The sequence below is a fragment of the Lissotriton helveticus genome, chromosome 5_1 (assembly GCF_964261635.1).
Source record: "Lissotriton helveticus chromosome 5_1, aLisHel1.1, whole genome shotgun sequence".
Lineage (NCBI taxonomy): Eukaryota > Metazoa > Chordata > Amphibia > Caudata > Salamandridae > Lissotriton > Lissotriton helveticus.
The window spans coordinates 245,571,684-245,715,862 of record NC_136065.1 but is presented as its reverse complement, the minus strand read 5'-3'; the positions used below and the strand labels follow the sequence as shown (position 1 = coordinate 245,715,862).

General features: G+C 45.1%; 1 protein-coding gene across 1 annotated transcript; it reads left to right on the top strand.

Annotated features, from left to right (window-relative positions):
* The first annotated feature begins 64,237 nt into the window (after nt 1-64,237).
* RNF183 (ring finger protein 183) lies at nt 64,238-142,398 on the top strand. The gene is made up of 2 exons (XM_078640869.1): nt 64,238-64,367; nt 141,588-142,398. The coding sequence occupies exon 2, from the start codon at nt 141,704-141,706 to the stop codon at nt 142,271-142,273; it is 570 nt and encodes a 189-aa protein (XP_078496995.1). The 5' UTR covers nt 64,238-64,367; nt 141,588-141,703; the 3' UTR covers nt 142,274-142,398.
* Nucleotides 142,399-144,179: the final 1,781 nt, after the last annotated feature.

The window sequence follows — 144,179 nt, the reverse complement described above, 5'->3', positions numbered from 1 at the left end:
GCAGCTACAATCACCCCAATGCCGGCCACTGTCAGTCACCGTGCCGCCCACTGCGCCCAGAGGCCACCCTCACCTCCTTTCTCTCCACCGATGGCCTCCGTCGTCGTCCAGGCCTCGCAGAGCCGTCGCTCGGGTCCCGCCACCGGGGCGGCTCTCGTCTTCCGCTGGGCTCTCGGCGGCTCCCGCAGGTGACGCGACTCCCGGGACCGCCCCCAGGCACTCACGGGCGGGTCACGTCCCAGGCCCCGCAGAGGCGCTGCGCCAAGGTCGCTCTGCTCGGCCTTGTTCTCCGCTTTGCTGCCGCCTCACGTCTAGGCTGGATGGGGGGATGGGCGCTCCACGTCTCCGGGCCGAAACGCTGCGCTGCCTCAGTCCACGGCGCCGTCAGACGCCTCTAGCTGGTCCGCTCCGGTGCTGGGACGGTACCGGCAGCCTTGGGCACCGACTTCAGTCGGAAAGGGCGCCGGTACCGGTGCTAGACGCAGGCCGTTGGCGGGAGCTGTGGCAAGACACGTCTGCTCACTCCGCCATCTTGGCCACGCTTCTTCTCTAGCTTTAAGCATTTTTGCTTGGAGGCCTGGAGGTCTTCAGTGAACCATCTGGCTTTCTTGCTGTTGTGGCTAGAGGGTTTCTTGAGAAGTGCGAGGGTGTTGGCGCTGTCGTCAATCCATTGTCTGAGGTTGCAGGTGGCGCCGTAGGGGTCAGTCGGGTCTGCAGGTGGGTCATACAAAGAATGCACAGTCAACAAAGAAGGAGGGGCAATAAGTTTCTGACTTCAGTTAAAACAGCCTGACAGTAACAGACTGGAGCAAGTGAATGGGCAGCTACAGACTCTTCTGAGCATGTGCAGATTAGCAGGGGCTAAGTATAGCCAGTTCTTGAGCAAAGCACAAGGGCAAGCAACAGCGAAGAAGGAAGGAGCATATGGTGAGCACATGGGCAGTCAAGATGGATGCCGGAAACAATATGGCTTCAGCTCAATGCTAACAGTGATCTCTGCCAAATTTTCACAATTGTACGCCCCCAACAATCGCACTGCATAAGTGACTACGTTTTCTTCCCAAAAAACTGATGCTCATATTGTACTCCAATTTTCCTCCAAGTATTAAACCAGAAAAATAAAGAACTATGGTGGAAGCAAGCTGTCCTCGCTGTGAATATATTTTTTGGGATTAAATGTGAAGTGAAAAAGATTTTGATCAATGGACATGGATGTTCCCCACTACTTACATATCCCAGCCACTTGCATCACCTACCTCAGTTATATACTACATGCAGGTCAATGATGATGTTTGCAACCTTCCCTCATTCCATTCACTCTCATCCTGTACCAACGATAGCACCCATGATATGAGATGCTCTATAACCTCCTCCAATGCTAGTGAATGGCATGGTGTGCCCCATTGTAACCGCCATATGCCATCAATGCCAGGCAGATTGTAAAAGGATTAGGAGACCCAATTCGTAATTGGTCAGGGACCTTTAGGTAATTGAACTTTTTTCTAAAGACAGTGGTCCCCAGATGAAAAATAGTTGAATATAGACCCAATTAGTATTATATTGTAGAAATCTGTCCAGCCGGGCAGGTATTTAGGGGCCGATTCCGATTCGGTAAAATCCTGTCCGAATCGCCTTACGGAGCTTTTTTTCCGTACAAATCATACGCAGAACCGTACCTGTACGTACGATGTAGTACGATGTGCACTCAATGCAGTTCTCCGTACGAATAGTACAAAAGACCGTATGATCCAAGAAACCATACGGATCGCACTCGGAACACGCTGTACGCGAGTTTCGTACGAATCGCAGCAGCCTTTTACGACCCAGCAAGTACGATTCGTGTGGACACCACTCCGTACGACTCTTTTTTACGGGAGCAGAAAACGTCCGTAAAAGCTGATTTCGTCTCGTATTGCGTACGGAATGGACCACCCCATGATTGCAGGGGTACGGTGCTGCGGTATACGGTGCGTACACCCCTGGATTTCAGGGGTACGGAGCGTACATCCCCGTGCGTACATCCCATGAATGTCGGTGTACAGTGCCTAGGGGTACGGTCCGCACCCCCCAAGGACGTAGGTGTACGGTGCGTACACCCAGTGCCTACACCCCTTGAATTCAGGGGTACGGTGCGTATGTTATTGTGTGGCTCTCCGTGCGAATTGCCTATACGCGACGTTTACCGTATGAATCGCGTACACAGTCCCCGGTCCGGATCGTACTTAGCCAGTCATACGGCATGTTTACGAATCGTACGGTTCACTGTACGGGTGTATGTCGTATGGATTTTCCCTTATTTTTCGTATGGTTCGGACTGAGTTTTGACCTACGGATCGTACTACGCGATTCGGACGGATTTGTACGATTCGGACGGAAATGGCTACGAATACGAATCGTCGTACGGATTTGTTTCTCAAATCGGAATCGGACCCTTAATGTGCAATCAATTCAATATTTACAAACAGTAATCAAGAAGCAGTTTTAAGTGGGACACAAGCCTGTATCCAACTTTAGCATGAAAGACGTACAACATAAAGTGAAGGCTTCAGGCAAGGGAAAATGTTTGTTTTCAGCACATTTCTCATAGAACAAACAGAATATACAGTAGACACCATTACACAAAAATTAGGACATTTTAAGCAAGCATATATGGTGTACAAGGTGTCAACTGTGTTTCGATCCCTTAAGGAAATACTAGAATTATCTTCAGGACATTTTAATAAGCATGCCTGTTTACATGTGACTTAATTAGCTGGGTTAATGGCCAAGCTGCCTTTGGAGGCAAGATAGAGAATGACCAGCGTGGGACCATTTAAATAAAGGTCTGGGTGCAGGTACGAGGGATGACGTACCGGAAGGTTGAGATGAGTAGCAGGGTTCCAAGATGACGATAGTTTAAGTTGGAGCAAGCCGCTTGTGACGATTCGAGTTAAATTCTTGTGCCAGTGCAGTTAGGGAAGATCCAGAATGTATATTTAGCAATATAAACCAAGCCATGGATGTGGTCTTGAGTAGGGTTCTGGAACCATGCAACTTCAATCTTCAGTCTGTCACGACATGAGTGTTGCCGGTCACAGCAATCATTGCCAGGCAGGGCCTCCATTACCCACAGTGAGTCAGTCAGTGCTATAATGTAACCCCATAATGTAGCCCATTTGTCCTCATATGTTAGTTAAGGTTATGATATACTCCAATATAGTCTCCATATATCAGTCATGTCATGATAAGCTCCTCTAAGCAGAGTTATGGAAGCCGCTTTCTATGCCAGGATGTACATGTCTCCTCTATTCCAGTCAGTGCCATGAATTGGCTCTATAGTCCTTCCATAAAACAGCGACATGATGTAATTCCCTATACTGCCATATGCCAATCAACATAATTGTCATGGTGTGCTGAAGGGCCTGATTTAGAGTTTTGTGGATGGGATATGCCATCACAAACGTGAGAGATATTCCATCCACTGTGTATTACATGGTCCATTGAATATAATGCACTTGTAATGCTGAGGACGGGATATCATCACATTTGTGACAGAGTCTCCCATCTGCCAATCTCTAACTTAGGCTCTAAATCACCATTTAAGGATGAAAACTTGAAGCTATTTTTTCCTATTGTTCAGTCCCACCACGATTCAGTTTACTCTCCAGAAGTCCTACCACTTTCTGATTTTTAGTTGAGTTTCATTGGCTTCTTAACAGACTGGAAAGAGTGCTCCTCATTTTACTTAGAGGGGAACACATCTTCACCTTCTTGCTATTGGATGTTGGCTGGTTTAAGTGTTTGCTATTTTTAGGGCGCATTCATGTTCCAATGAGGTTAGGCATTGTGGCCCGATGTAAAGTTCAGTGCAGTCCAGTAGTGAGGGTAAATTTTTCCCTCGCCCAGACTGTGTGACCTGACCTTCCACCCCTACTGTGTGTGTGTGTGTCTGTTTGTATGAGTGTCTATACATAGACCTAATATGGAGGTTGACAGACTTCTCACATGAATAAAAGGGTTCTAGGATCTCTTGCTGTGCAACATTCATAGTTGAATGTTTTGTGCCGGTGTTGTTGCCCACCTTATGTACTTTATCCACTTTATTTGTGCTGTGCCACATTATCCCTTCTCTCTTTGGTTTGGGCTAGAGTGACTTGTTGAGTGACACAGCACTGTGGGAAGGGGAGGATCACAACTGGGTGGTTTTTGACTCACTAGTCCACCTCCTTCATGCTTCTTTTTCTATTTGCTTTCATTACCGTGCGGGGGTCCACCATATGCTTATTTCTTCTTTACAGAATGGAGGGGTGATCATCCACGTGTCCCCAGTATCCCTTCTGCAGTTTTGACAGACATTTCACTGCATGCTTCAGCTCCACTGTTTTATCGTGTGCTGCAGTGCAGGCGGTAAAATGTCATGCAATGTTCTGCACATGCAGTGGCTTCTAATACTTTTACCCGTGGAAGCTCTCTGATGTGATGCACAATTTCCCACCAGACCTGCTTCCCCTGAAAATATACTGCAGTGGCTGAACGTAACCACAGCAAACAAACAATCCTGGGAGTACAATAAGTCTTCCCTGCAAAGCAATTGCACCTAACCCCTCCCGGCTGTCTGAAATCAGGATCCTAGTGCACATATTTGCATATCTGTCTGTGAAGAAGAAAAGTAGATTAGGGGGCACCAAAACTTTGTAAATTGCTTTGAATTCAAATGGCAGTGGGATGCTAACCCAACTCTCAGGGGCCTATCCACAAACTGCATTTTGTAATACAAAATGTAGTAATACTGTAGTAATACTTACTACAAAATACAATTCACAAACCTATGGGTGGAAATCAATTTCCATCTCTACTATCTTTTCTATGGAGAGATCTCCAAACATGTAAGTTTAATACTTAATACTAAGGGGCTGATTACGATGGCAGGCGGATCACCACCGCCGGCCCGACGGTGGCGATTTGCCTGCCATCGTAACCTGATTTACCCTCCGCCATACTATAATGGCGTGTGTATTGTGGCTGATGCAAAGTGCGTCCGCTGCTTTTGCGCCGGTCAGCAATTGTCCCGATTGACGGCCGGGCGGACTTGGGCCACAATATGGTTGCAGTGCCTAGTAGGCACCACCATCCATATTAGGATGCTGGGATGTAAAGGCCTTTCCAAGGCGGCATCGCAGCCATGGAAAGGCTGGCGGGGATTTGCTATGGGGGTCTGTTGCGGGCCCCCGGGGGGGTGGATAGGTGGGGGATGCACTTGGTGGGTACCATTGGTACCCCCTCCATTTCCATGCACAAGGTGGCAGGCACCGCACGGTGCCTGTCACCTTGTGCATAGAAATGCACAACATGTCAATTTGGCACTGCGGCGGGTGCTGCTGTAAGCAGCACCTGCCGCCATGTTAAACTGAGGAATGTGACCGCCGGGGTGGCGGTCGCATCCTAATTCGCAGTGCGGGACCACCGCATGTCTGGCGGGCGGTCCCAACACCGGGGGGATGTCGGGCGGACTTAAGGCCGCCCGCCATCCTAATCATCGCCTAAATGTGGATGGGACCAGAGGAAGTGGCTTGGAAAATGGGGAACACTTAGGGCCTGATTCTGATGCTGTTAGGAAACCTCCTAATGGCATTTGCTCCTTACAAATCGATCGGGAACGTGTCTTTCCGACCCAGGGCCCAATTATGATGCGGTTAGGAACATATGCTCCCATTGAAGTCAATGGGAGTCCAACCAAATCATATCTGGAAGCATCCGGATGCATCGTACTCCGTCGGTCAGACTCTCCCGATCCGTGTGGGTCGGAAACCATTTCCAAACCAATTTGGTCGGGAAGCTTTCCAACCCGCCTCAGAATCAGGCCCTTAATACAAAATAGAAGGGATTTGGGTATGGATAATGAAGAGATTAGGGCAGGACATACTAATACAAACACCCACCCACAAAACCATAAGACAATTGCTATTCTGAAAGTCCACTTCTAAAGTTACTATAGGTCAAAAGGCCACACAACAGTTCTAAATGTACTCCAGTCCAGAGTAAGTCTAGCACCACATACAAAGATACTTCAATACACTCCCATGGAGAATAATGTAAGAAGGGTCTAAAAATAACACCCCATTGGAAATAATATTTAAGGCATTTTTTCAACTGTTCATTGTTATATAATTGTATTATTGCTAAATTTATATAAAAGTAAAAATAATATATTTTATATTTTTATAAGAATTAAATTATTAAAAATAATTACATTAAACTTTGACATTAAAATAAAAAATAATATTAATTTAAATAAATTAAACACATCTCTTCAAAAACGTAATGAAACATTAATTACATATTAAAATATAGTGAGGGTGAGATTTTAAAAAAAATGTTTAAATAAACATTTAGAAGTTAAATTAATCTATTTAAGCTATTTTAATTATCAAAATATCTAAATATTTAATGAACATTCAATTCCATTAATAATGTGCTATTGAACTGTACTGTAATAGTTCTAAATCAATAATAAATCAATAATAGTAATTCTAAATTAAAATTACATTAAAATATTGTATTTCTTTTAATTAATACACTGTATACAATGCCTGCGTGGATCAGACCAGGTGCTTTCCTGGCTATTTGAAGTTAAACGCTTCTCATTTCTTCTAAACTCAGTCATTCCCGAAGGGGTAAAAATTACTATTCTCACTCCAATGAGTGCAACAGCAGGGAAAGTGTTGGGTAGCGGAGGGGTAAAAATCATTATTCCCACTCCAGTGAGTGCAACAGTAGGGAAAGTGATGGATAGTGGTGGGATAAAATTTACTATTCCCCCTCCAATCAGTGCCACTGTAGGGAAAGTGGTAGATTGCGGAAGGGTAGCAATTAATATTCCTACTCCAGTCAGTTCAAATTCAAAACTAACAAAATATTAACAACCACAAAATAGTTAAATAACAAAATAAATAAAACATATATATATATATACACATATATTAAAATTAAAATACAAATATATTTAATATTAAAAAAATAAAAAATGTAAAACATATATTGTTAAATACATATGACAATACCCAAAAATATTATATGAAATAAACTAAAAAATAATTTTCAAACACATATTTTTAATTAGAAAATATTTAGAGACATTATTACATACATTTTGTATTTTTATTTCTTACCCTATAACACCACACAATTCACAATCCACACCTACATTAAAAAAAATGTAATTCCATAATTAACATCATTAATTACCTATTAAAGAAATATTATTAATTAAAATTCACAAAAATGAATTAACTTTCCACACTTTACCACTATAATCCCCACAACACAAAGGTAAAATTACACTGTGAAAAAAATAATTACACAATTAAAACTTATTTTCAAATAAAAAAAACTAATAGTATTTAACAACTAATTTTAAAGTAAGTAAAATGTATTTACTCCCCACCCTTTACCCCTATAAAACCGACACACAAAAATAAGCAATTACCCTAATTAAATATCAATTAATTAATATTAATAATCAACTAAATATTAAGCATAAATTACTTCGCACGCTTTACCCCTATAAACCCCACAACCCACAGCTAAAACAATTTCCATATTTCATGTTCGATTAATTAATTAAGATTAACTAAGAATTAATTATTAATTAAATAAACATAAATTACGTCCCACGCTTTACCCCTATAAACCCCACAACCTGCACCTTAGATTAATTACAAAATTCCCATAATTAATTTTCAATAAATTAATTAATATCAATTAACAAAATAATTATTAATTAATAAAAAATAAATTACTTTCCACCCTATACCCCTATAAACCCACCAACCCGTACATAAAAGTAATCACACAATTTCCATATTAAATTTTCAATTAATTAATTAATATTAACAACTTATTATTGATAAAACATAAATTACTTCCCACCCTATAAACCCCACAACCTGCACCCAAAGAAATTACACAATTACCATAAGTAATTACCAATTAATATGAATTACCACCCAGTTAATAATTAAGTAATTATTTACTTCCCACAATTAACACTATTAAATCTCAATTACATAAATATTAACAAATAAAAGATAATCATTAATTTTTTATAATTAAATTACATCCCACCTTATTCCCCTATAAACACACAGCCCTCTCTGAACTAAAAGACGCAAAATGTAATTAAAATAAATTGATAACTACTAAAAATTTAACACATATATTAAAAAACATAAACAATTCAATACAAAAAATCACACATTTAAAATATATACTAAAATACATAACACTAATTAAAAAATTGATATTTTAAACAACTATATTTTTACAAACGATATTAATGACTTTGATATTTTTGAATTCGATATTTCTTACCTTCAAATTGATATTCTTGACAGCGATATTCTTGCGCTCAATATTTCCACTCCACAATATTTCCAACTCGATATTCATGTAGTTTGAATTTTTTGGCCTCGATATTCTGTCTCATTACCCAACAACCTTCCTGCAGCTGCCCCAGTACTCCATAACCTGCATCCAGCATTACATACACATGAGCCCTTCACCAGTCTCTGGCCTGTGTACCAGGACAATGTCCCTGAACTTGTGGGTCCCATGACCACGGTGCATTGTACCGTTATCTAGTATTCAGCGGTCACTGTGCCTCTGAACCCTGAGCGTGTAGGCAGACAGCAAGGAATTTTGGTGGCCTTTGTATCCCAAAGCACTGACCAGCACCTTACCGTTGGAGAATGAGCAAGTCCTAACCCCCTTCATCTTTTAGAGAAGTTCGCCCTAGAATATGAGCCACTCAGCATGCATTGCTACCTCCAACAAGGCGGGGTGGGTGGGTCCAAATTGCCATGTTAATGCAAACAGGACTTGGCACGTGAAACATTTTTGTGTAAGGTTACTGATCACTCACATAATGCTTCTTCGACTCCATCTGGCAAGACGACCTATCTGTCCTCCTTCACTTATGTGACGGCAATTTATATCCAAAACCTGCTAACACACTCCTCCTCCCATCACCACCCCCTCGGTTAATAGTTTGAAACTATGTTTCAAGGAAGTATCCAAATCTACTCCATATCCCGCTTACATGTCACTTGATCACCGTGCAATTCAATTGAAAATAAACACAGCATCCACTAAAGAAATCTGCAATATGATATCCTCTTTTAAAGCTAAAAATCATCTTAATGCACTCACAAACAAACTCCTGATCTGCTTCATTGCCAGCCACTAAATACCGATCTTAGGAAACTATTCCAGCACCCCAGCTCATTTCTAAAAGGTAAATGAAGACCTCCAAATAAGAATGTATTCACAAAAAATTCGTCTACCAAACTATCATGAAAGACTAAGCGCTACGAGGCCTCCGGGTAGTTAGCGCTATACAAGTGCTGTTTCAATTCAATTCAATTCAAAAGAGTCTTTGGAGCAATAAACAGCGACCGAGATCTCATTAAAGTAATAGGTTTCCTCTCTTTAAAATGTACTGACACTCCCGTTATTCCAACCAGACACAGAGAATATTCATTTATTCTCGCTTTTCATTGAAAAGGTACAAAATATTGGAGAATCCATCTTTCAAGAAATAATTTCGAAGCCAGTCTCTGCTCTTCTTTTCAGGTTCCCTTCTCCCTCCTATCCACCCCGACCATCAATTCACCTTCACGGAAGTCAGTGTAACACACTCATGCAGAGATGCAAGACTCAGACTATCATTACCCAGCAGCCACTGCTGCCTCTGGGAACACTTCACCCCTGCCCACCCTCATTAACTGATCCTGTCTCAATAGTATCTTCACCAAGGCCATGAAAGACTCACTTATAGGGACAGTGCTCAGTAAAGCACCCTTGGGTGACCTTCGCAACTCCTTCCCCCTTAGCGGCCATCCCTTGGCCCTCCAGGGTCCTCCAGGAAGTAGTAGGCCCAGCTCTAATACCCCAGATGTGCACCATACACTAGGCTGATGGCCATCGGTGTCCCAACCCATTCATAGCACTGAAACAGAGCTCTTAAATGACAGTGGCTCCTGCCACGTCATACTGCTAGACCTCTCCTCTGCTTTCAACAAGGTGGATCATACTTTACAAATTGAGAGTCCTGCCTGGGCCACAAGAACCTCCAGAGGATCAAATACTTCCAAGTCGAGAGACAAAACTCTGTCAAACTAGGAGAGTTTCACCTCCCCTCTGACGCAGTCACTTTAGGAGTCCCCCAGGGGCCCGCGCCCTGCACCCCTTTTTCAACATCCATCTAAACCCATCCATGGACCTCCTACGCCACCCATGGTCCAATCCTAGGCTGATGATAGACAGAACTACTGACAGGCAGTAATTTATTCATGGACCCTAACTCCTCCTGCAGGGGTGGAGGGAGAAGAGTCAAGTGCTGGCGATGAGGAGTGGAGGATGAGGAGTGAGGGATGAAGGGGTCATGGCGGATAAGGAGTGTATGAAGATGGGCTGAAAAGGACACTTGGGGGTCAGCGGCTAAGGGGAAAGGATTGTAGGTAAGAGGGTTGAGCAATGGCAAGCAAGAGATGAGTAGGGAGGACAAATGAAGAAGAATGCAGAGATTCTCCTAAAATGGATGCTGCATTTAGACTTGTAGTTTTGCATGTCCCCCATAGGTTTATTAAGCCTACAAGCCCCAGAATGCAAAGTGGCGTTGAACAGAACGTCAGAAATGGATGAAGATAATACCACACGGCATTGGATCCTCTTGCCTTAAAATAATAGATTTGCAAAGCAGGAACGCTTTGTGAGAGGCTCAGACGTTGTCGCTGTGCTGTTCTGACAGAGGGGGCTGGCTCACCGTCTCACCTTTCCCGGCAGTAGAATGGGCTGCTTTGCATGATGGAACTTCCTGATTAGTTCTTTCTCTCCTAATTTCCCTAACAAATCTGGAATCCGACCAGCGAAGTGAGTAACAACCGAGAGCTTCTGATCCTCGTCGCCTGCACAGAGGGGGCTTACAGGTCACCTGCAAAGACTCGGACAACTCTGGACCCAGGTATTTATTTATTTGGGAGGGCTTATAGCGCTTCCTCGTCTCCCCAGCCACTTCAGAGCGCTAGAATAGAAAGATAAAGTAAATACCTTCATTGAAAGCTGCTTTTCATTTTGGGGGAGTAGAGGGGAAGGAAGCAACTAGGGGTTGCATTAAGATATCTCACAGGTAATATTTGGAAACGAATACAATTCAGTGTCTGAATATTTTGAAATTTAAGTTGTTCCTTTCTGGGTGTTTGAGATATTTCCCCGCTCACGCTCTGGGAAGGGAAAAAAACGTTAAGGGCTCATCTAAATGAAAACTGTGCACCCTCCATTCCTGAAAAGAAAGGATGGTAAACAGGGATGAACATATTGATGCCAGGATGTTAGGTAAGGTGCACAAAACTGTAAGGAATTGGGTCGTGTTTCAATTCAAGCTAATGTGAAATATTCTTAATCTTTAACTCCGTAATTTGAATGTTGTATTTTTTTCCAGTAAAAATTTCTGAAATGTAGTAGAGCTTTCAAATGTGCTAATTCAATGAGGGCATACCCAACGTATATATATATTTTTTCCATTCTGGGAATTGTAGCCCTGTTTGTCCCATAATGAATCCAGGACTCCAAGTACCACAATGCAAAGAGTAGGGATTGGATGAGCTCCTCAGTAATGGAGTTGAGAAACATGAAAGCTCTGAGTCGGGAATGTTTGTTGTTATTTAACTGAAGCAGTATTGGAGCCAAAAAAAATGGGTTAACAATGCAAAATGTGTCACCACAGCTATACAAACTCACCCCTGAAAGACAGACGGTGGAGAGGTTGAGCTCAAACATCCCCAAACCATGCTGCACCAGGAGGGTGGTCACATTACCTGCATTCATATATATGGCCAAAATTTGCTATCTCAATCCAGGTCATTACATACTGTTTCTAGTCCTTGCTTTTCACCCACACATCATTGCTGCTGTCGAGTGAGGCTTTCAGGTGTATTAGCAGTGCTTTAAATGGGCCGGTACTGTCTGGTACGGAGTACCGGCACTTTTTTATTTTGAGAGGGTGAGTACCGGCACTTCTCGAGAGAAATGCTATACTTTTAATTGGAGAGTACCGGCACTTCTCAGAAACAAGCAGGTACTCTGGTAAAGAGTACCTGCACTTCTATTTTTCCATTTCAAGCACTGTGTATTAGTATATTTAGGTCAATAGGAGGAAAATAAGACTACAGTACCAACAATGCATTAGGATGTGCTCGAAAGCCAGTCTCTGGAAAGAGTGCCCATAGTGACATTGTCCTCTTAGATCTTGTGCGTGGCTTAGCACCTGCAGGAAAAGGGGGCTTCTAGTGGTTGAAACAGTAGTTGATTGACGGAGGCGAAGGTGGTGAATCCATATGGGCGAGCTAAGCAGTTGTCTAGGGCAACATCTAAAGCGAGGCACCGAATTCGAGGAAAAAAACACATTTTATAAAGTTAAATAAATGGGGAGCACTAACTGCACTGTTCACCTAGAAAGACAGTTGTAGCAGCTAGTCTAGACTGGGCTCTGGACAGTGGTTGAAGGAAATATCATGGGAAGCCCTTGAAAAAGTGCAACCAAAGGCGTCCCATCACTCTGTCCCCACAAATAACCTCGGTTGTAATTGCTGAGGAACTTTACGTACATCTAGAATGAAATGTCACTCCATGAACAATGATTTAGAACACAGACACTCTCAAGCAATTGGCATTTTTATTCTTTGGGAAACTGGACTCAATCAATTTTCTCATCTTGTTGAATGGTTCTTATAAAGAATAATTGATTTTCTTTTTTCGGGTACTATACCCTAAATCCAAATAGTACCTTGATGAATCCTTAAATCAGTCAAACATATGCCAAAGGGGTAACAATTAATGCCCAAATATCATTTGCTTTTCTAAGGGAGTGCATGCATACTAATATACTTCTTTACATATGACTGCTAAAAAATCAAAAATGTAAAAATCTGTGAAAAATCTGTGATGCTTCCACAAACTAAGGTTGCAAATGCACTTTGAATCACATATACTGCATTACGATGTCTGCATTGTGGTTAAAACTATGCACATATTGAAGAAACTACATGTCCCAGAAGTCATGTACATGCTGTAAACAGGAAATGAGATAAAAGAGTTGGAACAGGTAATGCCACTTACCGTGACCAAGGCCGTCAGGCTGAAACGCGTTGGTATGCAGACTAGGCTCTGTGTGAATAAAATGTGAAAATCCAAAAGCTCCTGAGTGCTGCGTTTCTTTGATTGAAAAAAAAATATATATATATATATATCGTCATTCATTCTAACAGTTCCAGTTAACGTGCACATACTAGTAACATCATTACATAGCAAGTCTCTAATACACACCAACAGTTTAAGCCCTTGCACACTTCACTCACCCACCCCAATGCTTCCCCGCACCTCTTTACATAGTGTGCCTAACGGGTGCGAGTCGCCCTCCCATAAAAGACATGAAGCAGGTTGTTGTCGTTCACCGCGTAGTCTTTTATTGAAACTTCAAGCAAGCAGTGTCATTAATCCTTTATTCATCTTGGATTATTAATCCTTTATTCATCTTGACTAAGGTAAATCTTTAAAATACTTTGCTTATCAATGCCACAGCATACGAATAAATCTCAAAGTTGTACATTGTCATTATATTTACAACCCACACTCCAAGGGGCCTTTTGCTTAACCTTCGGGCTGTGCCAGCAGGCCACAACCAAGATAGCCTGCTCTCCTTAAGTTGACCGCCCTCCGGTCAACTGAGCCGCAGGTAAATAATGTGCCTCCACTTGAGACAACCATACCGGGGTATACCCCCTTCAATGTTCTAAACATACACCGAGGCGTCTTGGGTAGGGGAGGAGAGGTCAAGGACCACCAGCAGGTCAGTCCCCCTCTCCCGCCAGCCCATAGCCTCACAATGACTGCTTGCCCTTTCCAAGGGGCAGCCAGTCCATACCAAAAAGGAAGTCCACACCCTTTTCTTGCCTGGGACCCCGCCATTCTCTTCCTTGTTGCAGGGATGGGTGGGTGGGTAATTCTTTTGCTGGTCTGCTGCCGCCGGAGCTGTTGAGAGAGGACAAAGAGGGTTAGTTCTGCCTCCCCCGAGGTTTTATACCCTCGGGGGAGGGAAGGTCGACCCTGCCTTCCTGATGACGCTGGGCTCCCGTGATAGGCTCACTTGGACATGCCTTACTGGCTCTTCCCTGTCCTGTTGCTGCCTTGAGGACGTCACTGCTGGCTCACGCCCCTGATGCCACTAAGGGCGCCACGCCCCTAGGAGCGGGTGGCGCCGTCATTAGGTTTGGGTTTCACATTAGTCCTCGTAAAAAAACATGCAAACAGTACCTGCTTTGGGAACCACTAGTTCATCTCTGCAAACGTATTGTTTCCAAATCCTTAAAATATACAGGTTGAGGCTTTGGCTCCAACCAGAGGAGTATTATCCTCTCACCTAATTCTATTGGCTTTCAGAAATATAACACCGCCTTCCAGGAAGGGCTTTCTTTTGAATTCAGGAGGGACTTTTTTACATATGAAAGTACAGTTAATCATCACACTGTCAAAGAGCATTTGTGAATGCCTGTGTTTACAAACTTGACATGTGCTGACACATTAAAGCTACATCTGTTGGCTTTGCCAAAGCTTGTTCCGGTCCTGCCACTGACTTTTATAACTCTTAGACCACAGGTTGATATGTGGTAAATAAATAATTAATTACCGGTTCTATTTTTCAGGATACTATATAAACAGATAGCTCAATAAATAAGAGTCAAGATTCGAGGTAGCTGGAGTTTACAGGCTTTAATCAGACATAAAGGACAGGAACAGGACAGCCTGCATGTGAATAGGATGGCAGCTGCCGGGGGCAGGATCTGGGAATTGGCTAGCTTTTAATAACAGTGCACAATATTTATAGTTAAACAAATACATTACATTCAATACAGGGGGCGTAGCAGTAGGCGTGGTTTGTAGCAGTCGCGAAAGATAAGGGCAAAATGATGTAACAAGAAGGCGTGTACAGGGCGTATACATAGACATGTGATGTAAACGTAACAGAATATGTCATAAAAAGGGGCGGAAACATGGAGGGGGCTACCTGAGCAGCTGGGACCTCTAACCTAGTGGTGCGCGCAAACTGGCAATGACGTGTTACCAGGGAGAACTGGGGGCTATGACTTCTGCCCTAGAAGAGGAGACGAAAGTCTGGAGGGTCAGAGCGACATGTACCTAGGCATATCTAGTATCTGGTGTTTATAGTACATGTTGGTAGAATCCAAAAGTTATCAGGGCAAAGGCTAACAGACACTAAGACTGGTGCATGCATAATTCTATATGTAGTGCGTGTGCGAGGAATATTCTATGAATATTAATACAGTATTTCTCTTACATGGAGACATAAAGGCTAGACCATGACGGAAACTATTGATGTGATTCAGTAGCTTAGGAATGCAGAGAAGGAGGGCTGGACTGATAACTAGAAACATAACATACTCTTGGCAGACTGGGAGGCAGAGCCAGGCCTAGCCGGGTACTGCGAGGCATGAAAGTAAGTGAAGGGGCAGGGATACAGGTGGGGGCTGTATCGCTCCTCGGAGAGGGTTCAGGAGACAGGAGCTGAATCTGAGTCCGGGCCCTTTTGAGGCCTAGAAACGGGGATAATTCAATGAATTAAAGTGCACACTGTAAAACGTGGCAACGTAGGTTTACATAGGCCTAATATTCGTTGTTTTCACGAGGACTGGAAACTGGCATATTAGAGATGGACACAACTGTAATTGCGTCTTTAATCGATCAGAAAGGGGATACATGCATATCGATCATGCACATATGACATAACATGGGGAACACGTAGGCACATATGACATGGTAAAATTTACTTTTCCACAGATAACGTAGTGTAAGGAGTACTAAAGTATGAACCAGAGGTAAGATATTCTTCTATTTGAGGATAGTCGAGTTCTTGTGTACGAAGTGTCTAGTTTTAGGGAGTACCCACCAATCTAGACCCCTTGGGATAAGGCACTTGTGGGAAAGTGGGTTTCTGTTGCAGTACCCACCATACACACTTTCTGCCAGAAGTCTGATGCACTTTGACTGAGTGTGCCCTAGGTTCCTGACAGTCAGGTTTCCAGGGTCTGTGTTCTTTCCCAAACCTGTACCATTGCTCACACAGTTGGCACACCTCTGGGCCACTTATAAGTCACTTATAATAGGTACCAGTGGTACCAAGGACTTGGTGACCAGAGAAGGTCCTTTAGAGAAGAGAATCACCTTCAAGCTTCTCACCCACACACACAAGGCCCTCCATAACACCAGGCCTGCCAACCTGAACCACCACCTCACGTTCCACGCTCCCCAGCGTTCTCTATGCTTGGCCCAGCTCTCCCTCGCAACAGTACGTCGGATCAAGAAAACCAAAGCAGGAGGGCGCTCCTTCTTCCTCCTCGCAGCCAAGGCATGGAACTCCCTCTCTCTCCACCTCTGACAGACTACATTGCGCCCTTGGTTCCTAGAGGTCCTCAAGACCTGACTCTTCGACGGAACTCGGTGATCCTCCAGGATCTGCGGACCCCACCCCCATCACTAAGCGCCTTGAGACCCGTTCCCGGATAAGAGGCATGTGCCTAACAAACCCATGATTGATTAATTGGTTTGGGCTGCAGCATGTATTGAGCCACCCTAAAGGACCCCATTCAAAACACATACACCCTGCCATTGCCGGATATGTGTTGTAGCTAAACTAATAGAGTCAACATGACACACCTTTCTGGGTGCCATGCCTACACACCACTGCATGTGGCATAGATAAGTCACACCTCTGGCAGGCCTTACAGCCCTAAGGCAGGGTGCACTATTACCACAGGTGAGGGCATAGCTGCAGGAGCAATATGCCCTTACAATGTTGAGTCCATTCTTGGACACTGTAAGTGCAGTGAAGCCATTTTGTGTACACGGACTGGGAGTTTGTCAACCCGAACTCCACAGCTCCATGCTTGCTTTGTTGAAGACTAAGATGTTTGGTATCAAAATTCTCAGCATTATAAACCCACACTGATACCAGTGATGGATTTATTATAAAGTACAATCAGAGGGCATCTTAGAGATGCTCCCTGAAAAGCGACCAACTTCTAGTTTATTAGCTGACAAGTCTCTGCCAGCCACCATCATACAGGATTCTGACCTCATGGAGTAAGAGCCTTTGCGCTCTCTGAGGTCAGAAACAAAGCCCTTTCTGTGTGGAGGTGCTTCTCACCTCCCCTCGCAGGAACAGCAGCACTTGGTGCTGAGCCTCAAAGGCTCTCTCTTTGTGCTATGCTGATTTGGGAAGCTCCAAATAGTGGATATGCCCACCCCCTGTCCTCGCCACACTTTTTGTCGGCAGGTCAGGCAGGAAAATTAGTAAGCAGAGTAGGAGTGCCCCACTGGGCCTTGCACACCCCTAGGTGACCAGGAGCTCAGGTGAACCCCTCTTCAAAATTCTCAGTTTTGGCGAATTAGGCCCAATAGGAATAGGGATAGGCCCTCTCCCCAAAGGCAGGAGGCACCCAAAGGGTTTAGTCACCTTGGGGACAGTAGCCATTGTTGTGCATGGAAGTGCACAACATGCCTTCCTGGCATTGTGGCGGGTGGTGCTGAGTGCACCGTCCGCCACAAGTCAGGAATGCTGTATGCGCCCGCCACTGTGGCGGGCGCATCATAATGGCAGCCACAGGACCCCCGCCCTTATGGCAGGAGGTCCCTTTGTACGACAGGATGGCGGGCGGACAAAGTCTGTCCGCCATCCTAATGTGCCCCTACATCCCTTTTTGATATAGTATATACAGAGCCAGCTTCCTACAGCCCTCCCATAGCTGCAGTGGCTTGTGTTAAGTTACTGTTGATGCAGTGTATTTGCATAGACTCTCAGGCTTGACACTCATAGCTGCTCATGTCGTTTCCAACTTCCCTTAGCAGAGACGGCCACCACTAAGCACATCAGAATCTACATTCTGATTGGTTGAGGTCTGTTGACATCACACTGGTATGGGCTGTGATTAGCTGCCTCGATTCTGGTAGCTCCGCCCTCGCTTGCATACTGGTGGGAGGAGATGAGAGGAATGGGCTTTAGATGGTGGAATAAACCAATCTAGTGTGTGAGTTCCTTAAAAATAAGCAACATTTTGATAAACAGACTCGGTAAATGTATGAAACCTACTTTCCTCTCTCATAGCAAACTTTAGTGTGCAGGTATTTCTAGTCGTTTCTAGTTACACGTCAATTACTTCTTATTTTGTCTAGAGCGATTTTAATATGATCAATTCAGGGTGTATGGGGCTCGGTTCGTTCTGCCTCACCCTCACATATCTGCTCTCTACCACCAAGATGAAATGGATGAGGTGAGAAATGCCGGCACCTTTCATCGTAGACGTACCTACCAATATGATCTTGAAGTATGGGCTGGTGTGAGGAACTAACTTGGTTCTAAGCATCATGAACCCAGTCTGTCCTGCCATCACCAAATCCCTTGCCAACACCAGACTAACGCTGTCTGTGCTTAGCCCACCCTAGCTTATAATTATTCAACCTTACACAGCCCTCCATCAGCCCTGCAACCTGTCTTCGTACACCCTAGATCGCCATCAGTCCACTCCAGCCTACCTTAATCCTACACTCGGCCGTCAAAAACCCATGTAGCATCAGCATACACTTGCCCACAAGCAGTACCCTTCAGCCGGGCAATAAAATTACCCTAGACCTGGTATTGAGACAAAATACCTAATATAAGAATTTTGAGATTCATAATATCGAGTCAAAAACAAAGGCTAGCCAAAACAAAGAGAATGCTGAAGAGTCTTGGGGCCGAGCACAGAGAATCTGCAAAAAAAACTGCAAATTTAACTTATGTACTTCCAGCATTATTAATGTCCAATTTAGTGTGCACAAGTTGCAGCCACATGCCACCTAGTCTAAGTTAACTGGTCTGCCTGGCAAAGTCAACGCTATGAAAGACTGACATAGGTATGTACGCGTACCTTCAGGAACAGGTATATATGAGGCCTCTAACATCCTAGCATATACATGCATTCAGCATGTTTGGGAAACAGCAAAGTCTGCTCTGATAGCGGACCCCACTTTGTAGACATTTTTGGTGCTTGCTTTGAGTGGCAGAATCTCCCAAAGCATTAACATTAGCATATTTTCTGCTTGACTGTTTCTCAACAAAGTGGCACTTCCAATGTGCATACAAATTCAGCTATTATGGGGACAACCCTAATTTTGGTGAAACTTCAGCCACCGCCTTTGTTGAAAAAAATATGGAAACCAAAGTGATGGACAGGCACCCCCTTGACCAAAACAAAAATCATTTTGTTGAATCACATTTAAAATAGTTAGTATGCTTGAGGATGATGTGATCATGTGGAAACGGTAAACAAAAAGACTTTCCCCTTGGTGGACACACTTCATTTGAATGCACTTTATACTCATGGAAAAATACCCGTATAAACACTGTGCCTTACACACTATGAAATACCCACACACACATTTTATCATTAAAAAGTTTAATTCTTTTTTTATATCAAATAGGACCAAAGGTCTTGTTCACAAATTTTCACTTTAAAAACAACAGCACAAGTTGTTTTTATTTGTGGGCACAACTTGTGCTGTTGTTTTTTGATATAAAAAAGAATAAACTTTTTAATGATAACATTTGTGTGTGGGTATACCATAGTGTGTAGGGCACAGTGTTTATACGGGTATTTTTCCATGAGTATAAAGTGCATTCAAATGAAGTGTGTCCACCAAGGGAAAGTCTTTTTGTTTACTGTACAAGTACCTCATTCCCTTTGTGTGCGAAGGGGTCTCTCTCTTGTCTCAAAACATCATGTGGAAACGGCCAATGAGGAGAATGTTACCACTTTCTTTGGGTCAAAATAGGACACTTTGTTAGAAAAACTTTTTTTGTCGTTTTTGTTCTCCCAAAAGCAGTACAAAGACAGTGACGTCAGACTACACCGAGGTAGCAAAAAACGTACAAATGATGTAGGACATTTTGGAACTAAAAGTGATATTGTGAGCAAAGCATGCTTTGTTAAACAATGTTTTGTGGAAAAGCAGCACCTGGAGATTGATTAATATATTAATAAAAGCAAATACTGATGAGGTTGGAATTCTTTTTGAAGCAAAAGGGAATTTTGGGAAAAATATGTTTTTTAAAGTGGAGTCAATAGTGATGGGAAACTAGATAAAAGTAAACTAAAAACACACAATACATATTATTCACAAACTTTAAGTATGTAACTGATCAAAACTTGTTTAGTTGATATTTAAGAACTCTTTATCTGTAGTAGATGTTTTATCTTTTCATGGTTAAAGTGCAGTTAGGCGTTTGAGAAGTTGATATTTTTCGCTAGGTTTGTAACTCGATTGTTCTATATATTATAGATCCCTCTGGCACATCGTAGCACATTATAATCTATCTCCAGCTCATTGTCAACAATCAATCCACCCCTGCCTGCCATAAACAACCTTACAGTGGAAACGGCTCAGTAGTAGCCCTTTTTCTGTCGCAATTAGTCCACTTCAGCCTGCTGTCATCAAATTCCAATCCTTTACTGACCCATCCCAGCCCGACAACATCCAATCCCAGCCCAACATCAGCCAACCACAGATTACCATCATCTGACCCCAGCAAGCCATCAGGTCACCACAATGCCCCTTGAGCCCATCCTCAGCCTAGGCCAGTCTGCGTCATCTGCCCTGCCTAGCCCGTCATCAATTCATACCAGATTGCCATTTGCCCGCACCAGTCTGCTGCAGCCCCAACCATTCTATTATCTGCTCACACCAGCCTACCATCAGCTGTCACCAGTTTGCCATTAGCCTTGTCAGACCTGCTTCAGCCTACCTTTGCCTGCTTCCTGCACACATGGGCCTATTCCCACCTGCCCTCTGACCACCTCATAACTTGGCCTCAATTTTTCTCAGCCCACCCAATCAAGCTCTCAATCCACCAACCAGATTACATCACCCGCTACACAAGTGTGTCATTAACGCTCTCCAGTCAGCCATCGGCAAGCCAATGGTAATTCCAGCCAACCAGTCCATTCCAGTCCAGTCCAGCCTACAATAAGCTGAGTCAGCCTATAAATAACCCATACCCTCCAGACTTGTGTCCATCCAAACCATCCATCAGTCCACCACAGCATACCATCCACCCCCCTCAGTCTGTAATCCCACTCAAACACAGCTCACTCGTTATCCACCTCCTATTCAGCGCCTGGGCAGGCGTTAAGGAGTCATCAGTAGCTGATGTGGTGTGTATTTGTGAATTGCTGGTAAAAGGATTTCATGCTGTTCTATTCCATATGGGCCGACTCGAATATGTGCAGTGAGGAAAGTGCACAGATAAGATATGTTACGAAGATAGTTCATGCAGATATACAGGAAAACTTTCTTTATTCCAGTATTACAGGGCACTCTTAAGCAAAGACCCACACATTCCACCAGGAACAGTCAGTGCTTAATTTGTAAAATAATGAATACCAGTGCCCAAAGCTCTGCTCAGAAGTCCGCGGCAGGTGCAATTAAATGTCAGCACACCCAATACCAAGGCTGAATAATCTTGAATCTACTGCATGCGTCTTTAATCCACTACCAGACACTTCCTACCCGTTTTTAGGTTGAGCCTATCCCGTTCCGCAGGAATGGATAGGGGAGAATTTTAGTGGGCAAAAAAGTTCTCAAACCATCGGGCGGATTTCAAACAGTTCACGTGAAATCACGTGAACACAAGCACACGCATTTCCCCACATCAAAGCCATCAGCCTCCCTCCCACAGCCTTCCCCAGCGTGCGCAGTGCGTGCTGGCCTCACTTCTCCTCCCCCCTAATTGCTGGCACTTTCACGGCCGCCAGGCCGTGAGCTACATCAAAGGGTTCCGCTGCCCCGCCCCCTGCTTCACGGCCGCTTCCGATTTCTGCCCGTCATCACATCATCAGCCTCCCTCCCAAAGGCAGCCATCTGTTTGTCCCCCTGCACCTCCCCCCCCCAGTTTCCTCGTTCTCTTTGTTCCTTTCCCCCACCCAGGCCCTCAGAAATCCACCCCCACACCCTCCGAGTCCTTCCCCCTGCCGCACTCTGTGTCGCTTGTTTTGTAATTTCGTGTACATGGCTTCTTTTCTTCTTACCTCGAGGTGGCATACTGTATCGCTTGGTATCTTTTCTTGATTTGCCTTTCTTAACTCCGCTATAATTATTATTATTTTTTTTTTTAAAACAAGGAAAATTAAATCGCTATTTTCAGGTGGGTCAGTTCAGTTACCCTTCACTGAAGTGAGCCATTTGTTGCTTGTTCACACTTCTTTCACGGCCGCGAGGCCTTCAAAGGGATTCTCTTCCCCTAATTATTCACTGCCCACGGCCAACGGTACTTTCACTTTCACGGCCGCCAGGCCGTGTCTCGCATTTTTGCTTTTTGTTAAGCATACTAGAAACATTTGTTTCCCATTAGTCTCCCTCGTGTAATTCTCCCCCTCTTCCACGCTGCCTACCACCCTCCTCAATGATGTCCTTGTATGCCTATCCCCATTGCCTATTTGCCAGTGTTCTTCTTTCGCTCTTGCCCAGTTCCAGGTTGTGCTCTCACATCTGTTTGTCCCCCCGTACCTCCCCCCCCAGTTTCCTCGTTCTCTTTCTTCCTTTTCCCCACCCAGGCCCTCAGAAATCCACCCCCACACCCTCCGAGTCCTTCCCCCTGCCGCACTCTGTGTCGCTTGTTTTGTAATTTCGTGTACATGGCTTCTTTTCTTCTTACCTTGAGGTGGCATACTGTATCGCTTGGTATCTTTTCTTGATTTGTCTTTCTTAACTCCGCTATAATTATTCTTTTTTTGTTTTTTAAAACAAGAAAAATTAAATCGCTATTTTCAGGTGGGTCAGTTCAGTTACCCTTCACTGAAGTGAGCCATACTCAGAGAATCCATTAAGTTGTTTAACGAAAACCCAGTATTAAAGCTTGTGGTTCTTGCTAGCCAGGTAACCTGGTAACCTTATTGAAGGAGCCCAGTGCTGAATATGTATGCTTGTCAAGTGATGTCAGGAATTAATCGGGTGGCAATGTGCGCTTCTCTGCCCACACTCATGCTGAAATTCTCGATCTTTTCATGTAGTATTAGAGCTCCAAGACGCTCCATGCTGTTTGTCACAATTGGTGATGAAACAGAGCTCCCTACTACACTTTACTAAACAGTGGAAAAGCAGGGAATTTTGAAGACTGTTGAAATGTCTTCTTGTTAGATGGGCAGTGAATCAGCGCAAAATAGTTATTGGCTCCGTTAATGTGTTTTAGCCAGGTTATGTTGTACAGCTACGGTGAAGCATGACTGAAAGGACTACAAGTTGCTCTCATTTTTGTCCGTGTGCTTCCCCCCTGCCCCTTGCAACCCCAGCATCACTCAGTGCAACCCCTGCATCACTCACTGCAACCCCTGCATCACTCACTGCAACCCCTGCATCACTCAGCGCAACCCCTGCATCACTCAGCGCAACCCCTGCATCACTCAGCGCAACCCCTGCATCACTCAGCGCAACCCCTGCATCACTCAGCGCAACCCCTGCATCACTCAGCGCAACCCCTGCATCACTCAGCGCAACCCCTGCATCACTCAGACCAACCCCAGCATCACTCAGCACCACCACAGCATCACTCAGCACCACCACAGCACCACCCACCACATTATCACTCAGCACCACCACATTATCACTCAGCACCACTCAGCACCACCACAGCACCACCAAAGCACCACTCAGCACCACCACAGCATCACTCAGCACCACCACAGCACCACTCAGCGCCACCCCAGCATCACTCAGCACCACCACAGCACCACTCAGCATCACCACATCATCACTCAGCGCTACCCCAGCATCACTCAGCACCACCACATTATCAATCCGCACCACCACATTATCACTCAGCACCACCACCGCACCACTCAGCACCACCACAGCACCACTCAGCATCATCACTCAGCGCTACCTCAGCATCACTCAGCACCACCACATTATCACTCAGCACCACCACATTATCACTCAGCACCACCACAGCACCACTCAGCACCACCACAGCGTCACTCAGCACCACCACAGCATCACTCAGCACCACCACAGCATCACTCAGCACCACCACAGCACCACTCAGCCCCACCACAGCACCACTCAGCCCCACCACAGCATCACTCAGGACCACCACAGCACCACTCAGCACCACCACAGCATCACTCAGCACCACCACAGCATCACTCATAGCCACTACAGCACCACTCAGCGCCACCCCAGCATCACTCAGCACCACCCCAGCATCACTCAGCACCACCACAGCATCACTCAGCACCACCACGCACATACATACAACAACACAAATACACACAAACAACAACACACATACAACTACACACACACATCTACACACATCTATCGCCATCACTCGATCGATCTAGCACCCTCAGTCTATTAAAATATCGCACTCACTCTATCTATCTGTCGCACTCACTCTATCTATCAGCCTCACTCTATCTATCAGCCTCACTCTATCTATCTCCCTCACTCTATCTATCGCACTCACTCTATCTATCGCCCTCACTCTATCTATCGCACTCACTCTATCTATCGCCCTCACTCTATCTATCGCCCTCACTCTATCTATCGCCCTCACTCTATCTATCGCCCTCAGTCTATCTATCGCCCTCAGTCTATCTATCGCCCTCACTCTATCTATCGCCCTCACTCTATCTATCGCCCTCACTCTATCTATCGCCCTCACACTATCTATCGCCCTAAATCTATCTATCGCCCTCACTTTATCGCCCTCACTCTATCTATCACCCTCACTCTATAAATCTATCGCCCTCACGCTAGAAATCTATCGCCCACCCTCTAGCTATCTATTGCACTCTCTCTATCTATCTATCGCACAACAACAGCATCACTCAGGGGCACAACAGCATCACTAAGGGGCACCACAACATCACTATGCCCTACAACAGCATCACTGAACACCACAGCATCACTTGGCGCCACCACAACATCACTCAGCAACACCACAGCAGAAATCTGTGCAACAATCGGACAACAACTGGTTCAAATATGTTCTCTCAATGTTGCAAACTTTATTACAAATGTCAAAAAAAGTGTTAATATTTCCATTATGTTCTTGGATTTTCGTGACAATAAAATACACTAAACATATTCTTCACACAAGGTATTTGCAAAAGTTTTACCAATTGCCATTATACATTACAATAACTTTTATTTAAAAATTAATTATTACATTTCATTAGAAGCCATTGTTATTTGTAATATCAATACATCTAAGTCACGTACAAACAACACATATTGTATTACAATTGCAAAAGGTGTCCCATTTGAAAAAATTAAAACTATTGGCATTGTAAAAGACAAAGCTATTAATTTCTATATTTTCACAATTAAAAAACAAAAATAAAAAAAAGATCATTTACAATACCAAAAGATCAAACTTACCTAATGCGAGACCTATTGCATTGCAAATGCTTGTTCACTGTTGCAGGTTCCTGCTTTCTCCCTTTAAGATGTTTTTTCCGTCTTTCTCTTCCCCCGTCTTTCCACTTTGTGTTTCCCTTTCATGCTCTCGGTAAATGTCTGATGCAGGAAAATGTTTTTCTCCAGTAAAGAGTTCTGGTGGGTCCCACCAGCAACCACCGGCTCAAGTTAAGCACTGAGGAACTGGCATCCTTGCTCTATAGTCATAGCTACCAGCTGACAGCTACTGTGTATGGCACACAGAACACTCTCTCACCACCCATTCTACCTACTCGCAGGTCACTGCATCAGCATCCAGAGGACAAGCAGCACCACACCCAATGGGAACGCAGGTTCCTATTCAATCACAACACAAACTTGGAGCACTGCATCACCACAGAACCCCACAGGATAAAACACTTGTATAAAAAAAAATATGTTTCAACCCCAGCACGTACACCCACATTAATCACCTACACACACACTTAGAACAGACATATCCCTACAATCTAGTCCCTAACAACTTCCACTTTGGCCAACACACATTCTTTGAGGTTACCATACAGAGCAAAGACACAGCCTTCCCTTTCTCGATGTGGCACATTCCAGTAAACACGGTTACAGACCTCCCTTGTTGCACTTAATTGGAGCAAACGCACATGTCCACAATGTTCACAATCTGGCACACTCCACCTCAAGAGGCAATACAGCTCCCTTGAGGCACACAAATGTACGCAGGTATGTAAATGGTATTTCTATCGCGCAAACCCTAGCAAAAAAGGTAGCAGAGTACTGTGCATGGTCAAAAACAAGCTTAAATTCTGCTAGTAATAGGAGAGGAAGTTAAGTTGTGGATGGTTAATGCATTGTGATGTAGTGTTCTTTTAAGAGGTGAGTTGTGATGGCTTTGTAAGTGATGCAGCCAGCCAATGGAGTGCAATCAGTGTGGAGTTGATGTGATAAAAAAAATTCAGGCCCTGGATGAGACATGCTGAGGCATGTAGGAAGCCACTAAGGGATGCCAGTGTTGAACCTAGGAGGCCACTGAGTACAACATTTCCACCATCGAAATGCAAAAGTACAAGGACTTGAACAGAACAGCAGCTCTGGAGTCACTTTCTGGAAGAAATGGTTGGACTTTCTTCATCTTTGGTCAAGAGGGCATAGTCTATGATATATGTGGTGACGGTCTCCATGCTGCAGTGTGGTCTGAAACCAGACTAGTAGTGGTGCAGGAGATGGTTAGCATTGATGTGATCTTGGACTTGAACATAGATTGCTTTTTCAGTGATCTTGCCGACGAATAGTAGGTGAGTAATGGGCTGGAGGTTGGCAAAGTCATCAAAGTCTAGTGTAGGGTTCTTTAGGAGTGGGAGGATCTGGCCAGTTTTGAGAACTTCTGGGAAGATGTCTTCAGTGGGGGAGGTATTGACAATGGTAAGTGGGTGAAAGAGAGCATCTCCAGAGAAAGTTTTGAGGAAGGATGATGGTAAGACTTCTTCTTCCTTAGAGGTGGTTTAGAGGGACTTGGGTATGTGCTAGTTCTGGGAGAGATGGGGCTTTCAAGACTAACCATTGCGAGATTCGATGGGAAGGGGTGGTGTGAAAATGGAGCAGGCTTAGATTGATCAATTTGCAGTCAGATCATCTGTTCTGATTTTCTTCCACTTTATTTACTGTCTGTGAATGGATTATTTATTGTCAGCAAGAGCTTTAAAATCCCAGGGTGCTAAAAGCTTTGACTTGCACTTGCAATTTGTAACTGGGGCGTTGACGTTCACATAGTTTTCCCCAACATTTTTGAACTTGTTTAGAAGGGTGTTGGCATGAGACGTGGAGCTAATAGGGTGGTGAAAGATGGGTTCCAGCACTAGGTTGTCTATGGAAAAGTCTTTGAAGGATCTGAAGATTTGTTCGTCTCTTTTATGTTGACCATGGTTCATTGGTATTCTGCTGAGCAGAGATACTGGGATGGCAGAGCGATCAATCCTGTCCAAGGCTATGGGTGGTTTGCAATGTATTGTTGGTAATGCCGAGAAGACTAGATTGAGGATGTTGCCTATGTAGTATGTTGGTTCTGTGAAATGCTGTACAAGTTGACTGTATCAATGCAGTTTAAGAGGGTGTCTTTAATATATTTTTTGTTTGCATTGTCTGGGAGGTTGGCGTCACCCAAGAGGTCAGAGTCCGATGGATGAGGTGTTGAGTACATCTGAGAATTCCTCAATGAAGTCCATGTTCTGCCCTGGGGGGTCTGTATATGAGATGGAATGTGACCGTCTGAGTTGCCGAGAGATAAATGGCATGTCAACCATTGAGCTGAGTGTTACTTGCTTGCATAATGTGCTTGCCTAGCATGCTGGACTAGAAGTACTTATGGATGACAGTGAGACCTCTTCCCTTATGTACACGGTCTGTATGATGTAGGCTCTAGCCTGTGTGAAGAAGGACGTCTAGGATGTGCGAAGATGTGGGGGTGAAACTTTTGTTGTGAAGAAGAGGGAATCAAGCTTGTGATAGGTGATGAGGTCTGTGATGTCTGGTGCATGCAATACTGCATAGCGACAATTAATGAACATAAGTTGGAATATGTGTTCTGTAGTTTGAGGCAATGTGGTGGTTAGTTGGATGTGTATGAGGTTGGGTCTATGTGTTGTGAAAAAGCTATGTGAGTGTCTAGTTTGTCTACGTCTGGGTGTGATCTTGGAGTTTGGCAATACGGGAAGCTGAGTGAAGCACATGATTAGAATCTTGCCCAGTAGGTTTCTTTGAAACTGGGTATGGTCAAAGGCCCTACCAGTCCAAATAGGCAATGCACTTGCCTGTGTGCGCCTTTGCTGGGGAAGCCCTGACGATGGGATGTAGAGAAGTGTTGGTTGATTTAGGGAGAAGACAGGAAGTGATGTCATTTTCTGTGTAAATGGATGGTGGTAAATGAAGTCTGCTTGCTTGGCTTCTTCTTTTTTGATTTTTCAGTTCTTCCCTGTCCAGTGCTGGCAAACTCTGTTCTTTCACTTGGTGTGAACGTGTAAAACGTTTGAGGAACTCATCACAACACTTGCCACTCTTCATTGTGATTCTCACTAGCACATCTGCTGTGAGGCACTTAACACTGTCCACGTTGCATGTGAAAAAGCTGGGTTCCACATTCTAGACTTACTCTGGAACCCCTGGCTGATGGGTCTTTGTTGCCTGCTTGTAAGCATGGAGGGAGAGGGAATCATTAGCCAGTTATACATTACCATTTCCCATGACAATAAAGAAACAGACTCTTTTTGAGTATATTTATTATAAAGACAAGAATAGTTGGACATGCAAACACCTCAAGACGAAAGTGTAAAGAAACATGGGCACTATTACAAAACCAAGCCTACAAATGAAATTTATGCAGCGCAACATGCACAAAATGACCAATTCTATTAGCAACCTTAAACATGAAAGTGAACAGGGAGAAACGAAAGTTAGGCCTACCGAATTCGGTTAACATAGGAACAATACACCGGTTTAGAATACATGTGTATATATATGGTCATTAACCGCATGCGTGCGGGCGGAATTCCGCTCGTACGCTGACTTTTTCAAAAGCGCACTTTACGTGACGAGCTGGGCTCGTCATGAGCGTGCGAGGAGGCTACCTCATGACGAGCCCAGCTCATCATCAGCGTCGAAGGGGTTAACAGCCACATGTTATATGAACATTGGTATGAAAACATTCATTAGTATACAACGAAATGGAAGCAGGCGGTGGTTTCCCCAATCATCAAGAAGCCCACCTTGGACCCCTCGAAGCCCGAAAGTTACCGCCCGATTTCACTGTTACCCTGGCCGGCGAAGATAACGGAGGCTCATGTCAATCTGGCCCTGTCAGAACATCTTGTCCGGACTAATGCCCTTGACCCCACGCAGAATGGCTTCCGTGCTGGGCACAGCACGGAGACCGCCCTCCTCGTGATGGTAGAGCATCTACGAGCGGGGTTGGATGCTGGTCAGATGGCGGCGCTGATATTATTAGATCTCAGCGCCGCCTTTGACACGGTCTCCCATAGCATCCTATTGCACCGGCTCGAGGAGATTGGCGTCGGGGGCCAGGCTCTGCAGTGGTTCCGCTCCTTCCTCGACAGTCGTTCCTTCTGTGTGGCCATCCCTCCCTTCAAGTCCAATTTCCAGCCGCTGGCCATGGGGGTTCCGCAGGGATCCTCGCTGAGTCCCACGTTGTTCAATCTGTACGTGAGACCGCTGGCTGAGGTCGCTAGGCAGTGGGGCCTGACCTTGGTCTCATATGCCGACGACACACAGCTGGCGGTTACTCTCAGCGGGGATGCGGAACAAGATGCCCCCAGGTTCCAGAATGGACTGAAGGCGGTGGCCAGCTGGTTGACAGGGAACTGTCTCCAGCTTAATGCCACCAAGACAGAGGTTATGATTGTCGGAAAGAGAGTGGAATTATGGGGTGATCAATGGTGGCCGGCAGAATTGGGACCAACTCCAACTCCGGTATTGGAACTGAAAAATCTGGGAGTTTGGCTGGATGCTGGTCTTACCTTTGTGGGCCACACTAAGAAAACAGCAGCGTGCTGTTTTGGCCTCCTTAGGGGTTTAAGACCTGTCCTTAAATTTTTTGATGCCCCAACCAGGCAGCTGGTAATCCAGGCCACTGTCATCTCCCGCCTGGATTATGCCAGCTCTCTCCTGGTGGGGGCTAACCTGACAGAAATTACCCGCTTACAACGGGTACAAAATGCTGCGGCTAGAGCAATTGTTGGCCTGCCCAGATTTTGTCCTGTGTCCAATGTCCTCCTCTCCCTGCACTGGCTTCCAGTGAGGAAGCGAATTCATTTTAAGGTCCTTTGTTTGACCTTTAAAATTCTGAAAGGTATAGGCCCCCAAATCATGTCGAATTTCCTGTCCTTCTACGTACCTACACGCACCCTCCGTTCTCAAGGCCAGGCTCTTGCTGTGGGCCCTAGATTCAGGCTCTGCCGGGCGGGTGGACGCTCTTTTAGTGTTAAAGCTGCAACCATCTGGAATTCCCTTCCGGCTGAAATCCGCCTGCTGGAGGACCTTATGCTTTTTCGGAAAGCTATTAAAACTTTCTTATTTTAGTCTGTCTTCCTAGTGGTCTTACCTGTTTAGTTCCTGTTATGTTATGTCCTACCTTGTCACTGCGCCAGGACGCTCCTTCGCTGGAGCAGCTGTGCGCATAACAAATATCAATAACATAACATAACATAACATTAGTCATGAATATACTTTTACACAATTATGTCATCTAAACACATACAATTACAACATTAACTCTTTGACCCACCGAAGAAAATACTGCATCACTTCACTTACACGATATTGCAACACACGATCTAATGACCCAATTTTATTACAACAGATTGTATGTGGATGCAAACTAATTGTGATTATAATGCACCCCTACAGTTTTCCTTACTCCCTCTTCTGGTCTTAGCTACCCAATGGGGACACACTCCTCCAAAGGGACAATACCTTGACTGCAGTCCTGGTTTTCACTAACACGGGACATGTTTTGAGTCATCAGTAGTCCGGACACAAGATGACAGTCCACATGTCTGACTTCTGTTGGGTACAAAGGAAGCAGTTCAGGTGCCTGGCACATAAGGAAAGATTATCTTTAAGTGTCATAATAGCAAATTCAGGGAGTAGTTGTGATTGTTTGGTTGCCAGTGTGCATACAATTTGAATGTTTTTGTCCAGGAGATGGAAGGGGGGGTAGGTTGAAATGAAAAAAGAATATTCTGGTGGTGAGCGAGATGGAATCCGAGAGAAGATTCCTTGATGATCTAAACTGCATCGCTGCACACCCAGGGTGAGATAAATCCCCTGTCCCCATAGCTGGTAGCCTCCTGGGCCAAACATGGGGCCAGTAGGTACCTGCAGCCACTGGTGAGAAGTCCTATGGGGAGTCTGCTACCACCCAATAAGATTTCCTGATGTACCAAAGCAGTTTAGAGCTCACTGGCACCACAGTAGAAAATATCGAGAAGAGGAACAGTATATGAGTAGGAACCTTGGAACTCAACAGATGGCCATCACTGCTCCTGGTGGGTATCTGGGCAGCGTCCTACTTTAGAGTGCCCTATAGAGACTGGTAAGGTTCCAGGCTTGTCTTCTAGGGATCGGTAAAATCACCTGCTGAGACAATACTCTAATCCCCATGCCCAGACAGTGGACCTAATGATGCATCCCTACACCCGAAGTGGTTCCTACTTCAAAGAGGACACAAAGTAGGCCAAAATATAATTGAGAATGTCCTATGTAGGATACAAGACACTCTTGCATGGGAAGTGTATTCATGGCACAATTTATCTACACACGCATCTCCGAGGTGACCTGCCTCAAAGGGCTGATGTGCTGGGGAAGTGTTAATGTTACCTGGATGCATAGGTTGGTAAGGCATTTTATATCCTAGGGCATCATAGGAGATCACAACATTTCACAGATAGATGGTGCTCATGTCCATATTAGTAATCTGTCGCTGTATTATTGTCATTGGTAGTCAAACTGATTGAGAGTATGGCAATTATTGTCTGGACTATTTATATTCACAAAAAAACAACAAAAACGAGAGGACGCTTTGTGGTGTTGTATGAATCCCTTTCTATTAAACGACATGGAGGTGGAGAACTCAACATCCCCCCCCCGTTACTGTGGGTGTCCTCCATACCAGCCATTGAATCATCACTCTTCTTTGTGCACACCTTGTGCCACTCCTGGTTGTTCTCTTCGGAGATAGGAAACTACGTGATGGGCTCTGTCACTTAGTAAAATGAGGAAGTACCAAGGGCTACTCTACGTGAAATAAACAACGTCACTCACCTTAGCAGTCATACGTTAAAACATCAGGAAATCCATCATCAGGAAAGCAATCCTGCATTGCCTCTTAGGAAAATAGTCCGACATAGATTGCTAACTATGATATTGACATCATGCCTCCATTTTCCATGCTTACAAATAGATTAATGCTCTTCCTCTATTATGCAGTTTGCACTTCATATATTATGCACATTGCACTTTACGTTATACATGCTGCCTAAACCCCATTGGATAATCTGTTTTTAATTTTTTCTATATATGTGTTTTTAATCTGTTTTTAAAATGCATTTTCATTCTGTATGTACTTTTATGGATGTACTAAACTCCGAATAAAGATCATTTGAATTGAATTGAATTGATATTGACATCATGCCTCCATTTTCAGAGTTCTGGCCTGCCCTGACATCTTTTCTGCACCCAATGTCCTTTTATTTCAAAAACAATGGTGGTGCCCCCAGAGCCTGTGTTTTAAGCCGACAGTCCAAGACGCTCTGGGAACAAGTGAAAGAGCAACGGTAGAGGGTGATGACTGACTGCTCCTCAGGTTAGGGGGAGACGAACAGCTGATGGCAGTTCATTGGTGGGCAGGGGCACAGGCCTTATTACATGTACCTCTGGGAAACGTGCCTAGTTACTATCTCTGTATGGTTAGAGCAGTTCCCAAAAATGTCACTGTTCATCTATGTGTGATTGTGCTTATGTGTATAGATTATGTTGAATTTGTGTGGTATGAGCGGTGTCCTCTTCAAGATATGCTATGATAGTTCCCAGCATCATGCTAAAATTCATTCTGATTCCCTGTCTTTAGATCAACCTTGCTTCCTGCACCGGTGACCCCCCTTAGACATATCAGCCTTCCTCAGTTTCTGGCTGCATTATACATTTAACCAAGAGATGAGTGAAAACAAAAACGTGGCCTAAATACATCCCTGTTGCCGCCTATGGCCTTCCCTTTTTCTGTGCTTTTAGCCCTGTTCAGCATGTCTTACCTGCAATTAATTTCCTTTTCTGCATTCAGAAAATGCCCAGTAAATTATATCCATCATGGTTGCCTTGAGTTAAAATTTGTGAAGGCGGCACACCTTCTAAATTCTCCGGCGTCCCCCCCCCACCCCCACCCAATGTGGCTTGCACAAAGCAGGTCGTCCAGAGACAGTTCCTTGTATTCACTTTGAATATGAACAGGATTTTGCGTTGATATCATATCCAATATCAAGAGTAGGGTTTGCAGAACATCTGTTGTGGTGCCCTGCAGGGAAGATTGAAGCATATTACCCTCGATAAGAGAGGAACTGCCTAGCCATTTGAGCAAGAAAAGAGCTTGGAGGACCTGAAGCCTGTGTGGCAGATAACTCCAGCATGGATGCAGGTGCAGGGTGCCACTGGTACTTTTACACTGGTTGCAAAAACTGGTTGCAATTTGTGACCAGTATGTTTGTGTCGGTCAGTCAGTCAGAATAAACTTTATTTAGAAGATAATAGGGCAACCCAATATTCCCACGGAACTGGGTATAAGCAATAACATCATAGAAAAAAAGTTCCTGAAGGAAACGTTCAACCTTATTTAAAATTTTTAAAATGCATCACAAAAAATGAGCATTAATTTCACAGTACTCAAGAGACTATTTTTCAAAAAATATGTATGGTATATTTATTTTCATTGAAGTTTTTCATAAGATGTATAATAATCATATCCTATTTCATTTGCATAAGTATAAATCATATGTCAATTCATGTATGGCAACCTGAATAAGTACTGCTACTCAGTTTTTAACATGTGCAGTACAATCTGACACTTTTGTACTCAATATATGGACATATTTACAAATCTTCCATATATCCTGAGCATAACATTTCTGCACCATACTGCATTTGTGGGGGGATCATTGCATTGAATGCCTTCAACAGTGGTCTATGGGACATGTCACCATAGCTACTATTTTTCAGCCCACAAACTGAAGCTAGGGCTTTAACTTTCTGGGCCTCCAGATGCGTAGTCCATTTTAGAGACTTGTCAAACCATATCCCAAGATATTTATAATGGTTGACAATCTTTAATTTCGTTTGCCCCAAAGTCCAATGACATTTTTGATTTCTCTTACCGAAGCACAGAATTTTTGTTTTATCCATATTCACTGTAAGGCGTTTAAATGCACAATATGTAATGAATGCATTTAACTTTCTTTGCAGACCCAACTCTGTTTGGTCTAATATTATTAAGTCGTCTGCATACAACAAACAGGATACATGCTTCCCACTAACGTTTGGGCTTGCACTTCTATCGGTCATCAAGGAAGATGGTAGGTCTGTGAGGAAGATCGAAAATAGAAGTGGGGCCAATACACAACCCTGTCTAAGACCATTATTTATAGCTATTTCCGGACTCAAACCCCCTCTTATATCTTTAATGACCTGTGCCCAGTTCTGTCTATGCAATTCTTGAATTATTGCTAGGCGATCCTGCAGAATATTATGACTTCTTAGTGTCTTCCAAAGGCACTCCCTATCCACAAGGTCGAATGCTGCACAGAAATCAACAAAACAGCTGTATAATCTACCCTGCTGTTCCATAGATTTACGTGCTAATGCCCATAAGGCAAAACAATGATCTATCGTTGAGTGCCCCTTTTTGAAGCCTTCTTGCTCGACCGGTACGATCAAATGTGAATCCACCCAGTCTTTTAATCTGCCCAGTATTTTTTTCGAGAATACTTTCACTCCAATATCTAGCAGATTAATTAATCTATAGTTCTTAGGATCGTTCCTATCACCTTTCTTGTGCAGAGACCTAAGAACTGCCCCCCTCCAGGATTTTGGGATAATCCCTGACTCTAAAACAGCTAAAAACATCTTGGAAAGAAATTGTGCCCACCAGTCTAGCTGAGTTTTAATTATCACAGCAGGCAGATTATCTGGCCCGGCAGCTCAAGTTAGATTTAGCTTCCTGATTATTTCCTTCACTTTTTCTACTGAGAAGAATGGAATTAGCTCTTTTACCTCCCTTCCTTTAAGGACCCTACCCTTGCTTATTACTGGCACATTACTAGCCATATGTAATTGACCTAAATGCTCTTCCCATACTGCCTCGTCGACTACACAGCTCAGGGTTACAGGGGTCCGACCTGAGGCATTCTGGATCAGCTTCCAGAACCCTTTCACATTTTTTGTTTCTATCGTTTTCAGTAAATTCTCGCAACATTTTTCTTTAAAAATTCTCTTCTTAGTCCTTACCAGCATTTTATATTCTTTCCTTAGTTTATTTAGTTTAGTTAGACCCCACCTGATCATACCTTAACTGTAGGGACCTTTCTACTCTCCTTATTATCCTTTTTCTTTCCCTACACACATGAACGAACCAACTAGCTTGCTTTCTAAGAGGTGATATTTTGTTTTTAACTTCTGTTTCCTTCCTTTTCAGGTCAAATCTAAGACATTGTACTATCTGATTGATTTTATCCTCAATCCATGAAACCTTCCGATCAGCAACTTCCTTCAAGGTTACATTCTGTTGGAAGCTTGCTAATGTAGCTAGACATTCATCTGTTAATTTTGTAGTCAGACGTTTTGTATATGACATAGTCTGTGGAAGAACTCTTTCACAACATTTTAAAGGCCCCCTCGTTAATTCATAATATAGGGCATTATGGTCACTTTCCTCTCGCTGCATTACCATGAATTTTTTTTACCCTTCAACATTCCATGCATTCACGAACACATAGTCTATGGGGCAGTGTTGATTACCTTTTCTAAACATCTGATTTGCCGGACGATCAGAATCTACCCTACCATTTAAACTGATTAACCCCTTTGAACCCAAGAATTTCCCTAAGGCTTCGTCTTGTTTGGTCGTAGTACAAGTGGGGAACAGTGCTGGCATTAAATCAAACGCTTTTACGATTTCTTTTAGCCAAGGATCTAATTTTTTAGGGTTTGTATGTTTGTACTAATAGGCAGGTTCACAAAATTATGAATCTGATAGGTTTGCATGCTAACTTATTTCTTTAAACTCCATGAGCTAAGATGCACACAGTTAATAACTCTGTTAGGGAAATCACAAGAATGGTCTCCCACAAGAGGCATGTATCACAAGAGAGTATAGGGAGATTACCAGTCCAGTATACACTCTCCCCAAACTAACCGAAATCAAATCGCAGTATACTGTTCCCGAGAGATTCAGCCCCAGATAAATTATCCCTAGCTGAGTGCAGGCACCCTGAGAAGCATGTGCCTTTGAGAACAGTTGCCCTCACTCACCCGAAAGTGACATGCTTCATCCTTGGGCTGTGCTCCTCGCCAGGCCGGCGCTGCAATGCCTTGTGGGCCCCACGAGAGGGCTCTTTGTCAGAGATCTTTTAATAAATTCGACGGCTGTACACAGTAGGACAGAGAAGGGTGTGTCCTACAATGTGAGATGGTTGGTGAAAATTGTGAGGATAAAATCAACTGCCAATCATCTGCATCATCTCTTCCTATAGCCTAATAGGAACACTCTGGGTTGTGTCTTTCAACCCAGGTCCGTTGCTGTGTCCCATTGGGTGTTTCAAATTATCCTGACTCTTATCCTGACTCTTATCCTGACTTGTTGCAACCATATAGCAATGCACTCGTTTAAACCAGGCGTCTACAACCAGTCCTTCGCAAGGGCTGCCTTTATTTTACATTATTATCATCAGGCTGCAGATAGCAAGGCCTGATAAAGAGTGAGATAAAGTGGCAGGCAGAGTCTGTTGGGGGGTTAAAGAGGCATGAGGTGAAATCAAGACTAGACCAGCTTGGTGTTTGGCAACCCTGTTATTTGGTAGCAAAAGTGCTTCTGAGAAAAATCTGGGCCCTGGCACTTATTATTTTACAAATTAGGCAGTGTACTGATCCTACTCCATCTAATGCCACCCCCAATTCTCTATTCCTTGTGTTTTTCTCTACCACTCCTGCCTGTCTAGGGCTTGAACCCTAACTGTAGATCCACAGGCCAGAGTCTAAATGCAGACAAAAAGCAAAGTGGCTGAGGCTAGAGAATGAAAAAGAGAGGGCTGACTGAGCGCTAGAGGCTTGGGGCTTGTCTATATGAATACACTGTGATGGAAAAAATCGTTGAGGAGAAAAGCATGGCTCTTCTGGCAGATCGCCCCTTAGTGGAAATAACACAAGTACAGAAGTGGATGAGGGTAAGAAAAACAAACTAGATGCAATTATGAAAGTTTTTGGAATTAGGTAAGTGCACTGAAAGCACAGAATGCTTCTAGGCAAACATATATGCACATCATTCATAAACGCTTGAGTAGGTGGTGCAAAGAGAAGGGATAATGTCTTTTGGAGTGTTGTTCAATTTTTTGATGGTGGAACTATGTCTGGACTCTATAGAAGCAGCACTCAGCTGAGTTGTCAGAGGGTGATCCAAAGAAGCTTGCAGAGGTTTCCAACAGGTTGGTACCTAATTGGGCAGGTCCAAATGGATAGAGCTCTCGACAGGCAAAGATAATGGGGATAGGCGAAACAAAAGGGAAGAATAAGCAGAAACAAACAGAACAAGCAACAACTCAAAGGTATTGAACCACAGAGAGATGCCAATGGAAATCTTTTCAATGGTTAATAAATGAATGGGAGTAGGGAGGCATCTCAAAATAAGCTTTGGAATGGTTGCTGTGCTTGTTGCCTTAACTGTGGGTTGGTTGCTGTGCTTTTCAACAAGGCGACATAACGATAAGCTCAGGTGTTCACAGATGTATTACATGTGGAGGAGGAGTACACAGAGATGTTTTATGGGTTTACAGGAACATTCCAGACATCACTTTTAGGTGCCCAGTTGTCCAAGTCAAGCTGCTAGTGGATTTGAGAGTGAGGGTGTGTGAAGGATGGCCTCCGTCTGGATTGCCCATTAAGCAACATGCACAGGGAGTTGTGAATGGTGGGCACAATTCTGGCTCAATTGCTGATAGACCACTGGGAAGAGTCTACCTTTGAAAAAGCCCCCACACAGGAGTTTGGAAGAGTGAAAATCCTTCACAAATGAGTGTCCACTACAGAGGAAGATCGTTCTCCTACATCACTGGAAAAACCTGGAACACCCTGCCTCTCCACCTCAGGCTATTCCCGTCACTGACCCAATTCAGGAAGGAACTCAAGACCTGCTCTTCGACTGAACCCCTCCCCCTCCCACCCCCAGCTCCTTGAGACCCTAACGAGTGAGTGGATGTGCTTAACAAGCACTGATTGATTGATTGATTGATTGATTGATTGGCGGAGCTGACTGCACTTCGGTGAGGGAAGTCTGTTGCTTGGGAGGATCCGATGATGGATGTGGGGAACACATGCAATATTAAATATGAACCAATTCATTAATGTCTCTCTTATTAGATAAAACCCACATGTTTTATCTCACCACTGACATGTTTTTGTCAGGATAGGTTCAACCAGCATTGAGAGCTCTTAATATAATAACAAGGAATCCAAGATGTATATAAAATGGAAGAGTAAGATTATCTAGAGGGACACCCCAGCTTGTCTTTATTCATGGTGGCCTTGATAAGATTAAAAACAAAGGTAGGGTTTAAAGATATCCTAATTTCCCCCACATCGTGTAATCTAAATGTGTTGGGTAATCTTTCAAGCTGCCCTGAGTCAGTGGACTTCATCATGGTTAGCATCTCCCTAGCTAAGCTCTCCCTATATAACCCTAAGTAGAATGGCAGTGCAGGGGACAATGTAGTGACACAACATTCAAATACACACACATTTTTTCTCTTGTTTATTAAGTAAATCGTAGGTGTTTTCTATTGGAAAGATAATAAAAAATATGGAACAACAAACAAAATTATTGATATTTTATGCATATTCACAGTCAATAAACCCCAAGCATGCAAAATGTCACCATTGTGTTGCATTGCTAACTGTGTAGGACAACACTGCACTTCAGTGTTAAACTGAAAATAGTGTGTTAACAATGCACTCTCGTACTAACGTCCAAAGCACGAGTCCTGAGTCACCCTGCAATTTGGGGAAAAAACTGCAGCATGGGAGTTGGGAGGGAACATGTAGTCATACACTGGAATCAAAATAAACATAAAGATTGAAATTACTTGTCCATGCAAAGCCGGCCGTTTCAAGAATATATACATGTAAAAATGAGCAGACACCCGAGTTATCAGTACAGCTACCTCGTCAATGCTGGACTCCAATCTACAAGCCTACTATCTCCCGCTACAGTCGCCACAGAAAGCAATTGAGGTCTTTCTAACCACTAGTGTTGTTCAGGACAGAACGCCAAAATGGGCGCTTCTGGGTATGATGTGCAGTGCGGTAGAGACCTCTTGATGTAATGATGAAATGCTTTCAATCCCATCATACTGCAAGAAACAAGGCATGTTTTGTAACCATTCTGACTTGTTGCCTTGCGAGCCTAATCCAATGGCTTGAAAATCCTGCCTCTAATACCAATGTTAAAAGACAGTAGCAGAACATTTGTGAATTCAATTGTGTCCATGGAATGTCGTTGTTAAGACCATGGATATGGGTGCCCAAACCATAAAACCATTATTGTTCCCTATCCAGCAGTATTTCTATAATCTTCGTTGTGGGACCTGTCAAAAATATTTTGTATAGAACCAACAGTAAATCTTGGTCAGTGTGGCCTGAATTGAGATAGTGATTGGTCATTGTTTACACCTAATGTTACTCCTACTGTCCCCCATCTGAATGCAGACTTTGCATTTCGTCATCGCGAGATATCTCATTCTGCATGGGCAAGTGATCACATTAATAACATTTTCCAAATTACAGTTTACCTGTTTATTCAGTAAGAAGCTGTTTGTTGTCCCAAGTCTATAGATGTAATGATTTTTTTTAAAAGGACACACAACACATCTACCAAATGAGTAGTGGCCCCTGACCGGGGGATATACCCTACAAATGGCCTCCAAGTCGGAATTATATCCATTAGGACTTGAGTGTACCAGTATGTCATGTAGGTTGGTACTCCTTTTAAAAGTAAACATAGGTTTCTTAGATTTAGTTTGTTGGTAACCAGTATCCACCAATGCTTGTAAATATTTTGTCAACCCTGCTGGATGCATATATATATATATTCACTGAAAAAACCATAGGTTTCACACCAGTTATAGTTAGGAATTAGCATTTAAAAAACCTATTAAATTCACTGAAAAAATCATAGGTTTCACACCAGTTATAGTTAGCTGGAAATTTTACTCGCATAAAACCATTGAAATTCCCATGTTATAGCTAGTTGGACTCACTATAACTTGCGCGTGCAATGCACTGCTGATGACGTCACATATTACATCACTCATGACATGGTCAGTAACATCACTCATGACATCACTGATGACACCATCCAGTGAATGTGTGTCTTTCTGAAAAATAAATATGTGTTATATATGTATATGTAAAAGTTGATGGAAGAATAAATGTTTAAATAAGTGTTTACATGGATGTTTTTTTTTTAATTGATTGGTTAACTGGTTTATTAAGTGTATCTTAGTGAATACATAAATTAGAGAGTAATGTTTAAATATATGTATTAGTGTTTCACTTTGTGTATAAGTGGCTGCATGGGTTGCTGAGTAGCTACATGTGTGTGTATATGGGTTAATAGATGTTTTTTTTAGTATCAGTATGAGTGTCTGTATGGTTTGGTGGGGGTATTACTTAGCACATAGATGCATGAATGACTGACTCACTGTTTGTATGTGTTTTGAAGACAGCATATGTGCAGGACTGTATGGGTGGATGAGTGTGTATATGTGTGTGTTAGTGAGTGAATGACTGTCTCACTAGTGTCTTTATCAGTAACTACACATGTTTTAATCTAGTATATGTGAATATTGATGTATATAAGTGAGTATATGTGAGAGTGAGGGATTGTAAGAGTTCCTGTTTAAATAACTATGTTTTTCTATAAGTGATTGTTTAACAGAGTAAATATGTGTATGTTTTCTTAGAAGTAAGGTGGAAGTGTGTGTATAGCTGTATATGCAAATAAATGGATGTTCAATAGTTTATTTGCATGTGTGAGTATGTGTGTGAGTAACTTTTGGATCACTGTCGTTGTGTAACAGGATATATAGGTGTATCACTATATATGATGTACCTCACATATTCTTGACTATTCACTATTGTCACTTTCGACTTAGGTATTTTACTGTCTACACAGTTATTTTATTCCAGTAAATGGTCAGTATAATATTTCTACTTTATTCTGCACTTGGTTGTAACCCACATCGAATTCACTTTTATTCCTGTAATGTACCGACGAATATCTCATATAGACTTGGCACATGATGTAACCTGCACCCATTACACTGTTCTTTCCCGTATACACGTATTACTACCTCATATATTTTAGTTTACCATTGGTGTCACCCCTACTCCATGTAACTTACTGTCTGCATTTGTATTCTGCTCACATATATATCATTATTGTGCACCTTACATTTGTGCAACTGACACCCATCTCAAGTCTTAGTCCTGTATGCACTGATTACTACCTCATACCCCTTGGCCGCTCACTAGTGTCACTTCTGTTCCATGCAACTGGCTATTATTGTCTGCATCTGTATTTGGCTCCAGTATAGCATTTTTATGCACCCTACACTTGTGCAACCTGCACCCACTTCAAACCTTATTCCTGTAAGCACCGATTACTACCTCATATACTTTGGCTGCTCACTAGTGTCACTGTTTGGTCCTTGCTACTGGCTATGAATGTGCACCCTCCCACACCTACCTACACTCTCATCCCAACATGGAACCCATCGGCAAGCACACATATAGAATCAACTTCCCACCCGCACTCACCAAAAAAGCCGCTAAACGCTTTAAACACAACTTCCTGAGGTCCCACCCTGAAACTCCCTTTGCAGACACCTACTTCTCACCAGTCAATGGTTCACTGAACAGTGATATCATCTTCCATACCACACGCAGAGTCCAATGGAGAAAATCCTTCCTCACCTTACTCACCGTCTCCACCTCCAGGAAATTCGCGCATGGCCTAAAACTCGCCATCACACCATCCCAACTCTTCCCGGGCAGAAGCACCATCACTATCTACAATAACGGGATTATCCTAATTCAATCCACAGACAGGAACCTGGAACTACTAGACAACCTGTTCCCCACTTTCAAACAACACCTCTCCAATCATCGGACCCCCGCTCATAGCACCTTCAGTCCTATCACCCTTGACTTCACAGCCCCCAACCACAACCCTTCTAACCTAGCTCAACCCCAAAACGACACGCACCCTTCCTCCACCCCCGGCACCTTAGACATTCACCCACCTAATGTAGCTACCTCACACTCCTCAATCACAGTCTTAGATCCCTCGCCCACATACTCCAGCGTCACCCCCTCCCCCCCACCAACCTCACCTTGACCTCCACTCATACCACTCCCATTCCTGTCACCCCTGACACCAGAGCCTCAAACCACAAACATTCTAACCTAGCCCAGCCCCAAAATGACGTGAACCTCTCCTCTACCCCCGGTACCTTAGTCATTCACCCACCTACTGTAGTTACCCCACACCCCTCAAGCACAGACATAGATCTCTCCCCCTCATACACCAACCACCTCACCCCTCCCCCTCATACACCAGCCCTCATTCACATTCCTTTTACCCCTGACACCACAGCTCCCACCCGCAACCCGCCTAACCTAGATCAGCACCAGACCGACACGCACAAAGACAAACCCCACCCTTTATCCCCCCCATCCTCAGCCCCTACTTCCACCCATTAACTAATCACACAGAACACACCACCTACATTAACTTAACTCCACCCCCTCAAAAAAGAACCATCTACAATCCCACTTCCCCCCCATTCTCACCCCCCCACTACCCAACTTACACCCCCATCACCACTAACATACGCCCATCCTCCACCCTGCTCTCTCCGCCTACCACCAATACTCTCATCCATACCACCAACCTCCCCCCTATGTCATCCACGCCCAATCCTTCCATCCCCACCTCCAACACATATCCCACTCTGGACTACATTACGGCCTCCCTCCACCAGCTCAAAGAAGACATTCACATCATCAAACAACAACTACTCTGCACACACTCCAGTCACCCCCCACCCAACACCCTCCTCCAGATCAAACAAGACATTCACATCATCAAACAAATACTCGGCACACACCCCAGACACCCCTCACGCGCCTCCAACATCACCACCCCTCCCAACTGGTCCTCCACCCGGGCGGCTATCTCTCGCACTCAACTCCCCCCGCACTGGACCTCAATCCCTGTTCACAATCGCGAAAACCGCCCCCATCGCTCCCGCAACCCTCTCTCTCACCTCGACACAATCACCCTCCTCCGCTCCTACGACCCAGCTCCCCATAGCAACACACCCGACACTCTCCTCGCCATTCCTACGATTCACTCAAATCCCCTTAGACCCCCCACACTGAACAACAGAATCGCTATCCATAGTAACCTGAGTAAAGTCCCCCTCGCTCTAAAACCCCCTCCCTCCCTCGACACACCCCGTCTCAAATGCACCCTCATCAACTGCAGATCAGCCTCTAGACACTCCTCCGCAATCGCTGATCTCATTTTAACATTGGATCTTGACTTAATCATCATGACTGAAACGTGGCTAACAGAATCTTCTACACCTATAATGGACATTCTGGTTCCCCCCAACTACCACATCACTAGACTTGACAGGTCTGGCAAAAAAAAGGTGGTGGAATCGCATGTATATACAGGAGCAACCTCTCTGTCTTGAAAGTATCCTCCCCCTCCATACCCTCCCCAACCTCTTGTGAATACATCTGCCTCGATATTATCAGTGAGGGCAAACAGATATGCTCTCTTCACGACATTTACCACCCACCCGGCGACAACCTTACCTTCTCCCAACAAATCATGGATATGATCTCAACCAACTCTGGGCGACAACTCACACAAATATACCTTGGTGACTTCAACCTCCACTGGAACGATCACAATGATGCGGTGGTAAAAGGTCTGAAAAATTTCCTCAACGCCCTTGACCTCACTCAAATATGCAACAGTCCGACTCACGAGAAAGGCTCTATCCTCGACCTTATCATCTCCAAAGAGGCCTCTATCCAACTCGATTCTATCCAACCCTGTGACTGGTCAGATCATCATATTATCACATTCTTCATTAATGAAAAAGTTAAATTTAACCCTGTTCAATCCTCCAGGCCCAAAGTCTGGAAAAGAGACATGAAAAAACTAAACTCAAACTCTCTACCCCCCAACAGCTGCAACCTATTACTTCCTCCTACTGGCGTTACGGACGTCCAATCCTTGACTGATCACTATCTCAACACTATGACCCCAATAATTAATGAAGCCGCACCATTGCAGCTAAAAAAAGCCTCCGCAAAAATTTCCAATCCTTGGTACGACGGGAGTCTCAATGACGATAGAAGTGCCATGCGAATGGCAGAACGCACCTGGAGATCAGCTCCCTCTGCACTGAACCTAAAAATCCTGAAGAAAAAGAGAAATGCCTACTTCAGGAAAATAAAACGCTCAAAATCAGACTTCTTCAGTCTTTAGCTCGACCAAGCCAAAAATCGTCCGAGAAAGCTGTTTGAGCTTATCAGAACACAATCCAAGGAACAACCCCGACCTCTCAGCACTATGCGCGAAGCACCCTCCTGCGAAGACTTCGCCTCTTTCTTTATCCAAAAAACCGACAACATAAAGAATGACCTCCTCATTGACGCAAGCATCTACTCCAAACCCCACTGCATAGCACCCACTAAACCAAAAAACAATGCTACATGGTCATCCTTTGTCACCTACTCGGAAGAAGAAATTGGCAGACTGCTCAGTACTCTGAAACCATCCAATCACCTCACAGACCCCCTTCCGGCTAACGCTGTCAAAGACCTTACCCCTTCGCTCCTTCCACTCTGGACTAAAATCATTAACAGCTCACTTCAACAAGGGACCATTCCAGACTCCCTCAAAGTTGGACAAGTCACACCTTTACTAAAGAAACCTACAGCCGACCCCTCTGACCTAAACAATTACCGTCCCATTACCAATATTCCGACTCTTGCCAAACTGTTGGAAAATGCGCACAAATACAATTGACTAAACACATTAATCAGTTTGATCTCCTCAACTCGCATCAATCAGGCTTCCGAGCAAATCACAGTACAGAAACTGCTATGACTCACATAATTGATGACGCCCTTCAAATCCTAGATCAAAACGATACCTGCCTCCTAATCCTTCTTGATCTCTCCTCTGCATTTGACACCGTCAAACATGAGAATTTACTCGAACTTTTAAACACAAGAGTGGGTCTATCTGGAACTGTGCTCAAGTGGTTCACGTCCTTTCTACACAACAGGTCGCAGAAATTCAAGAGTAACAACTTGATGTCCTCGCCAATACCTGTATCGCTAGGCGTACCACAAGGATCCTCCCTATACCCAACTTTGTTCAACCTAGTTATGGAACCTCTCACCACCTTGCTACAAGATTCCAATGTACACTTCCACATGTACGCTGATGACACCCAACTTTATCTCAAACTACAATCACCCAAAGACATCATGCTCTTGAATTCTACGATCAGAAGCACCCAATCCTGGCTGGCCGCTAATCATCTCAAACTCAATGCTCTTAAAACAGAGTTCCTTCTGATCTCACCTCCTGCGAAGATCACTACCGCACAAATTTGGCTTAAACACCTAACGGCACTCAATGTTCAACCCACCATCGTGGACTCAGCAAAATCTTTAGGCATAACACTTGACACAAATCTCAGCATGCAGGAACACATCAACAAAGCAACTAAGGGAGCAAACTACCAAATCAACACCCTAAGGAATCTTAAACCCTTCGTTCCAGCCAAAGACTTCCAAACTGCGGTACAATCACTAGTCATACCTCGAATAGAATACGGCAGCATCGCCCTCTGCGGTCTCCCCCTAGCTACTACGGCACCCATAAGAGCTTCTCTAAACGCCGCAGTGAGACTCATCACTGGATCAAAAAAACACTCACACATTTCCCCTGACTTCAAATACCTGAACTGGCTGCCTTTTGAAGCCAGAATACAACTTAAAATTGCTTGCTTGACACACAAGGCTGTCCACCTGAGCTCACCTAGATACCTCGCTCAGAAGCTGACGATTTCTGGAGGCTCCAGAAACACTAGAGGCACTAACAATCTTTTGCTAAAGCCCAGAAGATTCCGCAAGGAAAAAACCTATAAACGCTCCTTCTCAGGAATGGCACCCAGGATTTGGAACTCACTCCCTCCTGAAACCAGGCTCATCCCCTCTACCATTCTTTTTAAGAAAGAAGTAAAAGCTATCCTCATGGCTAAATGCACTTGAATTATTACTGGGGATTAGCTTCAAAGACTCGATTTTGAGCTGTACTACTTGTTCAAACCTTTTGCATTTTTGTATGACTTGTGATATTGACTTACCTGATTGTTTGTTACCACTTATTTGTATTTTTATCATTATTGATGTATCTGTCTGTCTATGCTCCCTCGTATACCACCCCCACCCCAATGGTTATTCACTCACATGCTCGTACCCCCCCATATGTAAAGCGCTCTGATATCTGCAAAGATCTTGTTCGCGCTATATAAAACTTTCAAAATAAATAAAATAAAATAAATAAATGATGAGTGAGTATATGTATGAGTGACTACATAGAACTGTTGGTGAATGAGTGGATGTGTATATAGATGGTGGAATTACTGAATTGGGTATCTCCATTTTTTTGAAAATTTTAGTTTCTATTTTTGAATATGTGTTTCAAAGTTTACATTACAGTGAAAGGAAGTCTGTCACTCTGTCACAAGGATGGTGTCATCAGTGATGTCATGAGTGATGTCACTGACCATGTCATGAGTGATGTAATATGTGATGTCATCAGCAGTGCATTGCACGCGCAAGTTATAGTGAGTTCAACTAACTATAACGTGGGAATTTCAATAGTTTTATGCGAGTAAAATTTCCAGCTAACTATAACTGGTGTGAAACCTATGATTTTTTCAGTGAATTTAATAGGTTTTTTAAATGCTAATTCCTAACTATAACTGCTGTGAAACCTATGGTTTTTTCTGTGAATTTCAATGGTTTTTTAATAGCAAATCTCTATAGGTATGAAAAGTAATATTTTTTTTATAACTAATTTTATATTGTATAATTATGTAATAGTTTTTTTTTTTTTGCCTGGAGCGCTCCCGGGGCGCATACCGATGCGCTCACCGGTAAGCGCCGTGTTAAGGCGCGCCCCAGGGCGCGTACCGGTGAGCGTCCCGTTAGCGCTATTGCCGCGAACGAAAACAACATCGTGACGTATCGCGTAGCCGCGTGATGCGTCATATCACGCACTGCGTAAGCGCACCCGAAAGCACGCGAGCGCATACGATCGCGCAACGTCTCGACGTGCTTACGCTACGCGCCGCGGGGCGCGACTACGGGCACGGGCACGTAGCGTAAGCGCGTCGGGTCATGTGACCTGAAAATAACACTTTTGATTGGTTCACAACAGTTTTGTTTAATAAATGATGAAAGACCCCACCTTTTTTCCTCATTTTCACTTTCTTGTTTGAGTGAAGAAGACCCGCATTCATTCTGTGAGAAATGGCTTCACTAGTAGCAGCTACAGATGCATCTGCACCACCACCACCTCCACCACAACCACAAGGACCACCACAAGACCACATTGGTGGTCAACAAGAAGAGGAGGACGAAGAGGAGGAGGTGGAGAGGGACTTTCTGCCTGAGGACAATCCCCCATACAGACCCAAGGAACATTTTATTTGGAACTTTTTAAAGATGCCAAGGGGTGCAAAAAAGGTAAATGCAGCTAAGGTGATTTGCCTCATCTGTGGCCAAGAACTGTCAAGAGGGAACCCGAAGAAGAAGTATTCTTTTGGGAACCACACGATGATTAGACATATGCAGAGGAAGCACCCGAACAATTATTCGGCAGCAGAGGTCAGGGAACTGACCAAGAACCCTTCCCATCCTTCTTCTTCAAGCGCCTCCAATCAACCCACTCTATTGGATGCAGAGGCTAGGGAGATGGTCCCTAATGTACAAACTAGGTTATTGGATGCAGAGGCTAGGGAGATGGTCCCTAATGTACAAACTAGGTTTGGAGATTATAAATTTGTTTGCAAATATTGCAACAAAACAATTTCAAATGGTGAGCAAAGCATCACTTTACTCAATGGAGCTGCAGACAACCATCACTGCAGCAAGGGACCTTAATTTTTTTCTATTTCTTTTTGCTCCAGTTGAGCTGTTTGCAATTCCCTGTGTTTTGTTTGACCACCAGAAAAACTACAAAAAAATATAAAATTGTTAAGAAGCCAAAAAAAGTAAAAAAATTAAAAAAAACAATAAAAAAATATAAAACAACAAAAAGAATAAAAAAACAGTTCTTTTCAGAACTACCTCTAATTTATAAAAAAATGCTACTTTTTTTTTAAACTCTGTCATTCTTTTTTTCTCCAGGGTACGCTCCCCGGTACGCTCGCCGGTGCGCGTACCGGTCGCTCCCCCCGCGAAAAAAAAAAGTTGGGTTTTTTTGCCCCGCGGAGCCTTTTATGGCCCCCACATCAAACCTGGGGGGTCTACCCTGCCCCCTTTTGGTCATTTCCCCCTTTGTTTTTTGCCACCTCTTGTGTCTCGATCCTACCGAGACACAAGATGGCGGCCGCTCCGGACTGTTTGGAATGTTTACAGACACCCGAGAGCCAATCAGCTTTCCGCGCGCCGGTGCGCGTACCGGTACGCGCTTATAGATTTTTTTTAACCCAAATTACTCAAAATCCTCTGGAGCACATATCTTAAGACATAGCAAAGGCACATCAGGCTACCAGTCCCTACAATTTTGCCAAGTTTGGTGAAAATCCATTCAGCCGTTCGAGCTAAAAGTGAGTTTGACCGCCCTATGGAAATTAACATGGGGAAAACACGTTTTGGGACCCCCCTTTTATCTTGGCCCCCGATTGACAAATCCCCCCCAAACTTTCAGGGAAGGAGCGAAGAGCCGCGAGGCAAATTTGGGGAACATTTCGGGCAGATTCCTCAACCGGCGCCAAAGTTATTCCCAATAGAATGTTGCGATTTCCCTATGGAAAACAATCCTAACTATAACTACCTACTGGCGACCGCCAGTAGGTAATAAATATATATATATATATATATATATATATATATATATATATATATATATATATATATATATATATATATAATATATATATATATGTGTGTGTAGTCACACAAATCAGTCTGTCTTCTGTTTTAAAGTGTGTGTCCAATAGCATTTCACAATTGTTGTTCCTAGTCCATTTTCTGGCCATTTTAACAATATTCAAATGATAGTGGTGATTCTGTATATGCTCTGACAAGTTATCAGAATGGTAGTTGTAATCCATTAATGAAGTACAAATTAGAGTAGCCTTAAAAACAGGCCGAAGGGGAGATTCTCTTATAATGTTCGAAGATGAAAGCTGTCAATAAGTAAGGGATTATTTCTGTCTACAGGTTTATAGAAAACCTGTGTGATAAGAAGCCCAACCCGTGCAATGATCTTCCCATACCAGAGCCAACTCGATGTTTGTGATAGTGTGCTTGATATTGAAAACTGATTTTGGATATTGATTTGGTCCATGATTTCCCATGCTTGCTCTCAATCGCCTTGCTAAATAATGAAAGCAAGCATTAATATCCCGGTGTCACAGGCACTGCCCATTGAGGTTCTGTGTGCTTTGATAGTAAAGAAAACCCCTTAATTTTTAAATGCATTCTTGGTTAACACAATGGGCCAGATGTATCAGCCTATGCTTAAGCGAAATGGCATGATTCGCAGAGCCTGGCTGTTTGAGAATGCATAAAGGCGTTTTGGTATGTATTAATCCCAAATTCCGATTTGGTAACACATTACTGAATTGCTATTTGAGACTTCAAATACATGCCGATTCTACATTCGTAAGGGGAATTTTTAGGGGATCCTTCCAAATACCGAATCTGAATGGTATGTATTAATGTTTTGCAACCGAATTGCATTTGCAAAGCATTGTAATTGTATTTATATTGAGCTTACTACCCCTGACAAGTCGATCAAAGCACGTTTCGGCGAGTAGCACACTAGTCCGGAAACCAAAGGATTAGTGGTGGATTAGTACAGGGAAATATAAGCTGTTGATTTGAGTGGGGGACATGGGAGTATGTTAGTTTGATTGAATAGGGTAGAGTAGGGTTAGAAGAGGGAAGGTAGTGTTATTTTGGAGTTCATATTAGTCTGATGCCGTTCAGGATGAGTCAAAGGTGGGATAGAGGAGGGAAGAGTATATTTAAAGGATTTGGTACTTGGACTCATGAAGTGTAAACAGAAATATCATTAGTCATTAAATAGAGGGTCAAATTAAGCAAAAGCCAACAGTGCTTGAATAGTGGTTGAGCACCATCATAGAACTTATGTGAACCTCCTCCCTGCAGGCCTGTTTTAAGGGTTATGTTACAGCGTCGTAAACTGGAGGAAAGGAAGGGCACGAGTGGGCTCCATGGGGAGAGTAATCTGCATGCCTCTTGCTTTTCTATAAACCTTTTAATATGAAGTCACAGAAAAGAAAAGTAAAGCTTAGAAGACAGAGCTTGACATTTGATCTTTATGTTTAAATGCACAGCAAATGTGACAAGATAAGAACAAGATGTATAGGCCTGTTTACAGAAAGTGAGATTTTGGAAGAATACAGTAAAAAAGGTTTGGGCAAGGGAAGGAACAAACTCAAGCTGGACAGCCTATAACAAATAGAACTAGCAAAAAGAAAGCAAGTTAATTCTACTTCAGCAGGACCACACTGAAACGCAACATTACTACAGCAATACAAGCCCCAACCTTTGTACCTTTACTCTTTAAAAACATTTGACTGTCATCATCAAATAAAAAAGCAAGCACTTAGAATGTTGACTTCACGCTAAAGTACAAGGAAGCTTCTTTGTAGGCATCCATGGCCATTTTTCAAGGATGTGTGCAAGCCCAAGCACTACTCTCGTTTACTTACATTTTAAGAAGACCTGAGTGCTACCTTTGAGGACAGCCTGACCAATAATTGTTCTCCTCCAAAGAATTTCGCTATGGAAAATGTCTGCGTGGCATGCTGCCATGCAGGTGGAGAACAATAATGCATGTAGTCTGCAATTCCCACCTATGTTGTCAAAACAAGGTGACCTCTCTGTAAGGTGCCTTGCACAATTATACTTTACTGACTACAGAAGTGTAGTGGTAATACATTCTCAAACGGGCAGAGATCCCCAAGGGACCACTTATCCTTTGAAAATATGTAGGAAAATGTTTGTTTAAGAGGAGGCACTGCGTCTTAAACAAACAAAAGCAAAAGAAAGAAACTTTTCTTTTTAAACGTGGTCCTGTATCCTGTAAGGGAAAAGGGCTGCATAAAAAAGTGTGCTTTATAAAAAAGCAATCACAGACATGGTGGTCTGCTGATGATATCAGGCCACATCCCTGTGATGGTTCAAATTCCGGGTGAGTCGTAAATTGATGCGTACCTCATTATTATTCATGAGGTAGGTTGGTTTGTGACCTACTTGGAATCGCTATTTTAAAAATAACTATCAAACATTAGGAATTGCTTTTTACAAATTACAATTCAGTAAGAATTGCAATTTAAAAATCGCAATTCCTAATGTTGATATATCTGGCCCAATATGAGCAATATCGATTATGAAATGTTTGGATGTAATATAGTCCCAATTATGTCAATGTTGTTCTACGACTCTGAGAAATGTGTCTTGTGGGAAAATCATATAAGGGGATTCTATGTCCAAGCAATCAGAAGCCTAGCCTGCGTACGCCCACAGGGGGCGGGATTGAGCAAACCAATAAAAACATTCCAAAACGCTTTGGTGCCTCTGTTACCTTACTTGCATGCCACCGAAGAAGAGCTACGGCTTGAAACGCGTCTGGTCTCCTGTGCAAGTTGAAAGCTGTGTACCTTGCTGACTGCCATGACCATTGGTGTGAGTGCGGCTAAACCCCTTCAGGTGTGACTTCCCAGTGGTGACACTTTGGTTTTGTATATGTATGTATATATGTATGTGTATATATATATATATATATATATATATATATAAAATCATAGATGTGGCATTAGGTATAGAACATCTATACATATACACCTTCTGATATTGTTGTCTCGATATTTTGTCCACGATACTAAAGTTCCACAATATGTCTTATTAAATATACAGGATCCACACTCTTAACCGTATGGAATACCTTACAAACTTAGGGGGTATGTACATCCAGGGGATCCCCACATGCCCCAAAGGACACTTAGAGTGCAGATTTCACATGCAGTCATGGGACATGAGCATACCCATTGATTACATACTACACCAATATGCCACCGGGGATTGGGTAAAAAGGGCCTGTACCTCACTGCGTCTGTTAGTAACTCAATGGCCTTGGTAAGTGGTGGTAGCGACCAACATTATAAGAAATATCACGGAGGATAGGCCCCAGCTAGCAACCGGTTTATGAGCAGCATGCCAAAATCATGTAGAAAATTCGCCAGGAGATTCGCAACACCAGCCTCCTGCACAATAAATGATATCGCGACTGAAAGAATAATACAATGAAGAAAAGCGAGTCATAAGAATGTACAGCACCAGGGACTTTCAATTCTACGTGTAATCTTTACTGTGACACATGTTTCGCTCAGGGGAATATTGTAACTTATTGCGCAGATTGCTTAAGACTTTTTTTCATGCATGTATGTTTTCAGGTAATGGCTGTTCTTTCATTTATGTTAAATGTATTTTTAAGAAATGTTGACAAGAGTGAATGTTTTTCCTCATCACCTCACTGCTAAAAGCTAATGACTAACATAAAAACCGTGGAGTCTACTGTGACTTCTAACATCAATTTAATGTAAATGTATGCTCTCAATGTGTGGCACACAGATAGAGGTCCAACAATTCAATGCATAGAAACTCTTTTTTTTTACTTTTATTCAACGTGTTAAATACTCCTGCGTTTTCCATTTACATGGACCAAGACCTCTTCCCATCAAAGTCACTTGATGACTGACATCCAACGGCATAGACACTAAGGGGTGGCCCTGGTTGCCTTTCAGAGCTCTATAAAATATCAAAACCATAATGCAAATGTTTCAGCAAATTGTACATTTACGATATTTAGTTAGGCAATTGGCCTATAAGGGATGCGGTAAAGTACTAGTGAAGAATCATAGCCCCCTAAACCAGACTCCTCCATTCCTTATAAAGGTATCCTGCCTGGCTGGTCAATGGGGAACCGAGTTATTGGACCAACAACGCCAAAGCAGTGTATCTCATATAATTATTACCTCGAAATCTGGGCACAACACACGTCCAAAAACTACAGAGCAATGAAACTTCACAAGCATTAAGCTGAACAACAAAAATAGTAATTACACAGAAATCACTTAAAATCTAAATAGGGCTCTAGGTCGAAAAAATCATTGCTCTAAAGTAATCATCTCTCTGAGGGTCTGATCGTCCTTTTACTATTTCAGTCAGGGAATGTCAAGCTTACTCCTGTCTGTGCCATCCCCAAAAATTCAAGTCATTTCAATCAGTGGAAAGTTCAAAACTTTCCTTTCATGGGGCCCTCGATACAACTTTGATAGATTGAAATCCATGCAAAATAAATGCTGCAAAGTTTCCTGGTGCCTTCTTGGATAGAGAGCACACCACGTCATTGTTGGCCTAATTTAAATATAAGAAATAGTGTTTTAGGAATTTTCAGAAACCTATTCCAGATTATATATTACACCTGGTAAAAGTCATCACTGGTGTAAACATTACCACCGGTGGTAGCAACAAAGACTAAGATTCTGTATGGCATTTCCAACTGGGGCAAGAAGCCAGGCAACCATCAGTGCTTGTCTAATTGTATTGGTGACAGAAGCAGAGAGCAATAGGGATTTGGCTAAATGTTATGCCCTGTGACATAAATGTCCGCTGCCTTGTATTTTAATTGATTGCTGAATAATTCTAATTGCTCATTGATATAAATTACGTTGTCTGAAAACCTATTTTGATTTTATTTCTCATGTATTAATTTGTAGTGATACTTTCCTTATTATTACTAATAGCTGCTTTCTTAACTTTAAAAGTACACCACACTTTGAGGAGTTTTAGATGAGATACAACCTCTGCTTGCAAAAAGTCTTTACCTAACATTTAGATATGGAATACTTAAAACGAATGTAGTTCTAGCAAGGTGGGAAAAGCACACAGTGCCAACCAATAGCTCGAACTGTATATGTTGTCAGTCCAACCTAAGAGAGGATGAGAACCACATACTGTTTTTTTGCACCACATATGACATAGCAAGGAGACGATGGATCAAGCCCTTGTGTAACGCCTTAGGTATTCGTTCGTATGTGGAAGCTTTTAGGATCATCAAGATCGTCTTACAGTGTTCTGTGTTAGTAGATTTTTATTGCTTGTATGTTATTCACGCAAGAAGCGGGGTTTGGAGTTGTAGTTGTCCAGCTGGCTGTTCGCCCTGCAGAGGTTAGACCGTCCTGATTGTCCGAGGAATACTGTTGAGTCAATCTTTAGGATCATTCTCTTTCAAGTTTGTTTTTTTTAATCTCGCATTTTAACATAAATTTGATATTTTATGTGCCTTTTTAATCCATGAACTAATACTAATTTGATGAATTGTATTTCTGCTCTAAACAGCATATCATGTATTCATTTTTGTATTCACTGTGTAAAATGTATTGTTCTTTTTATGTGTCTTTTATGGCCAGAATGCGCCGAAATAAAGATCAAATGATTGAATGACTAATAGCTGTGCTCAGATGTTATAACACATGTAGAACTGATCGTGCATTGTGTGTTTCAGCTGGGATGCTGGTGTAGATTCACTTGGATGCTAGAAGGCTGACCTACAGACCCCAGCCAAGAGAAGACCCTACCATGGACTCTCAGGAAAGCGAGGACCCCGATCTGGAGTGTGCCATCTGCTTCAGTCAGTTCAATAATGTCTTCCGTGCACCTAAGATGCTCCAGTGCCGTCACACCTTCTGCCTGGAGTGCCTTGCCCGCATCAATGTCAAGTCATCGCTACCTGAGACCATTCAGTGCCCCATGTGTCGCAACAAGACCAGCCTTCCGGCTGCGGGGTTGACCAAGCTAGATAACAACCCCACTATCCTCTCCTGCTTCCCAGAGAGCATGAGGAGAATGTACAGCATCCGCTTCAGCCGTGGGAAAGGTCAGCTCTGTGTGAAGCATCTGCCCAGGTCGCCGTCTAATGCCCTCATGCCTCAGCTCTGTGTCCGGACCATCAGCCAAAGCTTGGACGTCCGCCACCCGCCGTCGAACAGCGAATATGAGGAGCTGCCAGGCCTCTGGGGCTTTCAGAACCAGCGGTGCTGCTACACCATCCTGGCAGTGGTGGGGGTGATTGCTGCTGCCCTCCTCATCAGTGCTGTCCTACTCTTTGTGGCACCACATCTGGGGGGCAGCTATGCTGCCTATCAGAACCTATCTACCGCCGCTGTGACTCCCAAAAGAACGGTGTCTGGAGGATGAAAAGGGTGGCTGGAATCAACGCAAGTGATGGAAATAATAGGATGACTGCACCAAAGACCAGATAACTCAAGAGTGATGTGATATTTGTTTTAAAAAAACAATTTATATATAATGAATTACAAACATGCCTATATTACAATGAATACAATCAGTAAATTCTGAATCCCTTCATTTTAGTACATGAAAAATGAGATTGGTTGTATAGGTAAATCAAACATATCAACGCGTATCTGGAGCTATGTGCGTTAACTGGTTACATTACTTGTCCGTATGATCTATATTCACGGATAGAAACTGCCGAGCCATTTTTTTACCGTGGAGATGAATCATTGGTTCTGTCAACTACCATCTCAATGTGGTGTGGTGATCCTGCATGAAGGTACAAATGAATTGGGCTAGGGTGTCTTCATGTACTGTGAAGGTTAGAGTAAATGTGGATTGTAATCAGGTTTCTTCATTGGCAAATCTGTGATTCAGTAAGGATCAGGCATCTCTATGCATCTCGTTTGCAGACATTAGTGACTTATTAACATACGCTGAAGACTCAGGATGTTTAATAAATTGTGTTAGATAACCCTCTGGGTCTAATCCTATTGACTGAAAAGGGTTCTGCTAAAAAGATGAAAGTTTTGAAACTATGAGATTAGATTACTGAGAGATCTAGATCTCTTTAGAGAGGATCGACCTTTCTATTACTAGCTGTCTCTGATTTATTCATTACTAGATGCCTGTTATTTATTCAACTCATTTACAAAGGACCAACCTATTTGAACAAAGGCTATTTCATCACTTCATAACAATGTAAGGTAAAGAAAGTATACATACATTCTTCCTTGTTCGAAGACATCGGATTGGTTGGTACAGTTTCAGTGCCATTGGCTGGGACTCGGAGCTCAACTCTAGATTCTGACAGACAGAAGGTGTCTGGAGTTTGCCTATGTCAAGTTCTGGATCTAAAAGTAGCAAGCCAAGGGCGGATTCATTTGCAAACTGACTCTCTTGTCACAAGTCTGTTGGAAATCCTGATTTGGACTGAAATTAAAATTGTCTACCCAAACAGGGATAGAGAGTTATGCGGTGAAATCCATGCCTTAATCTTTTTTTCCATGGACATATTTCACAGGTCAAAACATGGCAGAATTTTTCTAGGAAAAAGTTCTGGAATTTTCTAAAAACCTGCGGAAATTATTGTATAGACACAGATTCATGCAGTTATTACCCATGCTATAGGTGAAATGTGTAATGTTGAGGAATACCATACACGGTAAGTACTGTACCATGCATTATTGATAATTCAGGGTGATATATTCTGTATTGATTTTCATCAATAACTCATAATACTCATAACTCATAATACTCAGCCTAAGACCAGAATCACGCTTTAAGCCAGAGCTATGCTTGGGCCAACGTCTAAGGCTGAGCCAGAATTCCATGCAGACACGGGAACAAAGGAGAGATGTGGGAAGCAGAGGAAGGTTCTCAAGGAGTGGTTGGCATAGTATGGGGTAGTATCACATATAGGAGCTTGTTCCGCAAAGAGATGGCTTGTTTGTTAGCAATTAAGGTGTGATTCTTGAAGCTGACATTGATCAGCATATTATTTATTCATTGATGAATTTTTTTAATCTTGTTTTTAGTGTATTTCCTCCAAGTTTCCATTTTCTCTGGACCAGTCTGTATCACCTTATCTGTTTTGGGCAGACCTCGTTTCCCTACTGTTATTAAAAACAGGATGACAAAATGTGGCTATAGTGAACCATAGTTTGGTAAAATGTAACCTCTTGCAAGACTTTGTCAAAACAAACAATCATGTTCTTCATGGAGATTCATTGTGGGCCTTCTAACCTGCCAGTTCTCTCCCTGTATTTTGTTCTTGTACTTATAAGCCTGATTTTGTAACGATACTAGATGATGCAAAAGTGGAATGGTTCCTTCCCAATACGGTTCTAGGCATTAGTTGTCCTGGTTGAGCTCTTAAATCCCACATGGTTGTCTGTCAAAATATATAGTACAAAAATATTGTCCTGCAAACATATTGTAACCAGAATACTGACTACCACAATATCGTGATGGAAAGTATATATGAGGAACCAGAGATTTACTATTCCTCACCCCACTTCTAGATTGTTAACTCAACATCTACGTACATGGATGATAGCTATGTATTGTCAACGTACGTAGATGTGGATTTAGGAATAGTGAATCTATGTATATATATATATATATATATATATATATATATATATATATATATATACACGTTGAGAATATTGCAGTAGTCTATAATCTGGCTACAACATTTTTGCAGGATGACCTTCTAGTAGAATACCATCCCAGAGTATGTATTATTCTCTTACACCCAGGATGTATCATGTTCAGAGGGCACTGAATTGCGTGTATGTGTTTAGAACTAACCGTTGCAGGCTTAGGGCACTGGGAATCTACGGAAACTGAACTAGAACACTTACCAGTGAAACCCCAATGATTTACTCTTGAGAAATCTGCCTGTGTACAATGTCTTGGGATACAGCAGCAGTGTCATGGCAATGACTTTGCGTAATTCTATACTGTGGTGTAGTCTGTAGGTCGTATTCGGAGTTAGTTCCTAAGACACATTCTAAATGTCCAAGTGCCAGTGGCTCTGCCTCACAAAATACGAAGAAATTCATTACCTCCATGCATTCTTTTTGCACTAGTGAAGCAAGGATCAGAATCACAATTGTCACAATAAAATAACATTGATGAGTATAGCCCTGAGTGTAATAATGAAGCTGACTTTTTGATTTTCTGTAATAAGGCAGATGGTTGTATCTGATTCTATGTTAATTGTTTAGTTCCTGTGTGATGTCATCAGCCAGTGATGGTTCTTTACTGGCTTAACCAGTTTATAATACACGGGAGCCTATGGAGGGCACTGCATAGACCAGTTCCAAGCCTGCAAGGCTGAGGAACTCGAGTTATCTCCAAACCACCTATTAGCATACCCGAACCTAGAGAAGCTCACATCTCCCCCCCTCCCCCCCCCCCGATTTCTATTTCCAGAGGGTCCTTGGATGATGAACTATTAACTGTGGCCGCACACACTGGCTTTCGAGACCCTCTGAATAGTTCTTCAAGTGTCAAGATGCAGCCATGATGTTTAATGTTGCTGTTTGCTCTTGACCGTCCACCCCTATTGGTTGAACCTGTGTTCAGTGTGGGACTGGATCCTGTGTATGTTCCCATCGACCCTAAATCTTTTAGAACCCCTGTTACAGTTCTTGTGGTGGGTTTGACAGATAATTGTTTTAGTAGCAGTTTTTGGAAACTAAGGCATGTGGCCTCAAAAGTCACAGAATATTTGCATGTTTTTTATCCAGGGCAGTATGGAAATGGAGCTGAGGACAGTGTTTAAACAAATCTGTATATGTGCCAATCAAAATCTGAAAGGGCTTATTAACAAATGAAAGACCAAGTATTTGGGAACCACAGATTCGGCTAACATAAGGGTCCCTCTGAAACCATGAATTAAGGGAGCACCCTACACTAAGGCAAGACACAAATATATAGGATTACACATACAGGTTTCAATGGAAATGAGAGAATGTTGTAAAACAAAGGCAGCGCTTTCAAATGTAACAAAAACGCAAAAAGTTTTAGCCGACCAAACTAGTAACACTTTCTTGTCTCCGGACCAAAATGTGAAATGGAGACTCAAAACGTCCTAGATTGACACTTCCTTTAGCATGGTTGGCAAAAGCAAGAAACTAAAAAATATAGCTGTTATGGTTACAATTATAATAACATGGATATACATTTTCCATTTTATTTGCCGACCCTCCAGCTTGCACTGTTTTATTCACTCAGCCTAAGACGTCTCAATGTTCATCAATCTATTCATTTCCTGATCCATGTCATTACCATGTACGATCAGGGAAGCATAATCAGTTTGCGATCCTCCTAACAATTATCATTGTACAGTGTTTTCAGTGACTAACTTGGGGCAGTATATTTGCATCTAGTAAAGTGTGAGATGGATGCAAAATAAACTTAAATCAGGATATTAGTCGGTAAAAGGTCAATAAAAATTACAAAAAAACCTCAAGAATTTCAATTTCCAATAACACTCTTCAACTATGACCAAGTACTTTTGAATACTGTAGCTTCAGCAAAAGTAAGGAATCCCTTTATGCTTTATGTATGTGAGCAATCTGTATGAGTAAAGAGACATTTGTGGTAAAAGTGCAACATTCTGTACCTATAACTGCACAAACTCCACCTTTGGCAGCACGTACAAAATGAAGATCTATTCCGTAACAGTTCGATTGGTCTTTATTTGGCTGGAAATTAAGTCCAGGGCAATGACAATTCATTGAGTCTGCTACCTCCTCCAAGGTTTTAGCAGCTTGGTGTATCTCAGAGGTACAGTGCCATTCCAATCTTAGGAAACATGATCTCTATAACTTGATAGGCTTGTAAAAGGTCTCTATACTGTGTTTTTAGGAAGGGAACTGGTTTTGTTGCGGAGTGAGCGGGTTAATAGGATACTGACTACTGTCTGGGTAGCCAGGCTCAGATGAGGTTTCCACATATGAAGAAAGCACTAGGACCATGGGTAGGCTTCAATCCATCCAGAAAGCATATACACAAGACCTAACATGTAAACATAAGAAAATTATGAAGGCGTTTGAATATAGTCAATTTGAATGTGGACTAAGGGGCTCTAATGGAGGTGGGCGGGAAGTGGGGGTAGTTTTGACACCCTCCACAATGTTGTGGGTTTGGCTAGTGTCACAGTAATGACAATACAGTTCGGCGAGGAATAGGAAGAAAGGGGCAAACAAGTGAACAAACATCCTTGTCCGTTCAGATTCCATGTAAGTTCCCTTTTACAGTCCTGTTTCAGCATTGGAGCACATTCTTGTAATTCAGCATGGTCCTTTGAAGAGGGCGTGAGGGATTCAGTACACATACATAGTGATTTCAGAACTGTTAGACAAAGCAGTTCTTTTAGCGGTCGATCAGCAAAGGCATTCCCTCTAGACTCTTCATCTTGTGCAGACTTATGAGAAACCCATTTAACAATAACAGTTGTAGATGTCAGCTGAACCACGTGAAGCAAGCCTTTTACATGAGGACCAGTTTTTCATCTGGATTGAAACAGAAGTAAAGGTTCCTTCATGCATCCAGAGAAGCCACAAAGTCTTGAGCTTTCTCAAAGGTATACTTGGAACCAGTGAATATTATTTTATAGGTTTGTGGTAGCTAAAATGCACACGTGTGAGAGCAATTAATTCAGCCACTTGACCAGAGTGAATATTAGACAAAGAACAACTTTCAATAATGTCCTATATGGTGCATACAACATAGCCTACACCTAATGTTCCTTTGTAATTTCTAAGACATCATCCATCACTCATGAGATCACTGTTTGTCAAAAGTGCATCTATGAGATTGATGTGTGTTTTTGATCTGTTGTGAGCTTACAATCATCATCATTGTTTTCCTTAAAGTAAATTATTGTGTTTAGACTTTTTAAAAACTTTTTTTTCTGTTTCTTTGAGAGTTAACCGTGGTCCAGTGAACAACAGCCTGATGAATGAAAAACATTTTTTTATCATTCAAAAAGGTGAAGGAGTCCGCAGAGGCTAATATTTGGGTTACCACCTTCTTTGAGGAGTCAGTAATTTTTCAATGCCATAGATCTGGATTTTAGTCACAAACGTTGATATTCCAGCATACCGATTCGGCGTTTGGAAGGGATGCCTACAATCATCCACTTCCAAATACCAATTAGGTAATCATTTCGAAAACAGATTTAGCGCGTCAGAAACACTTTTCCGAACTACTAAATGTGTTTAGTATATAGAAAAAGGGTTTAAGTATTTGCAAACTCTTTGCTGTTATTGCTTCAGATTTTTTGTGAATGCTAATACCCTGCATGCAATACAACCATAATGATCTATTTTGATGTGAAATATTAACTGAGGGCAATTTTAAACAGCAGCATCCCATAGATTTCCACCAAAAGGCCTTCCCTGCACAATGTCCCCAGGCTGTCTCCTGACACTACCCCCCTTCCAGACTATTGGTGCCTCCTAAGACTCTGACTTCAGTATATTTGTAATATCTTTAAATTAGCCAGATTTATCTTGATAGACTTTCAAACAATATTCTAGCGAGGCAGGGTCTTCTTCTCAAAAGGAGATGCTCTGGACCACAGGGCAGATGAATGAACGATGTGCTGGGGGGTCTAGTCTCGCAGCTAAGAATGAAATAGCCCAAACCTAATTTATGAGATGCAAAAAGAGGCTGGTGGATACTCCAACAGTTGCATGTGGTTTCTGTTTGATCCAAATCAGGCATAAAGGTTTGGGGGCTTTGTACTATATCGTAGAGGTGGGCGAGCCACTGAATGGTCAAGCCAGGCTCAAGCCTGAATCCTGGCTCTGGCCCAATTCAAGGTCTTCTCGGAACCTCTAGTCCATTACGAGCTGAGCTATCATGAGGCTTCTGAACAGCTACCTCGCTCTACTCAGGATGGGGCATTATGGCGAGAGCTGTCGACTTTGAAACTGGGGAACCATTTGCAGAAGGTGTGCACTGCAAGGCATGCAATGGCATGGAATAAGACACAGTTAAACTTTACGGAAATTCACTCTGCCTTACAGATCAGGGCCCTGCAGTGTAGGGGGGTGGTCTAACCATTCGGGTGGCCTCCATTGAGCCCATTCTACAGCGGGCCCATTCATTTTGTGTTACGCCACTGCTCAGCATCCAGTGATTCTAGGCAAAATCACTTAATCTCCTCATGCCTCTAAACAATGTATGTGACCTGGTGTAATGTAACTAGTAATGTAAAGAGCTCCAACACCTTCTGGTCGAGATCGTGGTATGTAAAACTGCAGAAAAATGCACAATAAAAACAAAGCATTAATATAATGAAAGACAAATTGATAACTGTTTACTGGCTGATTTGTACAAAGTGAAACCAAAAACCCTGGATAAATCATGGTTTCCCTGCTTAAATTGTGTGATCTTTGGCAAATATAATACTTCAGGCTCTTCAGTTTTTATTTCTGAACCTTTATCATATTTTATGTGATGTTTGTTGTATAATTTACACAGCAAACATTTTTAGGACCCGCCTCATGCACAGGCTTTAAGATCCGTGCCTAGGCTCGTCTCTCCCTGTTAATTAGCTGGCTTGCCCACCTCTACTATATAGTGCCCCTATGCCAACGGTGATGCTATCCTAGCTTTTTAGCCAATAGCATTATGCGTTCTTGGACTTATAGTTTTCCTTTACCAGTGTAGTTATAACTTATACGCTTTTCAAATCCAGCATGCCATGTGCTATGTATTGCCTGTTGGCTAGTAAGCCTGGACCGGCCAGGGAAGACACATACGATGGGGAGGATCACATGGCGGCTATGCATGTGCGTAGTAACAAGGTATGTTTTACTGATTAATAAAAAGGGCCAGCTGGGGCAAAATGGCGCCATTAGAAGCCACAACTGGAAAAATCTCCAAGGCAGGTGATGACGTAATAACAAAAATGACGAGTCAACTGGAAACTTTTGTAACTGGTGAACTGGAATATCAATCAGTGGGTGCTGTCTAGGAACAAAAAACTGCCAAGTGCACAAACCATGGCGCATAACCGCCTCAGGTGAAGAGAGCAAAAAACATACAATCTAAATTCAGAGAAAGGCCAGGCAGCAAAACGCCCACGTGCACTATGTTTTCTTCGAAGCACAGAGAGGCCCTTCTTCTCACACATGCAGTTTCTCGACTGGCCCGGGGACTTAAGTTTTCCCTTTTTGCAGCATTACGGAAGCCTGTTGGCTGAAGTCCAACTTCCCTCCTCACGCTCAGGTGCCAGGTGCGTGCATGGTGCATCTACCTGTACACAACAGGAGCAGCCAGACAGGAGCTGCCGTCTCCCGGTTACCATGGAAACACCCAGCGGCTCCTGCAGGTCTCCCAGAGGACAAAGTCCTGAAGAGGCACCTGTGTACAAAGCGGGCGGAAGGGGCGGGGCTCCAACTTTCATCAGGATGGCGGGTTCGCTGCAGAAGTGACAGCAGACATCTGTAACAAGGATGCGTCTTTGGCAAGACCATACAGGGCTGTGCTGCGCGTGAGTGCGAAACGGATATGGCGGGCACCGCGTGGTCCGACCTTTGTGGACATGGGTGGCCACGTATGGTCAGTCTTGGTAACCCTGCTCTTTCGTGAATGATATGGCTGCTCCTCATTTTCTCTTTCGTCCTCCATCTGTGCATTTTAAGCTCTCTGCTGGGCAGCTCAAAACGCCTGGACCGAAGGAGTGTGTTTACCTGGCTCGTAGACACTCCACTGATGAAGAGAATTTGAGTGATGGAACGAAGGTGAGTTCTGAATGTGCCTTAACTTTTTTTTTTTAAGTTTAAGTTTATTGAGAAAAAACAGAGCGAAAAGGTGAAGAAACAATCAGAAGAATATAAGCATACAGATTATACAATGTAAAAGAGAAATGAAATAATAACAATGCAAGTATATGAGAACAAATACAATCAAAATATAGCAATAGAAATCACAGCATCTGTAAAAGCATGTGGAGAAGAAAAAATAAGAAAAAATCAAGTAAACAACAGTAGTTAATCATCAATGGAAATGGTACAAGGCATTGGGGGAAAGCAAGGTGGTTTTTGTACGTCATCTGATCTGGACTCAGAGGTAGTTGGCGAGGGAGCAATTGAAGATAAGTAATTGACTAAGGGAAGCCAGAGGAGATCCCTCTTTATTGCCAGTGAAATGGGAGAAACATAATTGATGTCTAATCGATGTGCCTTAACTTTTTTGATTTGATTTATTTCTTACCTTTCAACAGAAGTCATTTACTGTAAAACCAAAACACATTACTTCCCGAAGCAGAAGACTTCTCTAAGTATCTGAGCCTGAGGCTCCACCATGAATAGTTTGATGGGGCCGACTGGGCTCAGATTTTTGTGCTTAAAATAGGAGGGTTTCAGGTTCTTTCTGAACACGTGCTAATTAGATTTGTTGCAAATAAATAAATGTTGTTCCTCACTTTAGTTCCCGTGCCTTGGGAGTTATTTCGATTAGCCCTTTTCTGGTTGCATCCATTTCCCAGATCCTTGTAGTTAATTTTAGTATAACATATTTCATCTTTCACAGACTAAAAAATATCCAAAATTCTTGAGAATTGGGTAAACGAAATCTGAAACCAATTTAGCTTTATATACATAATTTCTTCCTTGAAATGGTTTTTTTAATTTTTTTTTAATTAATGTATTTCTTCCATTTGTTATGATTATCATGGGGTTCTTTTATGGTATTCTTCTTGCCACCCAGAAAATCTCTCTTCCAAGTAATCCCTTCAAGTAATACAGTCCCATTATGGAAATAGATGACGCCAGATGTCGTTTGGTTACTCTGATCTTGTCCTTTGGATACATTGTAACGGACTCACAAAAGCATTTAAGGAGAAGGAGCACTAGACGAGCAATCTTTTACGTATTTTTGCGTGCCATCGTGAATCTGCCCGAAAAGTTCAACTCTCTGTTAGTAAAAGTGCATAGGGCACAGTCCTTTCTATTTGCACAAATTGTTTATGAATATTCCCATTTTATTCATGTTGTAGATGTTTTGGGTCCAATTCCCAAAGGCATGCAAAGGTGCATAAAGGAGTACCATAGGAGTACTACGCCTCTTACAGCCATTTACTCCATGCTCCCTGCCTGAAGTCTAATATCCATCAAGTTGCCATTTATGAACTCTTTCCTTATCTTCACCACCTTCATCATTCTTCACGTACCACTACTGATAGAGGCCATTTCCTCAGATAGTATGAGTTGTTAGGACGCCATGCTGCAGGCGTCTCCAACATGTCGATGGCGAGCTACCAGTGGCTCTCTGGCTACATCTGAGCAGCTCACAAATCTGAACTGCCTGCCTGCCAGTCCACTTGGGTGATGCAGGTGCCCTAATGTTAAGGCGCCACTTTATAAACATTTAGGTTCTATGAGGCTGGGCAAGCTAGCCGTGCAGGCCTGTTCAGCACCGACTTTAGTGAAGACTTATCCCACATCGGCTTCTACATTCATAGTTGCGGCTAGAACTTGGCCTGCACTAAGGATGAACAAGCTAATGTGAAATACGTTCAGATTGTATGGATTGTTGTCAGTGCAGGTGAACGCAGAGCTGTGGCTGAATTTATTTCTCTTGTATCTAGCTCTTCTTTACTTCTGTTAGTTCTCTGCTTTCTCCTTTCTCTCCTCTCTTCTTTTCAACACTCTTTTCACTACTCTTCTTCCTTTTCTCTTTTCCTTCTCGTCTCTTTTCACTCGTTTACTTCTTGCAGTTCCTCCTTTTATTCTCTTCTGCTTTTTCGACTGTCTTTCTCTTTCCCTTTCAACTATTCACAATTCCCTCTCTTATGTCCTCCCTCTTTTTAATTCCTGCTACCCTTTATTCTCCTTCTCTTTCCCCTCTCCTTTTTTCCTGTTTTTCTGCTCTCCTTCGTTTCTTTTTGCTTTCTCTTCTGGTTCTTCTTTCCTTTATTTATTTAGTTTTTCAGTTTCTCTTCTCCTTTTGTGCCATTTCTCTTTCTCCCTTCTTCTTTACTCCTCAATCATGCCCTCCTTTCTCGTTTCCTTCACTCAATTTCTCCTTTCGTGCTCTCCTTCTTTCATGCTTTCCTTCTTTCGTGCTCTAATTTTCTGCTCTCCTTCTTTCCTTACCTCCCTTTACCTTCTTTCCTTATCTTCTTTTTACATTCTTTCCAAATCTCTTTTTACCTTCATTCTGTTTTTCAGCATTCATTCTTATTTCATTCTTATTCTTTTCTCTTTTCTTCTTACTTTCTCTTCTTCACCTCATTTCCTTCTTTCATTTCAGTCTGTCTGTTTCTTCTCTCACTCATCTCCATTTTCTTCCTTCCTCTTCCTTTCTTATTTTAATTCTTTCCATCCCTTTTCACCTTTTCTACTCTGTGTCTCCTTTCATTCCTTTCATTTAATCTCACCAGAGTTTCTTATCTTTTCCTTCTCTAATATTTCTCTTGCCCTTTGTTCTAATTGCTTGTTTTTACCCTTTTTTCCTTTCCCCAATTTCGTCTCTGCTTATAGCCTTTCTTTCTTTTGCCCTTTTCTCTTTTCATTTTCCTTTTTTCCCATTTGTCGTTTGATTCTCTTTCTCATTTTGTACTTTGCTCCACTCCTTTCTCCATATGTTTTTAGGTCGAGCCTAGCAGCACGCATGCGCTGCTCTGTGAGGCTTCTTGTGTCTACTCCATGTGGGTCTGACTCCTCCCACACATTTGATTGGCTTTTGCGTGTGTCTTTCAATAATATTGAATTGTAGACCCCCCTCCCCCCAGCTTTACCAAATAGTCTAACGTGTAACGCAGGCACATGCAGCGTATGGGCCCCCAACCATCTAGATGGCCTGCATTGAATCCAAAACCAATGAATATAGGTGAGATGTGGGCAGCTCCGGGGCCCCCTCATCACATTCTGCAGGGGGTGGGGTCATTTTGTGTTCTACCACCGTGTGTAATTCCTTTCTGATCATGGGCATGGTCACCCCAAATTTGCTCAAGTTCACAGTCACTTTGTTACAAAAACTGGTAAAAGACATTCATAGGCAGCGACTACGAGCCAGTCCCTAGAATAAATTATGATGACAAAGTATTCTCTAGATTCATTGCCTCCCAGATAGAGAACCAGATTCTACTCCTGATGAATTCAGTTCAAACAAATTTTATCAAGGCCCAAGGATCTGCAGACCACATCAGAAGAGCCATGAATGTAACAGACTTCGCAAATCGAGCCCTTTCGCTCCTATCTGGATGCAGCAAGAGTGTATGGTAATTAGTGCTATGAACGTGGGTTCATGTGTAAATTCAGCTTTAGTCCCAATTTAATTAGGATAGCATTTACTAATTAGTCTATACCTACGACTTGTATATGAGTCCACAAACATTTGTCAGCCAAGATTCACCTGTCAAGAGGAACTCATCAGGGATCATCTCGCCTCTTACTTTGCCATTATCTTTTGCTGTTTTAGTCAAGTTTATACATGAGAACCTTCACATTCAAGGCCAGGAACTAACTAGCTCGCAAGTGAAACTGGCCTTATATGCAGATGACATGATGTATCTCATGAGTCGTTTATTCTCTACATTTCGGCATATTGTTGTTGAAGGTAAAGTATCTGAAATATATCTGGATTCAAAGTGAATCTTGAAAAGTCCAAGGCTTTGAATATTCTTCAATTGAAGTGCCGCCTACAAAGCTGTTCGAAACTGTGCCAAAGGCAAAATTCAATATCTTGAGGTATTTCAGACCAAGCCACACCAAACATTCTATAAGCATAATGCCCATGCTCTTTTGAACACTTTATTCAAAGACTTTTATAGATGGTGGAAGCTTGAAATCATATGGACTGAGTGCGTCAAAGCTGTGCAGGTCATTGCACTCCAATGTACTTTAACTTGGCAAAGCCTCTTCCTACACTGCTTTTACCCTCTATTTTGAGGCAACGTTAACATGCATTGCCATCTTAATGGGGACGGTAAACATCCACGGCTCACTTGACAGGTACTCATGAGAGAGGGCTTGGGAGATGGCTTGTTAGTGATTAAACTTGGTAGGTAAACTTTGATACCGCAATTGAAGGCGATATTGGAATAGTCTTCATCCATACTAATAATATAAAGAGAGAGACCAAACCTTTGAGGCGGGTAAGCTCCGGAACCACTGCGCTAACCGGAACACCGCATACAGCATTGGAAAGATGAGGCAAAGCAGATGGACATAGGCTATACACCAGCACAACATATACTTTGGAAGGGACAAAGCACATTGTGGGACAAAGTAGTCCGTTGGAAGTAGCACCAGCTCTGAGGTGGGCGTGTGCGTACATTTGGAGTGTGAGAATAGCGTTCTATCGTGCGTGGTGGCTGAGTACGCCGTGGAGCATGAGAATAGCGTTCTATCGCGTTGGAAATGTGTGGCGGCTGAGTACGCAGTCGGATGACGTTGACGCGGCGTGTGGTGTCTCAGTGCACCACGCCGTGTTGTTTAGTACACGCCGTGAAGTGCATGAAGAGGCCAAACAGAAGACACCCGGGCACGATGAGCACGGCAGGATGGCCGTGCCGCATTTGCAGACTGTGAGGCCAGAACTTCAGAGCAGGTACACGCGCGTCTGCGCCTTAGTCAGCGGATGCAGAGCCCGGGCACGATGTGCACGGCAGGATGGCAAGAGGCACATATCGCTGGGGCGCTTTCTAATTGCAGACATTTCTGTCATACCCGGACAACATCGGGACGGGCCACTAGTGGAATAATATTTCTCCCTTCTTTCTCTCTCCAGTCTGATAGAAAGGCACAAGCCTCATCCCTTTTTGCTATTATTTATTTATTTTATAATGTATTGGGCTATCTACCCCTTATAACCAGGTATTGGAGAAACAGAATATCACAATTGCCAAACATGTATTGCATTGCTCACAAATGGATTTCATTCCCTTAACATGTTTGATTTACGGTTAAAAAAGACTACAACATCTACGCGGCCAGCCCTGCCCAGGGTTGTAGGCTTAACGCTGTGTTCCAACTGCACCTATTACGAACCCTGCCGTTTGAAAATAAAACAGACTTAAAGTAAAAAAAAGACTACAACATTACACGGAAATTTCCTACTGGTGTGGAAGGATTTTCTAGGGAAAATAGAAAACGAGTAGGTGTTAGTGTCTGACAAATGCCACTTTTCGGTAAAACAACAGTACATGGGTACAACCTTCTTAAATGGTCAAATAAGGAACTTGAGAAGTTAATGGGATAGATTGCTTTTTAAATCAAATCCACAGTTGCATAGTCGCTTACAATCCTCTTGACATGGCAGTGTTTGTGATTTGTTCAGTGCTCTGCCCAATCTTGTTTTCAGTAACTTTGCTTAACAGTTGATCCTCCTCTGTAGTCCAGTTTCGGTCGGGTGCGCAATTAAGATGATGTACATAAGGCAAAATAGTGACGAGGTTGTTTTGCTTTAGGAGGAAAACATCTCCGTATCTGCAAAAAAGTTGACAGATCAGATAAAAAAATAAAGAGAACAATAAAGCAGTGGGTACATGTCCCTGAGTAAGTCCTTTGCAAATTTCAGTTATTGTTGACAGTGAGCGATACAAGCCACATTAGATATTTTTTCTCACTTTTCTAGTCAAAAGATGCTACTTGCAGCCCTATACTTTATTTCCCACCACTCTGCTCTTCTCGTCATTAACACATTACTTCATGCCCTCTAATAGCTTTTATATATCTTCCCTAAATATTTTGGAGCTAGAAGACAAGCCTTACACTCCCATCTCTTCCCCATCCTCTTACTGCTGCTCCACGGCTCCTCCAGCCCGCTTACCACCCTCACCCCTGTACCTCTCCTTGACTTGTCACTACAAATTTAATCAGCAACACACCTGAAAAGAACTTTTTTCGTATCAAATGTTATTGTTCTTTTCCCCAAAACAAAAACATACACACAATAGCATAGTTATATAGCATCCCCTATTTACATACTTACTTACACATACTACCTCTAGGCAATCAATCCAAACTCTCCAGCATCTCTGTCCTGGGCTTTTCTTTGAATCTGACTCCAGGTGTAATCCATCGCCTTGCAGTCACCCTTGAGGCCTCGGGACCAGAGGTGTTTCTTGGCCTCCCTCTTTTCCTTTTCCCCTGAGGGTTCCTGGTCATGGTTTGCTTGGTGGTGTTTGATGTGGGCTTGCGGAGGGTGTGACCTATCCATCACCAGTGTCTTTTCATGATTTCTTCATGAGCAGGGAGTTGGAAAGTCTACTGCCATTGGTCGTTGTTGCTGATGGTGTTTGATCAGCAGATTTGGAGGATTTTCCTCAGACAAGTGTTGATAAAGTCTGGACTTTGTTGGTGTGGCCACTGTTACCCTTCAAGTTTCTACTCCATACAAATCGAACACTTTTACATTTGTGTTAAAAAGCCTGGTTTTGGTTTGCAGCGTTAGGTCCTTGGGGCTCCAAATCTTCCTTTGCTGGATAGAGGCAGCTCTTGCTTTTCTACCTTGACGTCAACGTTTGTGCCACTCTGCATTTTTGTGACACTGCCCAGGTAAATGAAGTCCTCAACTTCTTCCAGTGATTTACCTGCAAGAGTGACTGCAGTTGTGATGGCTGTATTAGCCTTCAGGATCTTGGTTTTTCCCCTGTGGATTTTGTGGCCATGTTGTGCTAACGTGGCTGCCACATTGTTGGTCTTCTCTTACATCTGCACATGGTTATGGAAGAGTAGGGCTAGGTAATCTGCAAAGTTCCGGGCATTGAGCTGCATCCAAGGTGTCCACTGGATCCCATCTCTTCTCCTGGCTGTGGACGTCTTCATTGTACAGTCTGATGGCAGCAGATAGAGAAAAAGCAAACAACTCTGGCAGACTCTGGTCCTCACTTGGAAGGCTTCCATGAGTTGTCCTTCTTGGACTGCCTTGCTCGTCATTCCCTTGCAAGAGTTTCTGATGATTCTTACAAGTTTATCTGGCTCACCGTAGTGGCTGAGGAGTTTCCAAAGAGTGTCTCTGCCCACGCTGTCGAGTGCCTTCTCATAGTCGATGAAGGTGACATAAAGGGGGAGTTCCAGTCCAACGACTGCTTAATGATGATGCGTAGAGTTGCAATCTGGTCTGTGCAGGATCTATGTTTGCTGAAGCCAACCTGCTGGTCTGAAAGTCGACTTGTTCCTTCATTCTGCTCAGGATGACTCTGTTGAACACTTTGCGTGGGGTTGATAAATGAGGTATCACTCTGCTGTTTGTGCAGTTACTCAGGTCTCCTTTCTTGGGGATCTTGATGAGTTACCCCTCCTTCCAGTCGGATGGGACCTTGTACTCTTCCCAGGTTCTTCCGAAACCGGGACCCCCATGCCCATGGGCCACTCTTAAATATAGGGGTGGGGGGCATGCCTTACACCCCAGGGCAGAATTCAGCCCGGGGGTGTCAGGCATGCCCCTCACCCTATATTTAAGAGTGACCCAGGGGTATGGGGGTCTGGTTCTGATACTGCTCTTGGGGGCCCTCTTGTTAAAACATGAATTGGCAATTCTTGTTGCTGCTTCCTTGCGTGGTGGGCGCAAAGCGTGGGAGCTGTGCCCTGTTATTTATTTTCTATGGCCCTCCGTGCCTGGCCACCCTGCTCTTGGATCCGTGCCCCCTCATGGTCAAGATCCAGCAGATTTTACCTCTTGTCTTAATGCGGGGATCTCTTTCACTGTTTTAACAGGGGAATGCCGTAAAATACACCTAGAATGGACTGTATGCCATTGTTGGGTGTTGTGCACTGTATCTCACTTCTTGGGTCACACGAGTGCTTGTTAATCATTTACCTACTCTTGTTTTTGCACCTTTTCCAACCTACTCCGTGACTGGATTTATGTTGGGATTTTAAGCCCTAAAGAAACCAGCCAGGCAACCTTACAATTTCCTAGTAGTGTTAAACATTTGTTCAGTGTTTTGAAAATTATTATCTGCACACATTCCTTGTGCACATAGATTTGTGTGCTGCCACACTGCTTGTTTTGCTGTCTGCAGTAGGGCCCGAGATTTGTTTCCATGTAACATGGACTGGCGTTCCTTTGCAGGGGATATTTTTAATTTTCAGCAGAGCAGCGGAGATTGCTGTAAAGCGGTTACTATGGAGCTTGGGGACACCAGGCTACCCGGTTCGCTTTTCTGGTAGCGCTTTCTAGTTCTTCAAAGATGTGCCTTCAGTTCCAAATTTTCTTCAAACAAACCTTGCAGCAGTACCGCTTATAGTGGGTGTGATAAAACTGTAGAGTAGCTAGAGGTAACTTACAAAAGCATAGCTGGAAAATAAAGGGACGGGGGTGAGGGTTGTTGGATGGACCAGAGCTGCTAATTAAAAAGGGCCATGGATTAGGGGAGGTGATTTGCCCATTCACTGTGCTGCCCCAGAAGCTGGACCTTTCAAAGTGTTCTTGCCTTATTAAAACAAGCATTTGCAATGCAATAGGTCTCGCATTTACGATAGTTTGAGCTATTGGCATTGTAAATGACAATGCCTTTTATTTATGTTTTAAAAACTAAAACATAAATAAAACGCATTGTTATGTACAATGCCAATAGCTCAAACTTGCGTAATTGTGAGACCTATTGCATTGGAAATGCTTGTCATAACAGTGTTTTGAACACTTAATTAATGTAGGAAACCTTCTCAGTTGACATTCTGCTTGACTACGTAATGGCTCCTAACAAAAGCTACTGAACTCCTCACCCTGGCATGCAGGGTCAGTCTTTAACCGCCCCTCCCTTTCTGCCTTTATTGTAAATTTAATGCACCAATGAGCCGCTGGCCCTCTGTTTGCTCCATGCCGACTTCGCTACATTCCTCGTCAATCCACTTATGCTGGTATGGAAAGTGACGGGGACAAATGGCGGCCATCATGGAACTCGTTTTTCTAGACACAAAGCAAAGGGGCAATTTCTAAAAGTCATAATATCATTTTGTGAGTTTTTTTTTTTAAAAGCATTTACACAAATGTAGACGTACCATGGACGTGTTTCTATCATAAAGGCGCTTCTCATTTACTGATAAACATAATAAACATATTTAAAACGTATCTTTAACATCTATAAACACATTGCGTTATTAGACTAAATGTTTTTACTGTGCAGGCGTGCACTGGGAGACTTAAACCAGACAGACGCATCAAGCGGTCAAGGATAAATGAAAGTACCAGGTCTGTTCCAGCCGGAATCAAGTGGGACGCTGTGAACAAGGGACGGAGGGCTAATAAATTAAACTTGAGTAGGTGTGCCTGCAAATTGGGGAAAGTAGCACGTAACATATGAACCGTGCCAAATAATTAACAAGTTATGTGTGCTCTGAGGCGGGGGTTGGGGGCTGAAGCGAGGAGAGGCTTCGCAAGAGGACGTATGCTCTGAGGGAGGGGTGGGGGGCTGAAGCGAGGAGAGGCTGCCCGAGCGGTTATTACGAGCATGCAAGCCACAATAAGAAGGCGGGACTTCCGTCTCAGCGCGGCTCCTCGTCTGACGTCAGAGGAGCTGCGCTCGGGATTTCTGAGGCTCCCGAGGTTCCCGGGCTGCGGCGGTGTTTACGGGGAGGCAACTTTGAATTTCCCTACAATGTCGCGGTGGGAGGCGGCGGTGATTTCAAACAGCGCTCCTTCTGGCACAGAGCTCCACAGTGCCTTCCCATGCGTAAGGGGAGAGGAGCCCGGTGAGTGGGGTTGAGGGGGGGCGTGTGTCTGTTTGAGTGTGTCTGTGCGTGCGTGTGTCTGTTTAAGGGGGGGTGCGTGTGTGTATGCAGCGTGTGTCTGTTTAAGGGGGGGTGCTTGTGTGTATGCAGTGTGTGTATGTGCGCATGCGTGAGAGTGGCTTTGTTTGCGAATGGGAATATGAGGCACGGCGACGTGCGCGCTCCCGAGGTTAAATCTCGGCCAGGAAAAGCGCGTGGAACTCTGCTGTCCACATTCCCCCAAAAGTAACTACATAAGTTGTCTCGCCCTAGACAGCAAAGCTTCGCTTTGCTTTCGTCTAGGCGAGACCTAAAAAGAAAACAGTGTGACTTGAGCGCTTTCAGTTGGGGACTGATCAGATATATTCTATAACCCTTTAACTAGTGGTTTACTTTGTGTTGGGCTAACTTTCCAATCTGCCAGGGTTTTCCCAAGCAACCCTTTCTGAATTCAACCCTCTGACCAGTCAGCCCAGCATTCCCGAAGGTGTATGGGAAAGACGCTTATTTTCTTAATTTACAGCAACTCTTTCCCTGGTTTTTTAAAATTCCTTTTTCCATTGCTGTCATTTATTTTCCACCTCCCCTTCTTCCTAACCTGTTGCTCATTTTCTGGTTCTCCATTACAGTCATACAAATGGCAAAAGCGCCAATAGTGCAAACTTTCACAAGACCGAGACCAATCGCATTGCAAATGCTTGTTACTTATGCAGATAAGAGTTCTAATCTGTCCTCATTAGTTTTATATGGTTTCCATATTCTTTTGCTGTTTAGCTCCTCTGCTATTAAGAAGCACCTGGGAATGCTCTCATGTTTTGAATTTTGTTTACAGAAATAGTTATTAAGTTCATCACGGAATTCCTGAGAGATGGTCGCTTGCCGTTTCACGGGAGGCAAGTTCTTTGAGTATTTTAAAGATTTCTCCCTGTTTAATTTTAGGCTTCCATAATCCTGCTGTTGTAGTACTTTGATCTACTTAAAGTTAACAATCTTTTATATTTTGCCAACTCGTCCATATATTGTACCTCAAATTCTTCCTCCTATTTGATACGCCACTGGCGCTCTAACTGTCCTAGTGTTTGAGTCTGGCCACCTTAAGCTTATTTGTGAACCAGGGGGCTAGTTTGGTCCTAATAGATGTACATTGCCTATGTATTGGCGCATGGAGGTCAGAAGCTACCTGTTGTGTCTTGGGCCCTAGGCCCACATGCAGTAGAAAGAGTGACGCAGGACCATGATTGTAGTGACTGGAACTGGCCAGGAGCATGTGCACTCAGGCCCTTTTATTAACAGGCTCACGTCACTTGTAACGCCTGTGTGGGATCCGTGTGGGGTGTAAGTGTGCCCAATCCCATAGGGGAGTGGCTACTAAACCAGTTCTTGTCGAGACACTAGAACGTGTCTCACAGGACACAACATTCCTCCAAAATTTTAATGAAAATAAAAGTTCTCTAGTTCAACCTGTAGGGATAAACATTAATGAAATATACACCACAGGGTCCATCAGTTTCTTAGGTCCGGCATCAGGAAGACGGCAGACAAGGACTGGTAAATTCGATTGAGGGAGGACACTCATAGCAGGTATTCATCATTTAACCTCAGGATACGAACGCTTGCTTGAAGATGTCATCTGCACACCACAAACGTACCAGTGTAAGCATGTCCTTTAGTCCCACGTAACTTCTGTCCGCTGACCTGGATGATGGTATGTGGTGGGTAACAACAGTTCATTAACTGGGTGTGTCAAGATCATGGTGGGAGTCCATGGTGAAAGTTCACTGGATTATTACTGTATTGCCTGAAGTCTCTATTAAGCTGTCTTGCGGTGTCCGGTGACCTTTCGGTGGGGCAATGTCTCTTTCTGCTCTTCCGCATGGGGAGGCCCTTCGTCGGGCTTGCCACAGGACTGTTGGTAGGTTGCGATGGGGCTGCGTGTGTGCCAGCTGGGGGTAGCTGCAAACCACCGAGGAGCCAGTCACCAGTCTCTCGCACAAACTTCAAGGGTGTATGGGTCTTGGTCAGGACATGCTCTCGCTGCCGCAGTTCAGGTGCAGACCAGGTTAGCAGGTAGCCTCTGAGTTTCCTTGTTGGCTAGTTTCGCAATATTGTAGGACTCCACTCAATATGTATTCAAGATGATGTTGATACACGCACTTGATGATGACTGGCGTGATAGCATATTCAGCCGTGTGGTGAATCAGGGCAACGGCAGGTGATGACTTGCCTTGATGGATGCAGGCGTCTAGTTTGGAGTCAAACACCTGAGGCAGGGAGTGGCCAGGTACCTCCATGTTCTCTGGGGAGGAACTTGCATTCATGTACTTGCACTTTTTGGACCGTTGGGACCTTTGATGACGGAGGAGTGATGAACCCCGCTGAGAAGCGTAAGGCTTGAGACTCGGTTTGCGCAGGCTGTGCGGCTTACTCTCGGACTCCCGCTGTGCGGCTGCCAGTTCCTTCTCGGGTTATCCCCCTCTTCCCTTTCTGTTGCTGTGTCAGGACTCACTCCTGTTGTAGCTTGGGTTTTCTTCATCGTCCGGCCCTGCCACTCACGACTTCCCCTTTTGACCTCAGCAGGTTGTCCGATTCTCAGTGTAGACCCTCCGGTCACACTTCAACATATCTTGCTGAGTGCGGTGTCACCCACATGGCACTGATGACGTAGCTGCCATTGGGCCTGGACATCAACTGGCAATGATGAACTAGGAGAGGAGGTTTCTGGATGAACGTCGTAGCCACTTGACTGCCTATTTGGAATCTTCTCTTGCACCTCTGGCATTTGCGGTCAGGGGCAGGGATGCCACTCGACTCCAACTGCCGACACTCGGGGCTGGACGGTCTCACTGTGAAGGGATGGGAGCAACGCGGTTCACGCTTGCTGCGGCTTACGTGTGGTACTCCCTTGGTGCTGTCCCCAGGGCCATCGGTCCACCTTGGTGGCTGTCTGGTGTCTTTGAAGGTGTTCTTGGCTTGTGGTGCTACGAGTCCTCATGCTTCTCCTCTCGTTGTTTTTGACACACCTGCGTTTGTCCAGCTCTTCTGGGTGACACGATCTCCACTCTTCTTCTGCTTCTCCTCCGGGTGCAGTGACATACACCATGTCCTAACAAGGCCAACGGGCCTCTTAACTTCAATGGTCTCCGGACCATACAGGCGAAACGTCAGTCTTTTTTCTCTGCTGCATGGCGCGCAGCCACTCATCTTGGATACTCCCTTTTCAGGTAGCTTCTTGAAGCTCCTACTCCGGGTGTTCCCTCTCCAGGGAATGGCTTCCGCGGGTAGTGGTGAGCTGTTGGCTTCTTGATGCTCACTCAGGGTATCCCCTCTCAGAGCAGGTGTAGTCACAGGCCTCCCTTTACTCTACTCGGCTATGGGCTGGATGACGTGGCCATTGGTGTGCAGCCTCTCACCGGGTCCCTGCCCGGTCATTCCACGCGGTGCTCAGGCAGCACTGTGCTTTTGAAACTCTCCCCCCCCCAGGCGGATTACTCCTTTGGAACATGCCTAATGCCCCTGGTATTATTCCAGGTCGTGTCAGATCCCACCGAGGCTCAGTTCAGCAGTGGGACTCGTGCGAGGGCCAACATGGGGATGGCATCTTCCTGCCGGTGCGGCCTCTAACATCTCCTCCTTCAGGGTAAGTGCTGCTCCTTTTCCTATGCTGCAGGCTGGCGTGGACGTCCTGCCGGAGTATCGCGGAGGGGAAGGGAGGTACGGCGGAAGGTGGCCGCTTCACTGTCTACCCCAATCTGTTGCCGGTAACCCGCGCGTAGCTGGCCAGGTCTCACTGGAAGGCAATGGGGGCGCGCACTGCAGGCATGGCCTGTGCTTTCAGGCTTTGTGGAATGTAAGCGGGGCTCTCACCTGAGTTGCCTTTCACTGCATAACCTCTCACTGTTGCCACAGCTGCCCTGCGTGGACAAGGGCGACTTCCGTAGGGCTCCGAAGTGGTGCGGACATGTCCCTCTTCCTTGCTGGGACACCGAAGCAGGCACATGTGGTGGGACGCCCCATATGGGGCCGCACTAGCAGTCGAGTAAGCACGGTGTTAAGCCAAAAGGCATCGGCAAGGCTGGGCTCATCGGCCGGATTAGACTGGGTGTAAAGTTGTTTCTTTCCTACCTCAATGGTGGCAGGAGGTGCGGAGTGCCTCCGGTTCAATCAATCAATCAATCAATCAAAGCAGTCCTCTACTGTTCGAACAGCCAGGTCTTGAGTTGCTTCCTGAAGGAGAGGTGGTCTTGGGTCAGGCGGAGGTGGATGGGGAGGGAGTTCCACGTCTTGGCAGCCAGGTAGGAGAAGGATCTTCCTCCCGTTGAGGCTCTTCGGATGCGGGGAACGACAGCGAGGGCGTCGCTGGTCGATCGTAGTTGGCGGGTGGGGGTGTAGAAGGTCAGGCGGTCGTTGAGGTATCTGGGTCCTTGGTTGTGGAGAGCTTTGTGTGCGTGGGTGAGGAGTCGGAACGTGATTCTCTTGCTGACGGGGAGCCAGTGCAGGTCTCTCAGGTGTCCGGTGATGTGGCTGCGTCGGGGGATGTCCATGATGAGTCGTGCTAAGGCGTTCTGGATGCGCTGGAGCCTGTTCTGGAGTTTGGCTGTGGTTCCGGCGTAGAGGGAGTTGCCGTAGTCCAGACGGCTGGTGACGAGGGTCTGGGTGTCCGTCTTCCTGGTTTTGGTGGGGATCCACCGGAAGATCTTGCGTAGCATGCGTAGGATGTTGAAGCATGACGAGGACACGGCGTTGACTTGTCTGGTCATCGAGAGGGAGGAGTCCAGGATGAAGCCCAGGTTGCGTGCGTGGTCCGTTGGTTTGGGTGGGCTGCCCAGGGCGGTGGGCCACCAGGAGTCGTCCCAGGCGGAGGGTGATGATCCCAGGATGAGGACTTCCGTCTTATCTGCGTTCAGTTTCAGGCGGCTGTTCATCATCCACTCGGCTACGTCTTTCATCCCTTCGTGTAGGTTGGTTCTGGCGGTTGCGGGGGCGTTGGTGAGGGAAAGGATCAGCTGGGTGTCGTTGGTGTAGGAGAGGATGTTGAGGTTGTGTTGGCGTGCGATGGCCGCGAGGGGGCTCATGTAGACGTTGAACAGCGTGGGGCTCAGTGATGAACCTTGCGGTACGCCGCAGATGACTTCGGTGGCCTCGGATCTGAATGGGGGGAGGCGGACTCTCTGTGTTCTTCCGGCAAGGAAGGAGATGATCCACTCCAGTGCCTTCTCCTGTATTCCAATGTTGTTCAGGCGCTGCACTAGGGTGCGGTGGCAGACAGTGTCGAACGCTGCGGAGAGGTCTAGGAGGATGAGGGCCGCTGTTTCCCCGTTGTCGAGCAGGGCTCGGATGTCGTCAGTGGCTGCGATGAGGGCGGTCTTGGTGCTGTGGTTGGCCCGGAAGCCGGATTGTGAGTGGTCGAGGGATCCATTCGTCTCGAGGAAGGCGGCCAGCTGTCTGTTGACGGTCTTCTCGATGACTTTGGCGGGAAAAGGAAGGAGCGAGATGGGGCGGTAGTTTTTGAGGTCGGTGGGGTCCGCTGATGGTTTCTTCAGTAGGGCGCTGAGTTCGGCGTGCTTCCAGCTCTCTGGGAAGGTGGCGATGTCGAAGGAGGCGTTGATGATGTCCCGGAGATGGGGTGCAATGACTGAGTCGGCCTTGTTGAAGACGTGGTGAGGGCAGGGGTCGGTTGGTGATCCGGAGTGGATGGAGTTCATCGTGCGGATGGTGTCTTCCGTGTTGATCGGGGTCCAGGTGCGGAGGGTGCTGGTGGGTGGCATTGGTACGGTCGTAGGGTGCGTTGGCTGTGTGCTGAAACTGTTGTGTATGTCTGCGATCTTGCTGTGGAAGAACGAGGCGAGCGAGTTTCAGAGGTCTTGCGAGGGAGTAATGTCGTTGTTTCCGGCGCTTGGGTTCGAGAGCTCTTTGACGATGTTGAAGAGTTCCTTGCTGTTGTGGGCGTTGTTGTCCAGTCGTTCCTTGAATTAGGTTTTCTTGGTGGTGTGGATCAGTTGGTGGTGTTTTCGGGTGGCGTGCTTGAGGGTGGTCATGTTGTCTGTAGTCGGGTCTCTGCGCCAGGCTTTCTCGAGGGCCCGGCAGTTCTTCTTGGAGCTCTTGAGTTCGTCGGTGAACCAGGATGCTTTCTTACAGCCGGGTCTGATGGGGGGTCTTCAGTGGGGCGAGGTAGTCTGCGCAGCTGGTGATCCATCTTGTTAGGTTGTCGGCGGCTTGGTTGGGGTTCGTTGAGCTGGCGGGAGGGTTCTGGCTCAGGGATGAGGTGAGTTGGTCGGTGGTGATCTTGTTCCAGCTTCTGCGGGGAACCTGTTGCAGGTGGTGGTGAGTGGTGGTACTACTGAAGCTGAAGTGGACGCAGCTGTGGTCTGTCCAGTGGAGCCCGGTGGCGTGGCTGAAGGAGATGTCGTTGCTGGAGGAGAAGACAGGGTCAAGCGTGTGGCCGGCGTAGTGGGTGGGGGTGGTCACCCGTTGCTTGAGGTTGGCGAGGTTGTCCAGCAGGGTGGTGGTGTTGCGGTCGTTGTTGTTCTCCAGGTGGAAGTTGAGGTCTCCTAGGGGGATGTAGTCAGCGGAGGGGAGGGCGTGCGGGCTGATGAAGTCGGCGATGTCTTCGCTGAATTGTGCATGGGGTCCTGGAGGTCTGTAGATTAGGGTGCCTCTGAGAGTGGTCTTGGGGTCGGTGTGTATCTGGAAGTGAAGGTGTTCGGCGGTTGTGAGGGTGTCGTCGGAGTTGGTCGTGATGCGGATGGTGTTCTTGTGGACGATGGCGATGCCTCCTCCGGTCTGGTTGACGCGGTCCTTCCGGATGATCTTGTATCCGTCCGAGATGGCGATGGCGATGGCGATGTCGGGCGCTGAGGAGGCATTCATCCATGTTTCCGTGAGGAAGGCGACGTCTGGAGATGTGGATTCGAGGAGTTTCCAGAGTTCGACGGTGTGTCTGTGGATGGAGCGGGTGTTGAGCAGGATGCACTTCAGGTGGTTGCTGCTTGTGCTCGGCTTGGCGGGTGTGGTGCAGGTCCGGATGCAGGAGAACTTGCAGGCTTGGCAGGCGAAGGGTCCGTGGGTGCGTCCTGGGGTGGCTTGGTGGCAGCCGGGGATCTGGCCGGTGTTGAGTGCCGAGAGGGTGGTGGCGTCGTAAGTACGGCGGGTGGGATGGCATCTGCGGGGGCCAGGGGGTCTGGTGCTGGGCGCGGTCCAGGCGCGGACGGGCGCAGACGGACTTGCCTTTGGCGCGCCTTTGGCGCGCCTTCGTCGCACAATCGGCGCGCCCGCTGCGCATCAACGCTGCGCGTGTGCATGCACTCTGCCATAAATGGAGAGTTGGGGGGGCAGGGCGAGGGAGGAGCAGCTGGGAGGCGGGAGCGGGTGGCGAGTGGGGGGGGGAGCGGTGCGGTGATGCTGGAGGGAGCGTGGGTGGGGCCGCGGGGAGCAGCGGCAGGGAGCGGGGTGGGTCAGGGAACAAGCAGGGACAACGGGACAAAATCAAGTACAATGCAGAGAACGACGAAGGGAACAAAATGCAAAATACAGTACAGTCAAAGAGGCAGGCACAGAGGATGACGGAACCAATGAAAAGTACAATGCGGGATGGACGGCGATACAGTTACCAGAACACGAAGCAGGCACAGAGGGCAGGCAGGGTCAGGGGGCCAAACCAGCAGGGGCAGAACTCTCTAGTCAGCAGGAGGAGGCCGGGCACACTCGGGGTGGGCCTCGCGGCGGGAGGAGCGACCGGGTCCGACCAGGTCAGGTCAGGTCACCTGGTTGTACTCCCACCACGAGGAATGGTGAGGTGGCTGCTACCTCGCACACGGGATAAGACCCGCTCGTCGCCATTGTTGTGTCTTGGGCCATAGGCCCACATGCAGTAGAAAGAATGACGCAGGACCATGATTGTAGTGACTGGAACTGGCCACGAGCACGTGCACTCAGGCCCTTTTATTAACAGGCTCACGTCACTCGTGAGGCCTGTGTGGGATGCGTGTGGGGTACAAGTGTGCCCGCTCCCATAGGGTAGTGGCTACTAAACCAGTGCCTGTCAAGACACTAGAACGTGTCTCACAGGACACAACACTACCATCGACCATTTCGTGAATTCATATGGCGTCTCTAAGGCAGTCCCTTTTGTCGGGTTTAGTCTGCTGAAGCATAAGCTCCATGTTGCTTTTGATTACTGACTGCCACTCACGTGCAAGCCTGGTACTTACGTACTACTATGGTTCATCTCTTGGTTCGCCTATTATGGGAGCCGTGCCATCTTACAGACTCCTTGTCCGTCATGCGCGCTTCATTGCCAAGACCTAAAAGCATGGAAGTGTATTTCCTGCTTGCACTGACACATTCAATCTGTGGTTCCAGATTAAGCATGTTTAATAAATATTTACAGGAGTCAAAGATGAGATGTTGACAGTGCTTCAGGAACAGCATCCCTTCCTTTTGGTAGCTAGTCTGTTTGCCATGGCCACTCCCCTGCACTTCCAATGGGCACTTTCCAGAGCATGCACAGAGTGTCAACACTTGTGCAATGGTCTTTTGAGGTCTAGCTTTAGCCAAGACCTTTTGATTTTACAGTCTGCCTTTGGCCATGGTTTTCTGATGTTTCTAAAACTTTATATATACAATATGCTTAATTAACTGGGCTTTCATCCACCTCTCTTCATCCATTGGTCTGTTGTTGTCATTCACATTTTGCTCCCGCCACTACAGCATAAGGCATGGGGGAATGGGTCAGCATACCTAAGGGACTGGTTAACTTCACTTTGAGTGAACTGCATTTTGCCCTTTCTCAATAAGGACATCCACACACTAGGCAGTTCCCTTCAATGTCAGTGTTTTTATTTTACTTTATAATTACTTTAGCATTTCCCTTGTGTTTATAGTCTGAATTTGATAGCAGGATGCTTTCTACCAGGAGAGATAGGTCCTAAGCAAAATTTCGTCCACGGTTGAACCTTTGCAGGTCGTGGCACTGTCCACTCTAGCGGTTCACTGAACTTTCATGACCGCTGCCGGCACTGGCCATCAAGCCCCGCCGCACCCATTACTTTCGTAACTTTTCAACGAAAGGGATAATTTCCCCCCCGCTCTGAACAAGAGGACCCGGAGGACATCGCCCCACCGGTCCCACGCACCGCCTTCACAGCGACAGAGGGCACGATAATTTCAACCCCATTGATGCGCCTTGTATGCTCTACAATTGAGCACTAGTCATTCCCTCTCAGCACCACGGATTCTGCGGGGATTGCTACTATTGATTGTCTGTTGCCGTCTGATACATCCCCCTTTGGTACATCTTCTCCAAAAGCTAAAAATAATGATTTTACCAGGCAAACATTTATTCAAGTCCTGATGATGATACCTTGTTAATTTGAGTGCGGGATCGAAACGTCGACTCCTTTGAGTGGGCATACAGTTTATTCATTGTACATTTTATTGTTGTATGCGCCACTTCAGGATACACTAAAAAGATTTTGTTTGACTCAAAATAGTGACCTGTTCACTCTTTCTTTTGCCTGATACACCCTTTTCTATCATCTCATTCTTCCTTCTTGCTCTCCATGGTATGGCACAGGAGTGTGCTGTACTGCAATGATTTGTTGCTGTGTATTTGTATTGTAAATAAGATTGTTATTAATTTAACTATTAAAGTTTCCTGTCCGGCTGGACAAGGAAAAGTAATATATAGAGCTTATTGTGGTCTATATTACATTGATTGACTATCGAAATTTTGCTTAGGACCTATGTCTCCTTAAATGTAACTGCTACCCATGGTCCATAGCTACCCGCTGGGTCTCCTTGTTCTTTAAAAATTAATTATTCTACCAGGAGAGAGCACAGGCCGCATTCCAGCTTTATCGTTTCCTGTCTCCTGCCAATGCTGTTGTAAATTCCTTTTGAGGAGTCCTTTGTTTATCTGACTGCTAGAATTCCAAGTCCATTTGAAACTGGTTTCTATTGAGTTATTCTCTTTTTTACTATGCATACAGTACTCAAACCAAAATCTTCAATATTATACATGTGAATTCATAAGTGGGCAATTCTTGAAAACACATTTATTCTTGTCTCAATTTCACCAAGGGTTTTTTGAGGAAATTCACTGAGGAAGAAAATCAGCCTTTATCGTGTTTAATTTGCAACACTTTTCCGACTTTCATTATTGCCTTCCCTTCTTTCTCCAATCCAAGAGGACGGCTGCCAATGGCAGAACCAATGGCTTTTTAAAGTCTGTGTAAGCCAAGAACATTTGAATTTACTAAAATTAAGTGTATAACATAATTATATATCAGTGTTTTCAGCCATACTAAATCCATCGGTCTGTGGTTGTGTCATTCCCATTTTTCTCCAACCCACGCAAGCATGCTTCAAGGTGCTATTGGCTTACTTTACTGAGTTATGCCATGCTGCCCATTGTCAACCAACACATTCATACCCAACGTAGTTGCCTTTAGTGTCAGGGAGTACTATAGTAATGTGTGCTTTTTTGAGACCAAAAACTATTTTAGTCTATAGTAAATCTTTTTAGCTTGACGAACACCCAGCAGCTTCCCAAACAATAAAGTTTTGCAAAAACCATGATAAAACAAGAATTGCCAAAAGGGTGGCGGTCAACACCAGAAAATTGGCTTTGCTAATGCTTTATGTGGGTGGGGGAAATTTATCATGCAAACTCTATCCCAAGGCATTGGAGTGGTTTTCATGGCCACCAAATTACCAAATTGTATTTCACAAAGTCAGATTAAATGTTTTAGGTATTGGGAGATTAAACAATTTTCCCAGAATCACAGGTTGTAGAGCCGATGCTTGGACTCAAAATTGTCTCCCCTGTTCCAAAGTTGGCAACCCTAATTAAAAAAAGATTTGAAAATAGAAAACATTAATTTATAATTGAAATAACTTCCCATCCTATTCCCCTTCAAACCCAACTACGCACAACTACATTAAAAAGTTAAAAAACGTAATTACCTGATACAGATTACAAACTACACTACAAAAAATGTAAAACAATTTTATTAATACTAAGATTTAAAATTAATATATATCAAATTCATCAAAAGCTATATTTTTACAACTATATTAAAGTAAGCAATATTCTGTAAAGCAATATTTTTAAAAACATTAATAATAAAAAAAAATTCTAACCATCTATTATTTGTCCTGCAATATTGTTGTAGTGGCAATATTTTTGACACATTTATGTAACACAGTGGGCCTGATTAACAAACTGCCCTTTGTAGTTTATTTTGTGGCACACAAAATGTAGGACAAATCATGCATTTTGCCTGCACTTATATGTGAGGAGTTGTTCTGCCCCGAATATGGGGAGACTGCACCTGTAAGAATAGATTTTAGTAGTGAATGGGGGAGGGACACAGGAGTGGCAAACTTACTACTAAAGAGGATAGGATTAGGCAGGAGTAAGAGGGGTTTGGGGATGGTCTGAGAAAGGTATAGGGAGGGACATCACACACAAGAGTTAGCCAGTAGGTGGAGACATGTAACGTACAATTTTATAGTAAGGTTACACTCGGTGTTTGTGAATACCAAAACAAGTAAACTTACTACAAAGTTTAACTTAATAAAATGTGGACTTTCCTGTCTGAATCAGGCCTGCTATTGTTGATTTGATATGTGTGTCACACCCTTCTCAGTTGAGAGTATGCTTTTCAGGGTTTGTCAGGCTTCTGTTGGTACAGGTTGATATGTCTGGATCCTTCAGAGTCTTTTTGAGTCAATATATGGCCTGGTGTACACAGTTATCTATTTTGATATGCAGATCTAGATCCCAATAGCCTAGCTTATTTGCCTGTGTGATGTAGGATTTGATTTCTTCAAATACAACATGACAGTGCTGCGACCATTAAAAGGACTGACATTTCATGGTGAGATCTCTCAGTGAACCTCGGTGAACACTAATTCCTATGGGATGCCCTCTCTTCAAAAGAAAGTGTCTAGGAACCCAACAGTAGTCTCAGTTGTTATATTGCTCACCATTCTGATTTAAGGACATTTAGGAAAGTAATCAACAAGTACAATACTAACTGCCCCATGACTTGGTAAAACTACAAAAGGACTGATGACACCAATCCCTAGTTTACCTCAAAGACCATCAGGTAACTCCAGTGGATGCACTTTAACCACAAAACCTTCCACAGATGTGTTGCTGCATGAACATGCAGGACACCTAGTACCCAATCATCTATCACAGAATCCATTGCAGGCCACCAATAATAATCATATGTTTTACGTTTCATAACAGACATACCAGGATGACCTTTGTGGACCTAATTAAACAATTTCCTTCGTACTCTTGCTGGTGGTGCAGTTTTATTAAATCTCACTAATACACCACTGTCAAACAACTCATTCTGCACTTTCCAAAAAGAAGACAACTCCCCCCCTTACATTACAGTCCTTTCTGTCACTTCCCCTAACCGTATCACCATAGGTATAAGCCACCTCACACGCCACCTCTTGAACTTGCAGTCCTTCCTCACTGCTTACAGGCAATCATAAGATACAATTTTCATGAAAGTTCTCTCTGTAGGTACAAACTCCACCCTATACTAGAAAGCTTTTACGTTTGAAACCGGTCTGCCTGTCAACATACATCCACCGCCTAAAGATAACACATTCACTAATTGTTTGTGGTTGGTACTCCAAGTAAATTTTGTCCTCCAAATGAACATTCTAAAATATTTGGGTGCTCAAGTACATGTCAACATTTCTCTCTCTATAATGGAATTATTCCGTTCTGAATCTCTCAGTTCTTGATGCATATGCAGCCACCAATTATTTACTCCTATCACGACGAAGCAACATTGCTCCTTAGCCACAATTGTTGGCATCCACAATAATTATACAGGGTTTCCGGATTACCAAAGGGTGTAAAAAAGGAGCATGCACATTTTTTTTTTAAACATAACAATGAATCTTACTGTTGTTTCCACCATTCAAGTTTAGCATTTTTCTTCAAACGTTTCCTTAGTTGTTCATTTTTTGTGTCCTTTGCTGTTAACAAATTTGGAATAAAACTCTGAGACCTAGAAACTGAAGCAATTGGTCCTTTAATACAGGTGCAGGTGCTTCTAATATAGACTTTACCAAATTTTCTTTGGGTTAAATACAAAGCTGTGAACAAAATAGTCCACATCCTGTCTACTGAACTTACATTTGGAGATTCTTAAAGTCAATCTACAACAAACTAGTGTTTGCAGAGCTCCCTTAGATTATCGTGTTCCTCCTGGGTTGACTCAAATACTTAAATCTTGTCTTGGAAAGCAACCACTCTAGGTAAACATCCAAAATCTCCTTTGTCAGATGTTGGAGCGCAAGCTGGCTACAGGGACCCAGTTAGACGCGCTGTTCGGAGAACTTAAATCCTGGTTTGAGGAGCATTGCATGGATATGTGTCAGAGATGCTTTGCGTAGCCAAAACAATGCCTCAGTTCTGAGATGCGGTGAGGCTGCGGTGCAAGGTTGCGAAGTCCGTACCCGGGGTTGTGGCGTGCACTTGGGCCAATGCGTCAGTTCCTGAAGAGTTGCGAGGCTGCGATGCAGAGTCTGTCATCGAGGCTGGTATTGACGAGCGATGCAACAGCCTGCGCCAAGGATGCATTTCGCAGTGGCAGTTCCAATCCAGTCAGCCGTGGAGATGTGTCGGTTCTGCTCAAGGTTGCGCCACACAGCAGAAGAGATGTGCGGGTTCCGATGGTACCACAGAGGCTGGCAGAGCACCGTAGACCCATTTCCAAGGGTCCAGGAATGGGATGGCATCACTTTGCAGGCTAGACTCACAGACAGTAGAGTCCAGGTGCAGTTGCAATGTTGATGGAAGCCTGTTATGTCCCTGAGGCTTCAGATCAGGAGGCCAGCCAACTAGCCCTTGGAGTCACTCTGGGTTCTAGATCAAGGAGATGCATGTCTGGTCCTTCTCACCCAGGCAAGAGGGCAGTAGGCAGCAGATCAGCAAAGCAGGAGTCCAGCAGAGTGCAGTCCAACAGAGTGGCAGCCCCTCAGCAGCGCAGTAGTCCTTCCTCCTGGCAGAGTATCCTCAGGTCCAGAAGTGTACTGAAGTGTGGTGTCTGAGGTCCATCTATTATACACAGTTGTGCCACTGGGAGAAGCTTCTAGAGGCATGCCTTTGAAGTGCACAGATCTCCTCCCTTCCCTTAACAACAGAGCCCCATTCTTACAACTTGGTCCAATACCATTCCGCTTCACACTAGGCTTCAGATAAAGATCGTGATGCAGCTTTTGCCAACATAAGCACTTCGCATTCTGCCTTATAAGAATGTTTTTGCTTTACAGCTTTTCAGAGGCACAACAAGTGGTTTTCCTGACTCGACCTTCAGATTCAGCTGCTTTTTCGCCAATTAAACCAGCAGGTACACTGTTCAATCGACTTGAAAAACGACCTATTGCACCATTGGCATTGTAAAAGGTCTGCATTCATGTTTCCTTCACTCTTTGCTTCCAGACAAATGACACCAACTGAAACTTCTGTCCATTCCTACCACCGCATGCCGCCACGCTCTTTTTTTCTGGTAAGAAGAGACCGCCAATTCAAATAAGACAGCTGATCTTAGATAAAGACGTCCTTTGACCGGACATCACATGTCCTTTTGTGTCTGTGTGTCTTTTTGTCTTTTTGTTTTAGAACCTATAATTTGCTCCAGGTTCCTCCGCAACTTTATTGTCCATCACTGGATGAGAAAATAGGTAAGAGGCAGTTGCTTTTAGGTGGCACTCCCATGATATGTTAAGTCAGAACCTGTATTCATGAATTTAATTTCTTTTTTCTCTTTTAGTTTCTTTTTTGGTCCTGAGGAGAACCCCCCACAAAACTGACGGGGTTCGAAACGCGTAGACCAGTGTATTCTAGTATGGTGAACCAAACAAATGTGCTGTTTTGACAGCTAAGTCTGGCTCTGTGCGATTTATAATCGTGTATCAAAATTCACCAGTACTTTTTATGAATATGGGCACAGCCAAGCCTTGATATTACTTTGTTACATTGTTTGGTCTTAGACCTCCTAGCCAGTCCAAATTGTTTATTAATTTTCCTATGCTAGGAGCACATGAGTTTGTGTATGATTGCGAGTGAGAGTGCTTGAGAAAACACTGTATGAATGTGGAAAGATTGGATTGAGTGAATTACTGTTTGATTATGTATTGATCTTGGTTTGTTGTACTTAGATTTATTTGGCGTGTAAATATCAAGTGTGTTGGTTATTTTTTGCTAAAAAATTTCCTCTGAAAAAAACTTGCAACGTTTCTTTTGAGAAAGAGGATAAAATGTAATGAATTGCCTTTTTCAAATGAAATAAAGATTATTGATTATTCAGGATACAGACTGACCAGTGGCTTTCGTGTCCGTTTAAGTTGAGTAGACTAGTCATCAGTATTGGCATTTCTGGTTGTTTAATAACTTTCTAAAAGTGGCATTTTGAGTATTGCAATTCAAAATCAAACTTCACCATAATTTAGGGTTTTAAATTAGGATTCCAAAGACACCAAACATGACCCAGTTCTCTATTCCCATTTGGAAATTACACTTGGGCAACTCCAATGTTGTACTATTGGAGGGATAGGCCTTACAGTAATGACACACAAAATAAAGAGTTTTTCACTACCAAGACATGTACAACTTAAAACTAAATGGCCACTTTTTTAGCTACACTGCACCTTCCCTTGGGGCTGTCTAGGGCCTACCTTAGGAGTGACATATATGTATTAAAAAGGAAGATTTGGGCTGGGCAAAGTTTTATTTTGCCAGGTCTGCAATGGCAGGCCTGAAACATGTATGAAGGGCTACTTAAGTGGGCAAGGGCACAATCAGTACTGCTGGCTCACTAGTAGCATTTCATTTACAGGCCCGGGGCACATGTAGTGCTCTTTACCAGGGACCACAAGCACTTTAGCACTGGTTAGCAGTGGTAAAGTGCGCAGAACCCGAAGGCCAGCAAAAACAGAGTCAGTAAAAACAGGAGGTTTGAAGGAAAAAAGTTAGGAGGAAGCCACACAAAGGATGCCGGGTCTAACAGAGTCCACTCAAGAGGGCTCTCCACTATACCTTGCTCCCTCCAGTGATCTCCTCTTCCTCACAGGGCACACTGGTCTTGGCTAGCAGGCAGGTGCTGATGCTCCAAGCCCCAGGGAAGTGGTTTTGGATTCCCTGGGTGACGCCCCCATCCCCGACAGGGAGACTAGCAGGCTTTGGCCCCCAGTGCTGGCGACAGACAAACTCTTGCAGAGATTCCCTTCTTAACACAGCCCATCTGGCTGCTTGGCCAATGACACTTTTTGGGATCTCAACCTCCCCTTCTTATAGTCCATTTCCAGACACCAAATATGATTTAGGGTCTGAGTCTTTGAAATTTTATTTCGGGATTCTGCTTTTTTTGCATTGCATGCTCCTCTGCTCCCTCTTCGCCTTGAAAAGCAGTCTGTCACAGCAGGAATAACTCCGAAGCTGATAGTACCACAACACAAGCTGTCTGGGTGACTAGAGTTCACACTTGGATGTCAGTCATGGTGATATGTGCAACAAAAGGTTAGCTCAGGGCTCCTAGTCCAACCCTTTGGGATTCTTTTATCTGCCCATCCCCATTTCCTTCCTGAGATGTGTCCATGTCCCTTCCTATTGACCTCTCACTGAATCAAAGCACACCCTTTGAAGAGTACCGGATAGGCCTGGTCCTCCCCTCCACAGTGTGTGGGCCACCCAGCTTACAGGAATGCAGCAATCCACAAATCTGTCTTGGAGAGCTCTCAAACGCCACTTCTTGTTTCACCATGTTTGCCTGTGTCTCCCAAAATGGAACCCAGGCCCCTCCATGTATTGTACCACTCACAGGCACACATAACCCAGAGCATAAGTACTGCATACATTCACTGCACAGTACTGTATCCTACACGTACTGTAACATTCAGATGCACACATACATCTACCATTTGCATGTGTGCATTGCATAGTGCAGCATTGTCCCTGTATTGTACTCTTCCCAGGCACAAATACATCCAGAGCAGCACTTCACACCAGTCTGATGTAGCCAAGGGTGAATTAATCACACAAAAACGGAACTTTAGCAGATGAGTGAGCCTGTCACTCCAGTGACACAGGTTGAAAAGGGATGTGTTCACTCCTTCGGATCGCTACACAGGATGCTGCCACTACTGCGATCATGCTGCTTAACTCCTGGTGAAGGCAGTAGCCTTCCATCACTTTGACGATAAAACTTTGGGCGCCCCTCCTGGTCCAACAAGACTGCAGTCCATGAGACAGACCTATGTCATGGCACACATGCATTATCTGTGTTTGCCTATGACAAAAAAATCAGATTTAGGGATCCAGACATCAGTACAGTTGTGCACTCAGGGCAAGGGTCACACCCATTACCATGCAGCAATAAAACCATGAAACAGAGGAGTGGCGCAAAGGGAAATCTCTTTATAAACTACAGTTAACCTGGGAGTCCCCTTCTTTTACCACCACATCATCAATGTAATTGCTCACCCAAATCGAGCCTACAATATTTCAGGAGCCACATCAGTCACGAGTGACCGTAGGAGTCATCCAGCAAAGGGAACAACAGTTTCCCTATCAGCACTACATGGCTGAGGGTCAAACCTGTTTCAGCCTCCACCTTTGCTGAACCAGTCGTATCCTACACGTACTGTAACATTCAGAAGCACACATATATCTACCACTTGCATTTAGCATGTGTGCACTGCATAGTGCAGCATTGTCCCTGTATTGTACTCTTCCCAGGCACAAATACATCCAGCGCAGCACTTCACACCAGTCTGATTTAGCCAAGGGTGAATTAAGCACACAAAAGCGGAACTTTAACAGATGAATGAGCCTGTAGAGCTCACTCCAGTGACACAGGTTGAAAAGGGATGTGTTCACTCCTACGGATCGCTACATAGGATGCTGCCACCACTGCGCTCATGCTGCTTACCTCCTGGTGAAGGCAGTAGCCTTCCATCACTGTGACTGTAAAACTTTGGGCGCCCCTCCTGGTCTAACAAGACTGCAATCCATGAGACAGACCTATGTCATTGCGCACATGCATGATCTGTGTTTGCCTATGACAAAAACAATCAGCTATAGGGATCCATATATCAGTAAAGTTGTGCACTCAGGGTAGGGGTCACACCCATTACCATGCAGCAATAAAACAATGAAACAGAGGAGTGGGGCAAAAGGAAATCTCTTTATAAGCTACAGTTTACCTGGGAGTTCCCTTCTTTTACCACCACATCATCAATTTAATTGCTCACCCAGATCGAGCCTTCCGTATTGCAGGAGCCACATTAGTCATGCGTGACCGTAGGAGTCATCCAGCAAAGGGAACAACAGTTTCCCTATCAGCACTACCCTGCTGAGGGGCAAACCTGTTTCAACCTCCACCTTTGCAGAACTAGTCGGAAATGTAAGACCCTCCCATAATCAGTCTGCATTCACCTAGTTTGGCCTCCCATCTTCAGTGGAAAGTGATTTGCTTATCCACCATCCTGCAACAGCGATCAATACCCTTCCCAAACCTCCCAACTGCAAAAGCAGGGACGGTTTTTGTGCAAACCGTGCCCAAATCAAAACCCAATTTTGTACTCTCTGTTTCCCCCACGCTTCACAGAAAAAATATTCCTCACACCATTTGCTCGGTTTGAAGGCGAGACTGTCGTACAACTTTCTTACTCTTCGAATCTTGAACGTCGAGCAGCAGGATGAACACATGTGCAGTCTTCCTACAGAAACAGTATTTCAACGCAATTTTCTTTGCAGTTCAATGGTAGAGAGTAAGCACTACATAAATACAATTACAATTACCTAGGCCCTTCTCGCTCATGCTGATGGCGGGCTCTAGCCAGAAACAAGGATGTAGCAATTCTTCAGGATTGTTGTAAGTGGCAGGACTTGAAAGGGTGTGGGTCCTTCCATTACTCAGACACAAAAGTATACAAAAAGTGCTGAATGGAATGCTTGATTTAATCTCAGGCATTGCCAATAACTCGGGCTGCATTCCAGTCCATTGTTCTTGTGCACACCATGCCACCTCAGTTTGGACCCAGCTGTATGCAAATAAGTCTTGACCCTGCTCCAGTTGGAACAGTCCAGCCCGAACTGCCAGGCGAGACCCTCAGTGAACCGGAACACAAGCAACCCAGGACCGGTTTAGCCTTAGTTAGGGCTCATCAGCCAGCTATGGCTTGGTCTCAGTGACACAGTGTGCATGTTCCCATGTCTGGGCGTACCCATCCCACTTAGGGCGACATACTTCTATAATGCTCAGACCCAGCAGTCTTTAAAGATTTACTTTCAAAGAGGTCCATACCAGCCCTGTAATTCATTGCATTCTCTTTATAGACAAAAACACAGTGGCAGCTGACCCAGATGAATACCGGTGAGGCGAGCGGAGGGGGGGCTGCCCCGGCGGGAAGCATGTGGGTGAACGTGCAGCGGGGAGTTTATTGATAACAAAAATTAAAAACACTTACCTGGTCTGCTGGCTGCCTCACGCTCCTCTGCTGCCAGTTCCTGATCCCAGCAGTCCCTTGGACAGCATCACGAATCCCCATGCAATCCCTGTGCTGCTCTCAAGGAGGAGAGCAGCGTGGGATTGGCCTGAGCAGGCTAGATTAACACTCACTCAGGCACAGGGAGTCTGTTCTGTTTCTCCAACCCGCCTGTGCAATACAGCTGGTTCGGGGAAACCTAAGTGTGCTTAACTTTTAAGAGCACAGGTCAGTTTGGCCGGCCTTCTTAAGCTGACCAAACTGACATGCGCACTTAAAAGTGCACATGTACCATTTCTCCTCCTTCCCCTTCCATGGCCTGGCCCTGGCCCTCCCTGCACACGCTGGCTCAGCCAGCAGCTGGAAAAAAACCGATAGTAAAATATTGTTTTATTTTTCATCGGCTGGCTCTGAGCTAGAGGAACAGCGCTCCTCCGCTATGGAGGGGCGACGCTCCTCCGCTATGAGCCGCCGTTGCAAAAACACTGTTAGATTTTTCAATAATGACTGTAAAACACCTTTAGATAATCCATGTCTGTGATGCAATGCTTGTTTACTGTGCACATATTCTATTCCATCATACATACCCCGAAGCGTGATTGCTTTTTCCAGATGTTATATTTTTCTGTAATATTTTATTGCAACATTTGAGTCTTGTGTAGCATGTAATGTGAACTAAGTCACCTCTAGATGTCTAAGTGACGTCTGGTTGTTGTTTATGACTAGATACAATTGAGAGCCCTGTAGTATGGACTGAAGATAGTGTGAGTTTCTCACAGAGCCTGTCAACGTGTGATGAGTGTTCATACTATATAACTTTCATTTACGTGAAAGTGTGTGAAGGAGGTACACACTGTGTTGAAATGCTGACAGTACCAGGGAAAAAGAGAATGGCATCACGAGCGGCAACTCGTATTGCGAAGTGGTGGGGCAGGGGTTGGGGGGAACACAAACAAACAAAAAGAATTATAAAGAAAGAAAGAAAAATGTACTTACTTGCTCTGATGGCCACCACCTTCCTCCCGATCCTCACTGCCCGGACATCCATGAACTTCTACACACTATGCAGGCTCTCAGCTCCCAATCCCAGCGCTGCTCACATCCTGGGAAAACTATTTCCAGTATGTGAGCAGTGCTGGGCTTGGTCTGAGCGCCTTGGTATGGCGCTCAGACATTGACATGGAGCCTGTGTTGGTTTCTCTTCCCAGTTGTACAACGCAGCTAGGTGGAGAAAGGCCAGGTGCGCATGACGGTTTCGCTGGCCCTAGAGGGCTGGGCAAACCATCATCAGCACTTGGCAATGCCCACCACTACCTCCTCCTCCCCGGTGTTGCAACTGCAGCATCAGTAGGTTGCTGTGCCCCTCCCTCAGCTCGCAGTTCCAGCCAGCAGGACAAGAAAAAATTATGAAAATAAATGTTTTATTATCATTTATTTTCATCCTATGGTTCAGTGGGGTGGGGGTGCGACGCTCCAACGCCATAACGAGGAGCTGCCCCTGACTGGCATGTTTACAGATGAAGAGAGAGGGTGTTGCTCTGTGAGAGGGAGGGCATGATGAAGCGGAGGTACACAATGTAGTATATGCATGAGGACAGGACAAAGGCAGGAAGAGAAAGGAGACTAAGTGAGATATGCAGCTGAAAAAATACATACTTGTCTAACAGAGTGAGACGTTGTAAAGCGGTGTGAGGGGGAACAGAAATAATATTGGCACTCTGAAGAACTCTACCCCTTCCTTTGAGACTAGGTTTATTTTCTTTCTAAATAACGTGTGTTATTTTTTGCTGGTGAAGTTTTGAATACCAAATACGTTTCTTTGCACCTATGGAACTTTATTCCAAGAACGTATACAATGGTGCACCTCTGTAGGACTTTGTTGATCATTTGGAAGATGTGACTCACTTCGTTAATTCTCATAAATAAAGTTCAGTATAATTTTATGTTCACTGTCCCTCCAGGGCTAGGTATTTTGAAAGGTAGGATTTCACCCATTCAAAAAAGCTTAGCTGGTTACTTTTCTTTCTAGGTAATTGTATTTATGTAGTGCTTACTACCGGTGACAATGCGTCAAAGCATTTATTGGCGTGTGGAACGCTACCCCGGATAATGAATAGTGGTGACTTAGTATAGGGAAATATAAATTAATTTGAGCGGTGGACATGTGAGTCTGTTGGTTGGATTGAAAAGGAGAACGGAGGGACAGAAGAAAAAAGAGTCTCAAAAGTGTTTATTGGGAGATCATAGTATTAGTTGGAGGTTTGGGATGAGGAAAGGAAAAATGGAGGAGGGAAGAGTCTCTAGAAATGGATTAGGGAGATCATAGTAGTAAAATGACGTGTCGGATGAGTCTAAGGAGAGATGCAGGGAGGGATAGAGGAGCGAGGAGTCTAGACAGGGTTATTTTGGAGATCGTAGTAGTAGAATGAGGTTTGGGATGAGTCAGACTAGAGGTAGAGTGTTAGACGGGGACCTGGAGGGTCGGCCGAGCACAGTGATCGCACAGACAGGTAACTTCCCCCCCACAGATGGACACCACACAAAGATCAGGGTAACACCTTTTATAGGCACTTCTGGTAGTAGAGTGGTACGATACAAGGCGATCAGGACACGATGATCCTCTCAATTCTAGTCTCTAGTAAGGGAAGGGGGTAGCGGGACAGTCTTGGTACCCACGGGTACGGAGGTGTAACGGTGATAGCTCACAATCCTCGAGCTCGGTGTTCGGATGGGTCAGACCGCGGCAGCGCCGGCAGGTCCCGAAGAGGTCGTAGGTGGCAACGGGCCGCGGCAGCGCCAGCAGGTCCCAACGAGGATGAAGGTTACAACGGGCCGCGGCAGCGCCAGCAGGTCCCACGAGAATGCAGGTTGCAACGGGCCGCGGCAGCGCCAGCAGGTCCCACGAGGATGAAGGTTACAACGGGCCGCGGCAGCGCCAGCAGGTCCCACGAGGATGAAGGTCGCAGAGGGCCGCGGCAGCGCCAGCAGGTCCCAGGATGAAGGTTGCAGAGGGCCGCGGCAGCGCTAGCAGGCAGGACAATAGTTCACAAGGCAGGGCTGTGGCAGCGCCAGCAGTCCGTCAAGGATGAGTTCGTCGCGGTGTCTCTCGACTCCAGGATACAACTGCCTTCCTGTCCTGGGGCGGCCTCAGTTATAGGTCTGGCGCCCTTTGATGTCCGGACCCTCGCTCTTGGAGGTCGGGAGGTCTGGGATGAGGGAGTCCAGACACCCAGCAGGGGGGTGGAGCCAGCGCCCGAGGAGGCTGGGGGTGCTCGGCACCTGGCGGGGGAGAGCCATCGACACTTCTTACTCCCATTGACCTGCCAAGTGGTCCGTTCACCTCCTGGGTGGAGGGTGGTGCCGGGATGTCGGGGCCTGGCCAGGCCCAGGGTTGGGGTCGGGCTGAGGCCGCGCGGCCGCGTGGTGCCGTGTCCAAGATGGCGGCTGGGCCGGGCAATGGTGCTGACGGTGGCCCGGGCCCTGTCCTGCGGGGAGGGAGCGAGCCCTTCATGTGGCCTGTCCAACATGCGTCCCCCCCAGCTGAAGGCGGGGAGAGTCACCCATCTTCTTGGGGACTTTCCTCGTCGAGGCGGAAAAAGCGGGACAGGCCATCCGCGTTGGCGTGGTCTTGGCCAGGGCGATGCTCCACAGTGAAGTCCATCCCCTGCAGGGAGATGGACCATCGCAATAGTTTGGGGTTCTCCCCCCGCATCTGCATGAGCCATTGCAGGGGCCGATGATCTGTCTGTACCCGGAAATGGGTTCCGAAGAGGTACGGCCGGAGCTTCTTGAGGGCCCATACCACTGCGAAGGCCTCTCGCTCAATGGTGCTCCAGCGCTGTTCTCGGGGCAGTAGGCGTCTGCTGATGAAGGCCACGGGTTGGTCCACTCCTTCGGGGTTCAGTTGGGAGAGGACGGCCCCAATACCATGGTCGGAGGCATCGGTCTGCACGATGAACTCGCGGCTGTAGTCGGGGGCCTGGAGCACCGGAGCGGTGCACATGGCGGCCTTCAGCGTCTCGAAGGCCGCGTGACAGTCGGGAGTCCAGTTGACTCGTTTTGGGTTGTTCTTAGACGTGAGTTCCGTGAGGGGCCCCACAATGCTGCCATAGTCCCTCACAAACCGCCGGTAGTATCCGGTGAGCCCCAGGAAGGCTCGGACCTCTGTTTGTGTTTCGGGGGGTTGCCAGGACTGGATGGCAGCTACCTTGAGTTGGAGGGGGGCCACCAGACCGCTCCCCACTTGGTGTCCGAGGTAGGTCACGGACCCCTGGCCGATTTGGCACTTGCTGGCCTTTATGGTGAGGCCGGCCTGTTGGAGGGCCTGCAGGACCGCTCTGAGGTGGTGGAGGTGGTCGGCCCAGTGGCGGCTGTATACCGCGATGTCGTCCAGGTAGGCGGCGCTGAATTCTTCGAGGCCCGCCAATACCTGGTTCACCAGTCTTTGAAAGGTGGCTGGAGCGTTCTTCATGCCGAAGGGCATCACTCTGAAATGGTAGTGCCCGTCCGGGGTGGAGAAAGCGGAACGTTCTTGGGCCCTGGGGGTGAGGCCGATCTGCCAGTAGCCCGCTGTCAGGTCAAAGATGCTTAGGTAGCGGGCTGCCCCCATGCGGTCGACTAGTTCATCTGCTCGGGGGATAGGGTGAGCGTCGGTTCGGGGGACCGCGTTCAGCCCCCGATAGTCGATGCAGAATCGGAGCTCCGGCGTGGTGCCCGGTGCCGCGGCCTTGGGGACCAGGACGACCGGGCTGGCCCAGGGACTGTCCGAAGGCTCGATGACCCCGAGGGTGAGCATCTTGGAGACTTCTTCTTGGATGCATGTACGTACCCGATCCGGTACTCGGTACGCCCGGTGTCGGACAGGAGGACTGTCCCCCGTGTCCACGTCGTGCAGGCACCAGGAGGTGACTCCGGGTGCGAGGGAGAACAGGTTTGCGAACGGCAGCAGGAGGGCCCGGCAATCTTGACGCTGCTCTGGGGTCAGGGCCTCGGAGAGTCGGACCCCGTCCACCGAGCCATCTCTTTCCCGAGTCCTCAGTAGGTCAGGGAGGGGCTCGGAGTCTCCTTCTGTGCCACTGTCGGTCGCCATCAGCAGGCTGAGCTCTGAGCGCATGAAGTGGGGTTTGAGCCTGTTGGCGTGGAGGACCCGGAGGGGGTTCCGGGGGGACTCCAGGTCGATGAGATAGGTGACGGGACTCCTGCGCTCGATCACCTTGAAGGGCCCCGTCCATTTGTCTTGCAAGGCACACGGTTCGATGGGGGACATCACCCATACCTGCTGACCCGGTTCAAACTCGATGGAGGAGGCATGTTGGTCGTACCACTTCTTCATGTCCTCCTGACTGGCCTCCAGATTGGCTTTAGCGATCTCCCTGAATTTCCGGGTCTGATTTCGGAGGGTCAGGAGGTATTTGTAGACGTCCGGAGGGGTCTTTAGGGGGGCCATTTCCCATTCCTCCTTCACTAGGCTGAGAGGCCCGCGAACGGGGTGTCCGTACAGGAGTTCGAAGGGGCTGAAGCCGAGGGACTTCTGGGGGACTTCTCGGTAGGCGAAGAGGAGGCACGGTAGTAGCACGTCCCACTGGCGGCGTAGGGGTTCTTCCAGCCCCATGATCATCCCCTTGAGGGTGCGGTTGAACCGCTCGACCAGTCCGTTCCCCTGGGGGTGATAGGGGGTGGTGAAGCGGTAAGTGACTCCGCACTGCTGCCAGAGGGATTTCATATACTTTGAAATAAAGTTCGTACCCCTGTCGCTGACGACTTCCCGGGGGAAGCCCACTCGAGAGAAGATCCCCATCAAGGCTCGACCCACTACTGGGGCTGTTATAGTACGGAGGGGGACCGCCTCAGGATAGCGGGTGGCGTGGTCCACCAGGACCAGGATGAAGCGATGCCCCTGTGCTGTTCGGGGGTCCAGGGGCCCCACAATGTCTATTCCCACCCTTTCGAACGGGGTGGTCACCACGGGGAATGGTTGTAGGGGTGCCTTGAGTTTGCGGCCGCTCTTCCCGCCGGCCTGGCAGGTCGGGCAGGACCGGCAATGGTTGGAGACGTCATTTCTCATTTTGGGCCAAAAAAAGTGAGTCACCAGGCGGTGGTAGGTCTTGTCTTGGCCCAGGTGCCCGGCCAGGGGGACATCATGGGCTAGGTTCAACAGGAAGTCTCTGAAGTGGAGGGGCACCACCAGCACTCGCCCGGCCCCTAGTTCTGCGATTTTCTGCTCGCTGTACAAGAGATCATTGTCCCAATAAACCCAGTGGGCCCAGGTGGTGTCTCCTTGGCTCTGGGCGAGCGCTTGCTGTCGCAATCCCTCGAGGGAGGGGCAGGTCTTTTGCTCCTGCCGGAATTGTTCCTGGGTGGGCCCCCCTTCTTGACGCCACTGAGCCAGGTCGGGAAGCTCGGGGGGCTGTGTGGACCCCTCTGTGGTGGGGTCCGGGTGGTCGGTCTGGAGGAAGTCTTCTTCTGGAGTGATCGAGGGCGGAGGTGCTGCCCATTCTGGTTCTTCTGGTCTAGGGATGGTGCGGGTGGCCATGGACCGGGTGGTTACGCACGCCCAGTCCGGGAGACCCAACATCCCCAGATGCTCTCTTCTTTCTACAGCGGCCCACGGGGAGCTCTCGAGATCGTTCCCCAGGAGGCAGTCCACGGGGGCATCGTCGCGGACAGTTACTTTCAGCATGCCGGACACTCCTCCCCATTCGAAGGGGACGCAGGCCATCCGACACAGGCTCTCCGAGTTATCTGCCGATCGGACGGGGCAAAGTACGTTTGGTAGGATTTGTTCTGGGGTCACCAGGTGACAACGGACGGCCGTCACACTGGCCCCGGTGTCACGCAGGGCCTCGGCCTTGCGCCCATTGATGCTCACCCATTGGCTGTACTTCCGAGTGTTGGCGGGCAGGGGAGTCCGCGGGACCATGTCTCTTCCTCCCAGGCATGCCAGGGTCATGGCGGCGGGTTCCCACTCGAACTGCTCCGACTCATAGGTCTCCGTGTCTTCGGAGACTTGTTCTTCTCCCAGGGCGGCGGCCGCCATCTGGCGGGGCCCGGGGACCTGGTTCTTCGGGCAGGTCGGGTCACTGGCATAGTGGCCGACACGCTGGCATCGATGACACGTCACGTTAGCTCGGAACCCCGGGCGCATCGGGGGGTTTCCCCGGCCTGCTGGGGCCGGGGTGGCGTTAGTGGGCGCGGCCGGGACGGCGTCTCTGCCCCGGCCCGGGCCTCCTCCTCCTCCTCGGGGACGATGATGACCTTGGTTGGTTCTGTTCTGCTCATTCGGCCCACTCCGGGCCACTCGGGTGCTCTCCCACCGGTCAGCCTCGGTGGCGAGCTGCCGGGGTTCAGTCAATTTACTGTCGAGGAGGTGCTGCCTGAGCTCGACGAAGCAGTTGTTGGAGAGGTGCTCCCACACAATGAGATTGAAGAGTTGTTCGTAAGTGGTTACGTTGTTACCCTTGATCCACCCCTCGAAGGCTCGGCTGAAATAGTTCACGTATTCCAACCACGTTGTACCTGGGATCCGGGTGCAGTTGCGGAACCTCTGGCGGTACATTTCGGGTGTAAGCCCATATCGACTGAGGAGGGCGGCCTTCATGTGGTCATAGGACGTCATTTGATGGTCCGGAAGCTGCAGCAGGGCATCACGACCCTCGTTGACGAATCTCCCCCATAGACCGGCTCCCCAGTCACTTCGAGCGACCCGGTGGGCGGTCATGGCAATCTCATAGGCCTTGAACCACTGCTGTATGTCGTCGTTCCGGTGATATTCTCGGACCACATCCTTGGGGATGTGGACCTTCTGCTCGGTAGGACCCGGGGAGTGCGGTTGCTCGGGCACCCCTAGGTTTTTGTTCAGTTTGCGTATTTCTATCTCCGCTAGTTTGCACTCGTGCTCGTATGCCAGTCTTTTTTCTTCGAGGTCTCTCTGTCTCTGTTTTTCCTCTCGCTCTTCTCTGAGCCGTAAGTGTTCTAAGTTTATTTTTTGTTCCGCCAGTTTCAATTCTCCGTCTAATCTGAGTCGTGCCAAGTCTAACTCGTGTAATCTATTTTTTTCCCGCTCTTGGATCTCTTCACGGGAAGGGCCTGTTCTCCGTTCCTCCGTCCGGGTGGTGTTGACTTCCGGGGCTGCGGGGTCCCGGGGGGTTGCGGTATTTGTCTCTGTCCAGGCCTCTAGGGCGTTTTTGAAGTCTTCTTTTGTGCTTAGCCCGGTGGTAGCAATGCCTAAGTCCATGCAAAATTGTTTGAGCTCTCGGTGGTTGTATTCTTCCAGCTTTTCCATCTGGAACTTCTCCGCCGATCCGCTCTCTTTGGTCGTCATTGTGGTTTTAGTCGTAGGGTGAGTTACTGTCTGTACGGTACGCGTTGGTTCGGATCGCGCCGCTAGCCACCAATGTTAGACGGGGACCTGGAGGGTCGGCCGAGCACAGTGATCGCACAGACAGGTAACTTCCCCCCCACAGATGGACACCACACAAAGATCAGGGTAACACCTTTTATAGGCACTTCTGGTAGTAGAGTGGTACGATACAAGGCGATCAGGACACGATGATCCTCTCAATTCTAGTCTCTAGTAAGGGAAGGGGGTAGCGGGACAGTCTTGGTACCCACGGGTACGGAGGTGTAACGGTGATAGCTCACAATCCTCGAGCTCGGTGTTCGGATGGGTCAGACCGCGGCAGCGCCGGCAGGTCCCGAAGAGGTCGTAGGTGGCAACGGGCCGCGGCAGCGCCAGCAGGTCCCAACGAGGATGAAGGTTACAACGGGCCGCGGCAGCGCCAGCAGGTCCCACGAGAATGCAGGTTGCAACGGGCCGCGGCAGCGCCAGCAGGTCCCACGAGGATGAAGGTTACAACGGGCCGCGGCAGCGCCAGCAGGTCCCACGAGGATGAAGGTTGCAGAGGGCCGCGGCAGCGCCAGCAGGTCCCAGGATGAAGGTTGCAGAGGGCCGCGGCAGCGCCAGCAGGCAGGACAATAGTTCACAAGGCAGGGCTGTGGCAGCGCCAGCAGTCCGTCAAGGATGAGTTCGTCGCGGTGTCTCTCGACTCCAGGATACAACTGCCTTCCTGTCCTGGGGCGGCCTCAGTTATAGGTCTGGCGCCCTTTGATGTCCGGACCCTCGCTCTTGGAGGTCGGGAGGTCTGGGATGAGGGAGTCCAGACACCCAGCAGGGGGGTGGAGCCAGCGCCCGAGGAGGCTGGGGGTGCTCGGCACCTGGCGGGGGAGAGCCATCGACACTTCTTACTCCCATTGACCTGCCAAGTGGTCCGTTCACCTCCTGGGTGGAGGGTGGTGCCGGGATGTCGGGGCCTGGCCAGGCCCAGGGTTGGGGTCGGGCTGAGGCCGCGCGGCCGCGTGGTGCCGTGTCCAAGATGGCGGCTGGGCCGGGCAATGGTGCTGACGGTGGCCCGGGCCCTGTCCTGCGGGGAGGGAGCGAGCCCTTCATGTGGCCTGTCCAACATAGAGGATATATTGAGAGAGGTATAGGGTGAAACATAGGGTAGTGCATTGGAGAGACACAAATGTGTTTCTTGTATTATTTCTTTTTACAGTAGGAGTAAAGTATTAAACATATTAAATATATAGTTATATAAGTACATGGAAGGTACACATGTGTAAGGAAAGTAATATATCAAGATTTAAGTTGTATTTAATAAACTCAGATTTTCAAGTGTTGCTGTACTTTAAGGTAATTTATTTGTGTGTTATATTTTCCCTTTTTGATAATTCAATAGTGAAGCAATTGGAGATAGTTATGATAAAATGTACATAGTGTGATAGATAAATAAATGCAGAACAATAAGCATCTAATCAAATAACATATATGAAAACTATGCTGAGGCCTTTATGCAGGTTAAGCCTAGAATAATATAACCACAAGTAGTATGTACATTTATTAAGCAGACATAAAGAATATCTATATATTTATAAACATAATTATTATATTTATGCAAAGAAATACACATATCTAGCTACAGAGATATAATTCAATTAAATGCTTATATACACAGGGATATGCTGTACTTTTGTGTTTGAGTATGATGGTTATGTACGGAAAAGCCAACTCTTGAGTAGTCTTCTGATGATAAGATACTTATCCATGAATCTTATGTTTGGGTAGTGAGTGCCATAGGTTGACTGCTAGAACAGAGAAGGGTGTGCTACCTATGGTTTTTTCTTCTCTGGTGGGATTCTGAGGCTAGGTGCCAACCTGGAGTGAAGGTTCCTTTGTTGAATTTGTATTTGGTGATTTTATTCCTGATAGAAAATGGCACTGTTTCATGTATTGCTTTGTGGGTGACACAAAGCAGCTTAAATGTGGATCTTCTGGTAACCGGTGACTAATGTAGGGCCCTCAAGGCAGGGGAGTTGTGGGCATGTGGCTTTACATGTAGGAGTAGTCTGGCAGCAGAGTTCTGAATCAGTTGTAGTCTTTTCATAGTGTTAAAGATGATCCGTGGTAGAGACCATTGGTGTAATCAAGGTTAGACTGTACTAGAGCGATAGTAGCCTGGATGTTGTGTGGAAATACCAGATGGGGTCAAATGTGTTGCCGAATTTTCATAGTAATGAAGCTTGATCTTGCTAATTTGTCCATTTGGGCATTTATTGATAGCATGGAGTCCATGGTAATTCCAAGGTTTCTTACTTGCTTAGATACTTTAGAAAGTGGCCCCATATTGTCAGGCCAGGAGGTGAGTGGGTCATCATTTTTTCAATCACCACCTGTAAGTATTTACATTTTGGAAGCATTCAGTTATAGATGGCTCCATGTCATTCACTGATCAGCAGCTCTGAGGCAACTGACAATTTGTGAGTTTCAAATGCCTTTGAGGCTTTTCCAATTTAAGGAGTATTTATTGGCTTGTCATCTGCACAGTTTTAGCATGGGAGCTGAAATTCCTTGATCATTGCCGATAATGATTTCAGGTAGATGTTGAAAAGCATGAATGAGATGATACAGCCATCATTTTTTCAATCACCACCTGTGAGTATTTACATTTTGGAAGCATTCAGTTATAGATGGCTCCATGTCATTCACTGATCAGCAGCTCTGAGGCAACTGACAATTTGTGAGTTTCAAATGCCTTTGAGGCTTTTCCAATTTAAGGAGTATTTATTGGCTTGTCATCTGCACAGTTTTAGCATGGGAGCTGAAATTCCTTGATCATTGCCGATAATGATTTCAGGTAGATGTTGAAAAGCATGAATGAGATGATACAGCCATGAGGGACCCCTGCTTTTGTGAAGTATGGTTTGAATGAGAAAGGTGGAGAATGGATGAGATATGGTCTGTTTTGATGGTAGGATGTGATCCAGTCGAGAGCATTCTTCTCTATGCTGGCTTTGTATTAGAGTGTCATGGTCAACTGTGTCAAAGGCAGCTGAGAGATCCAAGAAAAGTATTGCAGCAACTCTGTTCCAGTGTGCTGTATTTATAGGTCTTCTCAGATGTCAATGAGAGCAGATTCTGTGCCTCTTGCTGGACAGAATCCTGTGTGGAAGTCGGAAAGTATGGAGTTATCTTCAATGAATTGTGACATCTGGGCAAATGCTGCTCTTCATATCAATTTGCTCAGGAATGGTGCAATTATAATCTGTCCGTAGTTGTTGGGTCAAGCGGGTCCACGTTAGCTTTCTTTAACTCTTTCGCTGGTAGGCCTTCCCCCCGTGCTAAGCCTTTTTTGGCTATTTGGCTTAGACCCCTGTAACCTTTTTGCTACATAAGGTATCCATGCCAAATTTGCCTCCTTTTCTTCCAACATCATAGGGATTTTAAAGGTACTCAGGGTTTGTGGATTCCCAGGAGGGGACCCATAAATAAGCCAAAATACAGCTAAATGTTGGTTTTTGGGAAATCATCATCTTCCGAGCTTTCAGGAAAAAGCATACTTTTGTCAGAAAACCAAAAGTTTTTACACAGTTTTGGCATTTTACTGGGGCATAGCCTATTTTTGCTACTTTTTGTGCTTTCAACCTCTTTCCAGTTAGTGGTAGAAATGGGTGTGAAAGCAATAATGGATCCCGGAAAGCTATACATTTCTGAAAAGTATATACAATTCTCAATTTAGCAAGGAGTCATTTGTGTAGATCCTTTAAGGTTTTTTTATAGAAACTAACAGTTAAAAATAAGAAAAATTGAAAATGAGTTGAGAAAAACAGCCATTTGTGCCAACATTTTCACCTGTAACTTCTTCTAAGTATGACAGATGTTAGACAGCAATATACTGTTACATCCGCTGGACCCTTCTGGTTGTGGGGATATACAGGACTTGTAGGTTCACCAAGAACCCAAGGAACCCAAAGTCAGTAACTGAGCAGCGACTTGAAGTGGTTTTTCATTGTGTACCAGGTATATACCAATTAATTTGGTAAAATATAAAGAGTGAAAAATAGGTTTTAAAGACACCTATGTATTATTGAAATGGGAACTAAGTATAGAGTTTAGAAACAGTAGCTATTTGCACATCTCCAAAATTGTGGTTACCCATACTAGCCTGTGAATTGTAGGACATTTTTCAAAGTGACTTCTTTTTTACACATTGTCTTACATTAGAAAGACAGAAATGCTTAGAAAGTCAATAGTTGATAACAGCTGCTCTACAATTATTAGTTCCCCTAAGTCTCCAGATAAAAAAGTACCTCACTTGTGTGGGTAGGCCTAGTGCCCGCAACAGGAAACGGCGCAAAACGCAACGTAGACACACCACATTTTTACAGTGAAAACTGACCCTTTTTTTGCAATGTGCCTAGCTGTGGATTTTGAACCCTAGTTCTGCCGGCACCTAGGGAAACCTAGCAAACCTATGCATTTTTGAAAACTAGACACCCAGAGAAATCCAGGAAGAGGTGACTTGTGTGGCTCTCACCAGGTTCTGTTACCCAGAATTCCTTGCAAACCTCAAACTTTGTAAAACAAAAAAAAATTCCTCACATTTCTTTGATGGAAAGTTCTGGAATCTGCGCGGGTCCACAAAATTCCACCCACTCCGCATTCCCCAAAGTCTTCCAATCAAAATGGCATCTCACGTGTGTGGGTAGGCCTAGTGCTCTTGAGAGGAAACTGCCCAAAACGCAATGTGGTCACACCACATTTTTACAGTGAAAACTGACCCTTTTTAGGTCTCGGCAACGAGAACTATTGTCACCGAGTAGGCTCGCAAGGGAGTACAGAGCGGTGCACGAGCCGACCAGGGTCTGTGGACGCGCACACACCCAGGCAGGCAGGCAGGCACGGAAAGACACACATAGACAGACAGACACACGCACACGCACGCACACCCACACACACACACACACACACACACACACACACACACACACACCCTCCCTCTCTGCCCACTCCCTCTCTGCTGCCCCCCTCTACCCCCACTCACCGGGCTCTTTCCCTCCCCAGCGGGTCAGTCATGGCAGCAGGCAGACTCGGTGTCTTCTCCGGCGATCTTCAGCTGATGTGCACGCCCACGCTGCGTCTCGTGCGCGCCCACCACGCTGTTTCGCGCCCGTTGATCCTCAGCTTGTGATTACTACTCCTTCTAACCCGGATTCTAAATTACTATTTCTTGGTTCTCTAACTCCACTCTGTTGATTTGTAACAAACTGATATTCAGCACATTTCACAGTCTCGCTTTTGCTTCTCATAAATACAATAAGATTATTTTAAGCAAATGTCTACCCTGCTTTTGGTCCTGTGCCTATTATGCTTCGGACTATAGAGTTTTAGAAAGTGTGGTGGAAGATTCCATGAGTGCAGAGTGTGAGTGCAGAGTGTGAGTGCAGAGTGAGTTTGCAGAGTGCAGAGTGAGTGTGCAAGGTAGTGAGTGTGCAGAGTAGTGAGTGTGCAGAGTAGTGAGTGTGCAGAGAGAGTGTGCAGAGAGAGTGTGCAGAGTGCAGAGTAGTGAATAGTGAGTGCAGAGTAGTGAGTAGTAAGTGCAGAGTAGTGAGTAGTGAGTGCAGAGTAGTGAGTGCAGAGTAGTGAGTAATGAGTGCAGAGTAGTGAGTGCAGAGTAGTGAGTGCAGAGTAGTGAGTGCAGAGTAGTGAGTGCAGAGTAGTGAGTGCAGAGTAGTGAGTAGTGAGTGCAGAGTAGAGTGCAGAGTAGTGAGTGCAGAGTAGTGAGTGCAGAGTAGTGAGTGCAGAGTAGTGAGTGCAGAGTAGTGAGTAGTGAGTGCAGAGTAGTGAGTAGTGAGTGCAGAGTAGTGAGTAGTGAGTGCAGAGTAGTGAGTGCAGAGTCGTGAGTGCAGAGTCGTGAGTGCAGAGTCGTGAGTGCAGAGTCGTGAGTGCAGAGTCGTGAGTGCAGAGTCGTGAGTGCAGAGTAGTGAGTCGTGAGTGCAGAGTAGTGAGTAGTGAGTGCAGAGTAGTGAGTGCAGAGTAGTGAGTAGTGAGTGCAGAGTAGTGAGTAGTGAGTGCAGAGTAGTGAGTAGTGAGTGCAGAGTAGTGAGTAGTGAGTGCAGAGTAGTGAGTAGTGAGTGCAGAGTAGTGAGTGCAGAGTAGTGAGTGCAGAGTAGTGAGTGCAGAGTAGTGAGTAGTGAGTGCAGAGTAGTGAGTAGTGAGTGCAGAGTAGTGAGTGCAGAGTAGGGAGTGCAGAGTAGTGAGTAGTGAGTGCAGAGTAGTGAGTGCAGAGTAGTGAGTAGTGAGTGCAGAGTAGTGAGTAGTAAGTGCAGAGTAGTGAGTAGTGAGTGCAGAGCAGTGAGTAGTGAGTACAGAGTCGTGAGTAGTGAGTGCAGAGCAGTGAGTGCTGAGTAGTGAGTGCAGAGTAGTGAGTAGTGAGTGCAGCGTAGTGAGTAGTGAGTGCAGAGTAGTGAGTACAGAGTAGTGAGTGCAGACTAGTGAGTAGTGAGTGCAGAGTAGTGAGTAGTGAGTGCAGAGTAGTGAGTAGTGAGTGCAGAGTAGTGAGTAGTGAGTGCAGAGCAGTGAGTAGTGAGTGCAGAGTCGTGAGTAGTGAGTGCAGAGCAGTGAGTGCTGAGTAGTGAGTGCAGAGTAGTGAGTAGTGAGTGCAGAGTAGTGAGTAGTGAGTGCAGAGTAGTGAGTAGTGAGTGCAGAGTAGTGAGTAGTGAGTGCAGAGTAGTGTGTAGTGAGTGCAGAGTAGTGACTAGTGAGTGCAGAGTAGTGAGTGCAGAGTAGTGAGTGCAGAGTAGTGATTGCAGAGTAGTGAGTAGTGAGTGCAGAGTAGTGAGCAGTGAGTGCAGAGTAGTGAGTAGTGAGTGTAGAGTAGTGAGTAGTGAGTAGTGAGTGCAGAGTAGTGAGTAGTGAGTGCAGAGTAGTGAGTAGTGAGTGCAGAGTAGTGAGTAGTGAGTGCAGAGTAGTGAGTGCAGAGTAGTGAGTGCAGAGTAGTGAGTGCAGAGTAGTGAGTAGTGAGTGCAGAGTAGTGAGTGCAGAGTAGTGAGTAGTGAGTGCAGAGTAGTGAGTGCAGAGTAGTGAGTGCAGAGTAGTGAGTAGTGAGTAGTGAGTAGTGAGTAGTGAGTGCAGAGTAGTGAGTAGTGAGTGCAGAGTAGTGAGTAGTGAGTGCAGAGTAGTGAGTGCAGAGTAGTGAGTGCAGAGTAGTGAGTGCAGAGTAGTGAGTGCAGAGTAGTGAGTGCAGAGTAGTGAGTAGTGAGTGCAGAGTAGTGAGTGCAGATTAGTGAGTGCAGAGTAGTGATTGCAGAGTAGTGAGTAGTGAGTGCTGAGTAGTGAGTAGTGAGTGCTGAGTAGTGAGTAGTGAGTGCAGAGTAGTGAGTAGTGAGTAGTGAGTGCAGAGTAGTGAGTAGTGAGTGCAGAGTAGTGAGTGCAGAGTAGTGATTTCAGAGTAGTGAGTAGTGAGTGCAGAGTAGTGAGTACTGAGTGCAGAGTAGTGAGTAGTGAGTGCAGAGTAGTGAGTAGTGAGTGCAGAGTAGTGAGTAGTGAGTGCTGAGTAGTGAGTAGCGAGTGCAGAGTAGTGAGTAGTGAGTGCAGAGTAGTGAGTAGTGAGTGCAGAGTAGTGAGTGCAGAGTAGTGAGTGCAGAGTAGTGAGTAGTGAGTGCAGAGTAGTGAGTAGTGGGTGCAGAGTAGTGAGTAGTGAGTGCAGAGTAGTGAGTAGTGAGTGCAGAGTAGTGAGTAGTGAGTGCAGAGTAGTGAGTAGTGAGTAGTGAGTGCAGAGTAGTGAGTAGTGAGTGCAGAGTAGTGAGTAGTGAGTAGTGAGTAGTGAGTAGTGAGTGCAGAGTAGTGAGTAGTGAGTGCAGAGTAGTGAGTGCAGAGTAGTGAGTGCAGAGTAGTGAGTGCAGAGTAGTGAGTGCAGAGTAGTGAGTAGTGAGTGCAGAGTAGTGAGTAGTGAGTCCAGAGTAGTGAGTAGTGAGTGCAGAGTAGTGAGTAGTGAGTAGTGAGTAGTGAGTAGTGAGTGCAGAGTAGTGAGTAGTGAGTGCAGAGTAGTGAGTGCAGAGTAGTGAGTACAGAGTAGTGAGTGCAGAGTAGTGAGTGCAGAGCAGTGAGTAGTGAGTGCAGAGTAGTGAGTAGTGAGTGCAGAGTAGTGAGTGCAGAGTAGTGAGTAGTGAGTGCAGAGTAGTGAGTGCAGAGTAGTGAGTGCAGAGCAGTGAGTGCAGAGTAGTGAGTAGTGAGTAGTGAGTAGTGAGTAGTGAGTGCAGAGTAGTGAGTAGTGAGTGCAGAGTAGTGAGTAGTGAGTGCAGAGTAGTGAGTGCAGAGTAGTGAGTGCAGAGTAGTGAGTGCAGAGTAGTGAGTAGTGAGTGCAGAGTAGTGAGTGCTGAGTAGTGAGTAGTGAGTAGTGAGTAGTGAGTAGTGAGTGCAGAGTAGTGAGTAGTGAGTGCAGAGTAGTGAGTAGTGAGTGCAGAGTAGTGAGTAGTGAGTGCAGAGTAGTGAGTAGTGAGTAGTGAGTGCAGAGTAGTGAGTGCAGAGTAGTGAGTGCAGAGTAGTGAGTGCAAAGTAGTGAGTGCAGAGTAGTGAGTAGTGAGTGCAGAGTAGTGAGTGCAGAGTAGTGAGTGCAGAGTAGTGAGTGCAGAGTAGTGAGTAGTGAGTGCAGAGTAGTGAGTAGTGAGTGCAGAGTAGTGAGTAGTGAGTGCAGAGTAGTGAGTAGTGAGTGCAGAGTAGTGAGTGCAGAGTAGTGAGTAGTGAGTAGTGAGTGCAGAGTAGTGAGTGCAGAGTAGTGAGTGCAGAGTAGTGAGTGCAGAGTAGTGAGTGCAGAGTAGTGAGTGCAAAGTAGTGAGTGCAGAGTAGTGAGTGCAGAGTAGTGAGTGCAGAGTAGTGAGTGCAGAGTAGTGAGTGCAGAGTAGTGAGTGCAGAGTAGGGAGTAGTGAGTGCAGAGTAGTGAGTGCAGAGTAGTGAGTAGTGAGTGCAGAGTAGTGAGCAGTGAGTGCAGAGTAGTGAGTAGTGAGTGCAGAGTAGTGAGTGCAGAGTAGCGAGTGCAAAGTAGTGAGTGCAGAGTAGTGAGTGCAGAGTAGTGAGTAGTGAGTGCAGAGTAGTGAGTGCAGAGTAGGGAGTAGTGAGTGCAGAGTAGTGAGTAGTGAGTGCAGAGTAGTGAGTGCAGAGTAGTGAGTAGTGAGTGCAGAGTAGTGAGTAGTGAGTGCAGAGTAGTGAGTAGTGAGTGCAGAGTAGTGAGTGCAGAGTAGTGAGTAGTGAGTGCGGAGTAGTGAGTAGTGAGTGCAGAGTAGTGAGTAGTGAGTAGTGAGTGCAGAGTTGTGAGTAGTGAGTGCAGAGTTGTGAGTGTAGAGTAGTGAGTGCAGAGTAGTGAGTAGTGAGTGCAGAGTAGTGAGTAGTGAGTGCAGAGTTGTGAGTAGTGAGTGCAGAGTTGTGAGTGTAGAGTAGTGAGTGCAGAGTAGTGAGTAGTGAGTGCAGAGTAGTGAGTAGTGAGTGCAGAGTAGTGAGTAGTGAGTGCAGAGTTGTGAGTAGTGAGTGCAGAGTTGTGAGTGTAGAGTTGTGAGTGTAGAGTAGGGAGTGCAGAGTAGTGAGTAGTGAGTGCAGAGTAGTGAGTACAGAGTAGTGAGTGCAGAGTAGTGAGTGCAGAGTAGTGAGTAGTGAGTGCAGAGTAGTGAGTAGTGAGTGCAGAGTAGTGAGTGCAGAGTAGTGAGTAGTGAGTAGTGAGTGCAGAGTAGTGAGTGCAGAGTAGTGAGTGCAGAGTAGTGAGTGCAGAGTAGTGAGTGCAAAGTAGTGAGTAGTGAGTGCAGAGTAGTGAATGCAGAGTAGTGAGTGCAGAGTAGTGAGTGCAGAGTAGTGAGTGCAGAGTCGTGAGTGCAGAGTAGTGAGTGCAGAGTAGTGAGTGCAGAGTAGTGAGTGCAGAGTAGTGAGTGCAGAGTAGTGAGTGCAGAGTAGTGAGTAGTGAGTGCAGAGTAGTGAGTGCAAAGTAGTGAGTGCAGAGTAGTGAGTGCAGAGTAGTGAGTAGTGAGTGCAGAGTAGTGAGTGCAGAGTAGTGAGTGCAGAGTAGTGAGTAGTGAGTGCAGAGTAGTGAGTAGTGAGTGCAGAGTAGTGAGTGTAGAGTAGTGAGTAGTGAGTGCAGAGTAGTGAGTAGTGAGTGCAGAGTAGTGAGTAGTGAGTGCAGAGTAGTGAGTAGTGAGTGCAGAGTAGTGAGTAGTGAGTGCAGAGTAGTGAGTGCAGAGTAGTGAGTAGTGAGTGCAGAGTAGTGAGTAGTGAGTGCAGAGTTGTGAGTGTAGAGTAGTGAGTGCAGAGTAGTGAGTAGTGAGTGCAGAGTAGTGAGTAGTGAGTGCAGAGTTGTGAGTAGTGAGTGCAGAGTTGTGAGTGTAGAGTAGTGAGTTGAGTGCAGAGTTGTGAGTAGTGAGTGCAGAGTTGTGAGTGTAGAGTAGTGAGTGCAGAGTAGTGAGTAGTGAGTGCAGAGTAGTGAGTAGTGAGTGCAGAGTAGTGAGTAGTGAGTGCAGAGTTGTGAGTAGTGAGTGCAGAGTTGTGAGTGTAGAGTAGGGAGTGCAGAGTAGTGAGTAGTGAGTGCAGAGTAGTGAGTGCAGAGTAGTGAGTGCAGAGTAGTGAGTGCAGAGTAGTGAGTGCAGAGTAGTGAGTAGTGAGTGCAGAGTAGTGAGTAGTGAGTGCAGAGTAGTGAGTAGTGAGTAGTGAGTGCAGAGTAGTGAGTGCAGAGTAGTGAGTGCAGAGTAGTGAGTGCAGAGTAGTGAGTGCAAAGTAGTGAGTAGTGAGTGCAGAGTAGTGAGTGCAGAGTAGTGAGTGCAGAGTAGTGAGTGCAGAGTAGTGAGTGCAGAGTAGTGAGTGCAGAGTAGTGAGTGCAGAGTAGTGAGTAGTGAGTGCAGAGTAGTGAGTAGTGAGTGCAGAGTAGTGAGTAGTGAGTGCAGAGTAGTGAGTGCAGAGTAGTGAGTAGTGAGTGCAGAGTAGTGAGTAGTGAGTGCAGAGTAGTGAGTAGTGAGTGCAGAGTTGTGAGTAGTGAGTGCAGAGTTGTGAGTGTAGAGTAGTGAGTGCAGAGTAGTGAGTAGTGAGTGCAGCGTAGTGAGTAGTGAGTGCAGAGTAGTGAGTAGTGAGTGCAGAGTAGTGAGTAGTGAGTGCAGAGTAGTGAGTAGTGAGTGCAGAGTAGTGAGTAGTGAGTAGTGAGTGCAAAATAGTGAGTGCAGAGTAGTGAGTGCAGAGTAGTGAGTGCAGAGTAGTGAGTGCAAAGTAGTGAGTGCAGAGTAGTGAGTGCAGAGTAGTGAGTAGTGAGTGCAGAGTAGTGAGTGCAGAGTAGTGAGTGCAGAGTAGTGAGTGCAGAGTAGTGAGTAGTGAGTGCAGAGTAGTGAGTAGTGAGTGCAGAGTAGTGAGTAGTGAGTGCAGAGTAGTGAGTGCAGAGTAGTGAGTAGTGAGTGCAGAGTAGTGAGTAGTGAGTGCAGAGTAGTGAGTGCAGAGTAGTGAGTAGTGAGTGCAGAGTAGTGAGTGCAGAGTAGTGAGTGCAGAGTAGTGAGTGCAGAGTAGTGAGTGCAGAGTAGTGAGTGCAGAGTAGTGAGTGCAGAGTAGTGAGTAGTGAGTGCAGAGTAGTGAGTAGTGAGTGCAGAGTAGTGAGTGTAGAGTAGGGAGTGCAGAGTAGTGAGTAGTGAGTGCAGAGTAGTGAGTGCAGAGTAGTGAGTGCAGAGTAGTGAGTAGTGAGTGCAGAGTAGTGAGTAGTGAGTGCAGAGTAGTGAGTAGTGAGTAGTGAGTGCAGAGTAGTGAGTGCAGAGTAGTGAGTGCAGAGTAGTGAGTGCAAAGTAGTGAGTAGTGAGTGCAGAGTAGTGAGTGCAGAGTAGTGAGTAGTGAGTGCAGAGTAGTGAGTAGTGAGTGCAGAGTAGTGAGTAGTGAGTGCAGAGTAGTGAGTAGTGAGTGCAGAGTAGGGAGTGCAGAGTAGTGAGTAGTGAGTGCAGAGTAGTGAGTAGTGAGTGCAGAGTAGTGAGTAGTGAGTGCAGAGTAGTGAGTAGTGAGTGCAGAGTAGTGAGTGTAGAGTAGGGAGTGCAGAGTAGTGAGTAGTGAGTGCAGAGTAGTGAGTGCAGAGTAGTGAGTGCAGAGTAGTGAGTGCAGAGTAGTGAGTAGTGAGTGCAGAGTAGTGAGTAGTGAGTGCAGAGTAGTGAGTAGTGAGTGCAGAGTAGTGAGTGCAGAGTAGTGAGTGCAGAGTAGTGAGTGCAAAGTAGTGAGTAGTGAGTGCAGAGTAGTGAGTGCAGAGTAGTGAGTGCAGAGTAGTGAGTAGTGAGTGCAGAGTAGTGAGTAGTGAGTGCAGAGTAGTGAGTAGTGAGTGCAGAGTAGTGAGTAGTGAGTGCAGAGTAGTGAGTGCAGAGTAGTGAGTAGTGAGTGCAGAGTAGGGAGTGCAGAGTAGGGAGTGCAGAGTAGGGAGTGCAGAGTAGGGAGTGCAGAGTAGGGAGTGCAGAGTAGGGAGTGCAGAGTAGGGAGTGCAGAGTGGGGAGTGCAGAGTGGGGAGTGCAGAGTGGGGAGTGCAGAGTGGGGAGTGCAGAGTGAGGAGTGCAGAGTGGGGAGTGCAGAGTGGGGAGTGCAGAGTGGGGAGTGCAGAGTAGTGAGTGCAGAGTGGTGTGTGCTGTTGAGTGCAGAGTGGTGTGTGCTGTTGAGTGCAGAGTGGTGTGTGCTGTTGAGTGCAGAGTGGTGTGTGCTGTTGAGTGCAGAGTGGTGTGTGCTGTTGAGTGCTGTGTGCTGTTGAGTGCAGAGTGCGGTGTATTGGCAATGTAAATGACAATGCCATTTATTTATGATTTAAAGAAAAAAAAAGAAATGTCATGAGCAATGCCAATAGCTCTACCTTTAATGATGCCGAGACCATTGCATTGTAAATGCTTGTTTGTAAAACTGCCTAGCTGTAGATTTTGAACCCTAGCTCTGCCAGCACCTAAGGAAACCTAGCAAACCTAAAAAAAAAAGTGAAAACTCAAAACCCAGGGGAATCCTGGAAGGGGTTACTTATGTTGCTCTCACCAGGTCCTGTTACCCAGAATCCCCTGCATACCTCAAACTTTGTAAAAAAAAAAAAACATTTTCCTCACATTCCTATGATGGAAAGTTCTAGAATCTGTGAGGATCCACAAAATTCCACTCACCTCGCGTTCCTCAAAGTCTTACGATGAAATTGGTACCTCACTTGTGTGGGTAGGCCTAGTGCCCGTGGCAGGAAACGGCCAAAAACGCAATGTGGACACACCACATGTTTACAGTGCAAACTGACCCTTTTTTTGACAAAATGCCTAGTTGTAGATTTTGAACCCTAACAGCACCTAAGGAAACCAAGCAACCCTATACATTTTTTAAAACTAGACACCCTGGGGAATCCAGGAGGGGGTGACTTGTGTGGTTCTCACCAGGTTCTGTTACCCAGAATCCCCTGCAAACCTCAAACGTTGTCATACAAAACACATTTTCCTCATATTTCTATGATGGAAAGTTCTGGAATCTGCGTGGAGCCACAAAATCCCACCCTCCCCGCATCCCTCTAGGTCTTCCGATAAATATGGTACCTTACTTGCGTGGGTGGGTCAAGTACCCGCGACAGGCAAGTGTCCAAACCGGATTGAGGAGACATCAAAATTACCTATCACAAAACAACCTGGTTTTGCAAGAGGTGTCACCTGGGTTTTTGGCCCTAGAGAAACCAACCAAACCTGTGAGCCACACCAGGAGTGGTGTGGCTCACTGGTTAGAGGCGGCAGACCCGGAAGCAGAGAATGGCCCGGGACCAGGGTTCAATTCCCGACGCGGCAGGGTCGTGGACCAGGGTCAGCGGACTCGATAATTCTCGCCTCGGTGCCTACTCTAACCAGGGATCACACTCGGCAACTCTGGGCATTAGCTTGCCTCATCTCTACAACGGCCCCCCACATTCGCCGGGGGTGCCTGGTCTCACCTTGGAGATACCCAGTAGGGACCATCTCACAGGGATAGCCAGGACGGGTTCCCCAGCGGTCTACAGCGCCACGACGCCTCAGGGCAGCAGTGCGCTTTACAAGACACATACATTTACATTTACATTTACCGATGCATTTCTGAAAACTAGACACCTGGGGGAAGTCCAGGGAGGTATGGCTTGCATGGAACCCCCCCACCCCAACGTTTTCCTACCCGCAATTTTCTCACATTTCTGTGTGGGAAAATTGTTGGATCACCGGGCTGACACAAATTTTCTACCACTCAGCGATCCCCCAGGTCTCCCAATAAAAATGGTACCTCACTTGTGTGGGTGGCCCAAGTACCAGTGAAAGGCAAGTGCCCAAAACGTATTGAGGAAACATCAAAATTACGTACCACAAAACACCTAGTTTTGCAAGAGGGGTCACATGCGTATTTGGCCCCGGGCTTGGTGGCCATTTAGGGAAACCTATCAAACCCACACATTTCTAAAAACTAGACACCGTTGGAGTCCAGGGAGGTATGGCTTGCGTGGATCCCCCAATGTTTTCCTACCCAGAATCCCCTGCAAACCTCAAATTTTGCTGGAAAAAAACAAATTTTCCACATATTTTTGTGTGTAATCACCATGCCGGCACAAGTGCCCTAGCACATAGCGTTCCCTTCAGTCTCCCGAGTAAAATTATACCTCACTTGTGTGGCTGTCCAGTGCAGAATTGGCTAAAAACATATTATTTTTTTAAGGTAGCGCTTAGAAGTCACTGTGCTATACCCTTAATCTCTATGTTTTGGGCTCTTCCCAGTCACAGGCCCTTGACCTATCCACACAAGTGGCGCACCGAAGGGGTTAATAATGGGCATATTTATGCCTTTTTAGGTCTTCTGGAAAGTTTCCCTTAGTTAAAGATTTATTGATGATTCTTCTTACTGGTCTGGCAGCAGAGGTAGTTAGAAGAATGTCCTTGAATATTTATGGTGGGCAAGAGTTAGAAGGGCTGCCCGCAGGCCTGCTTACTTTGACCAAATCCATAAATTCACTTTGTGATATTCGTTTGAAGGAATGCAGAGGCTGAGTTAGCCTACTCTTAGAAATGGGTTAGCGCTAGTGGATTTCTTTTGTTTTAAATATGAGTCCACCATCTCAGCTTTGGTTCAGAAATGATTTGACAGTTTGCACATAAATTCTCGAGAAATGGGATGAGTTTCTTCTATGCATTTAGGGTTTTCAAAATTCAGTGAGAATTTTATAAAATTCGTTATTTGAAGTTTTAGCATTTTAATTCTGTCTGAATAGTAACTTGTTTGCTTTTTTGATTGTGGAGTTGTACAATCTGTTAAGTTTTTGTAGGTGAGGTTTGTCTTGATTTCTGTTTGTTTTGAGCCAGGTGCGTTGCAGCTTTCTGATTTGTTGCTTTATCTCTTTTAGTTCTGTATTTCTCAACGATACCTGTTTTCTTCTGTCCTGTTTTGTTGTTCTGAGTGGCATTGGGATATCAAAAGCTTTCTGAAGCCGCTCATAGTTTTTGAATGGAATTTTCTGTGTCTAGATCTGTGTTTGGATGTTAGTTGTGTTTCTAAGTATTCCCAACTGAGTTTGTTGCACGGTCAATGTAAGGTGGTTTTAGGTGTGTTGTTTTGTGGTGATTTATGTTGGAAAGCTAGCAAATGGTTGTCTGATCCAATTTATTTTTTATATATTTTTTTTATACCTGATGATATTTTGTCTAACAATTCATTCTTTGTAGCTACTCTTCTCTAAACCAGTGTGGGGTTTACATTATTATTTGTTAACATTACTAAAAAAGCCACAGCGAAGGAGGAATTCCCTAACGGGGAACACACTTTGAGATGTGCCTTGCTCTCCTCTATTTTAACTAGTGTGTCAGAAGGGCAGAAATTGATAGGTTGTGTTTTCCATGACTGCAGCTTGACCCTCCACCAGTCGTTCCAGAGCCAACCAGTACACAGCCCCACCTCAGTGGTATTAGTAAGTCCATAAAAGCTGCTTCCCGTCATGTTAGTTATGTCTGTTTTTTGAAAATCTAGCGAATGTATTTTGTGTCACTACATTTCATGGTTATATTGGGTTTCCTAATCAAATTGAATTATTTGAAAATGTGCACCTTCCATGCACTTTATGGTAAATGAAACCTCAGCACTAAAAGTGGTAGCTCTGTTTAGTCATCCGTAACATTTGAACAAAACATTTCTATAAACATAGTATGGTGTAAAGCAATAGTCAAGGCCACAGTTTGTAATCAAGACGAAATAATTTGATACACCTTGATCGCTTGATAATGAGCATTATATAATAATAACGTCCTTCAGATCGTCGTTCACAGTCAAGGCCTTTATAAACCACATTTTTTGTCCGTACGCGCACGCTTAGAACAGGCTCCACGTCGTTCGCCTGCGGCCTACCTACTGCGTGCTCATGGAGGTCCCGCGAGAGCGTGTAATCTCCCCTGTGCGTCGTGGCCACGCCCTCATTTACCTTCTCTTTAACAGTCTTGGCTGCTGCAGAATAAACACCTGGCAACAAGAAGCCTCAAACCAATGCAGTCAGTTGAACAAATACAAGTGTGCCCCAGAGGGATTCCTATTCCTAAAATGTTTTTAGAATATGAACGAGTCCGACACAGAATAATCTGATTTTATAAAAACAGAAGCTGTTAATAGCATTATGCAGATAGATTGGTGTGGCTATTAATATGGATTCGTTAACACCATAAGTGGCAGAGTGACTAATCTGCTATCGAAAGGTAATATCCATAACGGGACTGTATGGCAGGGATCTCTCTGCCTGAAATCAGCGCTGGTGTTTCATAATTGAGAGGCTGCATTGTGTGCCTGGAGCCCACCGGAGGGCTGTGAAATGGATGTTTTAAGACATTTAAATTATGGCACATACCGGACCGCACTGAAGGGTAAGAATCGGACTACAGCCCCCAGCATACCTCACCAGGGAGAGTATGCAATTATTGGATTAAAGTGACAGCTGTAGTTAATTCCGTCACGTGCTGCCTTTTGACCCCATGAGGAAGAAGCAGGAGCTTTGAAACGCGTCGGGGGATATGCAAAGAAACCGGACACATCGTGCAGCCCTTGAAAATAAATAGTTTTGTTTAACTGCACCAGCGGAGTGGCGTCCTTGTGTTCAGAGGCACATTGGAATTATATATATATATATATATATATATATATATATATATATATATATATATATATATATATATATATATATATATACATGGATTAGAGATTGACCTATGCATTTGGCTGAACTTTCTTAATTGTCAAAATAAATTGACAGATCATGTAATTTTTTATGGATACTATGTACCAAATGGTTTTGCTAAATTTAAATGCAAACAACAGAAAACCAGACGTGCAATGAACGAATTTACCTGCCTCGAAGCTTGATCTTTTAAGCTACACCTCCACAAAAAAGTGTTTTCTCTTGGGACTGTGTTAGTTAGTGGACTTCATCATCTCTGTTGCATTAGGCCTCAATTCACAGAAAGTAGTCGGCCATACACACGTGCCTGTTTAGAAACCTAAAAAATTAACAGCCTGATTCATCAAGCCGAATTGCGCTCACAAAGGGCCAGAATCTGAGAATCTGGCCCTTTGCGAGCGCAATTTTTGCATTTGGGATTCATCATCCCAAATGCAAAAATCGGTAATTGCTAATTCGCTAAATTGCGAGGAATTACATTTAAGGAATCTCTATTTGAGTTTCCTTAAATGCAATTCATCAACCATTTTTAAATTGCTAATTCGCAATTTCGGGCCGCTATTTACCGAGAGGTCAGACCTCTCGGTAAATAGCAAAAACTTAGAAAAATGCTTTTAAAAGCATTTTTCTAAGTTGCATGTTGCACACACACATGTCCTTTGGACATGTGTGTGCGCAACACCTGTTTCAATTTGCATTTAAGGGGTGCTACCGGGTGTCCTTTGGACACCCCTGCACCCTTTAAATCGCTATCTTATTTGCGATTAGCTAATTGCTAATCGCAAATAAGGAATTCTCCCCATTCATTCCTATGGGCTTTTTGGCCCATAGGAATGAATGGGGAGTTATTCCTTATTTGCGATTAGCAATTTGCTACTCGCAAATAACGAATGTGAAGGAATCGCTATTTATTTAGCAATTCCTACATGAATACCGTTTTGCGAGTCCTTAATAGCGATTCGCTATGAATCGCTATTAGGGGCTCGCAAAACGGCCCGTTGATGAATAAGGCTGTATGAACTTAATAGATTATCTATACTAATATAATAAAGAGAGAGCCCAAACCTTTGAGGCGGGTAATCTCAGGAACCACAGCACCAATCACAACACCCAATACAGCGTTGGAAAGGGCAGTTGCAGCAGAAGGACATAGGCTATGTAGACGCCCACCATATACATTTAAAAGGTAAAAAAACTGTGCCAGCAAAGTAGTCCCTTGTGGGCGTGTCTGCGTTGTGCTGTGGGCGTGTGCTGTGGGCGTAACAAACGCTGGGGGAATGTGGTACGTTCCGCCTTTCATGGCATGTCTCATATGGTGTGCTGTGGGCGTGTGCTGGAGGCGTGGGCGTGTGCGGGGCGCGGGATTACGGAAAAAAAGCGAGCGTTGTGCCCAATATTTCATTGTTTTTTCTTCCCAGGTTCTGTACATTCCAGCTCCGGGTGTCCACCCTGCTCCCTTTAACCCCTTCCACGCTCATGACGAGCTGGGCTCGTCATGAGGTAGCCTCCTCGCACGCTCATGACGAGCCCAGCTCGTCACGTAACATGCGATTTTAAAAAACTCAGCGTACGGGCGGAATTCCGCCCGCACGCATGCGGTTAAATACCCCTGCACCCCATAATCATAACCCACTCTTACTCCTTAAAATACCCCAACACCCTTAAACACTAACCCATCTTAACCCTATAAATATACCCTGTACCCCAAAACCCAAACCTACCCCTAACCCCTAAAAATACCCCTGTACCCCAAAACCCAAACCTAGCCCTGAACCCTATAAATACCCCTGTACCTCAAAACCCAAACCTACCCCTGAACCCTAAAAATACCCCTGTACCCCAAAACCCAAACCTAGCCCTGAACCCTAAAATACCCCTGTACCCCAAAACCCAAACCTAGCCCTGAACCCTAAAAATACCCTTGTACCTCAAAACCCAAACCTAGCCCTGAACCATAAAAATAACCATGTACCCCAAAACCCAAACCTATCCTTAAGCCCTAAAAATACCCCTGTACCCCAAAACCCAAACCTAGCCCTGAACCCTATAAATACCCCTGTACCTCAAAACCCAAACCTACCCCTGAACCCTAAAAATACACCTGTACACCAAACCTAGCCCTGAACCCTACAAATACCCCTGTACCCCAAAACCCAAACCTAGCCCTGAACCCTACAAATACCCCAGTACCCCCAAACTCAAACCTAGCCCTGAATCCTAAAATACCCTTGTACCCCAAAACCCAAACCTAGCCCTGTACCATAAATATAACCACGTACCCCAAAACCCAAACCTACCCCTGAACCCTAAAATACCCCTGTACCCCAAAACCCAAACCTACCCCTGAACCCTAAAATACCCCTGTACCCCAAAACCCAACCTAACCCTGAACCCTAAAAATAACCCTGTACCCCAAAACCCAAACCTAGCCCTGAACCCTTAAAATACCCCTGTATCCCAAACCTACCCCTGAACCCTAAAAATACCCCTATACCCCAAAACCCAAACCTAGCCCTGAACCCTAAAAATACCCCTGTACCCCAAAACCCATACCTATCCCTAAACCCTAAAACTACCCCTGTACCCCATAACCCAAAACTATATCTGAACCCTTAAAATACCCAAACACCCCAAAGCGTATACCTCAGTACCCCAAAACATATACCCCATACCCATACTAACCTTATCCAAACATTTAAAAAAAAGAACTTGCTTTTACCATTCATGCATTTACAACGAATTTCGTTGTAAATGTATACGTGGTAAAAGCCTATAAAATGTAATGCCATGCGTTATAATGGCATTACGGAGTCATGGTACTTTCGTAATGAAAGCATGCGGAGTGATGGTATGCGGAAAGAAAGTTGCGGAATAATGGGTGTTTGCCCTCCCCGGTAAGTACATTGGTGGCACAGCGGCCCACAACTCCAGCAACATACTCATATTTTTTCGCCGCCGATTTGAAAAATGCACAGGTCTTTCTCATTGATGGCCAGCACCGACATACACTTTTAGACACACCTCCCGCCAAAAGTTCGAGAATTGCGAACTTTAGAGCTGGGGAGCTACGTTCGAATCTCAGCATCAGCTCAACATCCTGTGATTCCAGGCAAATCGCTTTGTCTCCCCACGCCTACCACAAATGAATGTGTTCTTCTGTAATGTAAAGTGTGCTCATGCCATGTTGTCGAGTTCGTGCTATATACCATTTCAAGGAAAACTAAAGTAGGGAAACTCGAGTTTACACACTACTGAACGCGCACTCTTAAGTGCATCAGCAGTGCACTGTGAATCGGAGCGTTTCACAGGCCTGTCACAGATAAGAAATGCTATCAAAACAAAATCCTACAAAACAATATACTACTGGCCGGCAGCAATTCATACCCGGACAACGTCGGGACGGGCTGCTAGTGTATACATAAAATATCAAAAATGAAAATGTTAAAATGATCTGTAAATGTGAAGGAATTTGAAGTGGGTGGTTAAAAAGTAAGGCCCAGATTTATTGAAGACTTGGGTTGTCCTTGTCTGACACATGATGTCGCAAGGCAACACAAGTCCTTCAATGGAATTTACAAAGCCACACAAGGGGCTTTTTGTGCTGCGTAGCATGACTTTGTAAATAAATGCAACACATCTGTTTGTGCTACCTTACGCTGCGCTTCTTTGTGGTAGGAGTTCCATGGGTGGTAACAAACCTGGAATTGCACCGAAATGGTGCACCTACCACAGTGAGTCAAAAGGAGGAGAAATATGTTTATATCTCCTTGTAACTTCCTCTTTCTATGCGTGATGCATTCTACATCAGGCAGAGTAAGAGGAATTTGCCTCTTAGTATTGTTTTTAGACAGGAAGGTATACCTTCCTGCACAAAAACTATTTGGCCTGTAGCACAGGCTCCCTTGCAGCATGGAACAAGGAAGCCTATGTTAATGCGCGCCAGTGTAGGTAGAGCGCTGAGCTTAGCTCTCTCCCATTCAAGCAGCGCAGCAACTTTGCTTGGTGTCCGGTTGCATGAACTTTTAGTAAATACTCCCCCAAATTGAATATCCTTCTCCTGATTCGTAGGAACAGTGTAGGGAGAGCAAATATAATCTAGTATAGATGTTTATAGTGGGGATATCACGTGCCATTCGTCCACAACACCCCCCCACCCCACCACAAAGACACTTTACAATTGATTGGTGTTCACTGCGTAGCTTTTATTACTTGTCAAATAACACCATCTTTATTTGTTGATAAACCTTCAACTTTTACCAATTTTATTAACCATAACAAACTCCTATTACTGAACATAAGGAGGCACAGTATACATATGTGCCACTGGTTACCATGTATTTACAATTTGGCATCTCTAGATCCACTCTTGAGGCGTGTTGTACCAGCAGGACACAACCCAACCCCTCACCACCACTTCCATATGAGGTACCATGTTGCTTCCTCCAAGCACTGGCCACTAGGGTTGGGCCAGAGAGTCCAGGACCCCCAGCAGGACGGCCCCCTCTCCTGCCAACTCAGAGCTCCAATGTCTACCTCCCTGTTGCAGGGTCAGCCAGTTTCTGCCAAAAAGAAGTCCCAAGCCTTTTTCTCTAGTCCGGGACCCGCCAAATATACTATTAAACTTAGGGATGGATGGGTGGGCAACTGCTCTAGATGCGCCTTTCCGACAACCCCCAGAGGCGAGAGGACAAAGAGGGCTGCTCCTTCGAGTCCAGCAGTTTTATCACCTACGGGGAGGGATCGCAAGCACACCTTCCTCACTTCTCGCATTTCTTTGCGATCCTCCCCTTGCCCACTTCCAGGGAAACAAAACCGTTCCCTCGGCACGAAATCCCACTAAAGGCACCCCTCCCCTAGTCACGGGGGGTGCCTCTTAGGAGACTCAATTGAAGCACTGTGTACGCTGACTAAAAAGGGCATGCATTAGGAATACAAATTACAAAGTGATATGGCTAGAACATTGCTTCTTCTTTTAGAAATAAAACCACATTCAAAACCACTCCAACCTTCCTATTAAAATTTCAGTTTTTGTATATTTTCTTGTTGCTGTGTTTTTCTGTATTGTTTTGAGATTCAAATGGTAAAAGGTGCTTAGGATAGGTTCCTTGGCTTCTTGTAACAAGCATTTGCAATGCAATAGGTCTCGCATTAGAAAAGTTTGAGCTATTGGTATTGTAAATGACAAATTTTATATTTATGTGTTGGTTTTGAAAATAGCGAAATTAATAGCTTTGTCATTTACAATGCTAATAGGTATAGCTTTCGCAAATGTGACACCTATAGCATTTGTAATGCAATATGTGTTTTATTTACGTGACCTACATGTATTGATATTACAAACAAATGGCTTTTATTTATTTTTTAATAATTAATACTTAAATAAAAGTTATTGTAATTTATAATGGCAATAGCTTAAAGTTTTGTAAATAACTTTTGTGAAGATTATGTTCAGTGTATTTTATTGTGATGAAAATCCAAGAATAGATGTGAAATATTAACATCTTTTTGTGACATTTATAATAAAGCTTGAAACATTGAGAGAACATACTTGAACTAGTTGTTGTTGAATGGTTGCACAGATTGATGCTGTGGTGGCGCTGAGTGATGTTGTGGTGCCCCTGAGTGATGCTGTGGTGGTGCGGAGTGATGTTGTGGTGATGTGATATATAGAGTGAGGGCGATAGATAGATAGAGAAAGGGCGATAGAGTGGGGGCGATGGATAGAGTGGGGGCGATAGATAAATAGAGTGAGGGTGATAGATAGATAGATTGATAGAGTGAGGGCGATAGATAGAGTGAGGGCGATAGATAGATATAATTATGTGGCACTGAGTGGTATTGTGTGGAGTGTGCGTGTTGCATTCAGTAGAGTGTAATTATGGGGCGTGTAATTATGTAGCACTGAGTGGTATTTGGAGTGTATGTTGCATTGAGTGCAGTGTAATTATGTGGCGTGTAATTATGTGGCACTGAGTTGTATTTGGAGTGTATGTTGCATTGAGTGCAGTGTAATTATGTGGCGTGTAACTATGTGGCACTGAGTGATATTTGGAGTGTATTGTTGCATCGAGTGCAGTGTAATTATGTGGCGTGTAATTATGTGGCACTGAGTGATATTTGGAGTGTATGTTGCATTGCGTGCAGTGTAATTATGTGCCGTGTAATTATGTGGCACTGAGTGGTATTTGGAGTGTATGTTGCATTGAGTGCAGTGTAATTATGTGGCGTGTAATTATGTGGCACTGAGTGGTATTTGGAGTGTATGTAGCATTAAGTGCAGTGTATTTATGGGGCGTGTAATTATGTGGCACTGAGTTGTATTTGGAGTGTATGTTGCATTGAGTGCAGTGTAATTATGTGGCGTGTAACTGTGTGGAACGGAGTGGTATTTGGAGTGTATTGTTGCATTGAGTGCAGTGTAATTATGTGGTGTGTAATTATGTGGCACTGAGTGATATTTGGAGTGTATGTTGCATTGCGTGCAGTGTAATTATGTGGCGTGTAATTATGTGGCACTGAGTGGTATTTGGAGTGTATGTTGCATTGAGTGCAGTGTAATTATGTGGCGTGTAATTATGTGGCACTGAGTGGTATTTGGAGTGTATGTTGCATTGAGTGCAGTGTAATTATGTGTTGTGTAATTATGTGCACTGAGTAGTATTTGGAGTGTATGTTGCATTGAGTGCAGTGTAATTATGTGGCGTGTAATATTTGGAGTGTATTGTTGCATTGAGTGCAGCGTAATTATGCGGCGTGTAATTATGTGGCACTGAGTGATATTTGGAGTGTATGTTGCATTGCGTGCAGTGTAATTATGTGGCGTGTAATTATGTGGCACTGAGTGGTATTTGGAGTGTATGTTGCATTGAGTGCAGTGTAATTATGTGGCGTGTAATTATGTGGCACTGAGTGGTATTTGGAGTGTATGTTGCATTGAGTGCAGTGTAATTATGTGGCGTGTAATTATGTGGCACTGAGTGGTATTTGGAGTGTATGTTGCATTGAGTGCAGTGTAATTATGTGGCGTGTAATTATGTGGCACTGAGTGGTATTTGGAGTGTATATTGCATTGAGTGCAGTGTAATTATGTGTTGTGTAATTATGTGCACTGAGTAGTATTTGGAGTGTATGTTGCATTGAGTGCAGTGTAATTATGTGGCGTGTAACTGTGTGGAACTGAGTGGTATTTGGAGTGTATTGTTGCATTGAGTGCAGTGTAATTATGTGGTGTGTAATTATGTGGCACTGAGTGATATTTGGAGTGTATGTTGCATTGCGTGCAGTGTAATTATGTGGCGTGTAATTATGTGGCACTGAGTGGTATTTGGAGTGTATGTTGCATTGAGTGCAGTGTAATTATGTGGCGTGTAATTATGTGGCACTGAGTGGTATTTGGAGTGTATGTTGCATTGAGTGCAGTGTAATTATGTGTTGTGTAATTATGTGCACTGAGTAGTATTTGGAGTGTATGTTGCATTGAGCGCAGTGTAATTATGTAGCATATAATTATGTGGCACTGAGTGGTATTGTCTGGAGTGTATGTTGTATTTAGTAGAGTGTAATTATGTGGCGTGTACTTATGTGGCACTGAGTGGTATTTGGAGTGTATGTTGCATTGAGTGCAGTGTAATTATGTAACATATAATTATGTGACACTGAGTGGTATTGTGTGGAGTGTGTGTTGCATTGAGTACAGTGTAATTATGTGGCTTGTAATTATATGGCACTGAGTGGTATTTGGAGTGTATGTTGCATTGAGTGCAGTGTAATTATGTGGCATTGAGTGGTATTTGGAGTGTATGCTGTGGTGTTTCAGAGTGATGCTGTGGTTACCTTAATGGTCTGTCCGACAGACCATGAAAGCAAAATCTGCAGTGCACGGGGGTCTGTACATGCGATATGATATTTATGTATTTTTATCTTGAGGGGCATTTTGTAATTGTATTATGATGGGTGGTAGACACAATGTGGTCTGTGGATATTAACGATCAGGCACCATCCCTGCACATCCTCCCAGGCTGGCAGCCCCCACAGAGATAAGCCCAGCAAAAACATTAATTAACAATTGTGGACTGGCAGTCTATGCTGAGTGCTACAGAATAATTACTACTATTGGGTGTTGTCAGCGGGTGAAGAATGGTAGATACAGGAGGGTGGGACCAGTGAGAGGATGGATGTTGTTAGTGAATGCGGTCTATGGGTACCAAAGATTATCGATATGTCCTGCCTACTCACCCAGGCCAGAAGTCTGTAGAGCATCCCCTTAATGTTGACTGTGGTTAATAGTTTGTTTTCAATGGGTGCAGGATACAGGATGACTCATGACATTAGTGATGAATGGAGGATGCCATCTTTGGATGCTGGGTGACGTAAGTAAGTGTTTTGGTGTCTCCAAGTGATGTGATTAGGTATGCTATGGTTAGTGAGTGCCAGGTAAAGGGTTCAGTCTGTAACATGCAGGATGCTGTGAGAAGGTACTGGTGGTCTATGAAGGTGATGGGGAATAGGAAGGGACGGTTGTTTATGGAGACGAACAACAATGCAGGATGGTGATGCATTATCTCTGATGGCATAGAGTACAGTAACTCAATCAATGATTGCTGCCCTTAAGTGAAGTGTATGAGGTGCAGTTTGGTCAGTGCACCCTGATACGCGGCGATGCCTGTTTGGTGTTGTATTCTGTTGCCAGTGATTGATGCCTGCTGCATTGTGTGGTCTGTGGGGGCTGGATACAGGGTGCTGTCAATGATGATACAGCAAGTAGTTTCTGTGAGTCGAAAGTGGGAATGGGCAATGTCTGGAGTGTTGGGTAGCAAATGGAGCGAGGACAGTAGTTTCTCGATAGAGGGTGACTGTGTAGTGGGCAGTTGGTGCTGGGAGCGAGAAGCTCTGAGGCAGGATGCGTTGGATGCTGGAAGTTGTCAGTGACTGACGCCTGTATCTAATGCGAGGTTGTGCTGGCTTTGGCAGCTGGGCGAAGTCCGTGGGTTTGTTTGTAACAGTTGGTGACACATGTTTTTTGGTGGGTGGGAGCTAAAGGCTGGTGTTGCCAGGGTCGGACCTTAGTAGAAAGGGAGGGGTTCAGCGCACTCACCCAGGCTGGTAGCCCCCGCAGGAGCCCCCGTGGGCTGACCGTGGCCCGCACTGTCTCTTCCTCGCCCTCCACCAGCTCTATGGCGGTCCGCAGGCTGCGTTGCTTGCTAGAGCGCTGGTGCTTCCAGCACAGATAGCCCAGCAGGCCGCCCAGGACCACAACCAGGCTGATGTTGTGCCATGTAGACGGGTGCCAGCAGTGCCACGCTGCGAGCGAACAGCAGCAACAGGCGGGTGACGTTGTTTCCTGACGGGGTCCCTGGTGCGGCCCTGTGGGGGGGACTCCTGAGGCTGCTCCCCGGGCATCTCCAGCCTCCTCTGCCCGCCCCGCTCCTCGGAGATCCAAATCTGCGCCTCCGGGCCCGGGCTGCAGAATGTGCGGCATGTGGGCGGGCTCAGAACACAAAGCGCCCCTGAGGCTGATTGGATAGAGTGTGTCAGAGCCACGTCCGGAAGGAGGGACAAAGGGCCGGAAGTCTCGGGGCGTGGCTATCATGTAGTGGCCGGAGCCGAAGGAAAATACACGGAGAGCCCCTTAGGGACCGTTAGTGTGCGACCTAACGGGACGGGGTGGGGGTCGGGGGTAAAAGGGCCATCCTCACGACCTTGTCATCCCATAACAACGTAATGCGCAGCTCCTGCCCTCAAGGCTATCGCCTTCAACTTCTGCCGCGGCTCACAGTGGTGTTTAGGAGTTCATTATTATTATCAGTGGTGCGCGGAGGCGGCGGCGGCCGGCCGGCTGGAAGACCTGGACACGCTGGCCACAGTGGTGCGAGCCTGGTAAGGGGGGGGTGGTGTTTGCCTGTATGTCTGTATGTCTGTGTGCCTGCGTGTGTGTGTGTGTGTGTGTGTGCCTGCCTGCGCGCGTGCGTGTGTGTCTGTGTCTGTGTCTGCGTGTGTGCCTGTGTGTGCGCGTGTGTCTGTGTGTGTGTATGTATGCATGCGTGCGTGTGTAAAAAGAGCCTATGACTGGTGGGGGGATGGAAAGTGAAAGTAACCAGCGCGCGTGTGTTTGTCTGTGTGGTGGCTGGCTGTGTGAGCACGCGTGGACGGAGCCGACGTGCGCGTTCGCGCACCCAAATCCTGGAGAAAAGCTAGTAACACTCTCTTGTCCTTCATTCCCCCGAGTCAGCTAGCTATAAGTCTCCACCTGGACGCATCCTTTGGATGCGAATTCCAGGCTCGACCTAAAAAGCAGTAAAGGGCAGTCCACAGAAGTCAAAAGATTAGGAACCGCTGTTATACAATACCCAAATGAATTCAGAGAAAAGTCTTAGCCCCCCAGGTGATGATGATGCTCAGATTTTGGATTTTTTTAATGTAGTAAACCTGAGAAGGCTGGGAGGAAGCTAATGCTCAATTTGCAACTGATCACCCTAGAATGCTCCTATTCCAAAAGAATAACTGCATTTATGCAACACTTCACCTAACCCAGAGAACCAAATAAACTAGCATTTTATGCAGCTCAGCGCAACAGGACCACTTGCTGCGTCAAATGGAGAGAGCAGGAATGAGCCATATGCACTAAGATATAGCGCATTCCTGCTCTCTCTCTCTGCGCTGGTGCACATAGTGCAGCCTAGTGCCAATGCAGGCACCCTTGTGCCATGGTGCAAAGGTTTGTGCGATACAGGCAAGATTGTTTTTGTGCCGGAACGGCTACCTTCCTGCACAGAAACGATCCTGAGACATTTTCCTCTTTCAGCGTGCGATGCAGAATGCAGCATACGTAGAAAAAGGAAATAACAAGGCAAAATAAACATATTTCTCCTTGCTGTGCCTCTGTTGGGATGTAGTTAATTTTGACGCATTCCCAGGTTTGCTATTCTTAGTAAGTCTGGGAATGCGCCAAAATCTGTGGATGGATGCATGGGAAAACCCTTGCTCCACCCATGAAACGCCTTCCCAGAGCAGGGTAATGCAAGGCAGTGACTTGCGCTGCCTTGCGTTACCCTAGATTTAGTAAGCCATGCAGAGCCACACTAGGTGGATTTTTGGAGCTTAGTAAATGTCACTGATGCGCTTGTGATGCCTTGCGTGACACAATCGCAGCACAAGAGTTTCATACATCTGTGCCAGAGTGTTGAGTCACTAATGCTTTTAGTGTGAAAGTTCTGCACCAGTGTATACATTGTCCACACCCCACTGACGTTGAGTTCTCGCTCACAGGGCCATAATATCAAGAACAGCGTTAACATTATCGCCGCTTTAGCAGCAGGAAACTGCAGCTAAAGCGGCAATAAGGGGCTTGATAATACGCCCTTGTGAATTCTCATAGAAGCCCATGTTCTGGTGTGAACATGGGCTTCTATGGGAATTCACAAGGGCGTATTATCAAGCCCCTAATCGCCGCTTTAGCGGCAGTCTCCTGCTGCTAAAGCGGCAATAATGTTATTGCCGTTCTTGATAATAAGGCCCACAGTTTTAAAATGTTTCAGCTATCACCATCTAATTGTCCTCTTATCCTGGTACTGTAGAGTTCTCTGTTCTTTTGTTTGTATGTTACCTGCCCCAGTGTAGTTGCCTTCCTTCTCCCTCTGTACCGTTCAATTCTTTTTAGCTTGTTCAGTACTTCCTTGATCACTTTCAGGTCGCCCCATCATAGAAAGTGTTTTATACTTAACAATGTGTATTATTAAGCATGGTTGACTGAAATGCATTGGTGCGAAGAACATGCGGGTAACGCAGGATGTAAAGTGGTCATTTACTACTGGGTTACATAACAAAAAAAAACTGAAGGATGAGCCACCAGGGTGAGTTCTTATCAATGGAGAAATTAACTTTCCTTTTTCCTCCCAAACCTCGTGCCTGAAACCCTCTTTCCTTCTGGACAAAGAAATGGAGTCCCAGCTGAGACCCTTGGAATTTCGAGTGGGATCTGGCCATCCGTTGTTTCTCCCTCTGCAGAGCAGGACCCTTGCAGTAGTGGGCTTTAACTAAATAACAACACTGGCAGGAACTTGTAGTGTTCATTAATTATTGCAAGGAAAGAAACGACCAGCTCTGCCTCTGGTTCACAATGTGTGCGTTCTTCGGGTATGTTTAGGCAGATCTCCCAAACCCATCATGATGTCCATACTTTGAATGCAAGTCAGTCACTCTTTTTTCTCTTAAACAAGGAGTTTGGCCCCAAAATTCCTTTGTGTTCTAGGCAAGAATCTGGGTGGTCTCTGTCTCTTCCAAGGGTAGGATAGCAGAATCTTTGACCTCGAGCAGATCTCTCATTGCTTAGAAGGGTGAATTTGTTCAGCTGATTACCACAGGACAGAAAGAACGAGAACAGCCAGAGGGGCCCTTGCAGGTAAAAGCGTTGGGGCCGGGTTGGAGGGGGGATTAAATAAATAATTAATTTTCCCTCGTTGTAGTCTGTCAAAATCGCCCCCCCCCCTAACCTGGCCCCACCGCCCACACCACTCTTACCTGCACAGGCCACGGCTGGTGAGTAGAGTGCTTTTCCTTCCTGACACTACCTTTTGCTCTTTGACCAGTGTGACAGAGCATCATGGAGTGGAGGGTAATGATTGCTGACCATGTTCTATAGATGGAAGGGTCATATGCTGCTCATTTCCAATGGTGAATGAGGTTTACTTCTCACAGTAAGAGCTCAGACCCTCTGTGTACTGGTTGACTGAACAGCGAGAATACGTTTTTAGCCACTCTGAATGCACCATGAGAAATTTCAAATAGGCATTTATGTTGGTTTAATTAAAAATGTTTCCGGGTCTTCACCTGTAAATTAGAACATGTGATTTATTTCGTAGCTGTTGATCCTACTTGACCTTTGTTCTTTTATTCATTTATTTGTTAGTCCTCATTGCACAGTACCTAGGTAGAGTATACTTGACAAGAAAAATCCAGCGCAAGAGGAGCCCGTTTTATCACTCTGTACACCCCCGCCCTTCCCCAACACATGTAATTTGGCTTGACTTCTGCTACTGTGGGGGTATCCTATTGGCCATCGGGCATCCCCTGCGCACCTTGTCCACTCCTTCCTTGTAGGGAGTCGAAACCTGTATCAACATCTCCCATTTACTTATTTCTTTGGCACTTAATCATTGGACTTATTCAGGTCTTAAGTACGCTATTACAACCCAAACCCTGTCCAGTACTGTTCCCATATATCCCAGAATTCTAGCCTCTTACTTTGTGTACCAGCTCTGTCTAGACCATTTATCCTGAGCACTGAGTTCCGCCATTCTTCCTCAGTAGGAGGCTTTTGATTAACCAATTTGATAAAAATCTCACACTTGACCAATATTACCAATAAAAAAAGCAGATTTATTTGGTTTTTACTTAAACTAGGTCCTCCCCTTTCGCCCGTATCAACATCCACCCCAAACATAACTAGCTGGACGCTTACCTGTATTGCTTGGCAAACTACTTCTGAGAGGATCTTACCCACTGCTTCCCAGAAGACCAGAAGACCTGTAGTCGGGGGCACTGCCAAAACAAATGGATGTCATCAGCTGCTTCCTCATCACATTTAGGGCACCGCTTCACCTCTCCTCTTCTCAGTTTAGACTGCTTCTTTGGTGTCCAATAAGCTCTATGCAAGGTGAATAGATGGTTCTTTTTGAGAGGTGCAGATTTAATAACATACCCACAGATACTTGCCATAATGATGGTACATCCAGCGACGGCAGAGATTTCCCCCAGATTTCAGTAGGTAAGGTGAATTCCTCTCGTCCTTCGGAAATAAACGACCAATACCAGTATGATACCTCTTTCTTCAAAACTTCCCCCTGGAATTTCAACTTCAAATCTGGATTTCCTAAGCCATCCTTCCCCAGGGATTTTGCCCAGCTTGTCAGTTGGTACAATTTAAACTTGGACAGAGCCCCGTTGGTCAATACGAGTAGAAGGTCCCAGCCAACAATTGTAGACCCACTTAATAGCCGTCCCCATTCTACTATTCCGCCAACTCTTAACAGGGCAGATAACACATCCTTTAAACACTCCGGCGTTCCTGGCGAATCCCAAATTGGGGCGTATTCACAATAATAGGGGATCTTCCATGAACGCCTTAATTGAACCCACAGTCCAACTGCCAAAGCCAGATATTTTACTTTCTTAAATAATTTTGTGTGGCCAAATTTGTACATAAAGTGACTTCCTTCTGGGCATGTCATAGTTTGCATATACAGTGGAAAAAGACAATAGTCCTTAAATAGCACTCTAAAGTTTTTCAAATGAAAGGCCCCATAATATTGGAACAGATCCGGACTTGCTATGCCTCCGTGTTCTTTCTTCCTCCTTAATTTCTTCCAAGAGATTCTAACCCCTCTCGATGCCCAGATGAAACTACTGATATCTCCCTGAATTCTGTAAACCATTCCTTTTTTTAATTCTAGGGGAATCGAATAAAAAATATACGTGAATTTAGGTAGTATTACCATCTTTACTAAGTTGGAACGACCCAAGAATGACTAAGTGAGGCTCCTGCATTAAGGAGTTTTTTGGACTCTGTTAGAACTTTAATAACATTTATTTGCGGAATTTTATTGATTTCTCTCATAATCTGGATACCTAAATAGCTGATCTGCTGTTTTACCAAGGGGTCATTACACTGACTGTTCCAGACCATGATCTCCGTCTTCTGCTTATTTATTTGGTAGCCAAAAAGTTTGCCGAACTGTTCCAGCATCTCTGTTATTCTTGGAAGTGAACCAGTCAAGTCATTTGTAAATACCATTAAATCGTCTGCATAAAATGCGACCTCCTTCTCCCAATTCCTAAACTGAAAGGGGCCTATGTGGAGGTTTGACCTTAAGGCATTAGCTAAGGGCTCTATGTATAGATTAAACAATAATGGAGGGAGAGGGCACCCCTGTCTGGTGCCCCTTCCGATATTTATCTTCTATGTAAGAGACCCATTAACTAACACACGCAACGAGGGGGATCTATATAGAATTCTTACTGCTCTTACAAAGGGCTTGACCTTTGTTCTGCATCAAACCTGATTCTTGAGTTTGGTAAAAAGGCCCTCTTGCAATTGAAGACATTTTCTCCTGAAGAGAGAGAGAACATTTTGTGCATTTATATTGTTTTTCGTCAACTAAAAATGATGGTGAGACTTGAACCGCATGTGTAACCATAACATTGAGACGACTTTAATGAGGATATTATAGGCCTACATAATTCATCAATGTTTATAAGAAAATGTTGCAAATATTTGTTTAATAGGATATGCTACTGCTGTTGATGTAGAACACATTTCCTTGTTATTAAAGGTTGCCAATACTACGGCAATACTAGAGCTAATATTTTCACACATGCTGGTAGGAAGGAAGAACTTGCAAACTTTTTAGACACTAATGGTGAGTGTTTGATAATGTTAATTTCAACTTCTTAGAACATCGATTGGAATAAATAGGGTTCAGGTCTAAATCCATAACTGGACCACTGGCCCTCTCTGATGTTGCCAGACTAAAATGTAAGTAAATTGTTCATTGTTAATATACTGTAAAATCCAGAGGGCTGGTAAACAAGGATACCCTTAATCGCCAATAAGTTTATATATATATATCTATTGAGCTGCAAGCTCTAATTCTGAGAGAGTTCAAAAAATATAATGGATCCCATATAAATAACATTTCATAAAATGCAGCTTTATGCTAATGATGTGATGATGATGCTTACAGATCCTGAAAAATGGTAATACATGGGCAATTGAAAACTTTGTGCAGGTGGCAGAATATAACGATAATTTTCACAAACTAGTTTGAGGGTCATTTCAATGGAGGGAAGGATCTGTGATCTCCCAGAGTGGGAGAAAATACATATTACACACGTAGTGATTGATTTCATAAAAGAGGAGAATATGATCATAAGTAATTTAGATATTAACAGATAGAACACCTCAATGTTGAGTTTGTGGGCAAAGTTAAATGTGTGCAGGGCATGTTTCTGAGGGAGGACAATAAAACAATATAATTATTTAGTAGTTTGCAAACTCAACAGGTGGGTTTGGTCAACCTAAATGTAAGGCAAATCATGAAAGTTTTGTGTTGGTAAGTTCTACTAAAGATTTGAGGCATTTTGGAAAGTGGTCCTCTAGTTGGGTGGAAAAAGAGTGCTCTTCTTTGTATGGGGTCTGAGTAGATGTATTTTTCTTTTTTTTCAACATGGCAGTAGGAAGTCTCTTTTCTCTGGAAATCGATCCTGTGCTAGAAAAATGAACAACAATCTGATATAATCCTTTGCTTACACAAGGATGACAAATGTAACTCTAAATGTTGGACTTAATAGGTTTCAGGCGGTAAGATGCAAAGGCTTAATAGTTTCTTCAAATAAAAGCATGGCTTGGAAGACTCTGAACACTCTCATCATGAAAAGCTTAGGTGATCAATGGACAGTATTTCATCATCACTTAAGTAAGAATGTAAATCTACTCTGCATGTGAATTGGTATTTCAGAACAATAGATATGTATTATATCAACCTGAATGCATGTTCAAATAAATCATTTAAAACTCCTGTTAGCTGACCTAGGCTGAAAGTGTAAGTATACAAAAGGGCCCACATTCATAGGATGAGTCAGTGCACATGTGTTATGAAGAATTCCATTTAGTCTCCGGTTATGAGATTAGTAAAGACCCGGCTAGCTTGTTATTCAGTGATCTGTCAGGCTATAGAAAGACAAAAAAGTTATAATGTGATTCTGCAAGTAAAGCTCAACAAATTAATTATTTGTGAATGGAATTCTACATTTAAATTTAATATAGATTATTTGTTAGCTAAAATGGCTAGACTAAATACTGTGGACTGAGTTACCTTCAAGACCCAGGGCCAAGAAGTTATTTTAGAAAACTCTATGGGATGATTGTTAAACATGTATAATTGAAAAGCTGTTCAATGTCTTAGAAAAACTGGAATAATCTATAAGATAACGGTTAATGTTGTGGTGGTCAAAGGCCTTAATTTGTTTACTTTCTCTACACAGACGTAATTATCTATGGCATTCCAAAGTGTTCCATTGTATTATATTATTTCTGTGTATGTATTATAATACTTGACACATTTTTTAAAAAGCGTCCTGTATATAATTAAACTTGTTTAATAATAATCTGTAAACATATAAAAAAGGTATATGTTAGGTGTCAGTAAAATCAGATACCACAGGAAAAAGTTATTGTAGGCATGCAGAGAAATGTGCTAGTTTTTGAGAACACTGTGGAAACATTGCTGCATATGGAAAAAACATAGGAAGGTTACACCATTGTGAAGTAATGAAGAGGACCCATAAATAGATCCAGGGGTAGAGTCACGGGGACAAAAACTTCCGGCTAAAGGGTTAAAACATACTTTCCACACTCCAGTATGGCGCACAGCACGTACCAGTGGGATAACGTGTGAGGGTTGCATGGTGAGATGTCTGTGCTCTGTGGATAGAATGCGTGTGTGACCCGGTGCTGTTGAATGAAGTGAGAGTACAATGAGATTAACTATTGGTGCAATGGGTGGTATGGAGTGCCTCGCCTCAGGTCACCTAGGGTCATGTTAATATCCCCCGGTACACTGGTTTACTAATTCCAGTAACTGAGGAATCACTGATGCCCTTGAGCTGGAGCCGTCCACACAGTGTTGAAGTTGCCTGTGTCCGCTCTGAACTATGCGAGCTTGCTGAGTGATATTTACTTTTGGGTCATTGACCAGGCAGGTCAACAAGTAAATGCCGAAGAGCTAAACTGTGTGGCTTTGAATGGGAAGGATGGTCAGTCGCTAACAGAATAAAGTTTAAATCTCTGTGACGCTGTAGATCTGTTGTCAGATTAAAGCAGACTGAAGCCTGTATGAGGGAGGGTTTACTGTTGATTACAACAATGTCTTTAAAGTACAAACTCTCTCAGCACCAATACTACTTTGAGCCTCATGGTCACTGTACACTGAAGACTTTCCGAGAAGCACTTGAAGGAGAGTCCTTATTTTAAGGAAACACAGAGCTCAGATCATGAACAACAAATCCATTTATTGCCACTTCCTGTCACTCAAATGCCTCAGGTACTCTGGGGAAGGAAAACAATCCACCTGTATATCTCAGGATCCACATTTTCTTCCTGTTATTCTCAAATCATGACCTTAGTACAACTGATAAAGTGGCGCCGGGAGGTGCAACATTGCCAGGTGAGGTGAATACACATATACACATGCCAACAAGGTGGGTTATCTTACAGACGATCCAAAGGCAAGCCGCCCCTCGCGACCTACCACCTGATGGGCCAATTTGCAACGTGGCCTTATCCAATCGTTGCTTAGCGGTTGTGGTGAGGAGATAGCCCCTCCCATATCCGGTGAACCATTGGTCCACCCTCTTTCAATCACCCACAAAGACCGACATAAGCAGAGAGGTGGAGTTGTAGCTATCATTCACAAGACCAACCTCGACATAACGGAAAGCGCACCCTACCTATACAGCTCCTTCGAATGCCTCTCTATCAGCATCAAATCTGATGTAAAGAGTTCAACACTTTGCCATCTCCTCTATCACCCTCCAGGCAACTCAAAGGAATTCGAAATGCAACTATCTGACCTAATCACCCTTTGCGCGCTCAACAACGCCAATAACATAATCCTGGGCGATCTCAACATTAGATGGAACGACACTAATAACCCGCTCTTTCAATCCCTCAACAACCTTCTGATAGAAAACGACCTGACAACACTGCTCTGAAGAAACCCACTACAGAGGAGCGATACTCGACGCAATCATTGCGGACAATCACACAATCACCATCGACTACATCATTCCAGTTGACTGGTCAGACCACCACTTAATTCTTTTCCGCATCAACCAACCAACGCCATCTCGACTCATAAAACAAGCTCCCCCCAAATGGATAAGGAATATTGCCCAAGTCCCTCAGACCATCCTAGAAGATGAACTAAGCACTCTCCTCCCAAACTCAACGGAGCACCTCTCAACCACTGACCTGACCTCTCTCTACTACTCTAACATGACGACCACCCTCGACCCCTGGCGCCCCTGAAACTAAAAAAACCCAGAAACATTCCATCGAGATCATGGTTCACCACGGACATAAATGACGAAAGAAGACTTCTCAGATCCCTTGAAAGAATCTGGAGGTCCAACCCATCCTCTCTTCACCGCGAACAACTCAAGTCGGCACGCAGAAACTACAACAATCTCATCAAGGATAAAAAATCTTCCTTCTTCTGCTCCGCTCTTGAAAACGCTAAAAACCGCCCCAAAGAGCTCTTCAACATCATCAGAAGTCAAACATCCAAACCCATAAAATCCGTTTCAGTGTCCTCTAAAAACCAATGCGACAACTTCGCCAACTTTTTTAACGAAAAACTCATCAAGATTGACCTCTCTCTTAGCACAAACCCTTCTTTTCCAAGAGGGACCAATACCCCAGAACTGTCTGACAGCACCTTATTGATCCCACCTACCCAATGGTCCGTCTTCACGCCGATTCAGGAAACAGAGATCGTCACCCTGATCTCCAACGCCAAACCGTCTTCCCACTCCCTGGATCTGCTTCCTATAAACCTGACCAAAGCTCTGAAACACACCCTAGCCCCAATTTGGTGCAAAATAATCAACAGCTCGTTGAGCACGGGAATTATCCCAGACTGCCTCAAGGTCGGCCAAGTCACGCCGCTACTAAAAAAAACAGGGTTGGACACAGAAGACATGAACAACTTCAGACCCGTGTCAAACCTCCCTCTGTTATCCAAAACACTAGAAAAATGTGTTCTCCCACAGCTAACCCAACACTTAGAGAACATCAAGCTCCTTGACCCTCACCAATCGGGTTTCAGAAAAGGATGCAGCACTGAAACTGCCATCCTTAACATCATAGACGATTTACACAAATCGCTTGACTCCGACCAATGCTGCCTTCTCATTCTTCTTGACCTTTCGGTCGCATTCGATACTGTCGATCACTCGCTGCTCTTAAAAGTCCTTCAAGAAAGAGCAGGCTTGGAATTGACGGTTCTGAACTGGTTCTCCTCCTTTCTACACAATTGCTCCCAAAGAGTAAAAATCAAAAACTTTGAATCCGACCCCCTACCCGTCAGCAGAGGAGTCCCTCAAGGGTCAGTTCTCTCCCCTCAACTCTTCAATATCTACATGGAACCCCTTACCACAATACTCAGGAATTCCAACATCCCGTTCCACCTCTACGCTGATGACACACAACTCTATCTGGAAACCACCTGTATGGATGACATTGTCAAACTCAACGACACGCTCAAAGACGTTCAACAATGGCTCTCACAAAACCACTTAAAGCTTAATCAAGAAAAAACTGAAGTTCTACTCATATCCAACAGAGACGAAAACCCCCAAATTGAAGAATGGCTCAAAGCCATTGACGCCCTCAATGGCACCCTCAAGCCAAAAGACTCAGTCAAATCCCTAGGTATCACCTTAGACCCCAAACTAAACATGAAAAAACACATCGCTAACTCCGCCAAAAGCGCTTTCCTCAATCTGAAACTTCTTTACAAAATAAAACCATTCCTTCCTCCCAAGGACCTTCAACAGGCCACTCAAGCACTGGTGCTCTCCAGAATTGACTATGGTATCGCAGCCCTGACCGGCTCAGCCAAATCACACCTAGGACCCTTGAAAACCACCGTCAATGCCACAGCCAGAATGGTCACAGGAACCAAGAAATACGACCACATTTCCCCCGCGCTCAAAGACCTGAAATGGCTCCCTATTGAACAACGAGCCAACTTTCGAACAGCATGCCTTACACACAAAGACCTCCACACAGGCAAACCGGAATACTTGGCTGCCAAACTCAAAAGGGCTGGCTAGTCCTGGACCCTCAGAAGTTCCAACACACTTCTTCTCATTCCATTGAAACCGCGGAAACGCAAAACTTTAAGTAAATGCTTTGCAGGCAATGCACCCAGGATTTGGAACGCCATCCCTCCTCACATCAGAATGACCGCCCACTTCCCAAAATTCAAAACTTTACTCAAAGCCCTCTTCCTGGAAGCCACCTGAACTGTAAGGGATGCTCATATTACCACCATCCCGTGTAATCACTACGATCTGTATGTATTTTGTTATATGAAAGCCCCTTGAGTTGTCCGGATATCAATCTTCCATCGCCGATAAGGCACACTCTTGTACCTGGTGTGAAGCGCTCGGATACCTTCGGGTCCAGCTAGCGCTATACAAAACTTTTAATACATTTTTTTTAATGAAAGGTGATCTCTGCCGATTACAAGGGCATGAAGGCTTAGTCCATCCGCGGTATGTAGCTCTCTCACTCAAAGAACCTTTGCATTCCTCAGATATCCCAGACTATCCATTCCTCAGATCTCCCAGACTGTTCATTAGTGTTCCAGGAACCTCATCTAGATTGTCCATTACTCGATCTACAATGGCTGTGAATCCCACACTCATGGAGAGTTCAATCTGGAGCCTGGCCACAAGGGAGCAAAAGTCCATCCACCAAAGAAAATGAGTTCCAGGGGTGTGAGGGGTCTAGAAAAAGGGAGCAGAAATGGGGGATAAAGAGCCCTGGTCCAGTTCCTCTTCTGAACACGGTGGGATACAACATACCCACCTTATGCGTGAAGCATTCCTTGAGGCCTACACATCAGAAAGAGGAGTTTCTATACCATCCTTACACACACCTCAGACTTTTGTTTAAAGAAAATGTTTTTCTGCAATTATATATTAAGTAACCCTTATAATATTGAGGTCAGTAATATTAACCTTCTCATATGCAAGCTCACAATACTCACTACCGCTATATTGTCAAGGAAAGCATTTATAGGGAAGAATTGATTTATTATTCTAATTCACATGTGATTACCTTGATATTATAAAGAGAGGAATTTTTAGAAGTCGATAAAAGTGCAGTTCAATATTAAAACTTCGATATTGTAGTACAGCATGGAATTGATGATGGCGGGGACATGAGATTGATGATGTGTTTCCAGTGATTATGCCAATGTTAGCAAGTGTCCTCCAGTGGCACAATGTGGGAACTGCAGCCAACCATAGGGGATTATGGGTGAATATAGGTTTCTCATAACCTAACACTTGGGTAGTACCTGATTACCATGTGGCTAGTTGTTTGATTTACATGCTTAAAATTTCTCAAGGTCAAGAGTTTATTAGTGAGACAGAACGCGTCGCAGTCAGCAATACATTTATTAATCTGCTAACAACTCCTGGTTTTTTTTTGTTCTTCTAGGGATATGATATGGTCTATCATGGCAAGAGCTGATTTGTTTATTGACCCCCTGGAATATGGTGCTGTTATTCCTCAAAGTCCCTGACTCTCAGACTTGAGGACTGGTAACTTACACAATGGAAGAAGTGACAATGAGGGAGCCGGAATTAGACTGCCCAGTCTGCTGGAACCCTTTCAACAACACTTTTCGTATCCCAAAACTACTCGACTGCCAACACTCCTTCTGCTTGGAATGCCTGGCCCGCTTAAGCCTATTATCACAATTCAGGAACCAATTGCAGTGCCCTCTATGCCGCCACCAGACCGTGCTCCAGCCCGACCAACTCATCACTGACCTGCCCCACAACGAGACGGTCCTCAACCACTTGAGACTGGAGCCCAACCAGATAATCCTAGAAGGCCGGCAGCTCTGCTTCAAGGATGAGCGCAAATCCCGGTTCCATTCACGCCCGCCCACAGTGTATACACTCACACTAGGGATGGAACCAGGAAGCAGGGTGGAGACCCCCAACTACACGGAGCAACCCCAGATCCCCAGCATCCCCAGTGAGTCCTCGGACCACAACTGCTTTCACAACCCTCAGTTCCGCCTTTTTGCATACGTAATGGCAACAATCGTCAGTGTGACTCTTCTGCTCATTTTCTCCATCTTCTGGACTAGGAAGTTTTTATGGGGAGTGGGATGATTTTATACAACATTCTGGGCTGTCTTATCTCTCACAATCTCCTTTGCAAAACGTTTTTATTGTTACATTTTGTAGCTAAAAATAACAGAAAGAGAATAGCTGATAATAAAAATATTTACAATTTTTACTTGAATCCAATCCGTGAAAAAATTAAAAAACATATGAAGTGTCATTCCCAAGGTCATGTTGAGGCTTGTAAAACAATCCCACAATGTGCAATTAGAGGAATATTTACCAGAAAGAAATATTAGTATAGTTCAATTAATTAAAGAAACATTAATCATTACGTTGAAAAATAAGAAATTGCAAAACCCCAAAAGGCCTGGAGAACACCTGTGAAGATACCTCCTAAACTATTTCAAACCCCTTCTCCACAACTGTGGGTCTGTGCCAAATACCTGCTGTTTTACGGATGGGTGTGGTGTCCCCAAGGTGGCAGTTAAGTTGCTTCAATTGCTTAAAAAATTAATTTAACATTGTTTGTTTTACAGACACCTGCTGCAATCTTGGTTACACGTATAGTATAGGCCAGGGGAATCATTGCTGATTAAGATGTGTTAAATAAGATAGCAAAATATCTAAAAAAAATTGAGGTTTATGGTGCTTTTAATGGGAAACAATACTGTGGCACAACTCCTCCTCCATCCAATATTTATTGTCACCCTTGAGCTATTGTTCTTCAAACTTGCCAATAAATTTAAATTAAGCAGACTATGTTTCGGAAATGTTAGCGCCATTGATCAAGGATGTAGGCCGTTATGTATCACCAACATAAATACATCCACTGTTGAAATTCATAATAGGCACATACATTGTGTGTGTGTGTGTGTGTGTGTGTGTGTGTGTGTGTGTTCACACATGCTCCCCTACCTGTCTCTCACTAGAGTAAAAGACGCGGTCACCTCAAAGAAATGTATGCTCTGAGGTGTAGAAAAACTGAGCACTTCTATCTTGTATTATGACAAATGGGAACCCTTTTAACAGTGGCTGGTGTTTTCTTTTATGCAGTTGGACCCCAATTTCCATAGATCATCCGGAGGCAAAGAAATGTGCCTGCCTCGTCACATCAAAAATATTACCTATAGGTAACACATACAGGCACCTTATTGCCCCAAAACGAAAAGATATACACATTGTCCATATTGCAATTTCCCCCTTCAATACGCCCTGGCTGAAGGGCAGTCTAGAAGTAGAGAAGACCGGTAAAGTGATGCTCGGTGCTGGGTGTGTCTACGTGCAGGGCGCAGACATCAGTGCTGCGTGGTCTATTCTTCAGGTACAACGCCTCGAAACAGGACATAGGAAATTGTTTTGCAGGCAATGTGCTTAATCCCCTCATTTTGTGTCTGGTGAGTACTGGCAAGAAGGCAGGGCTATGTGTACAAGTGTTATTGTGTCTCAGATAGAATGCGAGACTGAACTTTGACCTGTAGAAAATTAGCCCAAAAAGGACAATTTCCTAAACTGTTCCTCGCCCTCTCTGCTGCCTGTTCATAGGTTGCTGCAGGATATCATCACAAGGGAATGGAGTAATCCAGAGGACCTCACCCCAACCATGTAGGAAATAGTCTGTTCTGAACTTCTTGCAGCAATTGACCAAGAAGTGGAATTAGTCAGGGAAGTGACTTTCTACATTTAAAGAGTTCTGGGTGCAAGCTACTTTGGCAACTGGTCCATTCTCCCATCCGCCAGTAATCCAGCGATATTAAGAGGATATGTAAGCCCACTTCAATAACATGGGCTTCTCGTCAACAAGCGGTAATCATGCCTGGTGCCATCCCAGACAAAGGATTTGATGGGTCAGCATTCGGAACAGAAGCCTATTCAACTTTCCTAATAACAACACTAAGATCCAGCTGTGGGACAACAAGGATTGCACACAACAATCCAAATTACTGTCAATCAG

Coding starts and splice junctions, on each gene's coding strand:
- RNF183 (XM_078640869.1), top strand. CDS start 141,704: ATGGAAGAAGTGACAATGAGGGAGCCGGAATTAGACTGCCCAGTCTGC.